At 47.2% G+C, this 121,896-nt stretch overlaps 2 protein-coding genes across 5 annotated transcripts in view; one reads left to right on the top strand and one right to left on the bottom strand.

Annotated features, from left to right (window-relative positions):
- Positions 1-3,517: 3,517 nt before the first annotated feature.
- CkIIalpha (casein kinase II subunit alpha) lies at positions 3,518-66,002 on the top strand. Of its 4 annotated transcripts, XM_077647352.1 has the most exons (12): positions 3,518-3,693; positions 4,774-4,820; positions 12,221-12,332; positions 12,581-12,753; positions 15,453-15,564; positions 18,723-18,824; positions 19,338-19,388; positions 33,659-33,886; positions 49,259-49,488; positions 49,571-49,719; positions 53,737-53,817; positions 64,458-66,002. In XM_077647352.1, the coding sequence occupies exons 4-12, from the start codon at positions 12,659-12,661 to the stop codon at positions 64,553-64,555; spliced, it is 1,146 nt and encodes a 381-aa protein (XP_077503478.1). In that variant the 5' UTR covers positions 3,518-3,693; positions 4,774-4,820; positions 12,221-12,332; positions 12,581-12,658; the 3' UTR covers positions 64,556-66,002. The 4 variants fall into 4 exon arrangements, with proteins under 4 accessions (XP_077503478.1, XP_077503476.1, XP_077503477.1 ...); XM_077647350.1 differs by lacking the exon at positions 12,221-12,332 and having other exon boundaries at positions 3,524-3,693; XM_077647351.1 differs by lacking the exon at positions 12,221-12,332 and having other exon boundaries at positions 3,551-4,017.
- A 23,235-nt stretch (positions 66,003-89,237) lies between these two features.
- The window catches only part of sbm (L-type amino acid transporter sobremesa), a 73,648-nt gene continuing 40,989 nt past the window's right edge, over positions 89,238-121,896 (bottom strand). Inside the window, exons 2-13 of the mRNA XM_077647348.1 lie at positions 114,224-114,394; positions 111,804-111,905; positions 106,817-107,092; positions 104,922-105,047; positions 104,165-104,264; positions 103,849-103,893; positions 103,611-103,734; positions 101,795-101,898; positions 92,639-92,735; positions 92,428-92,577; positions 92,118-92,286; positions 89,238-89,828 (exon numbers count right to left, since the gene is read on the bottom strand). Coding sequence (XP_077503474.1) covers positions 89,755-89,828; positions 92,118-92,286; positions 92,428-92,577; positions 92,639-92,735; positions 101,795-101,898; positions 103,611-103,734; positions 103,849-103,893; positions 104,165-104,264; positions 104,922-105,047; positions 106,817-107,092; positions 111,804-111,905; positions 114,224-114,394 — 1,538 coding nt within the window. The 3' untranslated portion in view covers positions 89,238-89,754. The remainder of the gene's footprint in view (positions 89,829-92,117; positions 92,287-92,427; positions 92,578-92,638; positions 92,736-101,794; positions 101,899-103,610; positions 103,735-103,848; positions 103,894-104,164; positions 104,265-104,921; positions 105,048-106,816; positions 107,093-111,803; positions 111,906-114,223; positions 114,395-121,896) is intronic.

Genomic DNA, 121,896 nt, shown 5'->3' with positions numbered 1-121,896 from the left:
TCACAAGAAAATAAAACGGTGGTGTAACAAGGATGTAACGCGTATGTTTAAGCGTTCGCTGTGCCGTGAGAAGGCGCAGCACAGAAGGTTGCGTTGAAAACACACACACACACACACACACACACACACACACACACACACACACACACACACACACACACACACACACACACACATATATATATATATATATATATATATATATATATATATATATATATATATATATATATATATATATATATATATATATATATATATATATATAGTTGCAGCATTTTATTTCATCCCCGGGTTTCTGTTGGCAACGTCGTCAAGGTATGTGGTTTATGCTCGTTTTTTATTTTCGCCTCGTAGAATTAATTTTTTTTTCCTGTTTTGATAACACGCTCAAGATTACTCCGAGGCTCTTGCGAGAGGGAAGTTTCACCCTGCAGAAAATCCGTGACCTGAAACCGCGTATCTGTATCGTACACCCATATCGTCTTTTCTTTTGGCACCCAGGTTGCTCTTTACATGCGTTTGCTTTTGCGTGTGCATAAATGCTTTTGTACCCTTTAGAATGTTTGCTTAAGGTGCATCGACTTTCAGCCTGTATTATGTTTTTATTGCTTCATTTTTTCAGACTTCTCAGAACTAGAGGAAAAATTTGGCCAATATTATATGCTGGTGCCGTAGTGATACGTACATTGTGTGTTAAATGGTGCATAAATATGCGTCTCCTATTTGTATTCAAAGACCACATCTAATAAACTGAAATTACATCTGTATTGCGCTGCTATTTCCTGTTATATGGGCGGGATCGGGCGACTTTTTGAATTAATATTTCCTTTGTGTGTAAAATTCTAGCACATTTCATGTTCTTGTGGCGGGAGCAGCGCAGCACGAAACAAAGAAGAGAGAGGCGGGAATCAACGCTGACTAACAACCAGATTTTTATTCCACGTTCGATCGATTATATACATCTCGCTCGTGCAATAAGGAAAGGACAGAAGCATGACAAACGCATAAGATGTACACATGGTAAAAGATTAGGACAACGCACGCAGATAATCAATTTCGCTGTCACGAAACGCTGTCGAAAGTATGCTGACGCATATACATCGCTCTTCTGCCCGATGTTGAAGGCTTCTTCAATCTCCCTGGTCCGTTGATTAAAATACAACGGGATGACCATTCATGCTCTCTGCAATGTTTTGCTAATTCACTGCTGATGGCGCCCTTTAGAGATATTTTGTGCTCTCGAAGCCATTCATTCAAACAGTGCCCTGTTTGACCTATATAGGTGCGTCCGCATGACAGAGGTATTTCCTAAACCCCGCTTTTCACACATTTCACGTGTTTTTTTCAGGTGCTCTTTCTTGCATTGATTTTTCTTTGTTCGCTGTTGACTTCGCGCACATGTCTTCTTAATTTGTTGAGTGCTGACACGAGCACTTTTACACCAGCTCTTGCGCCTACCTTTTTGAGACTGTGGGAAATGCCATTAATGTAAGGAATGACCGCGTACGGCTTCCTTTCTTCTGATGTGGTTGTGACATATTTTCTGCCTCTAAGCTTGCAGAATCTCCTCTGCGACACTGGATAGCAGTCTCGTAGGGTAAACTGCTGCTTTCAGCCGACTGTTATGGGCGTCAAAACTTCCCCGAACTTCATGATGACAGGATCTCATCAATTCGGCTCTCATTGCTACTTTTGCTAAGGACTAGAAGAACTAGGACTAGAAATAACAAGTGAACACCCAGAAAACAACGTTATGCGATTTCTTGACTTGACGCTAGCCTTTCTAGGCGCTCACATATGCTGGCGGTACGGACCACGAAGCTAGGACTGTTCCCCTACACATCTGCGCACTCCAAGATCATCAAGCGGGGGTAGAAAAAACAGCAATGAGAGCCGCATTGACGAGATCCTGTCATCATGAGCTTCAAGGCAGTTTTGACACCCAGAACCGTCGGCTGAAAGCAGCAGGTTGCCCGACGACACTGCTATCCAGTGTCACAGAAGGGATTCTGCAAGCGCCTAGAGGCAGAAAATATGTCGCAACCACATCAGAATAAAGGAAGCCGTACGCGGTCATTCCTTGCATTAAAGGCATTTCTAACAGTCTCAAAAAGGTAAGAGCAAGAGCTAGTGTAAATGTGCTCATGCCAGCACCCAACAACTTAAGGAGCCTGTGCGGCAAAGTCAGCAGCGAGCAAAGAAAAAAAAAATCAACGCAAGAAAAAACATGTGAAGTGTGTGAAAAGCGGGGTTTATGAAATACCTCTGTCATGCGGACACACATACATTGGTCAAACAGGGCGCTGTTTGAATAAACAGCTTCGAGAGAACAAAATATCCCTAAAGGGCGCCATCAGCAGTGAATTAGCAAATTATTGCAGAGAGCATGAATGCGCTCCGCAGCTTGTCAACACAATGGTCATCCCGTCGTATTTTGATCAACGGACCAGGGAGATTGAAGAAGCCTTCAACATCCGACCAAAGAGCGACATATGCGTCTGCATACCTTCAATAGCGCTTCGTGACAGAGAAATTGATTATCTCCGTGCGACGTCTTCATATTTCCCCACGTGTACATCTTATGCGTTTTTCATGCTTCTTTCTTTTCCTTTTTATACGAGCGAGATGTATATATTCGACGAACGTGCATTAAAAATCTGGTTGTTATTCAGCGTCGTGCCCCGCCTCTCTCTTTGTCTCGTGCTGCACTGCTCCCGTCACAAGATCATGCACGAACCAGCCCAAATTTTCACCTTGTTAAAGCACATTTCATGTAAACAGGTAAGTCTGAATAGCCTAGCCAGCAAGCATTCACACGAGTTGACAGATGTATTACACCACCTGTAACGTAAGCATGTGCCTGAAATTTGGCTCATATGTGCGCTTAGACGCCTGAAGTCTGCATGAAAAAGAAGAAATAATTTTATTGAGCCAGACCCAAGAAATCTAGCATTAACCTTTTGGGGCTGTCCCTGGGACGCACAACTTTTTCGACACGGGTAGTTGTAGGGACGTTTTTTGGACGTCTTCGGGAAAAATTAGAACCTCCAGGGGACATTCCAAATGCCCTGATGGGATATATATCTGGGAGATTTTGAGGAGGTTTTGTGTTTGTTGGGTCTGGGCCCTCCAGCAGGCCCTCGAGGCGGCGACAAGACAAGATAACCTTGCCGGAAACTTAATAAACTTATCACTCACTCACAGGAGCCGAAATCTTGTACGACTACGAAGTGAGCGGAGGAAGGTTGGCTGATGTAGTTGATTGTGGGGTGTGGATGAGTGTTCGAAGCTAACTCGTTGAATTTGCTTAATGATTTTGTATTTGCCGCGCCCGATCAACGCCCTGATGGTGAAAGTGGAAGCACTGGTAAACTCATAATTATTTGATTTACCTATTATTAATTTTGCTCTCATAAACAAATAATTATTTTAAGAAATATAATAAGCAACTGTTGTGCAACTAGTAATGAGGGAATAAAGCAGTCAAACCGCGAGTAGGTGGCGCATCGGGCCGTTTCGTGTTCTTTGGCCTCGATTTGATCTCGGCGGCTCGGCTAGCTCGGCGGGCTGTCCGCCATATTGCAATGCTGTGCGGCTTCCGATCGTCTTGAGCAGTCAATTTTCCAAAGAAGTACTACTTCTCCGTGCGCTGTTATGTCGTCGTACGCGAAACCGTTCACGCACTAGCCGGTACGTTTTAGGTTTTATGTTCCGACGTGGCCTAGTCAACTGTTGTGAAGAGCGGCCCTCTGTGCAGATTATCGAATAAATCCGGATTTCGTAGTCCGGCGTCCGATGCCACACCAAAGCCGGTGTCCAGTGTGACGTCTTTAAAGTGCAAGGGCGACATTTTTACAGACATTCGGAAATATTCCGCGAATGGTCCGTGTGACTCTGGTTCTGGCTTTGTCGCTGAGTGTGTATTTATGCGCTGAATTGGCGTTTTACGCCTCGCAAGTGTCGTCGAGGTGCCCAGGGACGCTGTCTAGAGCCAGCCTTCTAGCCCTAACGTCCGTAAGTTAACATGTGCTTTTTAGTCGTTTTCTAAGCCTCGCTAAGCGGCGATTCATTCAGCGTTGTTAACCTTCACAGTCAGGGCTGAAGTGCGTCAGCTTTGTCTGCGGCTTTTTTCGATATGCTGTTTTGGTGTGGCGTTTAACTGTACAGAATTTGTTAAAGGTAGCAGAGATCAGTATTGGGGTGTGCAGTTTTCTTTGTGTGGAAATGTTCAGTGTAAATAGAGTTGTTCAATGACCGAAGCCTGGCCATTACTTTGCTCTTAGCGAAGATCTTTCTGTGTAAAAGAAACGCAGGGTGGTTCTTGTGCTCCTGATTGTGCTTGGGATTGTAAGTGTGTGTGTGTGTGTGTGTTGAACTGTGGCGTAATGTCACCGTGCAGGTTCCATGCCGGTCACGTTTTCAGATTTCTCTGCAATTGAGCACACCACTGATACAGCGTTGATTGTACCACCCAATTTTCTATCGGTATTTCTGTGTGGCTTTGCTAACCATGGTACGCCGTGGTTGCCTAAAACGCCTTCTGCGATGTGTTGCAACGTTTACCGGCGTGCCCATTCAGTGTAACCCAATGTGCAATTTAACCGTGTACCCCTCCCCGTCGCCGTTCTTATTTTACCTTTGTTCTTGCGTGCCCAACGCACGTTGCATGCGGTTTGTTAACTGGCAGGATTGGCTTTGTTGAACCATTTGCCATTATGAAACATGCTTGCTCAACACCCTTGCTTACCCTGCTGATTGTCTACCCTGCAGGAACGCTTGCCTCAAGATCTCCACTAACCTGCTGTTTCTCCAGATTGGTATGTTTTCCAATTGTGTTCCAATTGCAGCACCTAGTTTCCTACCTATTTAGTGCACATGGAAGAAGGTAGCATCGCTTATTGCTGCCATCTCCCAGATAACTTTATTCCTACTGGCAGTCGCCTCCACTTTGGGTTTGACAGCTCTTGAGGCTCGGCTAGAGTCTAAGCCTTGGTGCATCAAGTATTGGAAAACCCAAATCTCGTTAGTCTTGTGTTTATTGCTTGTGGTGAAGGAGGGCTGCTATTGCCTTGATGAAGGTGAAGCCACCTGTTGAAACATAGGCTATTATAGCAGACCAGGAATACGGTCCTGTTGTGCTGATATGGGTGCAGTGTCCCTGGTCATGTGCACAGCCCAGTCTGAGTGGTGTGTGCACGTTTGGTGGTGGTGCACTTGTACTGTGCACTGTTGTGGAACTGTGCTCCTGGTCTGCTCTAACCCTGTTAGCATGGTGTCTTTGTTCAGTGCTGTACAATTTTGTACTTACTCTTTTTCTGGCCCAGCTGCAGTGAGACTCATTACTTGGCACTGTGTGGTAGGTTTAATGCTGTTCTCCTGTGATAACGTGCTGTGTGGTTGTGTTTTTGGTGGTGCCTCAAACACAAGAATACATACCACTCAGTATCATTTGGTCAACTTGGGAAGAACGAATGGGCATGATTGTGTCTTCAGGGTTGTGATAATGTTCCCATTGAGGGTTATTTGCAATTTTACTAGCATGATCTTTCAGTTTTCACACCTAATTGCAGGAAGGGATTTGTTTTCTTTTGTTTTCTACCACTTGCAGATCATGTACTTTGTCCCTTGGGTAGGCAGGGTCCCTCAGCTAGTGCAGTTCTCATTCTTTATAGCTTCAGGGAACCCTGGTGATTTTGATTGTGCTGAAGAACCCCATGTCTTGGCTGTTCCTTTCCTGCCTAACATGCATGACAAAGAGAGCGTGAAGGTGCACAGCCTAAAAAAATGCCAAAATTCAATAAGAAATGACTGGTTGTACAGTGAACACAGTCTGCTATAAGCAATTACATTACGATTATTTCGAAAGTAGCCCACCATAAGGGGAAAAAGGAGTAGGGGTTGAGTCATGCAAGTATTTCGGTGTATGCGTGTAATTGGTGGTTTCTGCAGAACCCTATGTGAGCACCCCTACACTAGTGCCTGCTGTAATGGCTCAGCCAGTGTAACCTACTTTTTTTTGGCGTCATGTGGATGCCTACTGCTAATACTATGGTGGGGCTAAGAAAAACAATTGAAAAAAAGGTGTCCTGGCCCAGATGCCTAATGCTGTTGGAAACAGTGGCACAAACAGTCAAGACAGTGGATTTTAATTATTTTGCTGTTAGAAGGGAAACCTTAAAAAAAAAAAAGCCAGCATATTAATCAAGATGTTTCAAGCACATGAGTCTTATCAGTTTGTGCTGGCTATTGGTGAAGTTGGCAAAGGTTATCTTCCTCTCCAAATAAGTATTGTGATTGGGCTTGCATTTCCCTTGTGTTATTAGACACTTTACTGGGACCTGCCTTCAACTGTTGGCACTGGCCTGGATTGTTGTTAGCATGCCAAACTTGTGCACTGTGGTGCTTAGTGCCTATGCCAACTTGCTACTCAGCATGGTGTTGCAAGTTTTTAATGGAGGTGAAATCTAAAATACTTGCCTGTATTGAGATTTGGTGTTTGTTTAGTGCCCAGAGAAGTCTGGCTGATTGAAATGAATCCAGAGCAATTGACTGTGACAGGCCTCATTGCCCCTCTGTTAGCTTTATCATGTGCAAGTCCATTACATCTGTTACTTATGGCTATTTAGATAATTATTATCTTACCCTAGACTCCATCCATGGCCACATTCGTTCGATTGCATGTGGTATTAGTAGGGGCTGGACTTTCTTTAATTTTCGGCAGACTGCAGAGTGTTTTCGGTGTTTATTTCAGAACGCATTTCTTCTTTTTTTGTCGGCGAATATTATTTACTCAGGAAAAATTTTTTTTACCCCCGGTGGTATATGTGGCAACCTTCTGCACTCAGATGTTGGATATAGTTTGTCTCAGCTTGTTTGTTAGCAAGAGTAGTTCATGTACAAGTTATAATGCACAGATGGTCATGTTTAGAGTAGTAGTTTTTTGCAAAATACTGTTATTGTGAAATAAAAAGTAATGGCGTGAACTTCAGTGATTAGGCCGTAAGAATGATAAAAATGTTAATACAAGCTTATGTCTAGAAGCTAGGTTGTGCAAAAATCCAAATAAAAAAAAGTGATAATACACAAGGCGCGCTTAGGCAAGTGGAGCTAGGCCTTTCTTTGTCGCCTTCATGTCACAGTAGTTTTTTCTAGTAGCGATGAATGCACGTGCATTTGTTGCTTGTAATGCACTGCTCGCACCTTCAGTCACAGAACGAACTCTGAGAGCAGCTTACGCTTCATAAGAACAAAGTTTTGTATTGGAAAGAAAGAAAAGGTGGCCATGGCAGAAACAAGTTTTACTTGGCCCGATGTTCAGAAGGAGCCAAAGTGCCTTTCATCACATATACGTTTCATACATCAGATGCAGCGCTGTGAAAGGTACGGAAGTAGTCCGGACAGGAAAATAAAGGAAAGCGAGTTACTCGACGCTTGTTTTGTGCCAGAATGGTCTATGGCATGAGAAAGCGACAGCGTGTTGTCGTCAATAACAGTGCATTTAGTCAAGATCATGACAAATGTGTCATGTGGCGAGCCTACAGGCAAAGAAAGCATTTACTATGTTTTGCTGACCACAAATAACGTACTACTTTTTGGTCGCGGATGTGGGCAGCGCAAACAAGAGCGCTAGCTTTGACAGCGTTGCACATGATGTTTGAAACGAAGTATAGTTCTCATGATGTCTGTAGCAGCGGAAGTCTACTCAATCGAAGTCTGCAGAACATGACTTTTGCGTAACACCGGTGCATGGTTATAAGTAGACGATGGCTTTTTTGGTTGCAAATATTGTCACTGTCCTTACATGCCGTGTGAAAACTCTTTAACCAAGTAAATGCACCGGTAAGTTGATGGCAGTCTGTTAGGAGAAGGCACTGCTCTAGTAAACAAAGCTTGAAGGGGTAGTGGAGGATCTCTGTCTTCACCCGGTGTTTGTCTAAAATTGTGAAGCAATGCCTCAACATGTGCAACTTCAGTGCTTAATCCAACGATCCCATCGTTCTCAGCGTGCTCCTTGCTTCCGCACTTTGTTAAATCTCTCTCGTGACAATTTTAACTTGTTCTCAATAGCAGGCAAGCCATATCTCTGAAGAATACTGGTCTTTTTCGGTCAAAACTAAATTTCTAAAAATGAAATTTAGCCTATGTGGATCGGTTTTTGTCCCAAAAATTCCAACTCCTATACTCCGTTTCATACATAGCAGGCAGTGCTGCGAAGGTTGCGGAATTAGTGCGTCCACGGAACCATATTACTCCGCCACGTATCATTCGTCCTTCTCGAAGCCTCGGTGAGCGTTTGGAAGAAAACAGAGCGGTATAAAGCGAAGTGGCAGTACTGAAAATTGCGGTCGAAGCTGTGAGGTGCTCAGTGCTCGAAGCCTCTGGCTATAATTTTCACTGAGTGTGAACTACTTTTTATAGGTGATTCGCCCTTCCAGCCGCGAATCAGACCGCCAAAGTCATTCTTACTTCTCGAATTCTCGAAGAGTTGGAGGATGAAAATGTGGCAAGAAGTAAAACGAATTCTAGAAGATTTCCATTCACAGCACTTAAGATGTGTCGTAACGATATATGCTTGTGTTCACTTTGGTTGTAGGGTGAACTACTTTTTGGGCACAGGCTTAGCTTGCGCGAGCAGGCACACTAGCCTTGGCAGCGCTGTCTGCTATGTGTGAAAGGGAGTATAGGTATAAGGTTACCTTTGCATGACAGACCTTTGGGGCATGAGTGTGTTTGCTTGATTTTTTTTTTTGCGTGCTTTTTATGATTGCAAGGTTACCTGCATGTTGCTGAAAGTTCATATTTTAATCTTGTTCTATCCTTGGCAAAATATTCTGCAGTGCACCATTAATTTTATAACTCAGCTACCTTTAAAAGAGTTCCAGTTATTTGTTTTGTTCATTTGCTGAGTACTATTACCTGATTTTAGATTGTGTAAATTAATGGAAACGCAATAATCCTTCAACAGAATTAGGTTCACCTTGCACAATAGAATTTGGTAGTGCTATCGGTTCCTGTTCGCGTCGCCTACTGAGTTACCTGATACCTAATTAGTGTACTCCAAAACACTTCACTAAGTTAAAGACCACAACGCATTCACTGAGTCTACCTTTATTCAGCTTGAACCAACGAGCCTTTGTGGCTTATGGGTAGTGCGCCCATCTTGCAGTCGGCAGGTCCTGGGTTAGGTTCCCACCCATACCCAAGTGAACCGAGTTTTCTGTTCAGCTCAATTTTGTTAATTCTTTGCTTACATTGGAATTCTTCACTCGCGGCCAGTGACGTCAATGACGACACCGGCTTTTCTGCCACCCAGGCCCCTTAAACGCTATCACCTTAAAAATCCTATGCAGAAAATTATGAAAGCACCTTAAAGGGACCGGCAGCTGACCAGATGTGTCATGAGGTTATGGTGGAAATGAAAAGATCTTGCCGTGTAGTGTAAGAATCAAGCACTTTAATATTGTGGAAAGGATTTATAATTTTAATTTGACATTAAAAATTTCATAAAACCTCTTGCTTTGCCATTATCAATGTGTCCCACCACATGACCACATCTCAGTAAAATGTTTTATATGTGTAGGGGTTTCTTTTTGCAGTGAAAAAAAAAAGTCCCACGCTTGTCTGTTTACTGGCCATTTTTCACTGTGTGATCCCTGTGGTCCTCTGGCTTGTGATAGAACAAGTTTTAGCTCACAAGGAAAAGAAACTTGTTTACTTTTCATTGGTATGCCTTGTTAATAGCAATTATTGTTGCTAAAGTGGAGCGAGAAAAATGAAGTATATAAAACAAAAATTTTGTTTGATTTGCCTACTTGCATGAAGTTTTTGGAAAAACTACTGCACCGAAAGGAGGGCTGCTTCTACAGAGTTAAAATGGAGTGTTAATCTGGGGAAATTTCGAATGGCTTTTGGTTCAGTCGAATAGTTACCTGGAACCAGTGTTCTAGAAAGATAAAATGCGACAAAACGTTGCATATTACAGGCTGAATAACGTCCTGTCAAATGCATATTTGGCACATTTGTGGATCGTGCATATGCTGTTAAGCGTGCAAAATTGCTTTGAGCTGCAATATTGCTATCAATAGTGAACTCTTGGTTTTGTTTCATCATATCCCCATAATGCGCTTGTTTAGCTGTATTCATTTTATAGTCTGAACAAAATGTTTGCAAGTGATTTAATGAATGAAGCACTTTAATTGCACTATTTCATCCCAGCAGTATTCCAGTCTGAACTTGTCACCCACGCTTTACCTTTTTAGTTGAAGTGTGGGGATCTCTGGCTGCACTAGTAATGTTTACAGCTTCTGCTTGCTTCCAAGTAGTGCTAGAGTATTCTAGCCACATTTGAACACTATGGAATATGACTGCAGCTAAACTTCTGATACTGCCGTTTGCTACTCTGATGGCGTATGTCAGTCGGTCGTGTGGAGCAGCTCCCTGAATCCGCAAATGAGCAAGATGTCTAAGGACTGTACTGTCGCGGTCCAGTCAGAATTCGGGATCTGAATCCAAATTGCCTATTGAAATTCACTCTTAGGTTTCATGGAACAAGAAAACTTGTTCTTGATCATTGATTGGAAAATGCCTTAAGTAGGGGTTGGACTTTTTAGTTTAAACGAAAAAAAATGATAAAAGTATGGTGAATTGAGTTTTTAAAAAAGGTCAATATTCTTGGCATGAATGGCATAACTAGCTTGCTGTTGAGTTTGAGTGACACCCAGTCAAAGTTGAAAATTAACTAAGTAGGCAAGTCAGGGGTGTACTGAGATGATGGTATTGTTGGATAAGCCGCACAGTTAAGCGATTTGAGGCTGGAGGCTGAGCATGTTTGGTTGGTTAAGGTTGCGATCAAGGCAAGAAGCTTTTTTGGACATTGGTGTATGTAATTTGGATTTTTGGAGTGTGCTGGTTATATATGGCTGCAGTCATTTTCTCTGCTCCATTTCTTTCATACTTGAGTTGCAGAAAAATGCATGTAACGAACCCATAGCACTACAGTATGTAGCTAAAATGTTTTGCTTATTTTTGCTTGTAGCGGTGCTGTTTACCCGAGAGGAAATCTCAAACGGGTGTAGTAAGCATTTACTTCATGTATAGTTCAAATGTTCTTTAAGAATTGTATTTTGTTGCGTAGAGATGTGTAGTTATATTTTAAGCTCCTAGGTTATGTGGAGGCCTTTAGAATATTTAAATTGCCTTTTTTTGCAATTTTTTCCTTGTCTTCATAGTTGTCTATTCCTGCATTGAGAGGTGGCAAATGCACATTTGTTGTTACCTGTTGATGCAGGTGTCCTGCTTATCCGTTTTTGCTGCACTTTTTATGCATCATAACAGCATATTAATGTTATTATCCATGTCTGGCTTATTGCTTTTGTTGCACTTTAGTACTTGTGACATTTTGGAAAGCCATTCATCAATAAGATTTTAAGCTAAGTATTAGCACTCCTTATAAATTTCCAGTTGCAATTTATTTATTTTTTGCCTCCTAGGGATTACATAAATCTGTCTCCATGAAAAAATGTTATAACATTAATTAAAATTTAATATATTTCTGCGTACCTGTGTTATGTGGATATTAGATGTCGGTCTCTGGATTAATTTCAGCTATCTGGTGTCCTTTAACACGTGCTGATACCATAGTACGAGTTCTTATATTTTTTTTTGCTCCAGAATGCAGTTGCTGTAGCCAGAAATCGATGCACGAAATTTTAGTGACTTTGGTATTTGGCTACTGATACCAAGGTTTTGATATCGAATCCTGGCCACAGTGGCTGCATTTCAGCGGAGGTGAAATGTGAAAACACCTGTGTGCAGTGTGGTGTCAGGGCAGGTTAGTCTAAATTAATCTGGGACCCTGCCTTACGTCATCTCTCATACCCTATATGCTGCATTGGGCCAAACTCCACGTACCGTGCCATCATGCACAACACCATAGCCACTGACCTACTGTAGTGGGTCTCTCATTGTGCTCCTCCTCTTGCTCATGCCATGTTTGATATCCTCTCTAGTCGAAGCCACTGTTCCTCACTTTTCTGGGTGACAGTAATAGACCCTTTTCGTAATCCAGGTTGGCTTCCTTACGTTGCACTTAATCCTAATAATGGCATCACTGGTTATTAGCAGGACAAGGGTGAAGTCCGATTGGCAGGTGCACTTGGTGCTGTTACGGGGACCATGTTGACACACACATAAACTACGGCTATATATTCCATTTCAGAACTTTGCTGTTCTACCTTATTCTGCAGTGCAACCTTGAGGTGAAGCTGGGTTAACAATTATGCAACTGGTCCATTGAGCTTCAAGATTGCCTTTGAAGAGCAGCATCTCATGTGAATACTGGAGGCTCTTCCTTTTTTTGTGTGTTTCTGTCACTCTCCTTGTATGACTCAGCTTTCCAAGGTTTGATTTTTGTCTCTTGAGCCGCCTGTGGCCTCGCTTTCTTTTTTTGTGTGGGGGGGGGTCTCTAAATACCACACTGTTAGTGTGTTAACAGCTGTTATCATTTGATTGGAGCCACAGCAGTCCGTACTTGAGGTGCAAAACATGAGTGTTTCGGTGGCACTTTTTTCTATTGCAGGTTTGGGGAGGCAAAGGCGGCTTGTGTGACAGGTCAGGGCCACGAGGGAAGCAGTTTGGAAGCAGCAGGGGCCGACAGATGCCTTTGCCCAGCAGGTCACGCGTGTATCCAGATGTCAACTCCCACAGGCCCAGGGACTACTGGGACTATGAGTCACATGTCGTCGAATGGGGGTAACAAAACTCGTTATTAAAAGAATGAAATTTATTGCAGTATTTGCCTGTTGAATCCAATAGTGCAGTTTAAGGGAACAGAAATGTAGTGATCATCGTTACCATTTGTAATATTTTGTAACAAAGTTCCAGGTTTCTGTTATGCCTGTACTGGCTGAACTAGTCCGAATGGTAGCAACTGCGTGGTGAACAAGCAGCAAAGAAGAGCAGCACAGATTGTGTTTCTGTGCACCTGTATGTGAGCACTTGTGTGCCATATTCAATTAAGTTACATTAAAGTAAATTTTGTGTTGATATCAGCATGAAAGCAAATATTTAGGTACCTCATACCTAGTCATCCGTACTTAATTAATCAAGTAAGTGGAATTTTTAAAGAACTTTTTCAGTACATTCAGAAAGGTTTGTTGTGCACAATAAAACTGTTAGGTTACCTAGATAACCCTTTTGCCTTCAACAGTTATTTAGAAAGTTGCTCTGCATCTTGATGGAAGGAATACGAGCATTTTATTGCTATTCATTCTAGGATAGCAGAGGGATGAGTGACACTCGTTACCTAAAGCATGGAGCCCTACAACAGTGATGCCACAATTATTGCTACGATTCTTGTACCAATGAATGTTTGACCTTGTGCATACTCGCATTCCCCAGGTTAAAAACTGTTACAAAAATAATAAATTTGGAGTGAATTTTGCTTTATTTGCCATATTCACTTTAATGCAGTGTTTGTGTAGCCACATTACATGAAATAGAAGACACTTGGCTAAGAGCTGGTGACTGTTTCATCATGCATGCATTTGCCAGTCAATGTTGTGAAGCTATAGAGTCCTTACTAAACGTACGAGAACCATGCTTCCAGAAGTCCAGTCTTTGCTAACTAGGTCCAGTTTGCTTGTAGAAGTATTAGTGTTTGCCTGTTGCAGTTTGTATTTCCTGCCTAACTGTATTCAGAACTACCACCTTTGTGCAGATAGTTTGAGGGCTATCTTTTTTTAGTTCAGGCATAACCAATGTAACACATAGTTCGTGTCTTACAGAACACATTGCTCACTTTTGCACAGTTTTATCCCTTGGTTCTCTTTTCCCTTGTATCTTTTTATTGCAGTCACACTCCATTAAGGGGGGAAGAGGGTCTTAGAAAAAAATTTTTATTAATGAAGTCACATTATGAAATCTTCAGGGAACATGTATTTTTGTTTGTATTGTTGTGTCGTTCTCAGAAGAGATAGCGCCCATTAAGTGGTTGTAATCGAAAGAGGGTGTTGTGGGGATGATGCAAAAAATAAATGTGATGTCGATGGGATGATTAGTCAATTAAAGACAAAAATGTCACAAATGTAGAGAATGGTTGTGAAAACAAGGAGGTGGGCGGGAACGAACATGGTGCCAAATTTGAAAATGAATTGTGGCGCCAAATTTGAAAACTCAAAATAGGTGATTGAGATGAAAAGGGTATAATTGGAGTATATTGATAATTAATCAATTAGTTAATGAATGTTCATTGTAACATGTTATTAAGCATTTTATTGGTAACAAATTGGTTAATTAATGATTGACTAAGTGATAGTAATTAATCAGTCAATCAACCAATAGAAGAATTAAGTGAACGGGAAAGCAGCCATGGCGCCAAATTTGAAAGGCGACCAGTGTCGAGGAGGCGTCAACGCCTTTGCATTCCTCCAATGCGGCTAGCCGCAGTGATCTCTAATTTTTCATCTTAAGAGGAGACAACAATTGCCCAGGTTGCAACGAAATAAATTTCGCTTTCATATGAACGGTTTTTGGCAGTTTTGGGGGGGCCTTTCGGATGATTTTTCCCACTTCCATGAAGTCTGAATTAACGAAGTTTTACCGTACTCCCATCCCTGCATTGTCATGCCGCTCCTTGCATTGTCACCCTAGCAGGTTCATGAGAAGCGGCCAATGCCAATGGCTTGGGGAGGGGGGTCTTTGTGGGGGAAAGCCATTTCATTCTTGAGTTATATCAGACTATAGCAACTACGGCGTCGGCGATGTACAAGCAGTACTTAGTGCTCAAGGGTATGGTCGTGGCTTGCGCGAACTTATCATATGTAGTGGCATGGGAGAGTGATGAGCATCCGAAATTCTGCACCTTTGCACAATGCACTCTGGCCGGGGAACCTTAAAATTTGTACAAACTGTGTTCTAATCATTGAGATTCTACTCTGCTTGTAACTGCTGTGGTACCAGGTCGAAGTGCCTTTTCATTTCCTGCATTCTGTGAATGCCCATGAAGGAAGCTGTCTCAGGAAGCTGTCTCTGGCTTTTCAACAAATACGCTCATCTGTTGTCAGCTGTCTGGCTGCTTTCGTACTGGCAGTTGGCAAGATTTTAATAGCTGGAGTAGGAAAGGTGCCACTTAAGACGCCGTGCAGTGTCCCACGACCTGCAGTCCTGGATCTTATGTTGAGAATAGAGACCAGGATAATGTAATGCTTTCCAAGCTGCCAATATTTTGTTTCCACTTCATGCAGCCGTGTATAGAGTAGCATACCTTAATCACAAAGCCTTCTTTTTGTGTAAATAAACTTTCTTCACGGATCATTATTATGGACATGCTTGTCCATAATACCGATGCATGACTGTGCTTAATAATAGCATCCTATTCTACTGTCTTTCACTTGACAGTACCTGGAGGTTTGCTTTTGTTCATGGTCTCATAGAACCTGTTTTCCTTTCAGAGTTCAAGATGACTACCAGCTTGTCCGCAAGCTTGGGCGTGGGAAGTATAGTGAGGTGTTTGAGGCCATTAATGTCACTAACAACGAGAAGTGTGTAGTTAAAATATTAAAGGTAAGCTATGTTTGTTTTGTGTTCTAAGTGATTTTATAGTGTGTGGTTTGTAGCTTTGCTAAAAATTGTGTGAAGTTGATGTTTACAGTTTGGGTCACCTAATCAACCTTATCATCATATGGGATTTGACGATTATACTAAGTACAAGATATTGGTCTTATTTGAGGCAAAGTTTTATGGTGTGCTTTTTACATCACATGTACGGATCGCCAGTGGCAAGTTTTGGTGCTCGGTGGACGCATGTTCGCCGTGCTGCCTATATGTGCTGTGGCTAGAAAGCATGAACAGCGTGCACATCGAGACCAGTAGGATGATATGCATCCTCAGGTGTGCCTCTTTCGATTGGGGTACGCTTTGCTGCCGGGCTGTTTAGGTTTTTGGCATTTGAAGGTTATTGTTATTGTCAGGATGCTGCTTTGCTGGGAGGGGTGACCAGCCTTAGCTTCATGTAATTAATAGTATACATTGACTATACGTGCGGGTGTCATGGTCAGCTATAGGTTGCAGAAAACATTCTGTACCTCTTATATTTTATTCTGAACTAGCATGGACCAAATTTTGGTCCCAGTAGAAGGCAAGGACATTTAGTTTTGCGCAGGTGCAGTGCTTGAGAACATGCAGTGGTGGTTGCTGTGTGTTGCAGTCACTTAAAGCCAAGAGCCATGTAGTGCAGATATGATGATGTGGGCTTGCAAGTTTTTTTTAGCTGCATTATGATGTCTCGGAGAGAATAAGTGATAGGGGCATGCAGCGCCAAGTGTGGTTGACATTTTGAGAGGGAAGCTGGGCATCGCAATTTTAAAATCTTTGTGCAACATGTATTTTTTTGTGCTCACTCTTTAAGTACAGCCGCTGTTTGATTTTTCGGACTCGTGGGGTGGGAGGGGTACCTGGATAATGGTCCAAATAATTGTACAGTCCGAAAAAGTCATGAACTTAAAAAAAAAAAATCACTTTGCTGTGAAAAACTTGCTTCAGATATCTCGAACTTCACCTTTTTCCACTTTACTTTTAGCAGGCAATCATGTTAGGTTGTATTCAAACCAGAGTCAAGCTTTCGTCATGTTTGCACCACCGCATGTCACCAGTTCTAGCCTGCATAAGGTGACCATATTCCTTAGACCCCAAAGGGAGAATTCAGCAGGGCTACCTCTGAATGACACGGCTAGTAGTTTAGACATGCACTTTTTATTATTTTGTCTATATCACGCAGCATTTCTTTTCCTCCAACTTTTGCCTAGCTGACACATGCACCTAATACTTCTGCCTGAATAGATCTTTTTCAGCAGCCGATTTTTGCAGATGTGTCCATGGTACTGTTCACACGTCATGTGCACATTCACTTTGAGCATCAGAGTCGCTTCAAGTATTGTCATTTGAAGCTGCGTCTTCTCTGCATACCACATCTTATTGATAAAAAAAAAACATTCTCCACTGCTACATTTGCTCCTGGCAAGCACATGCAGCACTCAGTAACCGCCCTCATGTTGTCACAAGGCAGATCATTTCAAAGTGCTGAAGAACATCCACCCACCGTTCCGCGACCGGCTTCTTCAGGCTCTTCCATTCCTCTAGTTTTTGAGTCGTGTCATGACGTGAGACGTTACAGGCTTCGCCAAATAACATTCTTGTCAAGACAGATGTGACTGAACTCGGAAGTTATGAGTGCCTGTCTGTGGCTTGTTTCTTCTATTATTTAGGCTGGTTTGGTGGAGCTAGGTAGAGCGGGTGTAGCCAGTGCAGCGATGGCGGGACAAAACACCCTCCCACAAGCATACTGGCAGGACAGCGGGACCACGGCCGCAAAATAGGGACATGTCCCGCCTTAATCGGGACGTCTGGTCACTTTAAGCTTGCGTGACGTGGCTGCGGGTCGTGCTGGGAACACGAAGTGTTGCGCACCCCGCGCTGGGCGAAAGTGCGAACATTGCATTTCCCAGGGCAATGATGGCCGTGAAGACTGAAAGGGAACAAACAGGAAGAAGCGAGATAAAGCAAGTGCCTCTGGCTGCACCTCCACCCCTATGTCCCCCCATTTTCCCTGCACCACGTGTGTCGTCAAAGCCGTGGAGGATGCTGCCGCTGCCCTATTTTTATTGCCTATTGTGACGGTGCTCAATTCAATTCTTTGTACGCCGCCTCACTGTTAACAAAGAGCATGCCTTCAACTTGAGCGGCAACAATGAGGAACAAATAGCTAAGCCTATCCAAGCTAGTCCATCCGATTCTCAGTTTAATTCCGATTGCGCCTTTCACGGCAGTAAAGGGTTGGTTGTTTGTGACGGTGATGCCTGCTCTCGTCTGCCAGGTTGTAAAACAAACTTTCGGTCTGGACTCCACAAAGTCTAACATCTGTTTTGAGTTGACCTGCCAGTTCTTCAGTAAAGTCCGGAAAATCTGTCAGCAACTCTGTCATATAATTTTATCTACAGTAGAGTCTCGATGATACAATCCTAGTTGATAAAAATTACAGGATATGGTTTTGTAAAATGCTCTGGCCTGAGGGCATTTTGTGCTATGGGCAGAAATTCGGATATCATGAACCACCCACCCAACTTTGGATGATACGAGCGCATGAGCTGTGACCGCACCCTCGAGCACCAAGTATTAGCTGCCCGTACATCGCTGACACTGGGATTACTAGTTGCTTGGTGCTTGCCGCTAGCATTATATAGAAGTTCAGCAGCCAAAAAATGTAAAAATTGCCCTGTCCGGCATGCCGCGAGGCCTGTGTACATCACCGACGCCACGACTGCCAACCGCGTGGTATGCATCAGGAGCAGTGAGCAGCGGCATGCGACCAACAAAGTGTAGGCGTTGCGAGTCAGTGGTGGTGCGCGGCCGAAAGTAAACCCCGTCAGCCGAAAACAGATTTGCGTAAATTCTACGTACGAATTTTGTTTGTTTTGGATGATGCGAATTTCGGGTGATGCAAATATTTTTCGTGACACTGAGATTTGTATGATCGAGACTATACTGTTGAACAAGTACACCTATGTAATATGTTAGTCAGGTTTTTGACATGAGCTTTTAAGAAATTGTGCTGCAGAGAAGTTGCTAAAATGCATGCCATTGGTTGCCATTTGTTTGTCTTAACTTCAAGGAATGCAGTAAGGGTAAAATTTTTTTGCTACCCATAATGCTTCCTCAAATTGCAGCCTGTGAAGAAGAAAAAGATAAAAAGAGAGATCAAGATCTTGGAAAACCTTCGTGGGGGGCCAAACATTGTCACATTGCAAGCTGTCGTCAAAGACCTTGTTGTGAGTTTGCTCTTTGACTTCCATTACCCTTAATATGCAACAGTGTGCTGCCAAAGCGAAATGCTTGGCTAGTGCACTGAAGAAGAGTTATGATGTAGGCTGGTTCGCATGTAGCCTGGTCGTGGGAAGAAAAAACTGAGGGATAACACAGGGCAGAGGACAAATGTTAATAAGGATAAACACATGGCCTCGTTCACTTTTGCTTTTTGTTGTCCCTGCGCTGTTTCTTCCAGCAATCAAGGCTGTTGCTACTGCTGTTTGAAAATACACTGTATTTGTAGAAAGCAGTTTTAAGATTTAATCCAAAGTCTTTGTGTTTGCAATGTTTGCAAGGAAAATAAAAACTTAAATTTTCTGGAAAAGCCAGCCATACTTGGGGGTTTATTAGATTTGGTTTGTTTCTTGGAAAATGTTTAGTTTGCTTAGTTAAAAAGCTCTAATATTTGTTGGCCTTACCGATTACCTGGTACTTGGTTTCATATTTCCTGCCTTATTTGTTTTTTCTTGTTACAGTCGAGGACACCTGCTCTGATTTTTGAACATGTCAACAACACCGATTTCAAGGCGAGTTTTTGATTACTATTTGATGGCTTTGAAATGTAAAATATTAGACAATATAAGGCTGACTGGTGTGTACGCATGGTGCACAGGCAAGCATGCTTACACATTACTTGTAGCTGTCCTGTGGAAAGATTGAGGACACATTGGGCAGTGGTAATGACTGTGCTCCACACCAGTTTTGGTGTTGGATTACTGCATACACTTCTGTAAGCGCTGCGCATACCCCAACTTAGCAGCATGCAGTTAAAAAAAAGTCAGGCAAAAAAAAATTCAGTGATGTTCTTATCATTTCGCCTGTTCAGCATGCTCTGCGGGGTGCTACCAGATGGTGAGAGCTGCCTGCAGAAGCCTCACCATTACAGAGCACTGCCTCAGTGTTGCCATCTCATCTTATGTGCTAGGCGGTTGCACTAGAAAGGACAAAATGTTATTGGAACAATCCCTTGTTGCACAAAAACCAGAATGGAGTGCACTTAAACTTTCAGTGTGTTTCCCTGTAACGGCGCGCCACTGGGTCTGCTTGGATGGTGGCGGATCGGTGGCATGCCGCTGCCTCGGTGTCACTAGGTCTAGAATGCTTTGTATCACAACCGTAGCAGACAGTGCTTTAAAACTAATCGCTGCTTGTCATAAACAGTCTAGTCTTGTTACCAATTTACCATCGCTCAATAACGTTGCATTTAAGGGGGGATGAGGGTCTTGAAAACTTTTTTTTTATTTCTTAACATATCTTCCTGAAAATTGGCATGCAGATATATCTTTGAATGCTAATCCCAAATATATATTCAGATTTTATATATCTCATCTAGAAATGAAGATACGGCAAAATAATTTATGCCACTTAGGTCTTTTCTTACGGGCCATTATGGTGGTTTCTTAATTAAAAAAACTAGTTTTAAAGTAATGCTGTCATTCTTAAGGGCCCATTGCACATCCTAAAGCTAAAGAAATTTTTAAAAAGTCATCACATAGGTCATGAATGAATAACAAAGTAGGAAAAAAAAACAATGTGGGAGTAATTAGCTTAGATCTGACCTAATTGCTAGTCTATTGGGTTTAATGAAAATTGGAAAACTTTAGGATGTAGCTGAGGTGTTGCTGAAAAAAATGATACCTACTTCAATAAAATCAGTCGATGCAAACATTATGAAAAGTTCCGTAAGGCAAAGGCATTTGATCGAAAAAGCAAAGCTGAGAAAATTGCATTCAAAGTTTTGCTTACTCTGCCATTTTTGTTTACTGATCATATGGAAAAATTTAATGCTTTAGCATGCCGCCCAGTCATTGCTGAACACAATAACACCAAATTTACAGAAATCTGTTCATGTAAAGATTATGAAAACCTCTGTATTGCATTGGCACTTGACAAAAAAAAAGCTCCGAAAATCACTTGCTATTTTCTTGGAATCTGCCACACATTCACAAAAGTCCTGGGCAGTAGTCCTGGGTGCTGTCAGGCTTGTGCTTCTTGGCCATCCTCTTCTTCACCTTTTCAGCATTGGTGTGACCCTTATCAGACCTGCACAGCCTCTGTTTATCTTTTTCAAGGCTCCTACCAATGAGGCAGCTCCCAGGCCTGTAACCAAGCTGTGCTGCAACAGCTCTGCTGGTTGTTGCCATTCCTTGGTTGAAGCGAGAAACTGCTTCTTGCGGGGTTAAAAACAGGACTGAGGAGTGTTTAATGCGAGAATTTTCAAGCTTCAGCTTAGAGCGCACGTCTTGGCGCTCTGCCAAGTTCGCCGAGCCCCCCCCCCCAGGGGCTCTCCTCAAAATATATATATATAAAAAAAACAAATGATGATATCAGCGGCGGCAGCGGCTTGGCGCGCTGCCAAGGTCCGTGCTGCGCGTGCTTGTCGAAGCGTTGAGCACGCGAGCTCGGTTCAGCCGCGGCGTCCGTCGCCACAAACGCCGAAGTCGACATTAGGCTTAGGTCAGCCGGCTCAGCCGCTTCGGACGACACGGAATTCGAAGCGGCTTGCAGCGTATCAAAAGTCGATATTTTCCACGAGCTTAGTCCAGGCACATCCACCGACACTGCAGAGACTTGCGGTAACACCGAAGTTGACGGCGATCGGCATTGTCCAGCCGCGTCCACCGGCGATGCTGGCGTCAACAGGGTTTGTTCAGCCGCGTCCACCGGCGAAGCTGTTGGCGAGCTCAGTCCAGCCGCATCCACCGAGGGTACAGCAGCTTGCGGCATCACCGAAGCTGCAGTTCTCGACGATGCAGCGCTCTACTTATTCCATGCGCGTCTCTTTTTGCCGACTGCTTTTCGTGTGCTTGCTTTCAAGCGCGCGTCTCGGGCCATCGTGACACACGGAACAAAGACACCAGGCAGGCAAATACACGCAAAAGCACAAAATTCGAGGCTAAAAGAAGCGATTCAATAGCCAAAATGTCTACAATAACGATAAGGAAAACGGCAGAACGAAAAATACTAGGAAACAAAGAGGAGCGCTAAAAATGACGGGCGTGCAGGCGAAAGCAGACGACGGGAAGGAGCCGAACAACGCGGCCGCGGGGGGCAAAGCATGCGTCACGGCCAATCAGAGGGCTGCGCCTCGAGGAGCGCCCGTTTTACCCAATCGGCGGCCGTCTCGCGACGCTTTCACCCCTTGCGAACGGGTGCTGATAGCTCCGCTGTGCGAGGGTCTACAGCTTGCCGTAAGGCGCCAAATTGGAGAGCGGGAAACCAGCTTTCAAACGAGACCAAGATGGCGCCGATCGGTTCGCGTCGCGCGGAGCTACGGCAGCTAGAAAATGGGGCAAACTTTCGCGCTTGGCGTTCAATTTCGGCTCACCGACGTTTCTAAATTGCCGTTTTTTTTATACTTTGATTTGGAATTCAGCTAAAATATTTTGTAGAGGCAAAATTGGGACATTAAAGACTTCAAAATCGCAATTTTTGAAAATTGCCATTTTTGACCATTTTTCGCGATTTCAAGACCCGCGTCCCCCCTTAAATGAGTTATAGTCAAACCCGCATATATCGAACTCTGAAAAAAGGACATCTGCAAATGTATTTCGATATAAAAGTTGCAGTAAATGCGACAGCATCCGAAATATTGAGGTGGTAAAAATTTTATTTCTTCGGTAGCCACTTACTGCATGTAGATTAGCAGGCGAAATAGTTGTGAATTTTTGCTTCATCTTCACTGCCTTGGAGAGAACACATTTTTCGGGATTCCGAACAGCTGAGACAGCAGCCTTCTATTGACATGTAATAGCGCCGAACTGTGCTGAGTGCACGGAGCATGACAAAGCACGAGGGCACAGTTTCTCGTCCTCGTCGCCATTCGCGTCAGTGGTATCCTGGTGGTCCTAAAGACAGCCAAATTACCGCCGAAGGAAAAACAATTGCAGCACATGATAATGTGGGTACCGGGACACACAGGCATCGCAGGGAATGCTGAGGCAGATACGAGAGCTCGAGAGCTTACAAACCGAGCCTCCAACCAAACCAGCCTCGAGCAGCCTGATGCGGAACCAGTGCCCTTAGGATACTCAGAAATTCAGGATTACTATAAGGAGGTCAGGATTAGATATCCCCCACTTCACAAAAATCTCCACCAGTAGGAAGCAGTCTATTGGAGACAGCTACAAACGGGAACTTTCCTGAATCTAAACATGCTAAGTAAGATCCATCCAGAGCTATATAGCAGCAAATGCCCAGGGTGCGAGAACAAAGCCACGTTAATTCATACAACGTGGTGTGAAAACAGAATAAATAAACAAATTCCGGCTGCAATAAACAAAATCCCGAGTGCGGAGCAGTGGGAGAGGATGCTTTCCAGTGAGGATCCGGCAGTCCAGGCAGAACTGGTCCGGAAAGACTACCAGGCGGCAAGACTCAGTGGGGCCCTGAACTAGGGGCTCCAACCCTGCCACGAGAGCCACTGACCATGTCAAAAGATGTGAAGAGTGGCTCGACACCGAGACCCACCCATATATTTCTATCAATAAAGTTATTACCACTACCACCACCTCTTTTCGCACAGCATCAGTGGGAGCACGTGTTCTGTACCGCAACCGCTTTTCCCCCGTGCCTCCGACACTGCAAGTATGCCGCCAGCACCGCCACGTAGGTCTCGCCTGCGCCATTTCTTTGTGTTGTGCGCGGCGGTTAGGGGTCTGCTACTGTGCCATTGTTTTTTTTTTTTTTTTGGCTGTGCAGAAGTGCTAGCTTTGTGACCATAGCAGGGAACGAAATGCTGAAGTACAAGACTTTAACGCTGCAGCAGAAGTTCTGCTTGATCCAAGAAGCAAGCAAGAATGCTTGTTCCAAGACAGAGTTGGCTAAAAGGCACGGTGTGCCCTTTGACGTTTTCCACAATACTGAGCAACAAGTCGAAAATACTAGAGGCTTACGGCAAGACAAATTTTTCGAAGCGGTCATGGGTGCGTGCTCCCATGTATCAAGATGTGGAATCTGCTGTTTCGCTGGCTGCAGGAAGCAAACGCAGTCCACCTTCCCATCAATGGAACGCTACTGCAGGAGAAGGCCAACGACCTAGCTCTACAACTTCGGCACGAAGAATTCAAGTGCAGTAACGGATGGTTTTGCCGTTTTAAAGAACGCATTAATTTGGACATTTCTCACCGCCTGTGGTGAGAGCGGCAGCACTAACGAGAGCGTTGTAGAGGATTGGAAAAGGCACACTTTGGCGCCGCTGCTTAGCAAATACGGTGCAGACGACGTTTACAACCATGGTGAGTTTGCATTTTTTATAAGATGCTGCCAACAAAAACATTCGCAGTGAAAAACACCGCAATCAAGGGTAGAAAACTGGACAAGGACAGGATTACTGTGCTGTTCAGTGCAAACATGTGCTGTAAACACAAGCTGCTGCTACTGGTTGTCGGGAAGACTGGGAAGCCTCGCTGCTTCAAAAATGCGCGGCTGCCGCCAAAGGATGAACTCGTCTACAGGCACAGTAAGAAAGTGTGGGTGAAAGGTGAAATATTTGAGGAATATGTGCGGCAACTTGACCGCAAGTTCGCGGCCGCAATGTCCTTTTTGTCGTCGACAACTGCCCGGCACATGGCGACATCGCACATCTGCAGGCCGTCGGGATGGTATTTTTACCTCCAGACACGATCTCGCAGCCGATGGACCAAAGCGTCATTCACCACACAAGGAAGATTTATCGGCACCACCTGCTCAAATGCATGCTCCTTTGCAATGATAATGGCAAGGAGTACTCCATCCACCTCCTTGGAGCCATATGCCTCATGGTGTACACTTGGAAACAAGTGGAGCCCACATTGATCAGGCGGTGTGTTGAATGCACTGGTTTTTCTAGTGAAAGCGCTGTTGATGCCGATGCAGGCTACCCATGTACGCTTGACGAAGGAGCAGAGTATTGCGACCGCATCAAGGCACTCTGCGCAGAGGAGGGCGAGTCCAACACAGTCTGCTTCGCCGAGTATCTGAACTTTAGTGATGAGCAGACAGGCTGCTCGGACTTGGAGAGTGAGATTACAGCTGTTGCGAACATGCGCGATGACAGCGACGATAGGGACGACACGGACGAGCCTCTCCGAGCACCTGCTCTCGGCGAAGTTATCGGATCGCTGAACGTTAACCGCAGTTTTGTTGAGTGCCATGGTGGAAGTTCTGAAACGGTTCACCTAGTTGACCGACTTGAGAACATGACCTTCGGAGCCGCAAACTACCGGACACGGCAAACCAGCATCTCTGATTTCTTTCAGTCATTCAAAATATGCCGAATAAAGGTAGCGCGTTCCTGCAACGAATTTTTTTGCCCGAGTCGTATTTCTTGGTGTGTTCGGTTAATTCGAAAACCCGCTTAATTCGAAGATTTCTCGCGGTGCCGATGACTTCGAAATAACGAGGTTGTATTGTAAGTTCTCTTGAAATACGACCACGAGGCATTTTATGGATGGCACAAAGTTGATAATCGAGGAACCCATTTGCAAATGGCCGTCATTGTGGACATTTTTAGTTTTAGGTTGAAAAAGCACAGCCTTTTTGTTTTTATTTATAGACAGTGAATTCAATGAACTCCATTGATTAAGTTCACTTAAAGCAGCATTCGGAAGAGCCAACAGGTCCCTTGCACAGCCAGATGTAAGAAACAGACTAGTGTCATCACCGTATATGACTTGGGCAGTGGTGTCAATATTTATTATTTCGTTAATGTAAATATTAAATAACAAAGGTCCAAATGCTTCCTTGAGGTACACCAGAATGAATGGGTAAGCTGTCTGAAAGGCAGTTATTTATTGAAATCTTCTGACACCTGAACTGCGGATAGCTTTTGATTAAGGGGGGATCAGATTGCGAAAATTATGGAAAAAATTGATTTTTGGAAACCACGTGTTTCGGTATCTGCAACACCTAAGCTACATTCTATCAAAATGGTTTTGTTAAAAACTCGCTAAAATTGCACGAAAAAATTTGTTTGTGCAACGCGAGAAAACAGTTATAAATCGCGCAAGATCACTGCAGTTCGCGGGTCCATATCTCGTCTTTCCTGCCACCGAGCGCTGCAGTCTTGGTATCGTTTGAAAGTTCCAAGTTCCGTCGTTTTGTTTCTGAATTCTTCAGACGTCGCCATGTTGTAACAGTCGCACAAACACAAAAGAAGCGCGGGTATGCAAGGGGTGGTCACACGGACTTTACAATGAAATAGGGCCTCTGATTGGCTGCCGGTCTGAAAGGCGCCTCCCCATTGGTTGCTGCTGTGGCAGCGGGCAAGCTGGCAACCACAGCGGACTGCTGTTTTCTGCTTCACAGACCGCTCCGGAGTCTTCATTTGACACGCAGAATTCTGATTTCTGAAAGCCCCCAGGTTAGTAATGTATTGTCGCTCATTTGAAAAGAAATTTTCGACGAAGCATGCCTTCGGAAAACGGAAGCGCAAGCCTCCTACGGCAAGAAAGACTGCGGCCAGTGGGAGAAGCGGAGCACCCAACTGAACATACGGAAACGTGCCGCACTATCATGCACCACGTTACTCCAGCAGCGAAGCCTACAGTCACCCTGTGCCATCGACGCCGAAAACCCAGTTGACGGAAAACACGCCAACGGAGTCTCTTGCACCTTTGCGTACGGCTGCGCGAATCGGTAGCCAAGATTGCAGCGTTGGAGGCGACGCCGGCAGAGACGGTGTGCTCTGTTTCTGGCGCATCGTGCGACACGGACACGCAGCTTGCGAGTGAGCCCCAACCATCGACAAGCTACAGTGAGATAGCTGAAGATCACCGGACTGTTCGCAACTCCCTTCGCGCTGCGTCCGCAACTGAACGGAAGTTTGGTCAGCACTGTCAAAGGACGAGCATTCCTCGCTTTTTGCAGTAGAGACGGCAGTAAATTAGGCAGTCGTGAACTACAATTCAGGGAGCTAAGTAGCCTACTCGGAAATGTGTGCCACCTTGGGTGTGCATCATGATGCCTTTGCCATCTAGAGGGCTCAAGAAAAGGACCAAGAACACCTGAAGAAGGCGTCCAAAGCCCACGCAAAGGTGCAAGAATATGCCTGACAGCAATGATGCAAAATGTTACAGCTCTGGTGCTTTCTAATAAATCTGCAGTGCGCTTGCAAAACTTTAGAGCCAGTTTTCTCAGAAGCGAGTTCTGAGCCGACTGTCCTGCTTACAGAAAGCATAGAACTATGCCTTGTGGGATTTGCATGAAGTTTGTTGCATTGTATTTATTAGTAAATTCTCTATGCAGTGACATTCTTATATTCTTAATAACTGACTCATTTTTTTTTACTGTTTAGCTAAATTGGCATGTTGATAACGACCGCATTTTTCAAACACGGATATAATGTCCTGTGTAAAAAAAAAATGGGTTGGTAAAAATATTTGTAGAATGTCACTGCATGAACTATTCATTTGGCTAAAATATAAAAGCAACTATGGGGTTCTACCACGTTTTTTTTGTCACGCCAGGCTTTCTGCAAGTTGGGTGCAGATAAAAATTTGTAATGTCAAAACTACTCAAGATATATCAATGAAACTTTGTATTTAGTCATTCAGCACACTTCCTAATAACAGTGCCAAATTTCATTGCTCTACTACAAAAAAATAAGGAATTTCACTCCGATCCCCACCTCCCCTCTTAAGCTAAGGAATGGGCCCCTGAAATTGTAAATTTCAAGTTTTGTTAGCAGAGTTATGTGATTGTGTCAGAGGCCTTTGAAAAATCGATGAAAACGCTTAGTGGCACTAAATTTTGCTCAAATGCTTGTAGTACGAGTTCCTTTTGTGATAGTAGAGCTAACTCTGTAGAGCAACCCTTTCGGAAACCGAACTGACAGTCAGTAATAATGTTGTGTTTTTGGTAAAAAGCGGTCATTCTCAGTGTCATTGATTTTTCTAGGCATTCTGAAAATACAGGCAAAATGGATATTAGTCTAGTTAGACAGGTTGTTTTTACCACCTTCTTTGAAGAGCACTAACTTTTGCGAGCTGTATGCCCTCGCTTGGGAAATATGCAGTTTACAAAGCACAAATTATAAACACGCTCAAGAGCTGGGCATATCAGATCTAAAACTTGTTTTATGGTGCGTATTTGCAGGTCATCAATATTGCATCTTCTACTGTTTCACAGAGTGGAGATTGAGATAAATTTCTTTGGTGCTAGTTGGATGCAGAAAAGCACTATCACAATTTCTGGAATTGAGGTACTCTGCGGAGCGCGGATCGTGCAAACTGTTGACAAGGGACACAAAATAATTATTAAAAGCGTTTGCTAAATGCACACCTGATGAAAGTTCCTCATTAAGTATCTTGTACGCCCTCTGAATGCTGACGTCCAATGTTAAGCACTGTGCTAAGGTTTCTCCACGTGATGTCCGTTTGCTTCACAGCTTCAGGATTAAACAACCAATGAAGGTAATCTTTCTGGGCTTGTCTGAGAGTTGCAGTTAACTTATTTCAAAATTTCTTAAATTCGGATAGATGGAACCTGTCTCTTGTGTCCAAAAACGCTTGAATAGAGTATCTTTTTGTTTGATTAGTTTTAGAAGTGCATTGGTTATCCAAGATTTTCTAGCTTTTTTATGCTTCAGTCTTTTAGGGTGAAAAGATTCCGAGTAAGCCTTTTTGAAAAGACACAGAAATGACTCTTACGCGGCATCTACATCAGACTGATTGTGCACGTCGAGCCAATTATTTTTATATTTTTGTGCTGAACTCCTCAAGTGTAGCTGGATTAATAGTATCTTGAATATTCAATGAGGGACACTGCTTCGGCTCTTTACCCGAGGCACAAGATTCCAAGAGAAGAAATACTGGCAAATGGTCGCTAATATGAGCGCTGATTACTCCGGAGTTAATAGTTCGAGATTCAGCGTTTGTAATGAAAACATCAAGCAAACGTCCACAGTCATTGCTAATATGAGTTGGAGCAATAATTGTGTTAAAACATGCATTAGCTTCTAATAGTCAAGTGAAATCAGTACGTAGCTGTGTTTCGTTAATATTTATATCGCCGCAAAAGACTACTTCATACCTGTTTTCATGTATCGAGGATAAGACGTTCTCCATATTTGTAAAAAACTTTACCGTGTTCCTGCCTGGAGGGCGATATAAAACAGAAAATATGCTTTTGTTATGAATGACAGTCAAAATTTCAAAGTCCACTGTAACCGCCATAAAGTGTTTATCACACTGAAAATTTTCTCTGGTCATGAAAAGTACTCCTCCACTGTTCTTGACTAAGTGATTTAAGTAGTGTCTTGTGTAACCCGGGATCTGTATTACTTCGTGTTCGGGTCGGTACCATGTTTCACAAAGTATAATAACATCAAATGGAAAGCCAGAACATGAAAACAAGGCACACAGCTCATCAGACTTATTGTGCGCTCACCAAGTGTTTAAGAGGAAGAAAGATGTGCACAGCTTTTCATGATAAATTTTAGTCACATCCGCAGGGTTCAGCGATTTACCAGCCATCGATGTGAATGGTGGTTGGCAAAATGCTCATATTCCTAGTTCCTCATTTCATCTTATCGATGTCCGCAATGCAAAATATGCGCAGTACATTCGACGTGTCTGTTTAGCGCGTGAAAATTTTGCCGCCCTTCGTCCACACGTACTTCCATTCGTTTCCTTATTTCGCTCAACAACTTGTTCAAGAAGTTTCTTCAAGGCAGGGCAGAGGTGTTCATTAATAAATACTGGGGGAGAACTGGAACTGGCAGCACTCTGGCAACCAAAATTGGAGATTAAAATTCGACTTTTCCTGGCCTTTTCAATCACCGCTTCCCGTTTCGCATGTGAGCGGAACTGATATGACAATGTTAGGGCATCCTTTGTCTTTTCTTGGCACACGATGGCACATGTTTATATCGGAATCAGAAATGGATTCACTTATGACGTCTCCTAGTTTGCTTAAGATTGAAGGTAGGTTCTCGTCGTCACTGACCGGAACACATTTAATCTCAATGTTCTGGTTCCTTGAGTACTATTCTTGGTTTGTCAATTGGTCTTCATGGTCAGATAGTTGTTGTTTCAGTCCTTTACATTCCTGTGATAGTGCGGCATTTTCTTTCTTTAGCGCTGAGTTTTCCTTTTCTAATTTTGCACAACGCTCAGCCATAGTATCAAACTGTTCATTAAAGGAATCTAATGATTTTTTCAGGTCTTTATATTCCTTTCGAAGCTCTTTCTCTGATGCACTGCGCATATCTCGCATTTTCTGTTTAAAATATTTCTACAGTTTTGTCACTTCAGAAGGCATTTCAAATTAGCAGTTCAACAAACGCTTGTGCAAGAGCTTGGCAGCAGCGGCAGGAAAATTAAAAATTGGCTAGAAATGATTGCACAAACCTGTATATAAGATGCGCAGATTTAGTGAACCGGTCGGCACAGCAGCTGCTGCCAAGTGACAGTCAGCTGTGAGGTGCAGTTTCTCTTGTAGTTGGTGCCTTTCAGGCAGCCAATCCTGGTCCATGGTTCGCTGATGTCACACTCGAGGCCACGGCAGTTTATAGATGAGTGATGGAACGTGCGATAGTCGAAGAGATGCGGCATGTGCAACGGGTATCCACCGAAAATGCAGACCCAAAGCCAGTGGGAAGGCCGGTGGTGTCCTGTGTGTAAGATGCGCAGATTTAGTGAACTGGTCGGCATAGCCGCTGCTGCCAAGTGACCCATGATTGCCCCATCAAATTAACACCAGCAGATTCGGACAACTGGTTCTGCAAATCGTGCAAGACCTGCTGCGGCTTCGTAGAGCTCATTCGACAAAGGATTTGCTCAGTCTTCTCCGGGAATGCAGAGACCAGAATGTCAGAAGCAGATCTGTATAGTTTTTTTCACATCATTTTGCAACCCACTCAGCATTGACAGTTCACCTAAAAGGTTCATTTTTTTGGGTCTCTTGGAGTCCTCGGGTTCTGCAGGAACTGTTCATTCGGACGATTCCTAAAACCAATCTTCACTGCATGGATTATTCCTTGGTACTAGGGGGTTCAAAGACAGTAGCTGCGTGCGGCAGCAGGAGGCGGAGTGCATTGTTTCTGGAACAAGCACATTAACAGTGGGTACAGACTTAGCGATTTTGGGCTATCAGGTTGTCGTTCCAAGCCTTTAGCCACTTGGCAAAAAGTTTGCGCATCACCAATGCTCTTCGATTGGACCTTTTGACCAACTGGATCGGACCAGAACCAAAGGCGCATTCTGCAAGCGTCGCAGAGACTTGCTTTTTTTTTATCCTGAATGGTCGAAGCTTCGTCGATCCATCCATGTTGGTGGCAAGCAACTTCGGATTTCTTCTCACCTCGCTCAACTCTCTTGATAATTTCTAGTTTCATGGAAAAGGGGATGTTCTGCCGTTTCACAGCTGTCGTCGTGCACACACTCAGACAATGAAAATCGTGTGAAAATGCCAATGCCAGCCCGATGTACCGTACTGAGACTGTGCTTTTATAAAGCGTCCCGTACTGAGACCGCGCTGTCTGGAGGCATTTCAGCATGGATTTCGTGCACGCGTTCGTGTCGCTGCGCATTATACAGGGGTTGCATGCACGTTGAAATTGACTCTTTAAACGCCGTGCCAGAAATGCCGTTGCTCCGATTCAGCGAAGATGTTCTGCAACGCGCAGTACAAACACACTGGCGGAGTGCCATTCTGTTGAGACTCCACCTACAACCACCGTCAGTGTCTGTACTAGGCCAGTGCGTGCAGGTTCACCAGAAATGAAATAAGTAATTAAAACATTATCATGATACTCTCCTGCGGTGTAAAAGCGAGATGAGTCCACCCTGTACTCCATTTCATACATAGGAGGCAACGCTGCGAAGGCTGCGGTAGTGTGTTTGCAAAGCCATGTTATTCCGCCACGTATAATTTGTTCTTCTCATAGCCTCGGTGAGTGTTTGGATGAAAACAAAGAGCGGTATAAAACGAAGTGGTAGCACTGAAAATCGCGGTCAAAGCTCTGAGGCGCTCAGGGCTCGGGCCTTGTGGCTGTAATTTTCACAGTGTGGACTGCTTTTAAGGTGTGGATGGAGTAAGAGCAATTCATCCTACCAGCGGAATATCATACCACCACATGTCATCCTTAATTCTTGGAGTCTCGATGAGTCCCAGAATGAAAATGTGGCAAGAGGTAAAATGAAATGCAGGAGGTTGCCACTCACGGTACTTGAGATTTGCCACAACGAAGTATGCCTCTGCTCGCTGTGGTTGTATAGCGAACTACTTTTTTGGGCACGGACTTAGCCCGCGCGAACAAGTGTGCTAGCTTTGGCAGCATTGCCTGGTATGTATGAAACGGAGTATAGATGGCATCGGGCTTTTTGCAATTACGTGCTGCCCACCAGCATGCCGGGCCACAGCAGATCGTTGTGCATTGCTTGCTCGGTGTCGCTAGGCCTAACGTGCACTGCAATGAAACCTCAGAAACAACGCTTTGGAACTCCATCGCTTATCGTAAACTTGATAACTTCACTTTGAAATAAACACAGAACTGATTCCTTTTTTGCTTTTGTTAGAGATGCGAGCGAAAAAACCGAAAGCCGCTTCGCACCAGCGCCGGTGGTTCGGGCGCTGCATCGAAGCTTTTGCACACATGTCTGCACATTAATTTTGATTCTTCATGGAGTGTCAGCTGCACTACTGAAAGTGCAAACTGACTGGCAGCTGTTTTTGGTGAAACCCAATAATGTACAGGCATGTGTGGGTGCAAAAAAAAATCTGCTGCTTACCCAGAAAAAATTTGTTGGAAGCCGAACCTCCCTCTGAAAATTGTACATTGTGGGGAAAATATTTACATTGCCTTGTATGGTTTGCTGACGGGGAATCAGATACTTTGTTGTGGCGGAAATTTCGCTGTAGCGGCTCCATTGTAGCGTTTGACTAACTACGGAAACATATTTTAACCATTGGTAGCAGTCTTAAGTGAAACATCATGTACAGCCCCTGTCAAAAGCATACAGCCCAAGGGGTTTGCTTGGAGGCCTGCAGAATGCCTCGTTATGCATCCTGAGTGAGCGTAATCGATGGAAAGAGGAACGGTTTCTCTTTCTCAATCTTGCCAAGCTTTGGACTGCTAGATGTACTAGGGAGCACTGCTAAACAGTTTAGAAGCAAGCCGCTTGGGCTATATACTTTTGATGGGGCTGTATGTGATTGCAATGCTCCTGTACTTTGCGTTGTGCTAAGTGGGTATTTCCACTTGGTTGATATTGAATAACTTGTAGCCTGGTTCGATGTAAGCATGCTGGGCTGCATTTATGCTTCACACTATACCGTTATTGTCCCCTGCAGCATGTCACAGTAGCAGTAGACAGTTAAACCTAGATGTAACGAACCTCCATGCAGCGAATCCCTCGATATTAGGAAGTTTCTCAATTCTGCAATGCTGGTGCTTTAAAACTTGGGTACTTGTGAAATATGTGCAACAAAGGTGTTGCAGTGGTTGACCTTGACACTGCAATGAACTCTCCACACCAACTAACTGTTAGCTAGTGCTGTGTTAACTCTGCACCTGAGAAAGCTTCATGGTGATGAAACACGATCTGCCATGACAGGAATGTCTGCAGTCGCAGTGGCAAAATGCAGTGTACACAAGGTGTCACAATTCTTTGCATAGTGACAATGCACCCTTGAGGTGTAACTGGTTTGTATTGCATCACCCAAAATATTCTATGGTTGAGTAGTGCTTAACATCCTGGTCTGCACTATCCAAATGCTCACCATGGAGATGCTTCCTTTGAGTTTAGTGTAAGCATTATTTAATTTTAGTTTCCTGAGACTAATAATGTTCTTTTGCTCTTCTTTGGCCTTGCAGCAGCTGTACCAGACGCTGACAGACTACGACATTCGTTACTACTTGTATGAGCTGCTCAAGGCATTGGACTACTCTCATTCTATGGGCATCATGCATCGTGATGTGAAGCCGCACAATGTAATGATTGACCACGAATGCCGGCGTCTACGCTTGATAGACTGGGGTCTTGCTGAGTTCTATCATCCTGGCCAAGAGTACAATGTTCGTGTGGCATCTCGGTACTTCAAGGTAAGGCCATTTCTGTGCCTTTAAGGGGGGACGCGACCCTTGATATTGCGAAAAAGTCGATTTTTGGAAAAGTGCATATTCCAGCAGTATGTGTCGTAAACTACCTTTCCTGTAAATATCAACGCCTAATTCGTCGTGAAAGTACTTCGAATAAAATATCTAACAATCCGCGGCAGCCATTGAGCTGCAAGAAAGCGCCAAAAATAACCCAACTTCGCGCGCACGCTGTTCTTCAGCCAGCGAACCAAGCGCCGCCATCTTGGTCTTGTTTAGTTTGTGAATTCATGCTCTTTTTTTTTTTTGCCGCCTTCGACGACGCCGGCGGAGGCATGGTGGGAGCGTGGCTCGTTTGTGATTGGGCCCCTCAAAGCGCCTTTCGAGTTTCCCGCGTTTGAAATAAGAGGCTGTGATTGGCCGAAGGGCGCGCTCCTCGAGAACATGGGGAATCGCGCAGCCGCTACTGACTGATGCGGCGGTCCCCTCCGGTGGCAACCGGCGCATCGTCTGCCCCGGCCGCCCTGCCTCCTTCCTTTTCTCGTTGTTGGCGGTATTTTTGGTGTGTACTTCTCTTCATTTTTTGCCATTTTTGTGATTGCCGTTGTCGCCGTCTTTACGCTCTCTCGTCGTGCCTTTCGAACAGTTTCCTGCAAACCGTTGACTGTTGCGCAGCCTGTCACGATGCGTCCAACCAAGCTAAAGACGCTACACGCGTTCGGTGCGCAGAAGCGTGCCGCCAACAAGGACTGTGTCGATGCTTCCAGCCACATTGCTTCTGCTACATCGCTACTAGACAGCGACAGCCGCCGCGGTGGCTGAGTGGTTATGGCGCTCGGCTGCTGGCCCGAAAGTCGCGGGTTCGATCCCGGCCGCGGCGGACGAATTTCGATGGAGGCGAAATTCTAGAGGCCCGTGCACTGTGCGATGTCAGCGCACGTTAAAGAACCCCAGGTGGTCGAAATTTCTGGAGCCCTTCACTACGGCGTCTCTCATAGCCTGAGTCGCTTTGAGATGTTAAACCTATGTAAACTAAACCAGCTACTAGACAGCGATTGCGTCGCCGCTTCCAGCGACGTACCAGCAGCTTCATCGGTTCAAGAATGCGGTGGTTCAGGCATGCCTTGTGTACCGAACGCATCAACCTCGGCGATTGCGGCCTCCAGCTCTTGCCTCGCATCTATCCCGAAGCATGACAACGCGTCGCCCGCCAACAGCGCGCATGATACCGCATGATAAAGCATGACCGCATGACAACACGTTGCAGTGTCGTTTTAGACCTAGGAATACTGTTGCAACTTTCTTGAGGGCCATCTTTAGAAATGACTTTTTTTCCTGGTGTGGCTCCTCTTTCTGGCTGCATCTCAGGAACCACTTATCGGATTTCCATGGGTTTTTTTTTATTCCATACCTGAATAAATTTCCGAGGGCAAGACTAGCGCGTTTATTCAGAATATTGTGTCTGGAATTTGTCGTAAACAATTAATATTGACTAATGAGGTCTAATAATGACGCTAAATTCAGGGCTGTGCTGAAATTCTTTAGCAAGGAAATTCAGCAAAGGGGCCCTGTCTTACCCTGCGGTACCTATCTAGGAATAACCGTAATGAATTTCACAGTGACAGCGCTGTTTTCAATTTCTCCAGGCCTGGAATGAGGGACCTATGTGAACCATTTTGATATACACCTGTAACATTAGAAGCAGTGTGCACAGTTTCATGAAACTTGGTAGTTCTTCAAATAGTTGTGTTATGAACCTACCCTGAAAGTTTCATTGATATCTCAAGAAACAAGAAAGCTGGTGTTCTCGCAACCTTTTAGGGCTGTTTTCTCAATGTATTTTTTGACTGGCGCGGGTGCTCATTTTGGCTGCATCTCGGGAACAGCTTATTGGATTTCCATGGGTTTTTTTGTATTCTGTACCTGAATAAATTTCTGAGGGCAAGGGAAGCCTACTTTTTCAAGTTATTGTTCCTGAAATTTGTCATAAGCAATTAAAATTTGACTTATGAAGGTATAATTTGTGACACTAAATTCAGTGCTGTGCTAAACTTTTCCAGCAAGGAAGTTTAGATAAAGGGCACTGTCTTGCCCTGGGGCACCTGTCCAGGAATGACCGTAATGAATTTCACAGTGCCATTGCTCCAGGCCTGGACTAAGCAGCCTATGTGAGATACTTTGGTATACTCCTGTAACTTGAGAACCAGTGCCCACAGCTCCATGAAACTTGGTAGTTCTTCAAATGGTTGTGCTGTGAGCCCACCCTGAAAATTTCATTGAGATATCTCAAGAAACAAAAAAGTTGGCGTTCAAGGGTAGCCTCCCCCCTTAAAAAACGTTGGTTATTGTGTCCGACTGAATTTTACCTTGGGTTATTTTCGTTCTCATTTCCTAGTTTAGAACACACAAACATGTGGCTTCTGTAGTGTTTATACTTCTCAATACCGAACTGACCCTGGTGACTTATTTTTTGGCAATTTCTCAGTAAGTTATAGGACTTGTTTATTAGACTTGACTGTAGGCATTGTTACAGTGGATACAACTCTTTTGGCCTTTAGAAATGGCATTTATGTCTGGTGAAATTCCTAGTGAAATAGGAGCCAGATTAGCATGTCAAGCTTGAGAGCTTTACTGGAGCAGGCTTTGCAAGATGGCTTGCTTAAACAGGGAGCCTGGTCTTCGAAAAAAAATTGTTATTAATGAAGTCACGATTATGCAATCTTCAGGGAATATGCACTTGTGTGTGCTGATTCTAAATATGTCATTTAATTTCATGTGCAGTTGAACCCGCATATATCAAACTCGCAAAAAGCACTTCAGAGTTGGTTGTAACGGGTGATTTCATATAGCAGTAGGAATAAATTTAGCAACATACAAACACATTGAGATGGAAAAAAATTATTTCTATGGTAGCCACTTACTGCTCGGCTCCGAATACCGAGTGAAATAGTCGTGAATTTTTTTTTTTTCTTTGTCTTCATTGCCTCACAGAGAACACATTTTCCTGTTATCAATGGACTCCAAACAGCTGAGACTGCAGCCCTCTATCAACGTGCAATAGCAACAAACCATGCTGAGCACACGGATGTATGTCAAAACAAGTGGGCTTAGGTTCTCTGAAGTCCTCGTCACAGTTCGCATCAGTAGTCGGTTGCTCAGCGGCTATGGTGCTCAGCTGCTGACCCTAAAGACATGGGTTCGATCCCGGCCACCGCAGTCACATTTCGATTGAGGCAAAATGCTAGAGGCCCATGTGTCTGAAACCCCAGGTGGTCTAAATTACTGGAGCCTTCTACAACAGAGTCCCTCATAGCTTGAGTCGCTTGGGGGACGTTAAGGGGGGAGACAGCTTCCGGGGGCGAAAAAAATCGCGAAAAAAATTGATTTTTCAGGAATAGAATTTTTGAAATCTGCTGCTATCTTGGTGTCATTCGAAAGAGCAGGTTTTCGTGTTCAATTTTGCGCCATTGCTGCACTTTTATGCTTATCGGTTACAGAAAAGAAGGTGGCAAAAAAAGTCTCGCAATGTGCGCTGCTATTCGCCAGTCGGTGCACATGACTAAAACGTGTCACGCGATTGGCTGACACGCTCTCCGTCATGTGCTTGATCGCACGCTGAAAAAGCACCATTTCAGTGCTAGTAAGCTAGCAGACTACATTCCGGAAGGCTATTAGCAATTTCTCAAGGCCACTGGATGGATAACTTTGAATTTTACTTCAGTAAACAGTATCTGTTTTGGACTGTGAGCAAATTTCTAAGTGGCATATTTCAGCATGTATAACTGAGAGAACCATAAGTCTTTTTTTAGCATGTAGCTAGGTCATCTGAGCATGCAGTGCTGGGTGCAGATTTTTCAATTCAGGCTCAAATTTTTTAATGATCTAGTTCTGAATTTGTTAGTCACAGTTTATTGCATGAATTTCATTGTGCTATGAAATCATTATTGATGGTAAAATTTGAAAACTGTCTCCAACATTGCGCTCCACTTTTTTTCTGGAGTCTAACAATGTGCCATTTTTGAGCTTTTATGTTTTACTGCTCTCTATTATTCTGGTGAACAATGGGGCGCTAATTACATCATGAGAACTTATTAACCTATCAAAAAGTAATCTCATTTTTGAAATCAGCATGAGGAGCTGGTGAAGGGTGTGCAATTTCATTTGGTGGAGAAGTAAAAAGTTTTTCTCTAAAAGCAGTCTTCCCCCTTAAACCCCATGAACCAAACGAAGCATCAATGGTGTCCCGGTTATCAGCGTTGTTGGCTATGATGTCTTCGTCCGCAAGCTCTACCACAGTCCTAGTGTAGTCATCTGTGGAGACGGTCGCCTGTGGCTGCCCCATCACAAATAGCACCAGGAAATTCAGTCAGCTGGTTCCACAGATCATCAAGCCCTGTGATCATTGCATTGAGCTTACCTGAGAAAGAATTTGCACAGTTTTCTCTGGCAAAACACAGACCAGAATGTCTGAAGCAGTTCTGTCTAGTTTCGTTTTTGACATCATTCCATGACCCACTCAGCATAGACAGAGCGCCTTAGGTTTTTAGGTTTCTAGTCTTCAGGTTCGGTAGGAGCCTTTCAATTAGACATTTTCTATAACCAACCTTCACCGCACAGATCATCCTCTAATCCAAGGATTGAAACGCTGATGTAGCGTTCGGTGGCAGGCAGCGAAGTTCAATGTTGCTGAAACTAGCACTGGAGCGGTGGGCAGAGCAGTTGTCTATGAGGAGGCAGTTGTTATTTTGGCTTACCAGGTTGTCGTTTCAAGACTTCAGACACTTGGCAAAAACTTCGCAGGTCATCCATGCTCTTTGATTGGACCTGTAGGTCACCGGAACCGAAAATGTGTTCTGCAACCATAGTGGAGCCTTGCTTTTTCTAATCACAAGTAGTCGAAGCTTCGTTGGTCCATCCATGTTAGTGGCGAGCAACACTGATTCCTAGCCTTGCTAATTTTCCCACCGTGGTATTTGTCGTCATGACACAGCATCTTGTTTGGAAGCATCTGCCAAAATAACAGTTTTGTCTGCATTGAAAATATCGTGGGGCTGGTGCCTTGCTGTGATGTCGCCCCAATTTTCTTCAATCCGTTTTGCAGCGTCAATGTCCATGGCACGGCTCACCAGCAATTGCGTTGTCAACAATGTCGTGGCATTCTTTAAGGCTCTGTAGCCAACTAGAGTCTCTGTGGAAGTCGGGTCGATTGAGAACAAAAGCAAAGTTCTTCAGTTTCTGCTCAGTCGAAGGGCCGGAAACGGGAATGTTTCGCAATCGAACGCTGAGAAACCATTTCTACACTGCCACCTCAAAATATTCATAAGCAGCTCTGCATACATGACTGGTACCATGAGCGCTGAGGCTCTTCTCCGCTTTGGACCGAACGTCAGCCTTGTTCTTCGAAATGGTGCGTAGCGGGCTTCTGGGAACCTTGTACGCTCCGGCGACTTCGAATTCATTCTCTGCTCGTTCAACTCTCTTGATGATTTCCAGTTTCTTGGAAAATGGGAGGTTCCGCCATTTCGCGGCTGCCACTCGCAAAGAGGCAACGAAAACCATGCGAAATTGCCGATGGCAGCACGATGTATTGTACGTCCGAACTGCTTGACAACGCGGAAATAACTGGTGCAGCACGCTAAAAAACTGTGTTCTGGTTGTCTGGCTGTGCACCTGCTGCTTACGTCGTGGGAGGTTTGCGTCGTCGGTGGTCTGCGCGCGCTACATAGCACCTGGAGGTCCACGTGGGAGAGCTAACCTTTGGAGATGTGCGGAGATGTGCTGACGGAAAGCCAGCTTCATCTGTCTCCCGGTGTTGCTCGGAAGTTCGATCTATCGGATGTGACTGCTAATTTTTGTACGATGTAGTCATACATTTTCCTGTGTGTTCACATTATATTCATGTTGTAACTGTAAGGTGCTCAGAAGTTATTCGTTATAAAGGATAATTCAATCTGGGTTCGCTATAATCTGGTTTGACTGTAAAACAAGTCCTTGTGCATTGATGCAATGTGTTAATTTTTGTAGTGATCTTTATAAGAAATTTTGCTGCAAGAAACTTGCTTAAATGCAAGCTATTGGTTTGTCTTTACATCAGGGAATGCAATAAGGGCAAAATTATCATCCTGGCTATCAAAGAACTTGAGTTATAGGGTTTTAAGTTACTCCAGTAATAGGGATACAAACTTTTCTTCCCGTTTCTGAAATGACTACTTCTGAACCTCATAACTCCTGTGATGCGCAGGATGATAATTTTACCGTTATTGCATTCTTTGATGCCTAGACAAACTAATGGCTTGCATTTCAGCAAGTTCCCTGCAGCAAAATTTCATAAATGTTCTTTCCAAAAAACTTGGGTAACATATTGCATAAGTGCAGTGGGACTTAATTTATATGAAATTAAATGCCATATTTTAGAATCTGCACACAAAAGTACACGCTTCGTGAAGATTACATAACTGACTTCATTTATATATATATATATATTTCTTTTTTTTTTCAAAGACTAGGGCACCCCTTTAAAGGAGTATAGACACCTAACTATTGGGTGCGTGTTTTCTTGTTTGTAGTGATGCATAAGGCATTACCGTATGAACCCGTGTAAGGGCCGTACTTTTTTTTTTTTTCAGATTTGAGGGCCAATTTTTGGGGTGCAGCCCATACACGCGATTTACGAAAAAAAAACTTTTTTTAAAGTAAAAACACACCAATGGGAAATCAGCGGCATTTATTCTATGTTCAGTCACCACTCGCTGTGTATTCCCACTCCGAGCTGGTGCAGTGCTCCGGTGCACACTCATCGCACAAGAAGTTGCGCAGCACGTTCGCTGTCAACGCGTAGCCGTTGTTCCGCCCTTCCATCACTTAGCAGAGCAGCTCTTCTTCCAGTTCAGGAAACTTGCATGGCTTGCCTCGGAGAGCGCCCTTTTTGCAGCTTGTATTCCTCAATGCATCATTTGGCCTTTGGTTGCACCATCGTCAAACGCACTTCTCGGCCACGTCGAATTTCCTGCCCGCCACACGCTTGCCGTGTTCGATAGCAAACTCCCAGCCATGTAGCTATTAAGGTGCTTGCCTTATCGTGCTAAAACTGCTAAAACTACAACGCTCCGTGGTAGCACGCGAAAGCCACAACTAACACCCGTGCTACCAGTGTCTTTGACAGCAACACAACGCTAGAGCTGGTGATACTGATGCCGATATGAATAGCGGGAGCTGGCGGCGAAGGAAAAAGTTGACAATGATGATAATGAGCCGCGGCCTCTGGCGCCATCTGTGGGCGGCAACGAGAAGCTCAGGTGCGCATGCGTCGCCTCCGCGATGAAGCACGCTGTTGCTCGCAGCCGGAGCCGATCGCGGAGGCCACGGCGCGTGCATTTCGAAGGCTATTCCTGCATGGGTTATGTGGAAAGTATGAGTGCAGCCCTTACAAGGATATTTTTTTCTAATATTTCCTTCTGGAAAACCTTACACAGGTTTATATGGTATTATACATGGATTACTCCTTGGTATTGTCCTTGGACCACTAAATATATAATCTCATTTCTTTCTTGTGCTGCTTCAGTTTCAACAGCAAAATGAGGGCTGTGATGCCAAACGTTTGCTTACAGGTTACGCGAGACATGAAAAAACTACAATACAACCGCTGCTTCCACATTCGTTGTCATTCCGGCTCTTGAGGAAGACTGCTTCAGCACTGCAGTAAATTAAAACGATGAAGCGGCAATTATATGGATGTTTTTCCCTGCCTCACTTGACACAAAAGCACTCATTGACGTCACAGCCATCGTCCAGCTGTTGAAATTGAAACCGTAATAGCATAACAGAAAAAAATTCGATTATAAATTATTTCGCGGTCATAGGCAAATAGCACATGGTGATTCATATGTACAACAGAACCCCGCTGTTACGTTCCTCGCTGCTGTGTTTTCCCGGCTGCTACATCATTTTCATCCGGTCCCAGCGTAGCTCCAATAGGATTCAACGATTTGGGAACCCTGCTGTTACGTTGTAGCTGTGAAAACGTTCCTGTATGATAGGTCACACCGAACCTGCCCAGTCAGTGCGTGCCAACTGTTATTTTGACTTCTTGGCTACGGAACTGGCTGCAAGAAGCCGCACGCGAGTTGGAGAGGCAACCAATAGATGGCCATCCCCCTCGTGAATGTTGAACCATGGTCGCCATGGTTGAACTTGTAACTGTGATCTTTGCGTGCTTAGATGGCGTTGCGCAAGCAGGACGCGCTTCCCCTTGAAGAAAAGCTGGACGTACTAAACGCTATAGAAGCAAGAGAAGCACTGCCTCGCGCATATTAGCCGCCGCAGTGGCTGAGTGGTTACGGCGCTAGGCTGCTGGCCCGAAAGACGCGGGTTCGATCCCGGCTGCGGTGGCCGAATTTCGATGGAGGCGAAATTCTAGAGGCCCGTGCATTGTGCGATGTCAGTGCACATTAAAGAACCCCAGGTGGTCAAAATTTCCGTCCGGAGACCTTCACTACGGCGTCCCTCATTGCCTGAGTCGCTTCGGGACGTTAAACCCCCATAAAAACCAAAAAAAAAAAGCCTCGCGCATATTGATCATGGAGAGCAGCCTACGACCATTTCAGTACTTGACGCTATGCACCACATCGCTTCAGTGTGGACTGCAGTGAATGCGTCAACAGCCTCGCGTGGTTTGGCTTTCGCATGGACGAGAAAGTGGAAACTGCTACGGAAGCTGAAGAGTCGGAAGCAGCCTCTTGTGATCAAGAGCTAACTGAGGCTATGAATGCACTGGGTGCCACGGGAGTCGCATGCGACAACTATGTCGCCGTGGATGCTTCCGTCGTGACGTCTGTGTGCCAAAGCATCGCCGAGGTCGTTGCGAACTCGTTTGCGAGTGAAGTCGCTGACTGCGATGATGACGAGGAGCATGAGCCGCATGATTCCGGGAGTTCGCAGATCCGAGCTTTGGAGGAGCTGCGGGGGCTCTGCACCCCCTCTGCAGGTACATCGCGGCGCTGACATCAGTGGGGCCTTCCAGGCTATTAGAAGTGCGTGGTGCTTTCCAGTGAGTGAAAGAAATGGCAATCCACCATCCTCGACTTTTTAAGTTCTAAGATCACTTTGCGGAAATAAATTGTTTGAATTCAAAGCTGCACTGTTTTCATTCTTTTTCGGAGCTTTCCTCACTGTTGCCTTATCTCGGCTGTTACGTATTGTTTTTTTGCCAGTCCGGTGAAAAACATATGAACGGGGTTCCACTGTAGTAGTGCCTTCCGTATCGTTGTGGAGAAGAAAACATGCCACCATAATTACATGTCTATACTTCGTTAAGGGCAGAAGCTGATCTCAGAAAAAAAATAGGAAAACAGGAAATATGTATGTGTGCTGATTCCAGATATGTAATTTAATTTTATATAAGTCCTTGTGCCCTTAAAGAATATGTAACCTTTTGTTGAGAACATTCAAGAAATTTTGCTGCATGGAACTTGCTGGAATACATGCCATTGATTTGTCATGGCATCAAGGAATGCAATAACGGTAAAATTATCATCCTGCTTAACACAGAAGTTGAGTGATGGGGTTTTGAAGTCACCATTTTAGAAATGGCAAGAAAAATTTGTATTCCTGTTTCTTAAGTGACAAATTCAAAATCCTATAATTCAACCTCTAGGAGAGGCAGGATGGTAATTTCACCCTTATTCCATAGCTTCATGTCAAGAAACCAATGGCGTGCAATCTAGCAAGGTCCCTGTGGTGAAATGTTTTTAAAGCTCTTGGCAAAAATTTTCAGAACAAATTGCGTAAGTGGACAAGGACTTGTTATTAGGGGGGTGCGAATATTTGAAATTTCGAATACGAAACAGATATGTTGGATGTTAGATCGTATTCGAGGATTTCCGAATATTAGAAAATTTCTGAATACTCGCCAGTGATCGTATACTGCGCAGACTTTCATAAATTTGACTGTGGCAAAACCACAATATCTGGGTAAATTAGCTGATGATCAAGTTCAAAATTTAAAGAAAACAATACAGAGGTCCTATTCTCTTCCTTCTCCGTCATTTATCACGCGGACCAATTGCATTCAGACGCCGCTAGGCTTGACCTCGTGGGAATTTCCGCAAGTGGGCTTTTTCACATATCACACGTGCTGCGAACAAGATGGCCGACGGCCCGCTTCGAACAATTGCAACGCGAAATTGCGCTTTTTTTTATCCTTCCGTACTGCGTTACATATTTAATGCCCACATCCGAAGAATGCGTCCTGTCGCATTCGTAACTCTCAGAGCGTGACCTCTGCTATCCCGTTTTGTAAACTGCGCTATGCGGGAAAGCCTACTTGCGGAATGTCGCGTGAGCCTCCTTAAGGGGCGCGTTGAGTTATCACAATAGGGCAAGCGATCCTGTAAAAATATCGCCTATTGCATAGTGCATTGTAACCCGGGCACCTTTTTAGTGGGCCTAACGTCAGGTGTGACAAGGATTGGAAGGCCCCTGTCACTCGGTGAAAAAAATAGCCCAGCCGCGTAGTTTCGGTTTCTGAGCTTCGCCGCTGCCCCGCGGCAACTGCACCTGTCGGGCCACGCATTCGCCGGTAGTCCAATCCCAGCTCCGCGCGGCTTTCGGACGCCGACTGGCGCGTCGCAGGTTATTTTTTTCCTTTTTATAAACTGTCTCGCCGTTCCGACGCCAGTGTGTGTTCCCGGGCCCCTTGCTTCCTTCCATTTGTGTTGTTCTTCCAGCACTCCAAAACGGGCTGCTCGTCATGGGCTTAGAGGTTTTAGCGCGATGGAGCCGCCTCGTAAGACCTTACTGCATCTTTGCATTTTCGGCAGTTTTTTTTTGGGGGGGGGGGGGTTAATTTTATAAACCGAGGCCTTCGGATGAACCGGGCATTTCTTGCGGTCCCTCGAACTCCGAATGAATGAGGTTTTAGTAGTCATAATGTAATTGTTTGTTGCCAATCTTGTCATTTTATGGATTTTGTTTTGCATGGCCTTATTGTAGTTTGGATAACTGTTATGCTGTCTAATCAAATAGTATACATTTCTGTGCGCATCATGTTTTTTTTATACGGTACTGAAGCAGTCTAGTTTTTATTTTAGTTGCAAAGACCATTCAATTTTTATGAAAAAAAATAAGGGCAACAGCATTTGTTTATCATGTGCTGAAAATTTTTTTTGTACTGAACAGATATTCGAAGCCATTTTTTCTTCATATTTGTATTCGATTCGTATTCGAAAGTTTCAATATTCGCACACCCCTACTTGTTATGCATAAAATTAAATTACATATTTGGAATCGGTACGAAAAAATGCCTTGCCTGAAGATTTCGTAATTGTGACTTCATTAATAAAATTTTTTCTAACACCCTCTTGCCTCTTTAAGAGAATAACAGGTTAAAGTGCTTATGTAGTTAGATCCGATAGTTTGATCTGTTATATAGAAATCCCAAATAATTTATACCATTTCTGCGATCCCGTATTTTGTAATGTAAATTTTACCAGACATATGATCAATGCAGCATCGCATCACTTATAATAGACGTGCAAGCCCACATCAGTTCATATATGCCTAAAGTTAAGAAAATCTTAAAATAAGATATTTTGGTATAAAATATGAGAATTCAGTATAAAATATCAGCTTCAGAATTCAGAATCGTCTTTTTTATTGATTGAAATATTTTGCTCAACACTGACTTTTGAGCTGTCCTACAATGCAGGACACTAGGCAAATGGACCTCCTATTGTGTCTGGTAAAGCTTGGAACATTTGACATTGACTGACACATTTGTCATTACGTGTGTTGGTTTTCTAATTAGAATGCACAAATCTTGTTTGCTTTTCTTGGGGAATCGCAATGTTGTTGATGTGGTCGAATCTTCGCACTGCTTGCAGAGAAGACTGGAAGCATTTTTGAATGCTGACAACACAGAAAACTGAATGTACATAGTGCAGCGCATGCATAGGAAAAGCTTAGAGCCCCTTGAACCTGTGCTACAATGTGCAACCTTGTATACAATAAACTTAGAGTTACTGCGCAAAAAACATTTAGGAAACTAGGCATGGAGGAAAAGGGTCTTAGACCAAAATTTTTTTTATTGAAGTGACAATATTAAATCTTCATGTAACGTATATTTTTGTGTGCTGATTGCAAATTCAGTCGAGGACCGAAATTTTGGGCTCCTGATTTTTCGGACATGCTTGATTGTTTGGACTTTTCATGGCACTGCGACATGGCCTATACAGTTAATTTATAAGAGCACCTGAAATATCAGACACACTGCAACTGAGTGCTCATTTTTTCTGACCTCGTTTGCACTTACAATGCAAGCCTTGCCTAAAATTGGGGTGAAAATGTTTTTATTGTGGGTAAATTTTTGTGAATAAAATGCGTTTCTGAGGCCGCTGAACTGCTTCAGGAAAAGTTATTTAGGAGATCACTCGTACAGTGCCCTCACAGATGAATCACTAGGGTAGCTCAATAGTCGCATGTAAACAAAATCAGCTCGGTAAGAGATGCATCTAAACAAATTACATCCACCAGCAAAACTATCAGCATTTCGCATTGCCCTTGGTCAGTAGCAGACAACATAGAGCGGCGAGAGAGCGACGAGATTTTTCATCATCGCCAAAATGCTCAAAGGGGCACGGTGAGTAAAAAAGGTGCCTAGGAGGTTACGTTGAAGTTAGTTTTAAGCCAATGGCATGTAGGTTACTTAACTAGGCACGTATTATGCACCCCATCATTACAACGATGCGGAGAAACATACACAAGCTCCTGAAGCAGCAGCAACGGCGCCGCTAGAAAAAGTTGCAGTGGTGCCATCTGGTGGCTTCTACGCCAAAGAGCACGCCCGCGCCCTCCCGTTCGCGCCACTAGACCAGTATTCTAATTCACTATAGGTGGTTCCGAGGATGTTACGTCTTTGAGAGTGGCGACGAAGCTTCGGATGGCAGCAGTGAGAGCCGCAACAATCCAGAATTGGACAACCAGTGACGTGGTGCTGGTCGTTTGAATGAATGTTCTGAAAAGAAATGATCACTGAGTGTGCAGTTGTATCTTTCTAGCGCTCATTTTTTTTTTTCAGGTAAACGTGCTGGTTATACGCAAGGTTTTTTTTTTTTTTTTCATGGAGTTCACAGTTAGGGGTGCAGGTTATATGCAAGGGTGGCTTATACGCGAGTAAATACGGTAATTGATTTCCGAAACGCCTTCAGCAGTGAAGCATATGGAAAAGGAGGGCAGGTAAAGGCCACCTCACGCTGATGGCCGTGGGCCGCAAGCATGGTATGCCACTCCGAGCCATTGGCCAAGGCATTGTTACTCAGTCGAGTGCTGGATCTTCGGAAGGTCTTATTAATTTAGAATCAATGACTTTTTTTAGTAAATTGATCTTGCAATCTTTTCTACTTTGAGCAGTTATCGTAAAATCCCAAGTATAATATGAGGCTTTTTTCCGGATTTTATCATGTCTAATTTCCACCTCGTATTGTTAATGTGGCAGCCAGCCGAAGAATGAGGCGCGATGACTGGTAGCAGTGAGATCATTTTAATGGCCACTATCCTAGCGTGAGCGGTCCGTCCCGCGCCACTGCCATCTTTGTCTTCTTCACATTACTCCGAGCCAGCGAGCGATCGTCCCAATCGTTAACAAAGAGACGCTCGAATTGGTGATGTGCTTCAGACGTCTCTACAGCATAGATGGCAAGGTGGTGTAGTGCTGGCTGCCACGATGAAGGAGATGAACGATTGAGTCCTTGTCCACATAGCTTCCGAGCCGCTGGTTGCCAAGAACCGGCAGCCTAGGCCCTTGGATGCGCCGAATGGCACGGGCAAGGGGACGGTGTATTCACTTGAATGGCGTCTCGGGTCGGTAGTCGGGTCGGTCACGGCGTCGGTTCCAATTCTTCGTGTCTGGTGGTCTGGGCGGGGGAGCAACGGCGAGGTCGGTTCTGGTCTCATAGGATCTGACAGGCTGGGGCACTGCCGGGCGGCGCAAGCCAAGAACTCGCTGCTGGCGACCGCGGCTGATGCAAGGCGCTGAAGCTCCAGGACCAGGATGCCGATTATCCCCAACACCTCACACCACTTGTTAAGTGGCGGCCAACCGAAGAATGAGGTGCGATTACTGATGGCAATGAGATGGACCTTAATGGCCGCCGGCCTAGCGCGAGCGCTCCGTCCCTCGCCAGTGCCAGCTTTGTTTTCTTCGTCACAGTATTATATGCGGATCCAAACAATTTTCGGTCACAATCCGCAGTTCTGGTCTCTTTATTATCGAGCCCGATCAGTGAGAGGAGGCGCTATCTAGCAGTGGCGCAGGCCGGTAGTTTCGATTTCGACGCCACTTCACTGTGCTGACCTGACATCATGACGCCCAGAACAATTGCACCATGGATGGCATCAGGACCACAAATTCAGCGTTTGGCTGCTTTTAAAATTAAAGTAATTGTACCTTCCGAAAGCATCGGCACTTCGTCGAGCGCTCCTACATGGTCTGGCTAAGGCAGGGAGTGCCTGCAGTTATTGCTGCCGGACACTGGCCTCTCCAGCCACGCTGTGCATTCAGATCGCGGACGCTCGGGCCAGCATTCCCGATGAGATTGCTGGTTGTTATTTCAGGAAATGTGGGATATGTAACGTGCTTGACTTGTTTCTATGGAAAGATATCTCTGACTAGGGCCTCACGGAAAACGGCACACCCAGCAGTGACAATCACTAAAGCTCTGACAGACAATACCAAAGTGTCGCACCAGCGCATATGCCGGATCCGGTCTGCGCAAACTCAGCGGCACAGGATGCAAGTGGGCGCTGGTGCGGCGCCTCTGTACCTGCCGCTTGCACTACACGCGGTGTATCTGGCACGCTGGTGTGCACAAATAACCGGAGGGCGTTTGACTTCCACGACTTCTGGAACTTTGAGCTGACTGCCCTTCCTTACTCGCATTATACACGGATTAAACTTTTTTCCGGTTTTTGCTTTCCCCAAATTACACCTGGTATTATATGCGGGTTTTTATGGTAATTTGTACCGGTTGTTGGGCGCACATCTTATAATCTATGCTTCCAGTGCATCATGCATTTGAAGGAGTCACCGGGGGTTTGCTAGTTCAGCATAAAAATGTGTGTTGCAGCATAAAAGAGGGACACATTATCAGGGCTCCACTGTAACAAAAATTTTCCAATGGCTTTGTGTAAAGGCTGCACCCCGTCAAAAAAGAAAAGTGCAGCTCTTACACGTGTAGATACAGTATCATCCTGCCTATCGTAGAGCTTGAGTTAGTGTTATGAAGTTGCCACTTCAGAAACTGGAAAGACAGTTTATTCCATTGTGCAAATGCAAAATGGACAAGGGGGGTTTTTCCATTTGTGTAATGCATGACAACCTTTCAGGGTCCGGAGCTGCTGGTGGACTACCAGATGTACGACTACTCTCTGGACATGTGGAGCCTTGGTTGCATGCTGGCTTCAATGATCTTCCGCAGAGAGCCCTTCTTTCATGGCCATGACAACTACGACCAGTTGGTGCGCATTGCCAAAGTACTCGGCACGGAAGAGCTCTTCGAGTATCTTGAGAAATACCAAGCAGAGCTCGATCCTCGTTTCAATGACATTCTTGGAAGGTTGGTCTTCTGATGTCCTCTTCTTGGCCGGTTGATGACTCAGAGTTGTTTGACACCACTGCTGGCTTCTTTGGCATTGCAGGCATTCTCGCAAGCGGTGGGAGCGCTTTGTGCATAGTGAAAACCAGCATTTGGTGACTCCAGAGGCCCTTGACTTCCTTGACAAGCTTCTCCGCTACGACCACCAGGAGCGTCTAACAGCCAGAGAAGCCATGGAGCACCCTTACTTCTGTAATGGGCATTCCTTTTTTTTTTTCTTATTCCGGAAGATTTTTTTCATGTGTGGGTACACAGCTTACTGGAAAGTGGAGCACATTTTCCTGTTTTTTTTTTTTCAGTTTTGGCTGAAAATATGTTTTAACTGCAGTTGAAGCTTGATGTAATGAGAATGGATAGTGTGAATTATTTGCTATATCGAACTGTTCCTAAATATTTTTATATCGAGTGTGGTTGGCCATAAAGCTGATATTGGGGGTTTTCATGACATCGACACCACACTGCAGCGGTGCTGCAAACTAGTCTTAAAAAAGATTGGCAGGGTGCGAGAGTACTTGTTTGCTCCTTTGCGAGTGCTTTATTGGCGCATTTAGACGATGTTGTCATTGTTCTCTTATAAAAATATTGCCGGTTTTCATGGCATAGGCGCCACAGACTGCAGCCACGCCGTGATCCCATGTGTGGCGAACTCACTTATCAGACTTGTGCTGAGTTTCTGGTGCAGCTTAACAAGCACTTTCGGGTGTCGGGCCCGGAACATAGTGGCAAAAAGAAAGCTCGGGAACGCCACTGTGTACCTTTTTGTATGCTAACAAGATGAAAAAGCTGGCAGGTATTAATCTGTAGCTTAACCACTGCTAGCTGCCCGAAGAGAAGGCAGCTTTGGGTGCACAATGTACGCATTTGCAAGCCAGTCACAGCATCAATGGTCGTGTGTTTTGCAGCATTTTCAGTGAGAAGACTTCTTCCTTCTAGGCAAGAACTTCGAGGCAGTGTAGCTTTCTTTGGTTGTAATGTAACAACTAGGGTGATAACTGTGTCTGGTCGCTGTAATTGCTGCTGTGATGCAACGGTAATGCTCGCAAAATTGTACCTTATCTGCCACCCGACTGGGCACTGCTTATCTACGTATCCATTCTATGGCCAGTCATGTTCCATATATGAAGTAAGAATTGCATGCGTGTGTTAATAATTTGTAGTATCCGTGTTTGTTTCATCAAGATTTGACTGCATTGAGATTCTACAGTATGGTAGACTCCCTTTAAGACAGACTTGAAGGGACCAGAAAATTTGGCCGTCTTATCAGAAGTTCGTCTTAACGGAAGCGCCCCCTAAAAAAATGTGAGCATGGTAGGTGCATGCACATATATATGTTCCTTGAAAGCAGTGAATAAAATAGCCTTTAAGGGGAGGAATAATTGCAAATAGAGCATTCCACCATGCATGAAGTGAGCTGAAGACTGGGCATGAAACAAGGTCACATTATCTATTGGTGTTTTCGGTTTTGAGTCTTTTTTAATGCGAAAGCATTATATGGCTCAGTGGCAACGAAACCAGGCATTGTCGTCACTAACCGCAGAAATAGTCTCGAAAATCGAAAGCTTGAAAATCTCGGATGATGTCACTGTGGTGTCAAAGAAGAAAAAAATTTGAAGGGGATTCTCACATAGTTAAATCGAGCAGACGTGGGAAAGCAGATGTTCATTCTGCAATAGGACGGTACGCTCAAGCTCTGCCTTAAGGGTATGATGCGCTAGCTTTAGTGGGTGAACTAGCATATACAGTCAAACCTCGTTAATATGGAAACTGATGATTTGGCCTCCCTGCTCCTTCTCGTCAAAAATGTACATAAGTCAATGGCACCATGCACGCATTGAAGTGAAGTTGCGAAAACTGATTAGTTTGGACTGAAAACATGCCATGAACAGTGCTGAAGTCAGTTTTTGAGATGCGCATCGCTACTGCCAGAAACCAGTGCCGGGCCGGAAACCACCCTTCATTTTGAAACTAAAAACTTAAAAGGTGCAGCGCTGCTACAGCAAAACCTCGTTTATTCGGCCCCTGTTAATTCAGAAATATGGACTGCCGCCTGAGTCCCGCCTAACGCCCATGCAAGTCTATGGTGTCGGAAGCTTGTTTATTTGGATGCCTTGGTGCTCATATCAGTCAATTTGGACGGGCCCTCGAAGGGGCGCTGTATTGAGATAAGGTATGCTCAACAGTTGATTGTCCAGACATTCATCCAGAGGCCTAAATTGCATGTTGCCCGCGCAGTTCAGGCCTGTGGAATTGGAATATATGTTGCCCGCACGTGCCAGCCTGTGCCCGCGCCCCGTCTGATCTGCGCGCTAAGGCAGGCGTGTTTACGGTCGGCAGGTTTCCCGTTGATAGGCTGAGGGACATTCCAACTGCGTAGTTTCATTTTCGGAACTTTGTCGCCAGTCGTCAGCCCGCAGCAACGGTGGCTACTGGCTGCGCATATCAGTGAGCCAGCCAAGTCGCACGCAGTTTGGTACGATTGCCTTGTTGCCGATCTTTTTTTTTTTTTTTCGGGGGCGTAATGCTGCTCCTGCGCCACTGCGCGCTTCCATCCATGTGGTATTTCCATTCTTCCAGCGTGCTGAAACTCTGCTCGTCAGGTGCTGTCCACCGTTTGTGCAGTGAAGCCTCCTCACATGCAACGCCACACGCGAAGAAGCGCCAGTGCTACCGTTTTGAACACTGAAAAAAGCCGCGGAGAACCTTATCATTTCGGAACTATTATGCTTCCACCACTCCCGTTAGTGTGCACGAATTAAAACATTTGATGGATTTGTGAGAAATTGCTGATGTCACGCAGTTTTCTTCTTAAAAGGCGACAGCAGTTGTCCACGTTTCCACAAAATAAATTTCACTTTCGATAATTCGCAAGTTTTTCCACTCCCTTGAAGTCCGAATTAATGAGGTTTTACTGTATGCAGACATGGTCATTTTCTAAACATTCATAGATCGCGACGAGTCCTCATGCCACTACCAGCGCAGTGGTTAAGCAATGTGCCACTGTACTGGCAGGTGGCTGTTTCTATCACAGCGACCGGTAGGCATTTCGCGACCCATGTTGCTCTTCCTGAGGAGCCTCTCGTGACCAATCATTAATTCAACTGCCACTTGCCTCCCATTGGCTGCAGCTGGCGCGATGCTTCTCCGAACCTACCCAAGCTTACCTGAACTACCTTGGGTAAGCTTGGGTTAATTCGGAGCACAAGACAAGATTAGATGACAGGATTCTTGCCTGGGGTTGGTACTTCTGGAGTAGTGCTTTCGCACTAATAAAATTTTTTCGGAAGGTGCGGGGAATTGAATCCGGGACTTTAGGATTGCGAGGCAAGCATGCAACTCATAGGCCACAAAACTGCATTGCTTCTTGAACAAAGGTGAACTTAGTATATACGTTTCCTTACGGCTGTATGCTAATGAGTAGGTGTATCATTGGAAAGGAAGAGAAGAACATCAAAATATAAAGAAAAACTGCTTTCACATTCAAAGCTTGTAAGTAGTCTTTAAGTAGCGGCCAAACGCTGAGGTAGGCGAGAGCCTCACTTTGGACGGTTTGCCGTCACCATTCCACGCTCGCTAAACATAGGCTGTCAGAATGCCAGCTTGGGTAAGGTAAACCACTATTACGATGACATTTGGAGCTATTACATCGGTTTCCATGAGAGTTTTGACGGGACTGACAAATGAAAACGTACCGGCCAGGAAAACGCAGTACCCGGGGACATAACTGCAGTGTTGTACTGTATTTATGTGTAACTATACAGTCGAGCCTGCCTAAAACGCACCTCACATTCATGCAAATTGCATTTGTTTGCATATGAAATTCGTAGTTAGTGGACTTCCCTGTTACTGCCAAAAATGCGAAGCCAGACAAAAGCTGCATTTATTCCGCAATACAATCTATTATGGATGTACAAAGCAGTTCCTATCGCAGAGTTTTCCCTAGATCTCCAGCGCTGTCATGTGCTCTTTGGCGAGGCCCTTGGTGCTGTTGAGGTGCTAGCTGCAGTTGGTCACGATAACTTCTGTTATGCCGGTCTCTTTGTCTCTGATACTTAACGTAGTTGTAAGGTTGCTGCGATGAAGCTAGCACAGAGCATGTGTGTGCAGAATCTGAGGATGTAAGATGTTTTCTTGTTTGTTCAGCATTGTTTCATCACATTGGCACAAATACCTGCAGTGCTTAGTGTCTGTCATGGTGTGTATACTTTGCAGACCCCGTTTCAAAGGAGCAGCAACAAAAGTTCATGGATCGCAGGACAGCTCACAGTGGCTCACCTCCTCCTGTATCTGCAGGTGAGATTGCTGCTTAGATTCATTTGCTTTCACTTCGTATTGCGTTCACCTGCTGCAGTATAATACATTTAGTAAGAGCCATGGGTGGCTTTTGCACAAGGGCTGTCTTTCCCGGTTCAGTTTTGTGACTTTTCTATTAGAAGCACCTTAGTACAGTTGTCCTTGGGACAGTTCACTTTATGGAAAAGCTCCAAGACTTTCAAAGTGTTTAACAACAATGTCCAGAGACACCACGCATCATTTGTTCAATATCCCGGGCAAAATGTGCTGAAGCAAGGTTACAGATTTCTGCTTTGTATTTTTTTTGTTGATGCCAGTTCTCGAACAACCGTCCAATTACAGCTTTCTCCACATTTTGGGGTGCCAAATTGTGGGGCGTAGGCTTGAGTTCAACCTTTCGTGGGTGCATACAGTGCGGCTGCAAGAACCTTCTTTTGTGCTGACATCTTGTACTGTATATACTATATACTCTTTTAAGGGCCACACCCCTAACATGGCAGTGGGTAACTTGTCAAAAAAAAAAAAAAAGTCAGCCAAAAGAATTTTTTTATGGGTGCATAATTTTGTCCTCGTGATATGTTCTGCTGGGAGCTAACGGGCAATAACTGGCCACAACATTTGATACTACCATGGACGTGTCGTCCCACGCACCCGACAAGTTCCGCTTGGGACCGTGAACACAAAGTCCCTCAGCGCTGCAGCAGCAACTCTTCTTGTGTGCTGGACATTTGCACCTGAAAGGGCAAAACATTATGCTGTACAAAAACTAGAATGGGGTGTGCTTTTACTAGTATTTCGTTTCCTTGCAGCTACGCACTAAGTCCTTAAAGATAATGTCCCTTTTATATAAACATAGCTGCGCAAGGTACCGCCCTTGAAAGTTAAAGGGCGTTTCTCTAGAGGGAACTTCTTACTAACGGAGCTTGGCAGTCTTCCTCAGCGAGCTAAAGTGGCACACCTTTTCCCAGTGAGCACAATATTCCTCACTCTGAGCATCAGTAAACGTCCCGTATATTTTTAAATATTTTCCGTTACAATAAACAGTAATTTGGTGGTGGTTACGAGTCATCGAGTTGTCTGGCTTTTTATGACAGCCGTATACTGTATAGAGCTACCTTGGTTGCATCCTTGAGGTGCAATTTTCGCATGGGTGCAACAGGTGCAACATACTGCAAACTAGAAACCAGCACAATCTTGCTGACTACGCAAGCGGACAGTCAGAAAGTCAGAAATTTGGCACGGTGCCACCCGCAGATGCTGGCGAATACTGGGCATGAATAAAAAACAAGCGAAGCGGTCCAGTGGCCGGGATAGATGCAAACATGGTTACATTTAGTAAAAGAACATCTTTTTGCAGATTGTGCTGCTGGCCTGCTGCCTAAGTTTACCAGGAATGGTGTGTGTGTAAAAAGAATTAACACAAAATAAAAATGCTAGCTGCACTTAAAAATTTGGTCGCAGACATACAAACAAAACCGGAAGTGGTGGCACGAGATAAAAGCAGCAGTGGTGCGTACCGCGATGGGGCTGTGTGTTCACGTCAAGTTGCGGTTTCGAGCCTATTTTTGGTTCCGTTTATACGGTGGTTGGAAAATTTTTGTTCCGATTAACGAGATTTTTTTTTAACATTGCCTTAATACAAAACCAACCAACTGCGAGGCATTTGTTCCATTTAAGCGTTGGTTCCTTTTAACCGACTTCAATTTATCGGGATTCTACTGTAACTGCATCTGTACAGCAGATGTGGCTAAGCAAGCCTGTCAATGGGTGGTTAACTCCGGGCGGTTTATATGCGCCGTTCATCGGCCGCTTTAAAATATTTGCCGGGGATGCACTAATTAGTTTTAAAGGTGCGAGTTGCAGCATAAAAAGCGGTCACAATTGAAGCTCTGCTGTAGTCGGAAAAATTTTTTTTAAAAAGTGCCGACCCCATGTAAGGGCAGCACCCTGTCAAAGCTACGAGAAAAAAATGCAGCCTTTATATGAGTATATACAGCATTTCCTTTGGTAATGAATTTCAAAGCACTGTTAAAAATTTTGCTGTACCGGCAGGAATATAAATTAAGGGGCAAGTTTCAGACCCGATGAAAACTAAAAAGCAAACACTTAGGCTGCGCTGCATGGTGCAAGAGCCTAGTGGTAGCTTTTACTCTGCTACAGCACACCCCCTCCCCCTTATCGCACTGCATGACTGCAGTGCCCTCTTGCATTGTGCTGTAGTGTCTCTTTCTAGACATGTGTGAATGGTGAGTTTTCAATTTGAAGCCAATATTTTTGAATTGAAGCGAATAGTTTACGACAGCAAATGTAGTAGTAAAAAAAAAGGCAATTCATTAGAGTTGAATAGCATACGCTGAAAGACAGATTTGCAGAGAATACAAAGGCAACTGTAGCAAAAAAAAAATTGAACAGAAAAATGCCTTCAAACTTGCATTAGGCAATGTTCAGTCAGCAGCAAGTCAAAATGCACTAAGCATCGTAGCCTCAAACCCTTACCATGTGATTCATTACATGCTGCTGATGTTAAATATAAAAGTTGCTGACAGATTTTTCTGGCGCTGAAATTTCAAACACCATTCGTACTCTAGGCCTGCATGGCCTGATTTGCACATGCCACAGATTTCAGTGTAGAACCGTGACTGAAATTTCCGATGCATCTCATCTGACGTTGCAATTTCTTCGGCCTCAGTCATGCAGCATACGGTCGCGTGACTGCACTGTGCACGCATGATCGCATGTTCGTACTACTGCTGGAGAAAGCTATGGTCTGAGTCGTTCGTTATGTGAACAGCAAAAGATATCGGCAAAAGCATGGTGTGCGTGCCGGACATGGAACGTGGCACACCACTGTGTACCAGTCAGAGGATACAGTACGTGGGATTTATAGGATGGGTCTTCGCATAGATTAACCTTGCAGTGTTGTGCATTTTGCTGCTCCGGATGGAGTCACGTCGTCGACATGGGCCAGCTCGAGGTGCAATGCAAGCACACCCTCTTCCACCACCCGATATGCCGCTAAGAAAAGGTGCAAGATGCACCTATCGTTGGAGAGTGGTTTAAGTTATTCTTCTGAATCAAGTACTTTCATCTTAATATGCAAAAAGGGAGCGGAGAAGCACGGGGAGGTGTACCCCTACGCCAAGATTGTGAGTGCAAAAAAAATGCCAGTGCTCTCTGAAGTGATTACTACACCTGCGTCTAAATGCTTCATGGTGCCAGCTGTGTCATCGGGGTGAAAGGTGAAATAACTGACATTTCACCTCTCACCTAATTTCAACCATCGAAGGGTGCAAGCAATAAGGTATCACCGGCTTTGAAGTTGGTGTCCAGTGACACTGCAAATACGGAAACAAGGCAATGCCGAATTGGAAAATATTGTAACAGAATGAATTTTTTTTTTATGAGGCAAAGTTTTGATGGAGGGTACAGTAATGATTAAAGTAATGGGAAAAGGTTAGCTTATTTTATGAAGTCCAGTAGTAAGCAATGGTATGGTCCTTGCGTCCAGGGAATGTATGAAGCAGGGTTGCTCGGTGACAGGCCTGCTACGTTCAGGTGCCGGATCCTTGTAGGCTTGAGAGCTGGGCTATCCCACAGTAAGTGGTGAATGTCGGCTTCAATGTCCTTGTGTTTACATATCGGACACCCAGGCCAGATAATAAATCTCGATACTGAGGGTGCTTCTGAGTGACGGCAGGTGTGAGGGCAACCCGGCCCGGATTCTCCAAAGCACAACCTCCTCTGCACGAGTAAGACCGCGGAGAAGGGTTACCGCACACGGAGGGATGAGAGCGCATGTGTGGGACCGGAGGTTTTCTTTTCTTGATAAAAGAAGGGTAAAGTTGTCCAAATAAAGGAGCCGAGGCAATGAAGAAAGAGCCTGGAGTCAAGAGGCGGGTCGCTAAATCTGCCTAGCTTTGAGAGGTCAGTTGATCCCGTGGGACCCACTCAATATGTACTGGCTGCGGGATGCGTGTCGCAAGCCGGTAGATGCCCTGACATATTGCTAGGCAGCGGCTAGCAGGTCGTAGCAACCGCACTGCTTGAAGGATGTCAGTGCGGATGACAATGCGGGCTGCAGGAAGCATAGTTGTGGTGGCCGCGGAGCCGAGGGCCTCTTGAACTGGAGCGAGCTCAGCACAAAAAAAGCACGTAGGGGGTTCCAGAAGTTGAAACCTAGAGGTTTGATTTAGGGCAGGTCTACGTGGGCAGTAGATTGCTGTTGTTGCTTCATAGGCTTGGATGCTTGCATCTACGTAGACAACAGTGGACCCATAAGGCAGGCAAGCATCTTGTTCTTCGAATTTCTGGCGAAGCAACGATGCCGAATTAGCAGATGTTGGACGGCGAATATCTGTTGGCTTGTTGTCACTGGGCTGTACGAACTTCCATGGGGGAAGAACTGGCGTTGGCACCTGAAGAATGGAGTGTGACGTTGCATAAGCCCTCAGCGCATGCGTGGAGTGCGATAGACTGGCCTTAAGGCTGCGAGCATCATGTCATTGCTGCATCAGCTCATCAGTGGTGTTGAGCTGCGCATTCTCTTGTAAAGCTATGACTGGTGTAATGCCTAGAAGGTTTTTAATGGTCTTCATAGCCTCTCGGTTCACGGCTTTAAGGCTCTTGTAAGATGTTGAAGCTGAGCTTGATAAATAATACGTGGCTGCAGACCTATCCTCACCAATTGCCGTGCAGTGAACGAGCCAGCGGCACCCCTTTTAGGAGCAATTCTTCTAATGAAACCCAAAGTCTCAATAGCTTGCCTTTTTGCCTGAGAAAGCCAAGCAGTCACTGATCTTGATTGGCCAATCGTTAAGCCCAGGATTTTTACACTCGGACTTTCTTGTAGTGGGGTGCCTGATCGACAAAGACGGATTGTACTTGCAGCAAGTTTACGGCTTCCCCCAGCAGTTTGCAACAGACGTGTATGTAGTTTTATGCATGGAAAGTTGAAGGCCGATGGATGATGCGTAATTAGAGGTACATCCAAGGCTTATTGAAGGGCAGCCACCTGAGTAAGCAGATCTTGGTGCGTACTCCACACTGTGATGTCATCAGTGTCTTGCAGAAATTTTCTCACGGATGTCATGTAAGCGCCATGCCAGGAGGATGAAAGCAATATTAAAAAACTTCAGTGACAATACTGATCTCTGGGGCACGCAGCAGAGTGGAACAAATGATCCGACCACTTCACCGTTGAGGTGTATTGCAAATTTTCTGGCTTTCAAAAATGATTCAACAAAACTACACACTCTCAGAGGGAGATGAAGCATGTCAGTGGAGTACGATGGCAGCATGACTGATGTTGTCATATGCCTTTTCAGCGTCCATTGCTAAAATGGTACGCACATTGCGACTTCAGGTAGATGACAAAATGCAGATGCCAAGACAACCAGCCGGTCCTCTGAACCAGTATATGGGTGGAAGTCAATTTGAGCTGGGTGATAAAAACTGTGCTGCTCTAGCTACCATGACAACTGTGTGGCTGGTATTTTCTCTGCCAGCTTGCACAGCGTTGGAGTTAAGGAGATAGGTCGTAAGTTTGCAAGGTCCGTTGGTGGCTTTCCTGGTTTCGGAAAGGATCACGACAGCAGATTTTCAGCTCTCAGGCATGACGCTATCCAGCCATATTTTGTTTATTGTGTCTAATAGTTGAGGGAGTGCAGCGCTACTCAGGTTTTTGTAAACCTCATACGGAATACCGTCCGGGCCGGGCGCTGTTTCGCATCATCTATTGCAGCCAGCAACCCGGGCATAGAGAACACACGCGATTCCATCTGTGTCGACATCAGATGGCAGTTGATATCCTGTTGATATCCTTGGATACCTGCTATATTAAAACTAGCAGCTGAAGGAGGCACAGCATCGTATAAAATTAATTTTCACGCATCTCAAAACAAATAGTGACATTGAGCGTGCACACCACATAGGCCAATGCCACTCCAATGCTTGTCACTGAAACACTGTCCAGAGTTTGTAAGATTTCCAAAATTTAAATAAAAAGAGACATTGCACAAGGCTTACAAATTGAGTAACATGTAACATGAAGGCAGTAAGAGCAGGGTTCTCCGTGTGGTAGGCGGAGACGGTTTTGCCACCCACCACTCCGGCCAACCACCCGCGTCTGTGACCACCTGTCCACCTTTTGATTATGCCTTGGTGGGGATAGGGCTTTTTTGCTGATAGAAATATTTGACTTTATTGCCGCGTGCAGGAAAGCATTCTTGGAGGACCATGCTATTACAAGCACCAACGCTATTCTAGTAGACTTGTAATGCTGCGTCTCTGCCTGCTGCAGACTGACCTAGGGGCCAAGTGCAGATATCGTGGATGTGTTGTTGGCCTTGGTTTGCAACTTGGCCACTGCTTTTGCAGCAGCTACATGCCTGGCACGTTTACACTTTCCAGCATCGTTTTTCGCATTGTGTGGCGCCACTGAATGTGCTGCACATATGCCAGGATAGTGAGGTGTTCACACATAGACAAAAATACTCGGTAGGATTTGGAATCATCTCCTGCACTGGGGATGGCTTCGAAAAGAAAGGCTATGCAGCAGTCTGTTCTGTTGTTCTTTTCTTCAGTTGTGGCCAGAAAAATGACTGATGACACTAATAACAAATGCAGATGGTGGCATATGGTATGTACGCTGTTGTGCCCCCTGATATCGCCAGTGTCGAAATGACTGAAATAGAGTGCACAGGATGGTGGCAGTTCAAGCTTAAGCTTTGAAGCAAAGTGCAGTGCGGCAAATACTGGCAAAGATGGCAAGCATGCATTAGTCTTCAATGCATCTTGGATTGGTTGACATCCTTGGGCTTTCTATGACAATTGAAATTGGAATGTTTTGCTAGATGTGCATAAAATATGAGGCCTTTCAAGAAGCCTGCATGGAATGAAGAGCCATGCAAGAGGATCCAGCTCAAGAGTGTTCGTAAGCATGAAGTGGGCAAGTCTTACTGCAATGCTGTCACCCTTGTGGTGAGCAGCAAGGTAGCTGTGTCACTGCACAGCACCACAAGACGTGCATTCACAAGTACGAGGCTTGATCCAGAAATAAGGTTCCCATCAATTTTAGAAATAGACAACATTGTTTATTCTCATAGAAATTTAGATCATTGGAAAGAAACTTTGCTCAATTTTTCTACATAATCGCCATCTTTTTCTATGCATTTTTTCAGACGGTGTTCTAATTTCTGTATCCCACTGTTGTGGAACTCCGCCGCCAAACCGTTGAAGCGTTTCACCTCTTCTTTGACTTCGTCGCTCCGAAAGCGTTGGCCACTCAAATGTTCCTTTAACTTGGGGAACAACTGATAATCACTAGGCACGAGGTCTAGATTGTAGGGTGGGTGGGGCATGACAGTCCACCCAAGGTCGGGCGTTGTCGTGAAGCAGCGTTACACCGGCTGTCAGTTGTCCTGGCTGGCGGTTCTGGTTAGCTCGCCATAGTTTTCTCAGTGTTGCACAATAACTGTCTGAGTTGATTGTTGTCCCACGTTCTATGGAATCGATCAGCAGTATCCCCTTACGATCCCAAAAAACACTGGCCATGACTTCTCCAGCAGAAGGAGTTTGTTTGAACTTCTTTGCGGCTGGTGACAGTGGGTGATGCCACTGTTTGGATTTTTGTTTTGTTTTGGGAGTGAAGTGAAACACCCACACTTCGTCTCCCGTAACAATGCAGTTCAACAATCCTTCCTTATTTTCTTGACACTTTTGAAGAAACTGGCGAGCACAGTCAAGGCGTTTCTCCTTGTAGTCTGATGTCCGTAGCCCTGGTACCCATTGATCACAACACTTGTGATGCCCCAATTTTTCAGTCAAAGCTCTTTCCATTGTACCGCAAGAACTCTCAGGAATCTGAGCAACAAGTTCATGGAAGGTGATCCTCCTGTTTTGAAGCACTTCGCGTTGGACCATCTCAATAACTGCCTCCGAAACTGATGGTCTTCCACTCCGTTCTTTATCGTGGACTTCCTTCCGACCGGCACTAAACACCCTGCACCACTTTTGGACGTGTTGAATAGACATACACTTGTCGCCATACACCTCTGTCAACTGACGAATATCCACGGGTGGAGTCCCTTTAGCGTGCAAAAAGCGAATTACAGAACGAATCTTGCACTTGGCGGGATCAGCAATGGGAACCTCCGTATCAGACTGCTGCTGAGCCAAGAATGAGCAGCACAGCGAAGCGCAGCTGGGGGGAACCGAGAGTGGGGGAACAGCCGCGTGCAGCAGTGTTGCCGGATTTCACCTCGCACCTTCCCATATAGCTGGAGCTCTTTGGGAACCTTACTTCTGGATCAACCCTCGTAATTACTTGTGCAAACACAGGATTCCGCACAACCATCTTCGAGCCGCTTCTTGTTCTGCTTTCTGTGCTTGGACTAGATGTAAAAACTCAAATGACAGCTGGAAAGAATTCTATGTACTGTAGCCGTAGATCTGTTTAGAAGGGGGTCACCTGCCTGTGGGAGATTGAGGATTAAATCGTCCGCAAACTTCGGCAGAGTGAGCATCTTGCTCGTATGTTCAATGAAACATCCAACTGCGCAACCATGGAGCAGCTTGTCATCCGCTGAGGTACATTTTTGTTCGGTAATTAAGAGTGAAATTCCTGTCAATTGATGTACTGGGCAGCCTCAAACCACATCTTATTGGTGAAAGAGCATTAGCTCAATGCCACCAGCATTCCTGTACTATGGGTGGACGGTTATATGACCGAGAAGGTCTGCTCGTTGATACACTTTACGGAATTGGAACTGATGGCGCTCCTGTAATGACAAGATAAAAGGATATAGCTGTGAAGTTATTGAGAAAGAAAAAGCTCTAACAGCTCCCCAGAGCATTCAGGCTGTAGGGATTCACTGCATAGCACACACGCTCAACCTGACAGTATGCCAGGCAGCCAAAGCATTTCCACAAGTCAGGAAGATAAGGATCTGTACAACTCTTATGCATCCAGTTCAGTTCAAACAGCTGGACTGCATGCTGTTCACAAAAAGTGGAACAAGACGGAGGGAAGATCTCTGAGCCATCTGGCACATGGTGGCTGGGTGTTGGTGGGTCGTGCAACTATCCGCAATAATCTATTGGCCATCATGATCAGCCTGTGCAGGGAAGCAAAAGAATGCAGCGACATCAGTGCAGCGTGACTGCTCAAGTTAGTAATGGATGTGAAGTTTGTGGGCTCCTTAGTGATGTGTGAGCTTCTCCTATCAGTGGAGGCTTTCAAGGACGTTTCAAACGTTCTCTGTATGTGGACCTTCTGCAAGGACTCATTCATCAAATCGTGCATGAAAGACACTGGAAATGCAGGGCAACATTCAGAGGTTAAAGACTTTTGTGTCAGTCATGACAAACAGGTGACAGTCACAGAAGAATTGGAGGAATGGCTCCAGAGCACCAAAAGGGTATTGAGTAGAAAACATCATTGGCAGGTTTCAAGGCTGCCCTATATTGGCTAGTTTTTCTGTTGTTTGTCTGCAGCAGCTTCAAAAGGGTGGTGGGTGGCAGTGGAATCGAAATCGCCAGTGCTTTACAAAAGCTGTCCTGCTCTTGGCATGTCCTGTACTCAGAACATGCTGGCAGAGTGAATTACTCTCATCAGCTATGTGCTTGAATGGGAGTGCGTATAAAAGCTGACAGCAACGGACTTGTAGCTTGACATTAAGGAAGTGTTTCCTCTTATGGTCCACATAGCTGGCTCATACCTTGTGCTCCTATCGCGCAGGGTAGACTGAGACTTCTTGGCTCTGAAACTTATCAAGGCACAACTGAGAAATCACCTCAAACAGAAGTCATCGGACTGCATCATTTGTATTTTGTGTGAAAGGCGTCACTTCAACAGCTACCCGTGTGATATGGTAGTAGGAAAGTGGGGCAAGCTGGAGAATCGGGGGCTTAAAGTATAATTAGTAGGTCTGGAATGCAGAAATAGCCTCTTGCATTGTGTGATTGGTCTACAGCGTTTGTTGTCATGAATCTGTAGGCCCCTCCTCCTTGTCCACCAACGGCCACCTATGAAAAATTTCTGGGGAGAGCTGTGAATGAGAGCTTAGTTGGAGTAGGATCTCTCTCCCAAATTCACCCCTACTCTGTGAATGTGAAATCAGCAAGTTCATACATTGGCAGTACTGGTGCGTTGTTCTCCCCCTATTCCAACTGGGCTTGCCCATCAGCATAGTATTTCATGGTTTTGTGATGAATCAGTTGTGGCTGTTGAGTTTGCTTGAGCTCAGAAGTCTCATGGGGAGCCGCAAACGTCTCTTACTTCGACAGTTTTCTGGCTTATCCAAGCTTTTTACTTGGTAAAAACGACATATTTGCAACTTGAGGTACTAATCTCGCCATCTAGCTGCACTTTAGTTTTAAGCTCTGTTGTGGTTGGCAGCTTCAGGTCAAATCGTTGATGCAATCAATACTGGGCAGTATGAGGTTTTTGTGGGTAGAGGGGCATGGTTGCACTTTCTGAAAAAGGAGACCTGTTTTGTGGTCGGATGAGCTGGGCTCTAATGTTCTGAAATATGTTGCTCCAGTGCAGAGATTCTTCTGGAATAAACATGGTTGTTTCTAGTACAATGGCAGTGCATTGATATGTATCGAAGTGGCTTTAACAGTCTTATTTTCGTGTGCAGGCGGTGCTCCTGTAGGCTCCAATGCCCTTGGTGTGCTGCCTACATCGCCGGTCACGTCTCCCAGCGTAGCTGCCCTGGGCAGTACCACCTCAACATAGGGGGGCAAGGTTCACCGAAGCAGACTGCCCTTGGGGAGTGGGCGCCTGCCATTGGGAAGGCGGAAGGGAGCACCCGGCACGCCGGGCTGGCCGCCCAGCATTCGCCATTTATGATGGCTTCTTCCTTCCCCTCTTCCCACCACCCATGTCAACAGACCAGTCCCAGCATGGACTGCAACCAGGAGCAGCCCTCTAACCGTGAAAAAAATACTGTAGTCTGTCAGGACCAGGGTGTGGGCTAGGCACCATTACTTTCCTTCCTTTTTTCTTCCATCAGCCTCCTCACCACCCTCTCCTTGATTTTCTCTTGTTTTGCTGCTACCCTGTCAAGCCAATCCGGTTAAGTCCCTTTTGTGTCTCGTGTTTGCACATGTGATCAACCTCCATACGGAGCGAGAAAACTAACTGTTTCGAGCGGCATGCAAGATTGTGCAACTAGAGTGTAGCTGCAGGACTCATTCATTAGTCTTTTCGTTTTTTTCTTGTTCTTCCCCTCACCCTCCTTCCTCTCATGATCCCATGTCCTTCCTCCTCCCCCGCTTGATTTGTGCATGACTGATTTTTCTGCAAGTTTTGCAGTCATGCTTGTGTGGTGCTCTCCCCACCACCCCCCCTTTTTTTTCCACAATGCGACATGGCTGTGTGCGCACAGAACTTACAGCTGCCTTTTTGCTGCAGGCTCCCCCTCCTCTTCCTTCCACTCCTGATCTTCATTGCTGCCATCTTGAAATGCTTAGCTTTGCTGTGCAGCACAGTGTTCAAAATCGTTGTGTGTGACTGATTTTCCAAGTGCAAATTTTGTTCTCCCTGTCACTGAATGAACTTGATCCATTTCATTTTGGTGTGCGCTTTGATTGCAATGGGCATCTGCCAGCTGGTGTGTGTGATATCGGCTTCATACGGTGGGAGGATGAAGCAAGCAACATCAAATAAACTCTCCTTCATTTTTTTTTCCTGGTCACGGGTTGTAGGTTTTAACATTTCCCATGTCTGATTTATTTTATTTGCGTGTGTGTGTTATGCAGGGATTGCAAGTGTTGTGAAATGCTTTGTGTGTAGGCGAAGTGTCTTGCCAGGCCGGTTCCAAAGAGTTTCTTGAAAGTGCCGATGAGCTCGAGCTTCTGCCTATGCTTACCCCCTCCCCCCTCCCACAGCTATGCAGATGCCGTTGCAAAGTCAATGGGCAGCTGACAATTGTTCAGACTTTTCTAAAGAATCTTTGCGATTGTGATGTGGATATAATTTGCAATGTGCAAACATTTGCGCTTGGCTCATGAAATTGTGAAAGAAGACTGGCATTGACAAGCTGAACAGGACCAAGTCGTCACCCTTGTGGTGTAGTGAAATAGCAGAGTTGAGAACTCTTGTGAAATTGAGGACATTCGTACCCTGCAAGAGTCCTGTCTGGTTTGTACCTGCCTTTATTAAATTGCAGTTGAGTAATCTAGGTTTTGCTGTTCAGAAAGCCTTTCTTGAGTTTCGATGTTTAAAATGTGATTGGTCAATCTTGCTTGCATGGTGTGTGCCAGCTGTGTTCTTCTGGACCAGCAAGGCAAGCGCGTGTTGAAATATTGGCAAAAGCTGTAGCTTTTTTCGCGTCTGTTCTCTTTGTTTGGGAAAGGGTGCACAGCATTTGCCAGGTGTCCTTTTCAACTTTCCTGTAGGAAGTTTGCGATAGTAGCAGTTACGACCACCTTCTGCATTTCTTGTGTGTTAAATCAGGCAGTTGGGAGGGGTGCACCTAATGCTGGGAAAATGGGTAGAGCACACAGGTGTGAGGTTCTGGATGGCCCTGTCAAAAGTGGAAGACAATGAAGGGAAGAAATAGAATCCATGGCAGTGTGAAGCCAACAGCTTGTGCATTCTAGGAAACTCCATTTGCTTTTAATTTGTCGGATGAAAGCATTCCTTTGAAATTGAACGATGGAACACATTGCATTGCATCCTAGCATGATTGTGGGAGAAAATGCAGTTGTGCGTTTGTCATGTAGGGTTCCTAATGGAAGGAAACGGTTTAAACAACCTCGGTGAGCCCAGCTTTGTGCCATACCAGATAAGCTGCGTGATCCTGATAAAAACTGCGGACTAAATGTCCCTAGTGCGTTGCGGAACACACGTGCGTGGAGAGGAGAGTAAGGAGCCTGCAAAGCCGGCGCTGACAGTCAAACAAATAGGATTTCTTATTGTAATTTTCGATTTTTGGGCTTATAAGTAATCTAATTGGTGCTTTTTTTTTATATGTTCACCTGTAAGTGAGCAATAGTGATTAATCTACAGTCTGTGACCAGTGTATGCCGATTCCTGTTGTTTGCTCTTTCAATTACACATTGTCTTCTTTGTCATGAGCTAACATGAAGTTTTAGAAGTAGCGAGGCCTCAGTGGCTAGAAAAACCACAATCCAAGATGGGGTTGGTGCAAACTTTATTTCTTCCCTCCACCACATTGGTTCGTCAACCTTCATGAAAGTGTCTTGACAGCTTTGTAGCTTTGAATGTGTATCTTTTCATCCGGAAAATGTCATCTACGAAGAAGACTCAAGTGTCGGTAAACGTGAACACTGCATCGGTTCACCAAGGTGAGAGGCAGGCGTAGTAGCCGATGTGTTTAGGCTGATGCAATTTCCTTCTTCGGATTCTTTTTCAGGGACCATTAAGAACAAAGCACCACCCGTTTTCAAACAGTGTTCTTAATGCAGATACTCTGAAACGTGCGACCGTGACAGCACAGCACCTTTGCTGCAGGTATTTGTAATTCTGCATCACTTGGAATACACAGCGATTTATGTGCTGTTATGAAACGTAGATTTCTTAACTTGCAGCACACTGAAGGAAGCCAACAGTCGCTGAAACCGAGTAGTGTGGGGAATGTTTTCTCTCTATAATTTGTGGGCTTAATGAATGGGATATTAATAGTGTATTTTATTGCTGTCTTGTGATTAGAAATCAAGAAAAAACGCTGCTGCTGGGATCCGAACCCACGACCTCCTACTTTTGCGTCGGTGCTCTGCCAACAGGTACGGCGACGGCAGTCCAATCTGTTTTCGGGGCTGTTTATTCAGCATGTAATCGAACCTTGAGTGCTTATCAGCGCCACCCTTGATAGCCTGATGAGGGCCTCGGTTCTGGAAGTCCTGACGCCGTAGGTAGCTTAAGAGGGCTTTTGCACAGCTTCCACCCTCCATGTTCCTCGTGACGCTCGCGGTAATGCAGGATCGACGTACTCCGTCCGCCGCTAGGGACGAAGGTGTCGCTGGTGACCACTCGAGGTTAAGATGTACGCAAAACACAAATACCCTCGAAGCTGAAGGTTGGACAGCCGCCGTTGCTCTGCTGGTAGGGCGCCATACGCGAAATTCGGAGGTCGTGCGTTCGGGTCCCACCGGCGGCATGTTTTTTTTGCGTTCTCATCTTTCAGCGAAAGAAGTTAACGATATTAATATGCCATTGACAACACCGCAAATCATTAAAAAAAGAGGAACGTCCCGTCATGCTACTTGGTTTCGGCGACTGTTTTCTTCCTTCATATACGAGGTATTTCAAGGAAGCCCGCCACGAATCTTCAAAAATTGGCTTTTTCTGGTAAAAAATTTTTGCATTCTAGTGAGTTATACCAGTGTTCGCGGGCGTCAAAAAAGCAGGTGAATTACGTTAATTAGTAGTGGTTACATTGCAGTGTTTAACTATTGCCGATAGTCGTCCGCTTGCTATTGAGATTTTCAGCCGGTTGTTATAGTAACAATCATCAGTTTTTAGAAAACCTTCGCCACCGTGGCTTACAGGATATCGCGCCATTCAAAAACCGCGCACCTGCGGTAGGATCGTAGTTATTCCTCATACATCTGCAACCCCCTGCGATTTCACGCTAGCAGGTCCAATAAGATGCTTAAATCAGACGAAGCCACTGGCTGGAGGCGCTGCTTTCAGGGGCAATTGGCGCTTGTTTCCTACCGCCGTCAGTGAGGCCAAGCTTTGCCAGAGCTACGAGGAGCTCCAGACGCAGCACACTTCTACGCGTCGCTGCGGTGTTTGCGACAGGGTCCTCTGCACATTAACCCTGGGCGGTTCTACTTCCGGGGACCCCTCTGCTTCAACATATCAAAGCCTTCGTTCGTGAAGACCACCTGCCAGCTGTCCCATATACCTCATTTCCAACACCCCGCCCGCCTTGTTCCTGACTTGGCTCCGTCTTTGGCCCCTATTGTGTACGCTATGTCGTGCAGGACCATGTTGCTGATGTGCTGCAGCCCAGTGTTCGCGCCTGTGACGGAACCACTGAGGTACGCTCAGGCGGCGGCATCGCCCGCGCTGTTATGGATCATCGTAAGCACCAACTCGCCCAGCAAATGGTATTTTCGTGAGTCTCCGTCCCATGCCCCTTTCTCAGCGGCCCACCCAAATCATACAAACCCTTGCCGTACTGCGGACACCCGGCCGATTTCGTACGTACGCCTGTGGTCTGCCGGATCATGTAGCGCGGCTTTGCTGCCAGCGCCTCCCGCCTTCTCGGCCTGACCTGCGGTCCTACCCACACGATGCCAAGCCACCCTCGCCGCGATCACCGCCCGGTCTCCACTGTGTGTCCCACGACTGCCAAACCTACGGCACTCTGCGATCGCCTACCCCTCGTCGCTCCCTTTCAACGATACAACAGCCGCCGCGGTGGCTCAGTGGTTATGGCGCTCGGCGGCTGACCCGAAAGACGCGGGTTCGATCCCGGCCGCGGCGGTCGAATTTCGATGGAGGCGAAATTCTAGACGCCCGTGTACTGTGCGATGTCAGTGCACGTGAAAGAACCCCGGTGGTCGAAATTTGTGGAGCCCTTCACTATACGGCGTCTCTCGTAGCCTGAGTCGCTTTTAGACGTTAAACGCCCTTAAAACCAAATCAAAACCAAACTTTCAGTGATACTACGACGTCTTAACCTCGGCCGTAAGGTAAACCAACAATCCGAACCAGCCTCGCAAAGGCTGCTGGTAGAGTGGGCTGGAGAGGTCGGCGCACGTCATGACTGTTGGCCAGCACCCGGGATCAAGAGCCAGACCAAACCTACGCAGTGACTCATCCATAAGGCTCATCAATAAAGTTTTCACCTACCTACCTATCTGAATTCCGGGGGCCAAAAAACTGCGCGGTCTCGTCGACAGGGGCGCTGCCGCATCCGCCATCAGTGAAACTCTGCCGTCTGCTTCGCAAGGTGACCACCCCGCTTTCTGACATTTCGTTCCGCACCGCCTCCTCACGGCGCATTTGTCCCTCAGCCGCGCGCATGGTGGTGGTGGTGGTGGTGAAAAGCCTTTATTTAATGAAAGAGGTGAGGCTCTTTAAAGAGCCCCTTAATGGGTGGAGTCCTTGTTCCGGGGCCCCATTGGTCGAAGCCGCCAGCTTAGCCCTCTTGACCAAAGCCTTTTGTGACTGAAGGTCCGAACAGCCAAGCAGGGCCGCCTCCCATTCCTCTCTGGTAGGGTGGGGGGAGAGAGCTGAGTTGCGCTGGCAAGCCCAAACCATGTGGTAGGTGTCAGCTACCTCCCACAGTGTTTGCACCTGTCAGTGAACGCGGGATCGAAGTGTTTGAGTACTGCCGGGCACAGCATTGTGTTCGTGAATAATCGGAGTAGAACGCGTTCGTTTGCTTTCCCCGGTCCCTTTGCAGGGGCCGGGTAGAGGCGATGCCTATCCTTATAATAGGATGTGATAGCTTTGAAGGAGATTAAGTAGCGACCTTCAGGTTCCAGGTGCTCAGGAGCCAATGGGAACGCCCGGTGAATGAGTGCTCGGGCCGCCGCGTCTGCAGCTTCGTTTCCTGCTAGGCCCTGATGGCCCGGAGTCCAAACCAGGCAGCGGGGTGTAGGATCAGTATCCCGGCTGCAGTTCCTTAGAATTCGTTCAGCTAGTGGAGTTATCCAGCCAACCTCATAATTGCGACATGCCGAACGCGAGTCTGTTATGTGTTTCGATTTTGAATCAGAAGCAGCTAGGGCGATGGCAACCTCTTCAGCTTGTGTTGTCCTGGGGCTCGAAAGGAAAGCCCATCCACCTGTATTTCTTGATGTATGACCGCGGCCGTGTACCACCCCCCGTGGGTAGGCCCAGCTACATCTACGTAAAAGACACCATATTTGTTGCCATAGTGGTGCGCTAAGGCTTCCGCCCTAGCCTGACGACGACCACTATGATCCTCCTTGTCCATCTTAGTGGGGAGGGGTCGAACTCGGATGGCGCGTCTCCAGAGTTCGGGCACTCGGACCCGCTCCTGAATGTGAAAATCATGTTGGATGTGAAGGCGGGCTAGCAAGTGCCGACCCGACTTCATTTGGGCTAGCCTCGTGTATTGATTTGTGAGATGGGCTTCCTTGAGTTCCTGAAAAGTGTTCACCACTCCCAATGCAAGAAGTCTCGCATTGGAGGTGGACACAGGAAGGTCAAGTGCCCTCTTCATCATTTTGCGGAGTATTACCTCAACTTTGTCTTCGTCATGTTTCCGCAAGGGTAGATAAGGGACCGAATAGAGGATTCGGCTGATTACGAAAGCATGGGCCAGCCGCACGGCATCCCTGCTTCGCAAACCCCCTCTCTTGTTGGAGACGCGACGGACCATACGGCCTACTTGGTCTCCAACTTTGCGGAGTTTGTGCAATGTTGTGTCTACTCTTCTTTGGTTATGGATGAAGAGCCCGAGTATGCGAATCTATTTGGCCTCGTGTATGGGACCACTTGTTAAGGAGAGATGTATTTGGGTAGTGTCCTTAGGGGATGCCCTAAGGTGAACAAATTCAGACTTGTTGGGTGCGCATTGGAGACCACAGTGCCCTGCGTAGCGATCCACTACGTGAGTGGCTGTTTGCAGGCATTCCTCCATGCGCCCTAAGTTTCCCTCTGTGGTACAGATCGTGATATCATCGGCATACAGCGCATGCCGTATGCCTTCGATACCATTCAACTTGTCTGGGAGATGGAGCATCGCCAAATTAAAGAGTAGGGGGGATAGCACCGCGCCTTGTGGTGTCCCCCGCGTACCCATTTGATACGGACCTAATTCTTCCTCTTGGATTCTGATTAGTGCGGCTCGATCGGTCAGGAAGTCTTTGATATAGTTGAAAGTGTTGCGGCCACAGTTGGTTTCATTGAGGTGTGTCAGTGTGACGCTGTGTTTGATGTTGTCGAAGGCTCCTTTCAAGTCCAAGGCCAGGACGACCTTGTCATTGTGTGGGTGTTCGACTGGTTGTATTATGTCTCTGTTGAGCTGGAGGAGTACGTCCTGTGCCGACTTATGTGGGCGAAAGCCGAACATAGTGTCTGGAAATGTTTCGTTGCTCCAAGTATTCGGAGAGCCTATCCCGCACCATGGTTTCCATCAGCTTGCCCACACAAGAGGTGAGCGAGATAGGCCTCAAGTTGTCTGTGTTGATTTCCTTTCCCGCCTTGGGGATGAAGGTTACTAGGGCTGTTTTCCAATCAAGGGGGAGCGGGTTCTCGCCCTTCCATATAGTGTTGATGTATTTCAGAAGGGCCCCATACGCCTGGTCAGGGAGATTGGCCAGTCCGCGTCCTCATCGAAGACTTCTTGTACGCCATCGAGTTTATTCTCAATGTTCGCATGGCATCATCCCGGGATGCGACTTTCTTTCGACTCGTGCTGTTATTAAAGCGAAAGCTATACTGGCCGCGAACTTGAGATTTCGCTCTGGTGGTGCTGCGAGGAGGCACAGAGACAGACCTTGAGCCTTTGCCCAGCAACCGCCGCAGCTGGGCGGACGCCGCGCCATCTGGCATCACGTCATACCGCGCGCCTCGCCGCCGTTACCTGTCCTTAACCGCTAAACAACGTATTTGGTGGCGGCATCTATGGGAGCCACTGAAACCCCCACGCACTCACTGAATAAAAAAGAAAACCTGTGTCGACGTTGGGAATCGAAACGGCCTTCAGCGTTCGAGGTGGAAGCGCTACTACTACGCCACGACGGCTCAAGGGTTAATATGAATGAAGGCGCATCTGGGGCTAGATTACGTAACTGTCAATTAGGAAAATTGTCAAAAATTTGTCACAAAGGTGTCAATACGCCTCGCTCCTATTGGTCTGTCGTGGCCGGATGCCATTTTGCTTTTTTTGCGTCATGGGTTCTTGCAGATGTCACGGATATGGCGGAAGTGATGACGTTGCACGCCTAATTATGCAGCCGCTATTTGACAGTTTTTTTGTCACAGTTTTGAGGCTGTCAATTTGACCGTTGAGTTTGTGACAGAAAATGCCGGCGGTGTACGCGGCCATACAACAGGCGGCTGCGCTGGCGCGAGCAACGGCGAAGGAGGGCGCACGAAGACGCGTTTGACTTGCCGGACGAGCTGTTTCGACGCCTTTTGCGACGAACTCGCCGATGAACTGGGAGGGTTGCGTGCGAGCGCGCTGTCGGTGCGGCGGCAGGTACTGTGTGCTCCGCGGTTCTTTGCCACTGGCGGCTTTCCGGCTGCCGTTGGTAGCGAGGCGCACGTCGGCATCGCACAACCGACGGTGAGCAAATGCGCGTGGCGCAGGCAATTTGTAAAGTTAGTGCGCAGAAAGAGTGGGTTCCCGCGGTCACCTCTGCGCAAAAGATATATAAATAAAACACGCTTATGCTGGCAAAGCACTTTTCCCAGCAAATGGCACTTCATGATCGTCTTCTGTTTCCCAAGGGGAAGTAACAAACAACCACACATCACATGCTGCAACACCTTACCTTTGGCATTTTTGTCATCGATCGAAAGAGCCGAGCAACACAGACTTCAACAAGTTGTATTCGTCGATTTCGTACCAAACGCTTCTTGCAAGTTCGCTTGGTATATATTATAGGCACGTAGCCTTCACTGCATTCGTTCAAATTTTTCTGTGCACTTAGGTCAACCGCACAGTAGCTTGACTTCAGACGCCGCGTATCACACAATAACACGGCGTGAAACAGCTGCTTTCTTGCAAAGCGGCTTGACGTTTTACCGCCGTCAGCGCATCCCCGCGGCAGAAAAAGTTGCCCACTAGCGAATTTAATAGCACAACTTCGAACGCTTCTTGTTTTGCTTAATATTTCCAAACTTCAAACAATGTTTTGGCAAAATAAAATATTAGTTATTTTCATCGTTGCTCATTTATTTGATCAAAAAATTAAGCAGACGGTCCCTCGAATGCTCTCGAGGCGCCGCCCTGCTGTAATTGGCTGATTGCTCGTTGCGTCACGTGGTGACGTCTCATCGTGTCGTCATTTTGACGTCACTGTCAATAACTTTAATTGTGACAGAATTTGTCACAGTTGCGTAATCTGGCCCTGGTGAATGCGCTCATCTGATCCAGAAGTCGCCGCGCTTTCGCTACATATATCCTGGCCTAACAGAGCTAGGCCATCACCAATTTTTGATTGTGTCTGCGCGGAAATTGCCTTTTCACCCCTTGTGTAACGCCCCCTTGTGCGACATGTATACAGCTGACTGCAGTTTGCCATACTTATTGTCGCGGCTCATACCGACATTCCTTCGCTTTCTGCTGTCCTCGTAACACTCCTGGAAAGGCGTCACTGATTCAACTATTTTCTTCACAACTTCCGACGCCGGTTTACGCCGTCCCTGTCTCCCGTTTATCTTTGCTGTTTTAGATGCTCGATGGCCAGTGTGCAATTTACGTCTGGAACCCGTTTTCGCTCGTCCCACTTTCCATTTTCTTGCACCTTGCTGTTGTGCATTCCTCGCGCTCACCATACCCCACTCCTTCCATACACTCCTTCTTTCACGGCAACCACCTTCCGGGTGGTCTCCGTGGCAACCAGCCTCCGTTTGAGCCTTGTGTGCTGCTCCTCCCACGGGGTGATGACATCTTGCGAATGTGATGTTAGTCATGCAGGATGTTGAATTAATGTGAAATTAAGAGAGACTACGCCCCGCCAACCAGTGTCGTTCACTGAATATACCAGGTTGTCTGCGGCATTGCCAGTTCTCTCTACAACATCCCTGCTCCGGTTTATGGTAGACCAGTTATCAAATGTGACGTCTGTTCTTCTGCAACGCTTGGGCTCGAGTCAAAATGGCGAGTACAAGTTTTGGTGGCGCGCTCCAGTGGAGCTGTAGGGGCCTGTCCACGAAGGTGGGAGAGCTCAAATCCCGTCTTCGCATGAATAACGTTCATGAGGTGTGGGCCTTGATGTTGCAGGAGATCAACGCCTTGCCAGCAATTCCGGGCCGCAGTGTACACATCTTCAATCAACGATCGTCGGGTGCAAGCTGCTGCCCCGCCGGGAAAAGCGGCGGTGTGTACGTTGATATACGCGTTTCCCTCTCGTACGCCTCTCTGGAAAACCGGCGCAACACATATCGGGAGGTAGTTGCAATGGCTGTGAAATTCATCAAGGCAACTGTTGCGGTAGTGACATGCTACGTTAGATCAGCAGGTGGTGCTCTCTCCCTAATTAATCTGGCCGGTTATTGAATGTCCGTCGACAGTACCCAGGGTGCACAATTCTGAGGGGAGATAACGTTCCTCATCCGGATTGGGGGTACCCGACTTTGTGACCCCACGGAAGGCGTGTGGGGGGCGCCTTCTCGGATGCGTTGCTTGTACTAGTGAACCATTCCGATTCAGCAACGCGAGCTGTGCGTCATACCTGAAGTACAACATATGCTCCGCACCTTACGTAGTGGTCGGGTTGCGGCATTTCCTCGTGGCAGTTGCAGTCCGAGTGCTGAGTAAGTGATCGCCGCCCTTTCATCGGTATCCACCCGTCATGGACCGCCGGTTGCGCCGCTGGTGTGCTGTGGTCAACTGGGACGACTTTCGCACCACTCTTGAGGGCCTCCCTGTGAAGTCGTAACCACTGCTTGTTCACCGCATACAATGCGCGTTAAATAGGGCTGCAACCATCACCTGGGCAGACGTCGATCCACCGGCATCTGATGTCTACTTGTGGGCTACTCGCCGACACGCTGAGTTGGCGGCTTCACGAGACCCTACTTCTGCACAGGCACGCACAAGGCGGAATTACCTCCCTGATTAGGCTCGCAGATATGAGCGCGATCTTTTGATATGATATGAGCGCGATGTGAGCAGTTTTCTACAAAGTCATCAAATGCTTCTCCCTGGCGAACATCCCCTGCAATGGAACGTGGTGGCCGTCACCCCGGCGCAGCGGCCACAGCGTGCTTCGCAGCTAACTTGTAGCCGGGTGATTTCGCCCGAGGGGCAGCGCGAAAGTTTTTCCCAAAGTATGATGTGTTGCCTCCTCCAGCCAAATGTTCTTGGTAGGCATTCCAGCACATGTCGATAAGCTGTCGTCAACAGCCGGTGCCGAGGGAAGCGCGAGCCCCTTCGCGGTGCCCGAGTTACTTGCTCCGGACTCCATACCGTATATAAAAGGTTTACAAGAACCTGAGTTGCGCTGTGCTTCCTCAATGGTTCGACACCATTAATAGAGTATGGGTAGGCGTCGTCATACTGTCACGAAGTGGTGACGAGATAAAGCGTGCAAAGTTACTAGAACATACTGGAACAACGTAGAATCAGCTCTGCCTGGATGCGATCAATCGAGATGTCTGGTCGCGTCTTGCAGCTTTGAAGAATGAACAAAAAAACATTGCGAAGATTCGCGGCAATACCATATAGCTGGCAATCTGCTATTGTGTTCCCCATTCCAAAGCAAGGAAAGCCGCCAACAAACCTTGGCGACCTCCGACCGATATCCCTATATAAGCTGGCAGAGAAAATGTTAGCTACACGACGGTCGGGGTGGCTTGAGCACAACGGATTCTACCACCCCGACCAAATTGCCTTTCACCCGTCCATAGCTACTGAAGATGGCTGTCTTGGCGTCATCAGTTTTATCATCAACCCGGAGAAACTTGCACACCGCCCTCGCCATGGACATCGAAAAGGCATACGATAACCAGTCGTTCTGCCATCCTGTACTGTTGACATGCTACACTTCCCCCTTCGAGCAAGAAATTTTGTAAAATCGTTCCTTGAAGAAAGACAATTTGCAATACGCCTAAATGAGGACGCCGTCGAATTATTTGTCCCTACTCGCGGTATACCCCGGGGATCGGTGTTGTCACCAACTTTATTTAATATTGCTTTCATCGCCCTTGCGTGGCGCTTACATGATGTCCTTGACGTAAGTACTTATTGTTCGCTGATGACATCACGCTGTGGAGACCTCACCAAGACTTGCTGACTCAGCCACTGCCCTGGAATGAGCGCCTGTCGCTTTTATTCCAGGCCACACTGCCCGAGACATGCGCATATATAAGCCATTGGTACGCGCCTCGCTTAATGGGGCGGTAGCCAATGAAAGTCGCATAAGCGGTCTGGCTTCAGGACACTTGGTATTTCGTATTTGAAGGCAATCTTTACAACATCCCCGGAAAACAATGCGAGGCACGCACCAGGAACTTTTCCTTGCTTTCACGAGCTTGATGCGCTGTAGCACCGTCGAGCCCATTGTGTCGTCGAAGCCCTGTGTCCAGTTATAAATGGCACTCCATGAAATTGCTATGCGCGTCCGAATCTCGAGATTCTGCGTGAAAGTTTTTCTTTCCCTGTGGGGCAGTGAAGAGCCGAGCCCGCCAGCTGCACTAGCCGTGCGCGGCGACAGATGAGTGTGGCCTTGCCTTTTGAGTCGGCTAAGCACTCTTGGTATGGTGCGCATCCAGAGTACACAAAACTCACGCACACAACACACACAGCTAATCGCTCCCTTCACAGAACGCACGCACACATACAATTGGAACAGAATAAGTGACAGCAGTCGACTGCGATCGCTCGGTGTCCACTCCAGTGGCTGTTGCCCCTAGACCAGCGCTTTTAAAGGTGCTCCTGGCATCGTGCGCGCAAGACACCATCGCGAGTTCGAGGCATGCACTGGAGACGACTCTTGTAGGCTAGCTTATTCGGCGTTTCTCGAGCCCGAGAGCTGGACCGACCTGTCTCCCTGCACTGCCTCGTTTGCTACCTGGCCGTGACAGCCAACCTCGCGGTTTTGTTTCTCCAGCCATTCTCGTGTCCGCTGACAGTTACACTTCAGCATTCCCAAGCATCATCACAGGCACATGCGCAAGCTTCCACAGTTAGCCAAGCATCACGTAGTGGTTACCCACTAGAGGCACCGGCGACGCAGAATAGGCAACCCACAGGGCAGCCCGTCGTATCTACACTGTTAACAAAAATACACCCAAATGGAAGTAAATGGCTTGTCATTTAGCGCACACCCAAAATGAGGTTTTATTTGCTCCATATAAATTGAGTATTTGATTTACTCCCTTATACAAGGGATGTATTTACGAATACAAGGGAGTTTTTTACTACCCACAGAAATGGAGCCCAAAAAATGGCGTCGTGTTTATCCTCATTAAGGCCCATTCTTACAGCAGTCCCAGCGGCGGAAACGGGCAGTAGCTGCGGGGACAGCTGGCAATCCAACTTGGGAAAATGCGCTGCCTTAATGTCACCCTGCGTCACGCGTTCTTTTCGCCGTCTACAAGCCCAGCGGCGCCGTAGGCGGCAGGAGTCGTCTGCTTTTGCTGTACGAACTTGTTTGTTTGGATACGTTCGTAGATAAAGGAATATAGCATTATGATAAATAGATCAAAACTGAAAATAAATCGCGGAGTAGTTTTCACGATCATGCATCACCCTATATTTGACTAAATACCAGAGCAGAATAGGTTGAAAATGAAAACACCCTTGAAGGTAATTTGGTATGGCAGTGTTTGGCTTCATATTCACTTCTTTAAAACTTGGCATTTCATTATGATTGAGGAAATATGTAGCCTCATCAGCTCAATCAAGAGTTCAGCGTTGAAACTGTATTCTATCAGAGTTCCATGTTATGCAACGCACTGTAATCTGTTGCAACACACCGCGAGAACGACACTGAAAAAGCTGTGAGAATTAGGCCTAAGAAGGGGTTCTAACGGGGTGGCGCACTAACAAAGGAAGGTCAGGTATGATTAGAGCACTGTAAGCTTCTCAAGAGCAGTTCAATTGTGTAGCTCACTGTAGCGGAAACGGCGACAAGCCGATATCTTGTAACGCGGCCTGCGCCAGTGAAGGAGCAGAAGTGAGCAGAGATCCAGCGACGATGGTAACCAAGAGTCGTCACTCACCGCCATTATCAGACGACTGACAACAAGCAGACGAGACGCTAGGTGGCGGGGCGGATGGCGCAAAATGGTGTTTTTTTTACTCCTTTGGGGACTTGGGCGCATTGAGACCAACAAACTCATTTAAAAATGGGAGTTATAGGGAGGAGAACCCTCCTTTATTCCCCTTTATTTAGCGCAGGTAGTAAAATAGGTTATTTGGAACATTTTTACTCCATATTAATGGAGTAAATTTTTCCGCATATGGAGTATAAAGGGTGGCGCCAACCATTTAAACTCCCATTTCGGTTGATTCTTTGTAGTGTAGCCTCGTGAAGGCTGTTCATGGCAGGTTCGGACACGTAATCTTATTCTGACAAATGGTTTGCAGATGGTGCAAATCCTGGAGGGTACAAGTAGTACTAGATAGCGAAGTCTAAACACTGCAGTCGGCGGTTGTTATCCATGCTATAGCATGGCTATAGCTGGGGAGTACTACACTGGTAACAAAAAACTCCCAAATGGAAGTAAATGGCTTGTCCTCTAGCGCACACATAAAAGGAGGTTTTATTTAGTCCATATAAATGGAGTATTTTATTTACTACCCTATACAAGGGAGGTAATCAGGAATACAAGGGAGTAAATTTTTTACTACCCTCAGAAATGGGACCCAAAAATGGCGTTATTGTTATCCTTATTCAGGCTCATTCTTACAGCAATGCCAGCGGCAGAAAATGGCAGTAGCTGCAGGGGCCGCCAACAACCCAACTTGAGAAACTGCGCTGCTGTAATGTGACCCTATGTCACGCGTACTTTTCGCCGTCTGCAAGCCCAGCGGCGGCAGGAGTCGTCTGCTTTTGGTGTACATGCTCGTTTGGTTGGCTATGTTCGTGGATAAAGGGACTTAGCATCATAATCAATAGTTCAAAACTGAAAAGGCGTCGCGGAGTATTTTTCATCGTCATGTACCACGCAAACCAGAGCCGAATAAGTTGAAAACACCCCTGAAGGTAGTTTGGTAAGGCAGTGTTTGCTTTAATATTCAGTTCTCTAAGGCTTGGCTTTCAATAGGACTGAGGAAAAATGTAGCCTCATCAACACGATCAAGAGCTCAGCGTTGAAACAATGTTGTATCACAGCTCCATGTTTATGCAACGCACTATAAGCTGCTGCAACACACCGTGAGAACCACACTCAAAAAAGCTGTGAGAATTAGGCCTAAGCGGGGGCTGTAATGGGGAGGCGACACTAAGGAAAGTCAGGTATGGTTAGAGCACTGGAGGCTTCGCAAGAGCAGTTCATTTTTGTAGCTACTCTAACGGGAAAAGGCGATAAGCTGATATCTTGTACTGCGGCAGGCGCCCGTGAAGGAGCAGAAGTGAGCAGAGATCCAGCGACGATGGTAACCGAGGAGTCGTCACTCACCGGCATTGTGAGACACCTGACCAGAAGCAGACGAGACGCTAGGTGGCGGGACAGATGGCGCATAATGGTACTTTTTTTACCCCACTGGGGACTTGGGGCACATTGAGACCAAGAAACTCCGTTTAAAAATGAAAGTTGTAAAAAGAATCCTCCTTGAGTGCATGTAGTAAAATAGGTCATTTAACACATTTTTACTCCATATCGATGGAGTAAATGTTTCCACATACGGAGTTTGCAGGGTGACGCCAACAATTGAAACTCCCATTAGGGTTGATTCTTGTTGACAGTGCTGTAGCTCCGGAAGCCCCAGACCCGACAGGGAGGTAAAAGCTAGCGTACGCTGTCGTACGCTAGCTCGACATCGAGAACATATCACAATGCGTGCCCCTCACATCGTGCTATCTCAGTGCACTAAAGGCAGTATCTCTGTAAGGGCGAACAAACTGCCACCGAACCGACGGTCCGGACGAAATCCATTTCGCAGTTCAGTGAGAGGCTGCTTCCATCCATGGCCGCCTCAGAAAAGGTGCTTCATAAAAATTTCAGCTTAAACTTGTAACAGAAGAAACGGTTATAGTTTTTAGGAAAATGTTCAAGCTACAACTCAATATTTTGAATGTTTCAGTTGATTTTATTTTATGATGACGTCAGCGCATGTCAGCAGCAATCCAGAACCCCTATACTTCGCTGTTCACACGCTCGTGTCAGCACCGGTTAATGGAAAAACTCTAAGGCGCCCGTATGCTGTGCGATGTCAGTGCACGTTAAAGATCCCTAGGTGGTCGAAATTATTCCGGAGCCCTCCACTACAGCACCTCTCTCTTCCTTTCTTCTTTCATTCCCTCCTTTACCCTTCCCTTACGGTGCGGTTCAGGTGTCCAACGATATGAGACAGATACTGCGCCATTTCCTTTCCACAAAAAAACCAATTATAATTATTATTAATCGCATTTGCATGGTTTGCATGTTGGTAATGTATTTAAAGTGTACTTTCGTAAATACGTAATTAATTCGTCCAAAGTATACTTTAATTCTAACAAACGGACAGTCCTCGTAAACATGTTTCCAGCACACTTCTAGCTGCCGTAGAACAAAATAGTGCTCGAAATCTCGTTTCGGGAAATGGCATTTGTATGTTGGCAATGTATTTAAACTGTACTTTGGTAAACACGAAATTAAATCCTCCAAAGTATACTTCAGTTCTAACAAATGGGCAGTCCACGCAAGCATATTTTCAGCACACTTCAAGCTGCTGTGGAGCAATCTATAGTGCTCGGAATCACGTATCAGGGAACAGTGATTACTCTATTTTCTGTCATCCTTTCGTTTAGCGCAACTTCTAGCAGGAAGGCAATCACCACTTAATTACATTACGTGTGGAGAACATGACAGCAGTAAGCCTAGCTATTGGCTATTTTCACGAACTACAGGAGGCACCACAGTGGAGCTAAGATGGCAACCGCAAAGAGGACTCCTCCTATGATTATCATTTCATTTCATTTATTTCATCCTTGATTTCACTATTGAGTCACGTTAGTCATTGAAGGTCAGCGCCTTGGTTTAGCTAAAAACTTTGTATCAGTGAGTTTAAAACAAATTACTGATAACCTGGAGGTCGTCGTCCTGGGGCTGAAAACGTTCGCCGTACGTGCAAGCGGAACCGCACACGATTGTCGCTCGCCTCCAGGACATTTTTAGCGATGTCAAGATCGCCAGCGCTGACTCTTCCTGTACAAAGCAGGAAAGTCGGGAAAATTCAAGCACGTCTCGGTTTTGCTATTAGATGGTTAAGTTAAGCAGGGCTTTGCGAAATCATTGAAAAATGCTGAAAGCTAAAACGGTTGGCGATTGTTTCGCTTTCGGCGTCTTGTGCTTGGATTTCAAATCAACAAGCTGAACCCCAGTAGCATTTACGTGTGGCCTTAACTTCAATCGCGCAAGCAACGTCGTTCTATGTATACATTCGTTAGGAGGCGCTGGAACGATGTGCTGCAGAACAAATCATAGCGCATAAGTGCTGTGTTAAGGGTAATGCGCTCATTCCTTGCTTTTATTTCTATGCAGCTTCGCTTCAGCGCGAGCACAGGCCGTGAAACGCAGTAGCTGCTGTAAAACGAGGAACATGGGGGATCTTGCATCGAGGCCCGTCGGCGCGTCTGTGCGTGCGTTTCCACGTCGGAAGGCACGACTTTCACGCCCGGAGAGAGCATCGCCTGATACTTGACCATTGAGTCAAAAGAAATTATACAGAGGTCTGTTTGGTTGGGAAAGGAATTTAAGTTAGAAAAGAACGCCAACCAAAAATGAGAAAACACGACGTTTCGGAACCTACTGGATTCCCTCATCAGGTGTTACTGCAAACGAGTTGCTTTTGGTCACTGAACGTAAACCGCGGATGTAAGAGGGGGAAAAGGTTCCGAGGGAGCGGTTAACATCCCGTCGCGTCTGTTGGATGATCGATGAGTCAAGTAGGAGCCTCCTGCGCGGCCACGGCTCGGTTTCCAGGCTTGGTCTTCAGGGGGTGGGGGTTGGGGGGGGGGGGAGGAATCGGAGCAGGCCCTGCTCGAAGTGCTTGGCTTCATACGTTAGAGAGACCAAGAATTTCCTTCCCCGAAAGAATGAAGCAACAGGAGGCGGATGGCAGACAAATGAACAGGGATCGAAGCCGAACGACCTGGAGGCTGACAACACGAGGTCTTAAAAGAGCCAAGCTGCAATTCACCCGCAGTCACACCTGATGAAGGAACAGAGTAGGTTCCGAAACGTCGTGTTTCCACATTTTTGATTGGCGTTTTTTTCTAACTTACCGATCAGGCGCAGACTTCGGACCTTCTGATTCTCGGGGTTCACATGCACCTGGGAGGGACGGCGTTGAAGACTTTGAACAACTCGCTCAGCGCCGTCAGACTTTTAGTTACCGCCGTCGTGGAACCTGAGCCGAAGAGCAGGCAGTCACAGCGTCCAATTGCTGCTGCTTCCACCTGAGTTTGACCGCAGATTTTCCGAATTGATTGTAAGCAATCCTTTTGCTTTCTCCCCTTCGTACGACATTACTTGTTTTTTTAGTTTTTGTATTCTTAATAAAAACGACATTACCACAGTTGAGACAGCAGTCAAGCATAATTCGATGGCTTCATATTTCGTGAATTAGTCAACAGTTTTAACACCTTACGAAAATAAATGTCGCAGAATAAACTGGTCAATATTCTATGTCGGAATTATACATTTGCTTGACCCGGATGCTTTTCGATTCGGAGGGCTCAAGTCACCGTGATATATGTAAACGCTGATTTGCTTCAGCAGAGCCGATTACAATCACGCTTTAGATTGTCAGCATTGTGCGCTGAATGCTGATCTGTGTTCGTAGTGTAGCCTAATGCCCCTGGTATGCTATGAAGCCTTTTTTCACGCGTTACGTGCATGATTTCTTGTTTTGTGAATGTGAAAGTGCCCCCCTGCTGTAATGCCGAAAGGCGATGCAGGTACCAAATAAATAAATAAATATGGTAATTTTTCTTATTCGCCAGTTTTCCATTTCTCTGCTCGTGAGATTAGTTTTTCGCGAAAGCTTGCTGTGTTTTTAGTGCGAAAGCACCACTTCACTAGCAATCCTGAAAAAGGCGATGTCTGTTGAAGCCTCTCAGATTTCTGCAGAAGTGAAATAAATACTGCCGTAACTAGGTTTCGGACCCGCGGCTGCGCGAACAGATCAGCTTCGCTGAGCACTGCACGCGAGAACTCTTGCTATCGCCGCAGCCGACCACGCCTGGAGTTAAACTGCAACGCACTCTCGCGCTGTGCACTGCACATCGTCGTCTTCATCAACTTCCGTCTGTGCACAAAAATCACGAAAGGAAAGGAAACGCACATAACTGTCTCCCTGGGTCACTGTGCACCTCAATAATGCTTTGAGGTATACGTTGCGGTAGAGACGGAGAGATGTGCGCCGCTTGCGTCTGCGTTGACAACGTTGTGGCAGAAACGCGGCACTGAATCTTTAGGCCGCCGGTTCAGTGACGTTGGCGTTGACAACGTTGTAGACTCCGTTGATTTTCAGGAAAGGAAAGGTGCATAACTGCCACTCTGGGTCAGTGGGCACCTCACTCGAGCTTTCAGGTACGTGGTGTGGTGTCCACCTGCAAAGAACTGCTTTCGCGCAATATATCGTGCTTAGGAAAGCTAAACCACCACCAAAGTAGTTTTTTTTTTCTAAACCGCACAATAAACAATGATATGCTTTGTTGAAACATTTTTTTAGTGTAATAAAAACTACAGGCAACAAATGCGCACTATTGATTGTAATCGCAGGAATCTTTCGGCGTGAGGTGAAAAAAAATTATAACGCAGAAAAGGCGTTGTCTCTTAGAAAACACCAGCGCGCGAAATGGGCTGTCACGGGAAGCACAGTGTTTACGAGAAATCGTGCAGTAAACAGTAGCAAACACACAGAAAAATTCAATAATCAGGTTTGCGGTCTTTTTTTTTATTATCGTAGGTTACGCTGGAAATGAATGAAGCGGCAACAACCTATCAAGAGCTTCTTCCTTCCTTTGAAAACGTGGAAGCAAGGTCAGAGTGCAAAAGCGTGCGTCGCTTCCACTATTGCATCCGAGTCTTAGCCCCCCCCCCCCCCCCCCTCCTTCAGAAGAACCGACCACCGAAGAGTGGGAAAGGACAGTCCCGCTTTTCCTCGGTCACGAGGTTACCAAAGAAGGCTACTGGTGCAACTTGAACGTGCAAAAGGGCATAACTAAAATAAAGGGGAGCTTCTTGTTGACGGAAAAACGGCCGGTCAGCAAGCCCAATGCGTCCAAACTCGGTGAAAAGGCCGCGAAGCATGACGCCTCAGAGCTACAAAAACATGCTAAAACGTCTTAAGCCAGTCGCACACAATTTCAGAGATCGTAAATCAGGCTGAAAAAGTGCTGACGATCAAACTAAGATCGTGAAATAAAACATGGCTTTGGCATCGTACTTTCTTTTCAAGCCGGAAGTAGTCCACACTAAAATGCTGGAGATCCTTAATGAGCACGTTTTCCATTGCGAATCCTGAAATCGAGCAGTGGTTCAGAGAAAGAGCCGCAAATGCGCATTACCTTTTTGCAAGGAATTCAACTGATTGGCTGGAAGCATGTGTGGCGACGGTGTATAACTCTTGAAAAGGTACAGACCTCGATTCATTTCCACGTTCAAGAAGTTTTCCTACATGACCGACGGGTGCACCGACATCAATGGACGCCAAATCCTTAGTCACTACATACGCTATCTTTATGCAAATGATCGAACGACGGATGCGTTCCTGGACGTTGGAGTTACCTGTGACGCATATAGGCTTCTTCTGTAACCACGCATATCATGAACCAGTTGAGCACATCTGTACTCGACTGAACTAAGATGGCTTCTAGTCCATTTAATAGGGCTGCGAACTTATCTGTTACACGGAGGGGTACAAGCTTTACTTAAACATAAATGCAACCTTCACCTCTGTTACACCCACTGCAGAAGTCACTTACTACAGCTTGCCCTGGTGCGTGCTGCTGAGTCTTCGAAGGAGATGAAAAGGACTACTAATCTAGTCTCGTCACTCTACTCTTTCTTCAGCAAGAGCCCTAAACGCCTGAGTGTCCTCGAAAAAAAATCTTAAGATGCTCTCGAATTGAAGCTGAAACTTGTCATGAACAGTGAAGCTGGTGAACTATTGTTACAGCTGCGTCATAAAAAAAACGGTTGCTGTTTTACACATATGGATCGTTTCCTAAGGCCGTTGACGTCTCTAAACAATGCAATCCAGGCAACTACAACAGCGGTGGATCTTTGTCTAGTCATTGAGGCAACCACGTAGGCAACTGCGGAGCTTTGTGCGGAAGCAGTGCTCAAAGAAGTACGAACGTCATCAGAGAAGCCTCTTGAGACTGTCACTTTCATTGAGGTATTAATAGACGAGAACAAGATCAACCTGACGCGTCATAAGTACAGAGACACAATTCTCGACAACCTTCGGCAGAGACTTGTCGACCCCACCAAAACCCTGCGACCTTTGTATACGTGTGCCTGTCGCAAAAGCAAGAGGAAGTAAACTGGAGGGAAGTCCTTCCAGCCTTCGGCTTAATTGCCGTACATTTCTGGCAGTCTCAACTTGCGCGTAGTTTCTCGACACATTTTTTTGTAATCCTTGGTCTTTAGTTAGTTTTGTCTGTTCAAAAATACAGATTGAGTCCTCAGTCCTCGTGTGAAGTGAAGTGAAACCTTTGTCACGAGTGTTGAAGTCATAAACGTTGCTAGTCCTACGCGACATACCAACTACTAAAAGAAAAAAACAATTGAAATTACTACCGCTTCTCCTATACAGTCAGCAACTCCCCCCTCCCCTAATTTCAGTTACTGGGAAAACCCCTGGTCGTGGCTATGGGCGACTCCTAGCCCGTACCCGGCATTCTCGTCGACGACTGCAGCGTGCTGTTAGTGGCAGCCGTCCACTGTGGTCACCGCCGGGAGGGACCTACAAAGATCTACCACCCTCTTACTGCGAGTGCCCATATATTAGCCCACTCGCTCCGCCATCGCGCTTGCAATCCTGTAGCAGCGATATAGTTTGTCTTGTGTCCGCATCGCTCGTGATAGCCTCTCCCCCTCCCTCTCCCCTGTATTAATTATAGCCCACTGGACTACCTGCAATACCCAGGGATACTTGTGCCTTGGCATCGCCTCCCACGCTGGACACTGCCGTGCGCTACCTCAGGCTCCAAGCAGAGCCTTATCCCCCCACTTAGTCAGAACAAAATAAAACTCACAGCATCGTTACGAGGGTGCAGCGCGAATGTTTGAGCGTTCACTGTGGTGCGAGGAGGTGCAGGAGAGAAGCTGTGTGGAATTCATGGTTGCAGCTGTTGCAGCCTTCTCTTTCATCCTTGGGCTTCCATTGTCAACGTCGTCGAGGTATGTTGATTTAGCACATATTTTTTTGGGATTTTCGCCTAGCAGAATTAAAATCAGAATTTTTTTTTCTACTTTGATAAAACGCCGCTGAAGTTCGCTCCTAGACTCGTGCGAGTCTCCACGCGAGAGGGCGGTTTCAACTTGCAGAAAATCCATGACCGGAAGCCGCTTTCTTGTAGCGCACGCCCATCCCATCTTTTCTTTTCGTCTTCCAAGTTTCTCTGTACATGCGTTTGCTCTTGTGTATATATGCTTTTGTTGTCTCTATAGAATATTTGCTCAAGGTGCATCAAATTTCAGCCTGCGTTATGTTTTACAGTGAAAACTGTAATAGTTTTGTACAAGCCATTTATAGAAACAATTTAGGGGTTAAGCGTTTTTGTAGGTTGTCCGCAGCCACGTACTTCAAAGCGCGATTGAGGTGTCCACTCACCCAGTGAGCCACCAGTTATGCTCCTTTCCTTTCCTGAAAACCAACGGAGGGTTTAGACTGCGAATAAGACATCACTTGGAACTGGGCTATTTGCTTCGTGCAAGCGGGCCCAGGAGCCTGTTAAGCGTGCCCGGAACGCGATCGAACCGAGGACCGCAAGCGGAAGAAGGCGGAGTGTGGACGGGACCGTATGGACGCCGAAACGGGTCTGTGAGACGCCCAACCGGACAGTCGCCTGATAAACGTCAAAATGGGTCTTCAGCCACTCCAGACCCCTCGGCCGCTAATACTGCTCAGCTGTCGCTGATTGATGCGCTAAGCTGGTAAGCTTAGATGTAATAATTTTGTTTTTTACATTCCTCAGAACAGGAGAGAAAGGGTTCATTCTTACATATGCCGATGCCATAGTGCTACGTGCATTGCGCTTTAAATGGTGCATACATGTATCTGCTGCTTTTCTTCCTGTTCAGTACACTGCGTACATTATAAACAACTAGAAAACTAGCGTTGCAGTTTGAGCGGAGCATGGAATACATATTGCACACATGACCGACACGATGACGTTAAGCTGTACAACAAAAGAGAACGCAGTGCGTCAAACCACTGCCGAGAAATTACGAAGTACCCATTTGGGGCCTACCTTAAGACGCATAACTTTTTGGGCACTGCTAGTTGTGGAAACGTATTTTGGATCTGTTCGCTGAAAATGAGCACTTCCCTGGGAGTTTCCAAATGTTCCGATGAGTTATTTTTGGGACATTATGAGGAGCTTTTGTGTTTGCGGGGTACGGGCCTAGTAATCACGAAATTGCTCTCGAAACACCAGTGCGCAGCGATAATCATTGGGGCAAGTAAGTACACCTTGAAGTCACTCGATGCGGATGGAAATGCCGAGCGGCTCCTTGGACAACATGAAATTCATATTATGTTCCACTCAACGCCAGCTGCTGAAACTTGGTAGAAGGCTAACAACGCCCATGAAATAAATCGTATCGTTTGTTTGCGTTCGAAATATTGCGCCGGTGTCCCTTTAAGCTTTCCACGGTGTAGAGAAGGAGCAGCCATGCATGCTCGACGATCCATGTTGCCAACCATCACCGACGAGGCCAAGCTGGACGTCGCCGCCTGCCTCCAGGAAGCAGCGCGACAGCTCTTCTGCTTTAGGAGGAGTTAAGACCGCGTTGTCTCATGCACGGGTCTTCTACCACATATTTTCTCATTTATTTCTACACAGAACGAGTTACGTAATATAGATCCGTGCGACCTGACTGGATTTTCTTTTTTTTACGTGACAAAGCCGAAGCAGCGGCTATGGGCCACATCGTATATATACGATGTGGCCCATAGCCACTGCCTCGGCTCTGTACTGGCTTCGACCAACTGTGGTTCATTTACGTGCACAGACATCGCACACCACGCGGGCCTCTTTTGCATTTCGCCTCTCTCGAAATGCGACTGGCATCGGGATAGTTTATTTGCCAAGCACGCACATGAGGCTCTGTTATTCCGAATGAACATTCCGAGTCATGCTTGAAAACAATGCGACAGAGATCTGCCAGCATCCTTGTCACGACTGCCATTGTGTGTATCGCTGCAGCCGCCACTGATGAACTGTTTCTTCTCTGGACACAGTTAGACGTATATTAGTGTGGGCGAGAAAGAAGAAAAATAATGTTGCCCAGCCCGCACCGCCTAAGGCACAACGGGCTTACACAGTCGGACAATTCGAAGTTCACTGTTTGCCTGTCTTAGGCTTTTGTCACGAGCACGTGGAAATAACAGGAATATACAGAATACGCGGAAAGGGGGCCAATGCTTTTATTCAGTCCAGCTGGCAGTTTCTTTTTTTTTCTTTTAATGTAAAACAGACAGCAATTGAAAGAGGAAAACCTTTCAAAGGCTCCTCTTCTGCCTGCAGTTTCGCAGTTACCTAAGCGCAGGCCGCAAGCTCCTATAGTCTCGCCGGCCAGTTGATACCGTCAAAAAATAAATGGTTGAAGATGGCAGGAAGGACACGTCTGATCTTCAGGGCAACGAGGAAAAAGATCTCTGGGCGGAAGATCTCCGGAAAGCTGCTTGTTTATCTCTTTGAGACGAAACGCGCGGAAGTGCTTGAGCACTGCCGACATCACCGGTTAGCAGCATTTGAAAGAGTCCATTGCGCCCTGTTAGACAGGCGCATGTACAGGGTCGCCGTCGTCATGTGCCCATGCTCGTGTACAGGTTAGAGCCACAGTCGCCTGCAGCAGTGTGCTGCATAGCAAAGCTGCGCCGAAGGGACGACGACCTGCTCGTCCTGGTGCGGTGGCTCCGTGGTCTAGTTCTGGACGGTGTTTTTATACGTCGTCGGCACTACGTTGAGCAGCAGTTGGACGAGGATTGTGAATTTTCCTGCAAAGGAGAAAAGGAAGAAACCAGCCGAGGTCAGATTCTGGCCACCCTATGGCGTGGAACATGCGGGGAACACGGGCGATTTCACGAGACTTTGTTTTGCGGGTTTCCATATTCCATTAGGCCAAGAGCTACGGGGAAGCTTGCGACGTGGTTGTGCCTGACAGAGCAGCTGACGAATCCTAGCGTGCCTAAATCTTTCGGACTTGTTCATTGTCAACTGAAATTTCGCCACAGTGGCGTGTGTTGCGCGTCAAGTCTCTGCAAAAAACGACCGCAGTAGAGGAATCTCAAGTCAACCTCCGATCTTGGGCAGTCCTAAGCTGAACTGGCACGTGCCTGCACGAATATGAAACGTTGAACATACGGACAGCGCTACGATAAAGCTTCCCGGGCCAGATTTATTTTGGGGACACGTGCCAGTGCAGCTCCGTTCACCCTGGCCTCGCGCGTTCTGCTAAAACGGGCCACTCTATGAAAAAAAAAATATTATCGGAGATGACAAAAAGCTTTACTTGTCCTCTAGTTCGCGATGGAACAGGCTCTGTATTGACGGCGCATCTTTCGGTATAGAAGTTTATAAATTGGCCCTTCTGAGGACACTGAACGTGGTGAAAAGAACTCTTCGTTCTTTGTGGTCAAGTCCTGGCACTGCCTGCAGCTTGACGATAAGGATTTGCAAGAAACCCGAGGTTGCACTCTCCGTTATTTTCGTACAAATATGTGTAGATGCGCACAACAGAGGTGATATGCTAAAATCTGGTTGCAGCGTCGGCTAAGAGCAGTAGCTGAAAAGTTCGCGGCCATTCATTAAGGTATGAAGTATAAAGTTTCTCTACTGCAATTAGAAATATTTCTTCCACGGCGTCCCAACTGTCATTCTGCGATAACAAGACTCCTTCAGTCAAATCGCTGCTGGGTTTCTGAAGTACGACCGTTTTTCTGATCACTGGTATTGACCACTGTAATGTTTCTTGGCCGCATGCTTCTAACCCGTTATGCATCGATTCTGCTCGTTTTATTGTATTTGCACCGACTTCAGCTTATCACAAATTGTAGTAATGCTCACGTGTGTCACAGACAACAACTTACTCTTTTAGACATCATTATTACTTCATCGCCTGAGAAAATTTTGATAACCCATTTATCTGGTTCGAGTTATCATATTTTACGTATTTCTTTCACACTGTCACAACCACCATCATGCACAATGAAGCATCCTCTATCGGAGCATATCTACAATATTGCTTGAATGGACGTTAAAGGTAGACTGGCATATTCGATGTTAAGGTTCTCGGTATGAGTAACAAGAATGCTGCTAATAAACGTCTTTTTTTCCTGGAATATATGTGTCAGTCAGCAGACGTTCTAAGAGGAAAAAAATCTTCCCAATCAATCAGACTTTTTTACTCGATTAGTGGGCGTATCAATCTAATAATCAGATGAAAGAGCGAAATTTGCTCTCCTACAGATCCATACCGGTTATTTCATTTCACTAGCTTGTGAAACAATGAAACACATCATCTCCACTCATCTTGTTAAACTTTTCGAGAGTATTTTTATTTTTGAACTCAGATTTCGGTCCCAGCTTTATAGTTTGCTCACAGCTCGCATATGAGAATCGGATATTTCTTGCTTTCTCCAGAACCGCCCACAGATTTTTTGCACGAACCAGGTATTTTAAATATCGATCCAGCTGTGCTCTCGCCACGAAAATGAATGCAATTCTCAGCATCCCGCCACTTCCGTTCTGCAGGAAGGTATACCATGCATGGGCTTTTTCGGCAGCATCTATTGTCTAACGCGTCGCTTCAAGTCCTTTGGAATTGCCTAACTCTGCTCGTGATCAGCACAAAGTTAACACACACTTTGACACCATCATGCGTTCAGAGCATCCTAAAATACCAGTACCCTGAAATCTTGACTGACAAAGGTAGTGACTTGATCTTTTTAAAGTGTGTACCTTAGGCAAAACAGCCCTGTGACCATGTACAAATTGATTCTTTGTATGTTACTAATCAGATGTGTGTGTTTCTGCTGTTGCTTCCTGCCCTTCTCTTTTTAAAAATTTTTTTCGACTGTTTTGTTCGCCCTTTGTTAGGTATGTTTACCGTGCGGTTGTTTAAAATAAATAAAAAGGGCCTGCTACACCGAGACCGGACCGTGGATCAGGTAGAGTGACGACGCCCACGGAGCCCAGCTGTTGGCCTTTCCCGCGTGCCGACGCAGCTTGACATGCAAAAACTTCGCGTGATCAACATGGAGCTGCCTGCGACGGCGCATACGTACGCATGATGCCAAGCCGGAGCCTGTAGTGGACGAAAGGCACGTAGAACAGGAGCCCCGAGACGATGAATAGGCAGGCGTAGACGTACTCCACCTGCGGGTTCTGAATGATGGGCGCTGCCACCAGGTATATGGACAGCAGTAACACGATCCACGGGATCACGATGGGAACCTGCGAGCATCAACCGCATCCCGCTCAGCGGCGCCACTCGAAACACGAGCGAACGGCCGCGACGTTGCTGCGGACACAGCCCGCCTATTTTTCGGTCAGGAAAAGCACAAAATGGTGCAGAGGTGGTGTCACGCAGCGTACCTTGTAAGGCCTCGGCGCGTCCTTCTTCGTCCATCGCAAGATGATGAGGGCCAGCATGGTGGCTCCGTAGAACATCCACGCCGCGAAGCTGAAGAAGTCGATCAGGCTGCCGATGTCTGCCAGCGACACCATGCAGATGGACAGGGCGCACTGCGGCACGCAACGCGCGTCACACTTTGATCTGTACGTCCTCTGGCCGCTCTCTACTCACGTTGAGGGCCAGCGCTGGAACCGGGGTGAGCCTCCGTGCGTGCGCGTAGGACAGCACTTCAGACAGGTGACCCTCCCGGGCGGCGACGAAGCCGATCCTGCGAGAACGAATGACCGATCGGTGGAGCTGTATACACAGAGCACCATTCTACGAGGGGCACGCACCGCGCTTCGCTACTGGCGCCGCGCTGCTAAACGATTTCGGCGCTCAGTTTTGTCAGTACACGACCGAGTTTGCTGTTCGTGGCTCCACCTCGAATGCTAATACTCAGGTGCCAAATCCGTCTTGCCGAGTTAACGTTTACGGTCATCTCCTAAAACCTCTCTGCTAAACCCGCCCAAGGTCATCCATAAATAATGCTTTTAACGGTGACTCTCGGAGGAAATCGTACAACCTTGACTCCTCTCCTTACCACAATCCCAGTGAAGTCATCACCGTGGTGACAGTGTCCGTAAATGTTTGAGAGACTGACGCCTCTCAGACGTCAAGTTCTCCGTGCAAGCGGCTTTAGAACGAAGTGGAATCTGTGCGCGCGGTTGCAACTTGATGGCCGGCTGGCATAAAGAGATACTTGGACAACGTTTCGCTGCAAAAATTAAGGCGCAGAGAGAACGCGGTAAGGAGGAAGCTTCGAGTGACTGCCCTTGTCCTGTCACCTTTTAGCGAAGAAACGGGCGTGGAGAATAGTCAATAAGGGCGGAACGCGCCAGACGCTCTACAGTCAACTCTTACCGGTGACACTGCCGTATACGTCTGTGCACAAATATAGTGAAATTACACGTGCATAGCGGTCTCAGCAGATACCGGCTGAATGAGTAAAGGGACGATGAGGGCAACTCAATCCAATTACTACTGCGTGAAAAAAAAAAGATTCTATGGCTTTTTCTGAGCATGTTGACGTTTGTCCGGCAGCATAAGACGATTTTACGGCTGATAAATTTGAATTTTTAAAATGATCCCGCCACTCCATTCCAACTCGTGACACCCACACCGAAAAAGATGGGTAGTCGCAGTTTTGACGGTGAATGGCGGTGTAGCCTGAGGGGTTCGCGCCAAATAATCGGCGTCGACGCAAGCATTTTACTAAGCGGAATCGGCCCGTGATGGCGACACCCGTATTTCATTGTGTGGTATTTTTTTCTACCTTATAAAGGCTCTGCTTCCGGTGATAGTCGCCTGCTTATAATTCGAACGCGGTACCGCATATCGATAACGGGAAACTTCAGTTTCTCTGACTGTGTCTTTAAGGCTGCTGGTCCGTGAAATGAAGCCCGTAAGCAGCCAGCGCAGAGGCGTCCCGTGACTTATGCAACTTACATAATGTGCCGGTGAGTGCCTCTCATCATCTATACGCGCTCACACTGGAAGTTGCTGGAATATGTCTTTTTACAGTCATGCTTCTAAGGCCGAGCAGTGCCTTTAGAGTAACTGAAACGATATCACTGTAACGGCTACTTTCTTTACGGGCTACCCCAAGTCGTGTGCAAAAGAATGAAATACAGCCACTGCCCGAGTCAGAAAGCGGGCAGAAGAGATACTGACGTTTTTGGGTCCTTCCGTGTCCGTTTTGACTTGACCACTGACTACATGTTATTATTTTTTAAACCATAATCTTCAGCCTGACTACGCCCACTGCAGGACAAAGATATCTCCCATGTCTCTCCAATTAACCCTGTCCTGTGCCAGCAGTGGCCACCTTAACCCCGCGTACTTCCAATCCATCCGCCCCGCTGGTAGACGCCCTACCGCTGGCTTTCTGCCGCCCCCTGACCCACTCTGCTCTCTTCCTGTGTCTTAACGTTACACTAATCACTTCATTTTCAATAGCTGGCTGCGTTGTCCTCAATGTAAGTTGAACCCCTTTCGTTAGCCTCCACGTTTCTGCCCCACAGGCGAACACCGGTAAGACAAGCGGTTATATACTTTTCTCTCGAGGGATACGGGCTAACTGCCATTCGTGATCTGAGAGTATACCTGCCAAATGCACTCCACCCTATTCTTATTCACCTAGTTAATTTCAGTCTCACGGTCCGGATCTGCAGTAACTTCACTACCTGCCCTATGTAGACGTATTCCCCTACCACTCCCAGCACCTCGCTACCAATTGTGAACTGCGGTTCCCTTGCGAGACTGTTGAACATTGCTTTGGTTTTGTGTATATTAATTTTTATACCCACCGTATTGCTTTCCCTGTCTAAGTCCTCGATCAAGCTTTGCAGTTGGTTCCCTTATTCACTTAGCAAGGTGCTGACGTCAGCGGATCGCAGATTGCTGAGGTATTCCCGTTTAACTTTTGTCCCCAACTCTTCACAATCCAGATTTCCTCTAAAAGGCGGTGAATAGTACTAGAAATACCGTGCCTCCCTGAATGACACCCTTATTGATGGGGATTTTGTTACTTTCTCTAAGGAAGACTACTGTTGCTGCGCAGCCGCTATAGATATTTTCCACTATAGTTTGACATATGCCGCTTCTACACCCCGGCTCCGCAATGCTTGCATGACTGCTGAGGTTTCGACTGAGCCAAACGCTTTCTCGTAATCGATAAAGACTCTGTGTACGGGTTGGTGATATTCTGCGCATTTCTCTGTCACCCGATTGATAGTGTGAGTACGGTCTATTGTCAAGTAGCCTATACGAGAGCCAATCTAAGGTTGCTCTGATTCTATAGGCGATTACCTTAGTAAACACTTCATAAACAACGGAGAGTAAGCTAATCGGTCTGAAATTTTGCAGTCCTTAGCGTCCCTTTTCTTCTGGATTAAGTTAATGTTAGCGTTGTTTCAAGATTGCGGCACGTTCGAGGTCATAAGGCACTGCTTACTGAGGGTGGCCATTTTTTGTAGTACAATTTCCCCACCGCCCCTCAAAAGATCTTAAGTTACATTATCCTCACCAGCTGCTTTCCACCCTGCATTGCTTGTAAGGCTTTCTTCTCTTTCGTTGCCTGCGCGATGTCCAATTTCTACGACTCGCTGCCTCCGTCATTAGCGTCCTGATTAGTTCGGCTACATTATAGATCCGTGTAGAGTTCCTCGGCTGCTTTAACTATATATCTTATCCACATTGGTAATGGCATTGCCCCTTTGTCTCTTAGTGCGTGCATCTAATTTTGACCTACATCTAGTTTCATCTTCACCGCATTTAGGCTACCTCTGTTCTTTAGAACATGCTCGATTCTCAGCATATTATACTTCCTTACAAGGGTAAAGGCGTGGGATAGTTGGTTGTTCATGCATCTTAAAGCAGCGCAAAAGACGCAGACAAAGACCGATGAGGACACACGCGGCGCTGAAAGTGTCAGCGCCGTGTGTGTCCTCATCTGTCTTCGTCTGCGTCTTTTGCTTTTTTTTAAAAAAAGCACACTTCCATATCTCGGTCACCCTACGCTTATTGATTAACTTTCTCAACTCTGCCAATTCTGTTATACCTATGGGGTCGGAGGCTTTCATGCTCTGGCGTTTATTAATCAGATCTTTCGACCACTGAGTGTGCTTACCAGCATCCTGTATATAGCTACCCTACCGCCTATGGCTGATACGGTTGCGTGCTATCCCGTATAAGGAGAAAAAAATCCGAGTTTCTCGAGCATGCGTGGATGCACAGTGTGCCTCTTTCGCCTACGTGTCTAATACACTTCAATTCTAGCGTGTGTCCCGTCAGTATCTTTTTGACGTCCCTTGTGTGTTTTTTAGCGCTAGTTACCATGTTTTAGCCAGTGAATCAAGAGCACAAACTAGCCCGTCTTTCTTATTTAATCATTCCTCTATTTTGCCAGCTATATCATTATTGATCATGAATCTCACACCTAGGTCTCAGCGTTCAGTTAAATCACGAAAGCATAGTAGGTGCCTGCTCCTTAACATCGAATATGCTTCTTCTGTCCTTCTAACCTCACTAAGCCTTATGGCACCCAATTTAATATCCCTTAGCTCCTCGAATAGGCTAGCATCACTGGATAAGGTATAAACGATGCCAGGTTCAGTTTTCAATGGCGGCCTGTTCGGAGCCAGAGATTCTTAGCACCCTCCGTTGCGTCACAAATCTGAACGCCGCCAGGGTCAGTTGCTCCGCAGCTGCTCTTGTCGACTCTGGTCGACGGGATCAGGCCTGGTTATTCACTTCCACACGCGGATTTTTTTTATCCGGTGGAGAATTGCGCGACACCGGGATTCAAACTGCGGCACTCTTGTACGCGAGCCGGGCCTCTTGTACGCCATCGCTGATCTTGCCATTCTTTTTTTAATACTACCCAACTGTTCAACACTGCCTGCAACATTGTTCCAGACCAGACAAGTTTTCAGTGACCTCTTTACTGTCATATTGTTACGTGACGGCAAGCCGAAAAACTTGACACGATGACAGATAGCTATGATATGATATAATGGCTGCGGGCCTAGCACGAGCGCCCCTGGCCGCGCCACTGCCTGCTTCATCGTCTTCTAGTCCGTCCATGACCCAGGGCCACCGAGCGATCGTCCCCATCGCGCGGGCTAGAAGAATGGCAGTGACGATGAAACGCAGGACGCGACGATGGGCGTGGCAGAAGGGATGAAGGTAGAAGAGAAGATGAAGGGCTTGCCGTCACGATGAAAGAGATGAGCTGATGATGAGCGGGTGAAGCCAGGTCCACGAAGACTGAAGAGCCACCGATCGCGAAGGGCTTGCCGTCACGATGAAAGAGATGAGCAGATGATAAGCGGGTGAAGCCAGGTCCACGAAGACTGAAGAGCCACCGATCGCCGAAAGCCAACGCGGAGGCCCGTGGACGCACCCAACGGCAGGGGTGGGGTGCTGTGTTCTCATGTGTGGGTGGGTGGTCAGTCGGGTCTCAGATTAGTGGCGGCGGTCTGGGACCAGTGAGGTCGTAATTATGTCATCGTGTCTTCTGGACGGGGCTTGGAGCGGGGCGGAGGAGAGCGGCTGCGTCGGGTCATATCTGGCAGGCTGGGGAAACGCCGGGAGGAGCGAAGCCACGAACACTCCACAGAAGGCTTCGGTGGACAGCAGGCTCCTAAGCTCCGGGACCGGGATGATGAAGGTACCCAGCACCTCACACCAAATGTTACGTTACGGCAAGCCGAAGAACTAGACGTGATGACAGATGACGATGATGATCTAATGGCTGCGGGCCTAGAACGAGCACTCCTGACCGTGCCGCTGCCCGCTACATCGTCTTCTAGTCTGTCACAATATGGTAACTTGGAATCGTGATCAGCGGCCTTGGAAAATATTTGAAAATCGCAGGAGTGCAATCAACATTGTGATAAGGAGACTCGAAAGAAGAATTGGTTGACTAGATCATTACCCCAGGACTTCAAAGGATGCCTCTCTGTCGAGTTCCGTCTGCGGGCGGGTGGTGGTCGTCTTTATGTACAAGAGGAATGAGCCTTATAGTGGCGGCCTGGCGGCAATCGCACCACGTGAGTTCCTTGCACCGCGTGCACTTGAGTACTATCGACAGGGTCGTACCATCTTCCAACCTCATCACCCTAATCTCTCCCGTCCGGATTCCACTGCCTGGCGACAGCTCTAAACCGACTCATACCCTCATCTACGTCTCTGGTACCTCTGTTGTCCAGATACTGCCCCACATGCGGGTCTGGGCCTTCCCACTGCCACCTCCTCTCGGAGTGCCCAGACCCACCGGGTGTTCCTCCGTTCCTAATCCCTCACTCGCCACCTGTGAGAAACGGTTGGCCAGCTCGAGCCTTCAGGAGCAGTTGCTGGAGCAACTGAAGTACTGGACTGCGGTCTCCACGCGGATAGTGACGAAAATAATTTCTCCTTTTCTCGCTAAGATCATTTCACTCAGTCACTGCGTGCACAGCTGTTCGGGTAGAGGAAATCGCGATGAGGAGCAGGGCAGCCAGATCAGACGGACTTATTAGGCGATCCTTAGCGACGGCTGACCAAAATATTAGGGCCATGTATTCCGAATAATTCCATCCTAGCCGAAACCAAGAAGAAATGGGCATAGGCAGGGCATGTAATGCGAAAGCAAGATAACTGATGGTCGTTAAGGGCAATGGAGAGCATTCCAAGAGAATCCGCCTTTTTCATTTTCCTGTGCTGCCACCTCGCGTACAACGCTGGAAGCTCACTGTTAGGGTACTGCGCGCCCAACCCGGCCGGACTGGGCAGCACCTGGTACCTGGAGGATTTCTAGGGTTGACTGATGGCTTGGTGCGAAGTCCGAGGCAGGCTGTAGTGCCCACCGAAGAGCAAATGCTTCAGTATCTCCGATCATCTGGCATGCGATGCGAACACCAGCTAGCAAGGGCCGCCGCTTCAGAGATGAAGGCTACATTCGGAACATAATGTTCAATGAAATATCCCCGATCAGTGAGGTTGGCGTTTTCCGCTGTATATGCCTGCCATTCATGAAAGGTGGATACTACATCGTGCACGCCGTAGTACGGAAAACGACTGGGGACAACAGTTTTCACAAGCAATCGTTGTGCTCAAGCGCTGGAGAATAGCTACACGAGCTATAAAAGCACAAGCGTACTCGCAACAAAGCAGCTCTGCAACATTTCAGTGTATTTTCCCACAACACACCGCTGCATAGGTTAAACAAGCATGCGCGTCCATAAAGACGAGCGCGAGAGGAACACATTAATCCATTCCGGCGATACCACGCAGAGCTCTTCATCATGGATATGATTCGAACACACGCATAACGCACGTACCTTCTTCTTCTGCCTCTTAATACATGGCACATACCCACACGGGGGGATTGGCCAGGGTGTAGTGGCATAAACAAGGAAATTTCAATAGGAGATTACAACAAAATTTTAGCACCATGCCTGAATGCTCTCGTAGCTTCTTTTTCGTTGTCCGCTCCATCGCGCGTTGAAAGCGGCTCACAGCACTTGCCCATTTGGCCTTCTTGCTTGAGAAAGCAAAAAGCGTCGGAACGAAGTCAGGGTGCCGTGGTGACATTCGAGGCCTTCGTGCCCATGAATAAAACACTTCGTGATAGACTGCACACGCATTTAACCACAGTACATCGTCCGTACCTTTCACAAAGTGATTACCGCAAAGTCTTGACGTGCTTGACGGTGCCCAAGGGCAGCACGATCGTCGAGCCGGCGAACTGCTTTTATCCACGCTTCGCGTCGAAGGCTGTCCCGGGCAGCGCTCGGAAAGTGAAAAAATCCGAGTTTGCTTCCCTTTACATATTGGGCATTGCTGCCGTATGCAACACATTTCGTAGGTATCACCAAATGCGTCGCGCTGAACACCCGACGGCTGCAGCAACGCTCCCCGCATAGGAAGCCGGTTTGTTTACACTTCCACGACCGGTCTCCAGTGGAGCGAGCGACCCTTCCAATATGCTTCGTGACACGGCCGCCAGGGGATGGGCGCATGCGCAGTCGCGTCGTGAAAAAGGCGGATTGGCAAGCGTAGGAGGGGACGGCAGAGGGTCTGGCGGGTGGATGAGAGGAAGTTTGCGGAGATAAGGTGGCCGCAGCTGGCAGAGTTAATTGAAGGGATATGAAAGAGACATCCGCCCTGCAGTGGGTCTAGTCCTGTTGATGACGATGTGATTCTGAATAAATGTGTTGCTGCTCCTAATGTCTCCGAGTGCGCAGCTACTTCTTCGGGCGTCTTGGTCACGATGCGTCTCGGGACACGCAGCTGTAAAGCGTGGCCCGTATGGAGCGTTTTTTGTCAGCGAAATCGCGTCGCGCGCCCGATGCCCGCGCCGGCGTCGACGAATTCGCTCCAACATGGTCAGCAGCCGAGCGGCGCTTTTTCCCGCCCCAGTTGTGCGAAGCGCGCGCCCCCATCCGGGCGCGTGCGTGCACGCGTGAACGCGCTCAAGTGCACGCGTGAACAGTAGCGCCATCTAGTGACAAGACGTCAAAGCACATCAACGCTCAGTTGAAGAAAATTTCGTCCGTGATTACTGATAACTAGGGTGAGTGCATTGCGAACCTTTTTTGGTCCAAGAAAAACTATGCAAACCGAAGAAAATGTAAGAACTGACTAAAAGCTAGAAAACTGCTTCGTCAGGTGTCGTTGCTACGAGGAAAACACACTGCATTTAGTTAGGCCTAGGAACTTGAAAATCGTCAAATTATCTGAAAAACAGGGGCTGGTTATCGCTTATACCGTGTGGGATACACTGGTATCCCCTCCTCGTCCCCCGCGCCAGCGGCGACCGTGACCTACACGGGCGCGCTGGCCACCAGGAATGTGGAGAGAAGGCACCCCCGCGACTCTGCTCATTTCCGCCCCAGCACTGACTTGACGTCACGGCAGCGCGCCGCCTTCTGCGGAGAGGGTAGCACGCCTAAGCTTGACGGTAACGATTTGCTGCGAGGGAGGCAATGACCGAGGGGATAAAAGGGGTGATCGCGCGGCGGGAAGGTCTCTCGCCGCCGGACCTGACCTAACTGCCCCACGGACCCCTTCCGCTGCCCGCCGGCCCCCGAACACCAACGCCGGTCGACGTCAACGACTTGGTGAGCTACTGAACATCTATTTTACGGATAGAACATTCTTCCGCAGTGTGCTTTACCTCGCGTTAGGATAATAAACTATTTCCTAGCGTGCCCTGCCGTTGCCTATTTCGTCCGGACCTGCCGTGGCTGCGACTCTGCGCCACGGGTTGGGGAAACGTGTTGCGTGCTTAAATAACGCCTGCGTGTAGCTTGCACGGAAGCTCGCCTTCCCGGCCGGCCGGACGCAGAGTGACCCCATAACCGCTACGTGTGGGCAAGAATAGGCGAAATAAAAGCGAGCCGCTACCATTTGAGCGAGCTATTGCGTCGGAGAATCCAGCGGCGACATGTATTCATTCCGAAGCGGGCGAGCAGGGTGCCGCCATCTTGTGAACGAAGCACGCACGTTCTCTCTCGGCCGGCGTGGGTCCGTCTAGACTCACGTGCCGCCCGCTCCGGCTTTCATTGGCCCTGTGTCGCTGCCCTCTCGCGGCGTCGGCGTTTTTTTCTTTTCCGCCAGAACCCGATGATATGGCAAAAACGTCCTCTCTGGAGGCAAAAAAAAAAAACGCCCCGCTGGCGTCGACGCCGACGAATCGCCCGGAAAAACGCTCCATGCGGGCCACGCCCGGCGAGCGAGATGGCCTATGCGGGACGCGACTGCACACATCTCTTCTGACCGCGCAAGAGAGGGAGCACCCACCTGGCTGTGGTGAAGGTGGTGCCGTTGCCGGAGCCGAACGTGGAAGCGGCCACGAACAGCGAGATGAGCACCGCCGCCGGTCCCAGCACGTGGTTGCCGAACCGCTGCATGAACGCCACAGGGGAGACATTCAGGAACATGCACGGCAGTACCCGCGAAGCACGATGTATGCACCCTAGGTGTCTGCACCGACGCCGCATTTCTGCATAGCGACGCGATGCCGAAACAGACAGACAGCAGGAACAGTCTATTTAAAGTCTGCACGGCACACAGTCGGCCTGGCGCGAGGATATGCCCGTAGAGATGGAAAATGAGCGGCGACCGTAATTATCACATGGAACGAATGGCAACATTCTGTAAACACTTCTTCGTTGCTTGAATGCGCCGAGTGTGGACAGAACGAGGACCAACGAAACTAGGACGTTGCGCTACGTCCAGTCGTTCTCTCGTTTCGTTGATCCTCGTTCTGTCCACACTCGGCGCATTCAAGCAACGAAGAAATGCACAGCAACTAGCCTGCTCTTTTCACGCATTGCTGACTGTAAACACGCTGCTCAGAATATAGCAGCTGTTGCCGTCGCTTTGAAAACTTGGGCCATCCTTAGAGCCTAACACAGCGCATGTAACCGCAACATTATGGGAGAAGGCAAGTGACTGCTAGCGTGGAGCGAGTGAGCCGCTATGTATGCAAGCGGGGACGTGGATTGTCAAAGCCCGATGTTCCCCGTGGTTTCCGTCACGTTTTGAGTTGGGATAGGTGTTGCGTGCTGCATTTCCGTCACCCGTATACGCCAACACATCTGCGCTGCGATCACGCCGTTGTCGAACGCGGCCGACGCATGCGTGTAAGAGGCAATGTCATGCGACCGCAAAGCAGGGTACGCGTATCCCAACTCGTGTCGTTTTCGGCGACATCCGATTTGCCGCAACACCGGAAGCGGATGCGGCGGCTCGGATGTTGGGAAAAGTCCCGAAGAAGCCGGATGGTGACGTCGCACACATAGTTCCCGTAGCGCCCGTAGCGGAAGGTCAAAGACCTCATGGAGGAAAGTAGCCAACACGACGGCGCGCTCTGAAGCGGAGCTCTCGCTTGGTAATGGACTTGTCGGTGTTACTGGGTTTCTCGGCGTGTCAGCGGGCTGTGAATTGTGCACAGGGTTTTCGCCTCGTCTTGTCTTGCCTACAACAAAAGTGGACGGGCGACAAATCTTCCCTATTTTTTTTTATTTCGTTTGACGATTCAGCATCTCCTAGCCCTAACAAGAAACATCGTGTAGACTGCAGGCGGAGACAGTACCCGTGTACAACTGTCTGCTGGACTCCAGAGCCGGCTCATTCTAGCCTCCACGAGCCGACCCGGAGCCCGAGGTTTTTTGCCACGCGGCTTGTGTATCTTCGTATTCCTCGCGCAGTCCGCCGCAAAGAGGTGTAGCTGCTACAAGTCTCGATACCCCCCCTCTAGCGCGGAGCTGAGCTACGAGTGAAAGTAAGGTGCTGGCGCCAATGAACTCGGCGAGATGCCATGGTCGCTGCGGAAATAGATCAGGAAGGTGAGCATTTACGGAGTCGTTGACAAGGTAGCTTCATTTCAGTAAATTTATTCTAACAATGAGAGCTGTCGAACTGAGAACACCACCTTCAGGAACACCCTTCTCTTGTGTGAGCTGCTTTTATAAAATATTTCCAACACTAACCTTGAAGGCAGCGTTGCAACCCATCGCCATCGCGTGTATCAGAGGTGGCGCCAAGCATCAACAATATGAGAGACTCATGGTGCCCTTGCGGGTTCCAGTATGGAGACAGAATGATTAATTACCACTGCGACGGCTTCGGAGGCGAGTAGTTCAGTTGCGGACATGACGCTCATGTAGGACACGTTGATGAGGACGTAGCACAGAGTCACCAGGGGAATGCCGATCATTATGGAGCGGGGCAGGTTGCTGCAAACCACATTGGGCCAGTTATTACATGGGCGTCACTGGTAAGACGACTTTGTTTAACCCTATGCTTATTAAAGGAAAGGTAGTACAGCTAAATCCTGTTTGCATACTTACACGTATGGGTTGATCAGCTCTTCTGTAATGTAGTTTAAGTTATTCCTGAAACGACAAAGCAACGGTGTAGGCTGTCATATTTGTCTTTTGCGCGGCAAACCAGGCACTCGCGATCCACAAACATTTTCTGCGCTAGGTTCAAAATTGATGGCTACAAGACACCTCGTGCGCGCACCGTTCCCTCTCCTTTTCTTTCGGTAGCTATCGCTCTACACTGTGCGCCGAAAGTTCCTATTCGCAAGCTAAAGCGTTTTGGGGAGCATGCGCAAAAGCCTAGCGCCTAAGCCTACCACTAAATGGCCAAAACTGTCCAGACCATCCGTCGTAAGCCCACAGTCCGGAGTAAAAGGCAGTGGCGATGTCAGAAATTGAGCTTGTAGTCCCTTGGAAACCGGTGGACAGGTACTGTGTGTGGCCTGCATGGCAGAGAAGAGAAGAATAAGCAACCCATGTGTTGCTCACGGGTCGCGCACAGCTGCGTGGTGAACCATATACAGTTCGTGTGCACCAATCTCTAAAACTATTTCGATATTTTTTTTATCTTTATAGGTAGCCTGTTTGACATAGTTCAGCCCGAAGAGGCAGCAGCCACGGCTCCGATCAGTCAAGGAGGGACTTTGGGGATCCGGCTCCATACTCCGATGCAGAAACCCATAGTGCACTGATTTTGGCGTATGCGCTGGTGAATACGGACCGTTCCGATTTATTTATAGAATGTCGCTTTCAAGAAATCGCAATTTTTGTTTGTACACTTGTGTGAACTCGGGACTGCCGCAAAATGTCTCAGTGGCCCGATTGCTTTATTTTTGCCCTGGCTGAGTGCGCGTGCCGCGCAAAGGTCATCGCGCCGCTGCATCGTTCGAGGCGCAGACACATAATTTCAGCGAAGGCCGGCGCGTCTTTCAGATCATGCGCGCCACTGAGGCCTAACGGCACCGTTGATACACGTTTACGTGATTGCAGCTGAAGTGGACTTTTCTTCTTTTTTTTTCCTTGTTTCCTCGATCGGCAACTTCGGAACGATGCGACATGCATGTCGCGTATCTCGCGTGTGGCACAGGGCCCGTGCTCACCTTTGGCTATCATGACCACCCCGGCGATGATGATGACTGCCACGGCCACCAGCTTGGTGACGGTGAAGATGTTCTGTATCCTAGTAGCCAGTTTGACGCTGAAGCAGTTGACAAACGTCACCAGACCTGCACAAGGGCATTGCGGCGAGGGCGCATACGTGTGAGTCAGCGACGTAATGCGTGGTTTACTGAACAAATACATGAAAGGCTGCACTGAGCAGACTCCTCCGGAACAAACGCGTCGCGGAGGTGCCGCGCCTTTTTTTTAATTCCGCGGGTGTTAAGAATTGCCGCGATTGTACAGGCTGCGTCACTATTTCTGCGTTCGCATGATATGTTGCACCCGTAAATTAAACAACTCAGGCGTTCACACACATGCACAAATTAAGCAAAGAAACTCAACGCATGCAAATAATATACAGGGAAATAATAACAATGTGTGCAAGTCCAACATGTGTGTCTGGTCTGCTACTGCGTGGTTCGAGCGAATGGGCTGCGAAGAAATTCAGTGGTCGGTGTACTCGATGAGCTAGAAAATGTTCGTCAGAGTGACTTGTGTAATGTCGGAAAGACTTTATTCCGACTTGAAATAATTTTAGACACGCGTCACCAGAAGGACAAAACTGCACTGAAAGCATGAATTTTGTGCCCGAGCTGCTCTTTTCTTGATTTGCAAGCTCCATATCTCCCTTTCTTTTGCTTCCTTTGTAATGCAGAACGCAATACAGTTTTCTTACGTGACAAAAACGCGCGTGCGCGCCCGCAGCCGAGGCTATAAAGTGGTTGTGGTTTGTGGGGGTTTAACGTCCCAAAGCGACTCAGGCTATGAGGGACGCCGTAGTGAAAAGCTCCGCAAATTTCGACCACCTGGGGTTCTTTTACATGCACTGACATCGCACAGCACACGGGCATCTAGAATTTCGCCTCCATCGATATTCGACCGCCGCGGCCGGGATCGAACCCGCGTCTTTCGGGCCGGCAGCCGAGCGCCATAGTCACTCAGCCACCGCGGCGGCCGGCTATAAAGTGCTACTGTGAATGCGTGGCTATAAACGTCACTGTTTGCGGACAGAATGGCATGGCTTCGCGTGAGGCGCACGCGGGAGTCCTGCAACCTGACAAGAGGCTGCACCGAGGCCGAAGCAACGGTCCCAGATGACGAGTGCCCATAACCTTACAATTCGCTGGTTCCCAAGTGCTATCAGACGACACAAACGATTGAAGGGTTGAAGGTACTACGTGTTTACACTTTTAAACGGTGCGTCCCTTTCAGAGGCGACAAGGTGTGGCACAGAGCAGAGAATAGTGACGCGGGGCAGCACAGGGAGGGTTCAAGTGCATCGTGTGTGTTGCCTAATTCAGCGCGCACAAGCCCTGGCCCGCATTCACGGCGAAGAACGCACCTGAAAAAAATTTTGTAGGTGCTGAGTGGTTCTGCGGTTGCTAGCGCGCCACGCGAGGCGAACAATTCCCAAAAAAGCGTTACAGTGAAAGTAACTCGTTTGCATAGCGAAAAAGAGGTCTTGAGATTTTTTTTTTTTTTTGCTTCTATACTTGTCAGGCGGAGAAGTGCATAGCACTCTTAAGTTGGGGTTCGGCACGGTGCGCGCAATATTTCTGTTCGAGTCAAATAAAGTCGATGCCCATGATACGAGCTTGTGCAGATAAAAGGTAAAGACGGGGCGGGTTGAGGTACATACGTCTCTGTATTTGACAACTCTCGAGTGCGACATCAAGAGTTGGCGTCGGGATGTTTTGATTGCACAAGGTGTACGATTCGTAAGGCCGTGTTCGTAACTTCCCGTACTTAATTGTTACGGATAATGCATGTGTGCTTTTTGCGGTAGGCGCCCAGGTTGGCGAGGCGAGAGAGAAGGCAATGCGGCGGTGCTCACAGATGCATCCGGCGGCGACCATCTTGGTGGGCACGGGCGGCGAGTCCCCGCAGTCGATGAACGCCGGCTGCACGATGTACTTGGCGAAGCTGAGCGCCATGATGCCCAGCCCCGCTGGCTTGAGCAGCAGCACTGTGGTCCAGGCGTGCAGAAAGGCCGGCACGGGCTTCAGGCCCCCGCGCGCCGGAGGGTCGCCCGCGAACGCCGTCAGGATGTAGATGAAGTCACCGCCGGACTTGTGGATCATGGTTCCCAGCTCAGCCAGCGACAGCGCCCCTGTCGCGCAGCCCTCGAGCAGCTACAGTACACGCCTGTCGCGCAGCCCTCGAGCAGCTATACAGTGCACGCCTGTCGCAGCTAAGTGCATGCAGTGACACTCCAGGTTTGCCGGGACCATACCGGAGGTCACTGTGCCTAATCGAAATGCTTGCTTGGGTGAGTTGGTTCATGCGCTTAGATGTTTTAACGCAGCGCGAAAAGAGCGAATAAGGATCAGTGCTATCTCAGATCACTGTATACCTATAGCCGCAATATGCATGTCGCGTGTTGAGTTCTGCCAAAAGATGCGTGCCGATTTTCCTTTTTTTGTCTTCCTTATTCAAAAGACTGCTTAACTGTCACGTGGCGTCCAGTTTGGCGTCCACACGAATAAGTTCCCCAATTGTGGCATTGAAGCGAACGGGCCTACAGGTTCACCTCCCGAAAAGTAAGCTGGCTACGTCGGCCATGAGTAGTTCTATGGGGGACTTAAATGACTACAGACACCTCACTTTATTTTCTCGCTTTCTTCTATGTAACGATGCAGAACACATTAGAATACAAAGACTACCACGTGGTATTCGCCTCCGGCTTTTAAATAATTCATAATTGAATTCTTCTTTCATGCTGTTTCGGTTTCGCCAACCGAACGTTGGCGTTGAATCGCTGATGCGTAGTTTTAATTCACTACAACGCTTAAGCCAGCCTGCTTCAAGACCTGGAATGGCACTATAGAGCATATCAGTTGTTATGTATCATTTTTTCCATTCCTCATATGACCTAAGCACACCTTACAAGTCACATCCATTGTTCGGTTGTTGGAACCGATACAGCATCAGGAATGAACTCAAGTATAGATCATTTAGCGGTCGTAGAGGAATACCATGGGGTAATCCATGTATGGTAATATGTGACGCATCATTTCAAAGAAAAAACGCGCGAGCGAAAATTTGGTGGCTATACTTGTTTAAGAAAGGAAGGCCACAATAGGTGCCGTCTTTCACAGAAGTTCCGAGGAACGCACCCGCCGCCGTAGTGTGGTCGGTGTCATTTGTTAGAAAAATTCGAAAATTGTTGGCGAATTATCGAATGTTGCCGAAAATTTGCTCGTTGTACCTCCATAACAATAGAGGAAATCTTCATTATATCTTTAATGGAAAAAAAGTGGAGCGACCACTGCGATGCCGTATGGCCCTGCACCAGCTCCGGTGGCGGGCGCGTTGACCTGTAAATGCATGACACGTGACGTCATGGGCGCCATAGTGTGGCCCACGCATAGCTTCCAACTGCACGCTGGAGCAGGTGACGATAAGCGGATTAGATAAGCGCACCGCCTTTCACCGCGGTCCTGTCCACAAACATGGCGGTCGCTACTACGTCGGTGCAAACCATTCATAGCACCTTTTTGTCACAAAAGGTACATCTGCAACTGTATATACCACGTGCGGTACTGAGGCGCTAAGGATGACCAAGACGGAAATATGATGTCGGTGTTTATTAGGGCGACTCCTCCTTTGTAAGAAAGTGCACTGCATTCTAATAGGGCCGCTTTTGGTCCTTCATTTGGTAACAAAGTGTTGCACGAGCTGCATCATGAAGTGTGCAAGTCCGGGTCGAGTGCAGACCATGGCGGCAGTGCACTCTGTATCCATGGATGCCGGCATATATTGTGCGGCCTCGCGACAGCGTAAGAATGGCACTCTGCGGCGCGATGCACTAGGGGAAGCTAGGCGATGTGGTGTGTAGAAAAGGCAACAAAACCATGCCAAGAAAATATAAAACGGTCCAGCAAACAGAAAGCAAGGCGAACAAAACTCGATCACAAATACTCGTTTGTGGCACTATGAAGAAAAGAAGGGATTTTGGAATATGCCGAAACGTTAAGCAGGTAAAATTTCGAAACGGTTACATCACCCGACAAGGCTCTCAGTCGTGACATACAGATGAGGCGAGCGCACATCGTTGCTCCAAAGGATTCCTGCAGACAACTCCACGTGTCGACAGAATACCACGTACGACGTACACGATGCTCGAAAGTACAGAAAACAGCCAAGGTTACGCGGGCAAGAAGTCAGCAGCCAGAAAGCTCAGACCGGCGGAGCCAGCAGATGGTAAAGCTAGTGGACCCTAAGCGGGAACATTTAGTGACGAGAACAAAGAAAGCATAAGTGGCGAACTGAAACAAGGAATCACGAGGGCAAGAAGCCTGTCACGCTTCGGAGGAAACAAACTGTGGCAGAAAAACGGGAGCCCTCCGAGGGCGGCGGAACCAAGGGGAACAGAGCACCGCGAGCGACGGCCAGACGACGTACCGACGGCTGCCCCGAGGCGGACCAGCGTCGGGTCCGGGGCGCAGGTCCGTCTCGGCCAGGGCGGCTACGGCCGGGCTCGTGGAACGCAGACACACGCGGTGCGGCCGACGATAGGCCTCTCCGCCACCCAGCGAGGAGCGATACAAGCTCCGCGACGGTGCGTGCGGCAGCTCCACCGAGACCCAAAGCAGACGCGAGTTCGCGTGTTATTGACATAACAGAAAACTCGTCGGCGAGGAAACTGGTAGAGCGCCTGAAGAAAAGGCGTCATCGGATCTCTAGCTCCGCCCTGCTCTTCAGTCCCCTTTGATCCTGTAAATTTTTGAATGCACGTCCGCGCTCGAAAGGTTGCTTGTCCAAAAGGTACCTGTATTTTAATGAAATCCCGAAGCACTCCCGCCGAAAATTGATCTTCAGATGCACTGGACGTCGCTAAGCTTCGGAACTGTCGTAAGTCTGCCTCCAATGGCCCTGTCACTTTCTATGAGCACTGAAGTTTTGTGAACGATTTGCCCATGCGATGAATTTTCTGTCCATCGAATGAACAGGAATATTGTCCAAGGACACCCTATACTCTAGATCTTCAAGCGAGCGACGTGGCATCACAACGACGCTTCGGAGAGTGAACCAACGCCTGACGGTTACTCCGCAGCAGCGAAGCAGTGTAACAATCCGGACCTCGCAGAATCTCTCACAGTGAAACTCTAAATGTCACCTTCGACAGTTATAATATCCCTTTATGGCTTTATCGAGGACGAATTACCTATGCGCTCACATGCACCCCTGACATATCAAGTGGACACATGTCTTTCACTTGTTGCGCAGAAGGCTAAATGTATTTCACTCCCTTTTTTTAATACAGTGCGCTGTAGAATAACAGAATTGTTCAAATAAAGCTATGGCACTCCCTTCTGTGTTAAATGTGACAGGCCATTTTCCTAAGTACCCAAAGGCATAGAAAAAAGTTAGAAAGAGCAACAGCAGAGGCGCTGAGCAGATGTTAGAGCCTTAATCTAAAGCAACTTTATTCACACACGACACTGATTTCAAAGACTATCCATGACTGACAGAACGCCGAAGAGTTGTGGTTTTACGAAGCAAGGAATTGTCAGCGGTTTACGTGAACTTCTGACCGATGCCATGTGAATCGAGACGAACAACAAGGAGACGGGGCAGATTATTTTGGATGTCTCGTGCATGGCGGTCCGCCTGCGGCCATAGGGCAGTAGTTGGCCGAATCAATGTCGTTTTTTCTGAGAAAACGCCCAAGAACTGCCGCCATCGGCGTATCTACAGGACGACCACACCGTAATTCCCAAGGATGCAGTGACGGTAACGAGGTCGTGCAATTCGATGGCGCTCGGAGCTAGACGAGAAAAGCTGGGCAAACTTCGCGGACACTGCCTGCTGCTTTGCGACCAGTGCGCCTGCAGCTGTTCGCCCCGTGCACAATCATGTTTGAAGGGGCCCGCAGGCAGCCGTCGGGCGTCGTAAAAGACACAACAAAGGCCTACAAATGCACGTCTTATCAACAACCCTGCAAGCTCTGCGCAGGAAACAAGTACGCCCGCCTGCTCTCGCAATTTTCGCATTTAATGCCCACTGCTTTTCTGGCGTCTCGCGCATGGAGCGCTGGGGTTAACAGCTGTGCACAGAGTGAAGACCCTAATCAGGTCGCACGTTTCACGGGCGACAAGGTCACCCGAGCAAGGAGCAGGGTAGAAAAGAGGACTCGTGGCCATCTAATGAAGGTGTTCTTTTGGAGGTGCTTTTGAAGGCGCGAGGGCGCGCTGCTTTTAGTGCGCTAGTACTGGGCCCTCGCTCAGCGATTTCGCCGATGTTTGTCTATCCGGTCCCACCGTGGCAGGTGGCAGTCCAATTAATGATTAGTCGCGAGTGGTTGCTCGTGGGCTCACAAACCCCACCGGATGCAGGGCAGTGGCGCATCGCTTAACCGCTGCACGACTGCGTCAGGAGGGATATGAGGACTCTCAGGGATCAATGAATGTAAAGTAGAGAATGACACTCTGCATATATGGTCATTGACCCATTAAAGCTATTGCGTCATACCCGTAAGGCGGAGCTTAAGTCCGATTTTACCGACCTTTGTCTGAAGCCTGCTTGATCTTGAAAACCGAACCGAAACCGAAGTGCTTAGAGCACGTAAATCGCATTTGGCCTAACCGCGCTAAATCGTCCGCCATTTTTTCCCCAATACTTTACCGCAACAAGACGCATAAGTCCAACGCAACACAACGCATAATTAGCTTTCGTCGTGTCTGAAGCGTGGGCTAAAAGTCGAAATGAATGCAGGCCCCGCACGAAGTTGTCGACCACAAAACTTTGCACGTGGCCTGCACCCGGGATGGTGTCACTTAGAGAAAGCACTGCCTGCTGCAGCAGCGTGCCTCACTTACCGAAGAGGGAGAGTACGCCACAGCCGGCCCATACGATCAGGCTGAGTCCCACGGAGCCCGACCGCTCGAGTACGCCTTTGGGCGACACGAAGATACCCGAACCTGCGAACAGTAGTCACAAGAGTTTTTGTGTAAAAGCGTTCTTGAATAAAGCGCATAATACGAGCCTCCGTGTCATACGCGTATTGCCTTGGAGCGTGCCCAAAGGAGGCTTACAGTCCTTTGTCGCATGATGTAGGCTCACTCAATGCCCCAGTAGCCTATTTTTTTTTTCGCGAACGCTTTCGCGCCAAATAATTTGTGACCTCGGTTTTGTGACCTGTGGTCATTCTGCTTCCGATAGTGTGCGCAATGCACCACTGTTTCGGTGAGATTAGCCGTAGTGAAACACATTTTCTTAGCTACTTGGGAAAAAGTTCATTTTGTTTTCTTTCTTACTTCGAGATAGTAGGTTTTTATCATATGATGACCATAGCGCTCACTGATTACTTCGCGGTATCGATCAACTGTAAGGAATATTGATATACCATACTGAGGCTTTCTTTTGCACTATTCAGTTCCACTGTCCTGTTCGTTACGTTAGTGCACTGTTTGTCATACGTTAGCAACGCTGGAATTATTTTTTCTCGTTAATTTTGTTTCTTTTTCTTTATTTCTTTCAATTTTTCAAGAGTTCCGGGTCGCTTCGCGTGAGAGCAGAGGAGTCGCTGAGACATTCCGTGGAACATATATCGTCCACAAAAAACGATTGAAACAAGAGCCATCAACACGAAAAACAGCGCACTGGCCATTTTCGTGCATATCCTCGTCAGACCCGAGCAAAAGTTCGGCTTGTCAACGTTAACTCAAGTGCGTTTCTAGAGTCTGCGTGTTCCCATCGTTGTACAGAAAATTTATAGCGGTTGGTCCAGCAGTAAGCTTCCTCAATTATTTTTCTCCGTGCTCTCTTCTACGGGACTCAGTGCCGACAGAAACGTGCAACATCTTACGACATATATTTATTTATACATCGATGCACGACAGACTGCATATATAAATAAAAAAACACACATTATCTCCTGATGAAGTACGAGAAATTTGGGAGTTATATGGCCGCTGGCCAAAGAAAACTGATTTAGACAAAACAGCCAACTTGCAAGCCTTTCAGAGCGCCCCTATAGTGTTACGCAGTTCTTAGGACGGTGACGATATGGGAACACTGACTTCCATCAATAAGGCCGCACAAGTGACGTTTTAATTTTTTTTTATTCCCTAAAAGGCTGACGTGCGTTACAATGTACGCAGGGTCTGACGAAGATATACTCGGTCACAGAGCTACAGTGTACATTTTGGCAAACTAAAACGCGGGTCGTTTTCATCTTATTCTCATTCAGCCGAAGCAGTACATGGCTTTCCTTCAGACCATGTCGGCCCCTCATACTTAAGGCCGTACTTAAGAAAGCGTACTCGACTGCAGCGACGGCGAAGAAACCGCTATCTTACTCGGAGCGCACTTGAGACGCTTCTCGTTTGGAGCGGAGCTTGCTCTGCTGGTCTCCGCCACCCTCCTCAAGTGCCGATACTTGCACACTACACGTGCACGTGAAACGATAGCCCGCTGTATCGGGTCACATGAAACTACAAACGCCAGAATTGCTTATTTTTATTATTTTTTTGTCCTCTGCTGCACGATAAGATAGCCGCAAGTCTTACTTGTCCTTCGTACATCTCGCTTTCCCAACCCAAGATTGAGCACCGTGCGAGAAATATAGGGCCTGGGAGAACGAAGCGCCGGACTGTAGCGTAAATGACGCGCAGATGAGATGAAACTTTTCATGGCATCACTCTCTGGAGGTAAACCAGACATATACGCGCTCACTCATGCGAGCTCTGCGCACTTGTCCATTAATCGTACCATGTGGAGTACTGGCGAAGCATACGCCAGAATATCGCTCTGGGGAACTGAAAATGCAGGCACGCCTGAAGCCGCAGTGACAGCGCTGCGGACAATGTGCTACCCTTTAGACTTCCTCGTGTGATCGGAGCAGACATGAGTCGCAGCACCCTGACGGAGCCACGAGCAGTACGAAATCCTTGAACTGCTCAAAGTGTGTACTGCTTTTTATATCTTTTGCGCTTGACGAAGCAGTGTTCTTGTGGTTAGGACTACCTCGCCGTGTTTGTAGGCGCTGAAGTTATCATCTTGCATTTCAAAAGATCACGCTATACGGGTTCTACAAAGCTATCTCCTCAACAGATTCGATAATCATCTATACAACGCGTCTACATCGCGTTCCAGCCGTGCTTGGCGCATGCAGAGACCTGGTACACAGCCCCTGGCATTGCTCCAAAGGGCTGCAGAATATTCGCAGAGAAGCTCGCTAAACCAGGGGTCCTCAGAGAAAGCGACCGGTCTGGGCCAGCAGCCGGGTGTCGCTCACCGATCATGGTCCCCACGATGAGCGCGACGCCGCTGAGGAGCCCGACACGGCGCTTGAGCTGCACGGCGCCCTGCTGCGATGTGACGGAGACGACGTCGTCCTCGGGCACCGCTCCATTGGCAGCCACGTGGCCGTTGGCCTGGTCCAGCGGCGCCGTGGTCGGCCTGTACACTGCATGGCACAGACACACGCCACTCTAGAGTGCACGCCGACGCATGGAGCGCGAACGGAGACACTGCGCGTATCTGTCTAAGGTTCCCAGGCCACCAGATTGGCTGCCGGGCCATTTCAATGCACAGGGAAGGACGAGATTTGTTACTTTTGAGAGATTTAGAACAATGGCTGAAAAGCGGCGCTGCACGGTGCGGCAGAAATCTTGGCGACCTGAGGAGAGGGTAAATGGAACCTTATAACTCTTTGCAACTGCAAATGGACGATAAAGGACGTGTAAGTGAAGGTCTGCGGATTAATTGAGAACGCCTGGGGTTCTTTCACATACACTCACAACTTGAGCATTCGGTGTCCACCGAAATGCGGCCGGGATTCGGTCCCGCGATTACGTGCTCAACAGCCAAGCGCCTTCGCCACCATGGCGGTTTTTAATAAAACTTAGCAAACTAATAAGCTAATGTGGAAATCAATTCGCCATATGTGCAGCAGACGGCCGACAGCAATCATGACCGATTTTCGTTCCGGCAAAGTTAATTTTAGCATCTGGAAACGAGCAAAGCCTACGAGTATACGTACAATGGGCACGAAAAGTAAATGGACCACGGAAGTGGGTTAAAAATTTTTATTTTTTAAAACCCGGCACGGCAGTATTGGTCAGTAGACTGATTCCTTGAGAGCCACAGTGCACCGGCTGCAAAGCAGCTGCTAAACCCGCTCCCCACCACGAATAGAGCAGCCTTTGAAATGGCTTCATGCTGGGTATACAACCAAGCAGGCATCGACGTCAAGCAAGAAGTGGATTAACTTGCAAGATTAAAATCTGATTAAGCAGGCAGCGGCGTGCGGTTTGTCATTTAGTGTTGTTTTACTTTCCGAAGCAGTACCATGGGTTGTAACACGTAGTTGAGGGCTCCGTAATGATTTCAGCTACCTGGAGTCCTTGCACCGGAATCTCATTAAGCGAGCATTTTGGCCTGCACTCGTAGAAATGCCCTGAAGACTGGGACATGAAATATAACAAGTTGCACCTTATAAGGCCAGTTCATGCTGACTGGAGGGGCGCTTGCCGTCAGCAGCGCGTCAAAGTGGTTGTCTTATGCAGTCAGACATTCGTCACTGAGCACGGAATTCTGCTTATGAAGGAAGACGCACCTTGCTGGAAACATTGCTCCGTCTAGCTTACTAATGTGAAAGCATTAGGTGGCTCGTCAATACGAAAGCCCGGCGTCACCCAAAAAGTGGCTGTGTTACAAAGCGCGTGATTGGTCGAAACGGTGTGACGTCATCAAAGGAAAATGGGAAACGGGAACCTGTAATAGTCCGTAGTAGTACTTAGAACTCCGCCAACTACAAAGGAATAGAATATAATTGGGATATAATTACAATAGAATTGGAATAGAATTGAATAAAATTAGAATAGAATCGGTATAGAATTGCATTGCTTTCGCATTAGTCGCACGCAAGTTCCTTCAGTGCACCCGGTTATTTTTCTCACGTTAATGCTTTTACGTGCAAAAGCCTGCGTTTCACGCATGCACGCACGCGCAAAAGCCAGCGTGTCACACACACACACACACACACACACACACACACACACACACACACACACACACACACACACACACACACACACACACACACACACACACACACACACACACACACACACACACACACACACACACACACACACAGCGTAATTCTATAAAGGTTCACGCTACGTGAAACATCTTTATACGCAATGAAGGCTGGAGCAGCAGCTGGCGCTTAAGTGGCTGCTGTTTATAAAGCAGGCCCGCAAGCATACGCGGTCAAGTGCACACTTGTTCGCGAATGCTTTCGCCCATGCATCTGCTTGCGCAGCGTGGAGCGGCGGCTCTCCCGATCGATTTCGCGTGTAGCACATTGTGTACCGCCCGCGCTGCTCTGGTCGGGGCGCCCCGCCTTCACCAGGAAGCCAGACTGCGGAAGCGAAGCGCTGCTTTCCCCCAGAAAGCCCATCGATCGCGTCATCGACCCGCAAGGCCAGTGACAAAGGAGCGAGAGACGCACGACACGCGTGAATGCATGCTGAGCATGGAATGGGCAGACACGAGATGGCTGCTGCTAATATCTGCACGCGCCTTGACCCGCAACTCGAAGGTCTGCTGACGCTCCGACGCCGCAGAGGATCCGGATTCTATACTTGGCTTGATTTTGTTTTGTTTGTACTCCGCTTACTGAGTGCAGAACCAAGAACCGTGACAGAGGAAGCCAGACGCCCCGCGAACGTCGACGATACGAGTGAAAAACGGTGATCCTTTCCTGCTGGCGATGTACTGCGCATCTCGATGTCTTCCAGGGAAGGCAGAGACTCGGCTGTCGTCGACTGTATATGCATATGCTTTATGCATTCAGGCGACTATGTACACCAACATGACAACACCGTAACTATCTGGGCGCACCGTGAGGCCACTTCACGACTACTCGAGAACACCTCCAGACAAGGACAGAAGATTGGTAGTGAAATGGGAGTTAAATACAGTGCGATTCGCGCCCACATATCCGCACGCAAGAGTAATATATTATAAATTGCAACTTCGCTACGACGTCACTGCGGCATTATTCTCCAGTTTTCCCAATCATCCAAAGCGATGCCATTGTTTTTCACTCTCCCTCATACCCCTTGTCTCGGGATTGCATAGCACCATGCATGCCCCATGCCAACACAGACCGGAGATATCATGAACACGATGCTCCTCCAAGCGGGCCGGATGCGTGCGGCCCGTCTGAAGGCATCTGAAACCATCGCAGCCGCGTTCAGCGGTCCGATCGGCAGCGCGGCTCCTCGGATCTCACCGGTTTATATAAATGACGCTAAAGGAAACGGCGCCGAACCTTACACCACCGGCGAAACCGTACGGCCGGAAACACTGCAGCCGCCATAGCCGCGCCGTTCATTTGCACGCACTGGTGCTGCCCGCCTTCTCCTTCTTATCCCGAAGAGCCGCCGCGGTGGCTGAGCGGTTATGGCGCTCGGCTGCCGGCCCGAGAGACGCGGGTCCGATCCCGGCCGCGGCGGTCGAATTTCGATGAAGGCGAAATTCTAGAGGCCCGTGTGCTGTGCGATGTCAGTGCACGTTAAAGAACCCCAGCTGGTCGAAGTTTCCGGAGCCCTGCACTACGGCGTCCCTCATAGCCTGAGTCGCTTTGGGACGTTAAACCCCCATAAACCTAAACCTTATCCCCAAGAATCGATGTTCAACTCTTCCAAGTATATCACACTTCGTCGATAAGTTGCCTTTAAACCGGGGCGCTGACATACGTCGGCATCTATTATATATCAGTGTGTACGCGCGTCACATTACGGGGCTTTCAAGAAACGGTAACACGCGAGGGATCCAAGCTTGTCTGCCAGACGGCTAGCCCGTTATCTGAAAAGCAGTTTTATGTTTGCCCGTGCATCTGTTTTAAGCTGTTTGTAACATCACCGTTCACAGCAGTCACAGGCATCTCCGGGAGGGTCACGAGATGGAAATGAAAAAAAAAAAAGAAATTGCGCTTCATCTTCGTATAGACGCTTCCTCAGAGCAAGAGCTCTAACAATGAAATGACAAAAGAAACGGAGGCGCAAGTGCATTCCTTCAAGTGAGACCCAATCTTAACGTGCAACCAGTTCGATTAAAGTCGCTGGAGAGCTGCTCATTCATTTTAATGTTGCTAGTTACACATTTTCGACAACTTTCAGGCCTTGTTCCTCGATTATTACACTTCGCTTTTCTGCCATAAATCTTTCTTCGAAACAAGTTTCACGCCATCCCGCGTTGTCGCCATATTTAAAAGAAAATACCTTTTTCCCCAGGCGCGTGCATCATGCAGCCGCACGTACAACTGCGAAAATAAACTTTATTCGTAGGTTATTTTCCTGATTTTTTAACTCATCGCAACGAAGTGGAAATAACGCCCTCGCCTTCCTGGAGCACCCACTGGCGCAGCTGCATTCAAACCTCTCTCATCAGCCCCAGTACCGGTATTCAAGTAGACCTTTTTGTTGGGCCACTTAGTCCATTCTGACACAAGTGAAGCAGCGCGAATGACGGTGCCCGAAGGCGAAACGAAGGTGAGACAGGAAAGAGCGCAGAACTTACAACTGATTTTTTATTTTTTTTTAGCGAAACGTACGCAATATGCAGGAAAGCAGTGGCAGTGGTAATCCGATGCAGCCAACGTCACGGGAGTGAACTTGCCTTTTTAGAAGAACATTGTTAAATTTTAAATGCAGACCACGCATGCCTGATTCACTGAGAGTCAGCGTTTTATCGTTTTTGTTGTTAAGGTCGTCGCAGTTTTTAGCTGCAACTTGTCCCCCCCCCCCCATATTCATTCTGTGTATATTTTTTCTACCTTTCATTTTGTCAGATTTTATCGTTTTTTACAATTCTCACCCTGTTATAGATGTCTCTGTATCGTCGATTTTATGGCTCTTTACATCATGCGACATTAACTGTTACATAGTCATCCAATGCACATTCTTTTTTTTTGTACCATTCCTTTTGAGATTTCATCGTCTTTCAGCCTTATCACCTTGTCATGTCCTTTATCGCTTTTATGGCCCTCTACAACACGTTGGCTGCATCTGATTACCACTGCTTTCATATATACCATGTTCGTTTCGTTCAATAAAAACCAGCTGTCAGTTCAGCGCCCCTTTCCTGTCTCATTTTCGCTTCGTCTTCGGACCCCTTGATTCGCGCGGCTTTATTTATGTGCAATATAGGACACAGCATTTGGAGAAGCCGCCGCGCCGAAACGACCGACGGACCCGGTCGCCTCAGATGGAGCCGACGATGCTTACACGCGGCAGCGCGTCACCCGATCGGGGCTCAGTCCGCGCATGCGCGCCGACGCGAAATAGCATGCCCGCATCGCCAGGTGCTCAGCTCGGCTATTGTTTCAGACCAGGGCGAAGGGCGGTTCGCACGCGGAGACGGGGCGTCGTGGCCGTTTTTCGTTGCCTCTGCCTGCGTTTTAAAAGACCGATGCTTCGGAAGCCACAGGGTGCCGAAACGTCAAGGCGACTATATAACCCTTTAGGCCCTCCCACACTGAAGTGTGGGCGCACAGAAAAAAAAAAAGAAACCTATTCTGGACACTAAGGCACAAATGTAAGTGTTCGGACTCGAGCTACACGTTTGTGAGGGTTTATGAACTAATTAAGCCTGTATCTCTAGTTAGCTTTTGGAAATATTTGCGCGCGCACACGACAGGACTTGAAAGGGGACAGAGTAGAAGTTTGTACCTGCGTGTTTTTCCTTTCATACCTTGTGTGTGCAAAGCATGAAGAACCAACTCGCCCGAAACATCATCACTTCATCGAAAGGATGCACGCTTCAAAACTTCATGGGCGGCGTTCAAAGTCCCTTGCACGCTGCGAGAAGTGTGACGCTTACTTGTGTTTGACCATGTGAAGGAAACTGCTCTATTTTTTTTTCATATCAAAGTCGAAGTGTCCTGTAACTAGATTTATCCTTGATCTATTGTGAGTAAACAGTAAATAAAAGTTCATACGCATATACGTGTGGGTTCATTACCACAATTAAGGATTTCATTTCTGACGTTTTGATTATAGATATTACGTCAGACGACCTTAAAGAGCAATAACTGCACATAGCGAATTAGAACTTCCTTCACAATCTGTTTACCGGTCTGAAAGAGATAAGATGCGGCCAACCCATCTGTATCCGTTCTGAACAAGGGACTACCGAGGGTCTCTGTACGTCAACGTGTTAACATAATTTTCCTGTGTCCTTTGGCGAGTGTATGTTTGTTTCCGGAATCGCCAACATTTTGGCAGCACGGCGCGGTGAATATTGTAGTGTCCGTTCCCGATTCCGACGCGATCCCTCTATAAAAAGCACGCAAGAAAGACAATAAACCCGGCGGCTAAATAAATTGAATCGTGCCGGCACGCCCACGTTGCCCGCGACAAAAAAAAAAGGAAATAAAAGCACATGCGGCTAGCCCGCATCCACTCTGCCGTTGCGTCAGTTCAAGTCGCTGGCGCCCTTGTTTAGCCGCCGCGTCCCTGACAAGCCAGCAAGCACACCATTCGCGCTGCTGTGGCAGCTACGTGTGCCGTATATGTCACTTGTGAAGTTGAATCCGTAGCCTGCGTCTACTCAGAACGACTACTGAGAGTTGAACTTTATCCACTTTCGATGTACCATGAAGGGAGTCGTTTTGCGATGTGCAACGTGATGCCCCCCGCCTCTCACTCCTGAGTGGCGCTGGGCGGCGAAGGCTTTGCCACATAACGCTGCGCGCACCGTGCGGCGAAGCCTTTCTTTTATCGGAGGTGCCGCCCGGAGAGGAGAGCGTCGGAAGACGGCTGATGCAATCGCACGCAGACGAGCGCTCCGCGTGGACCCCGCCGCTACGCTCGAGGCATCTTGGAGAGGGAGGGAGATTTTGCGTTGAAGAACAACACTGACTACCTTTATGTTTTTTGTTATTTTTTCTCCGAATAAAGTTTAAAAACGTATGATGGGTATCAGATTAGCGTTATAATCTAGGTCGGAATACGCTTACTCGTTTGACTTTTGCATTGATTGTGAATGCCCATGCTCAAGCGTTCGGACAAGAACTAAATTCTGGAAGTTGCGGCTTGATGCTGATTCGTTGAATGCAAGCCACATTTTTTTTTTCTCAGAACAGACCGCGTTCTTTATTTCCTCTTAGGGCGCAACGTACTCGGTCAACTTGGTTACAGTTTATGTATGTAGTACATCCCTCGATTCCTTGGCTCATATCAAATCCAAGTTCCACTCGGACATTGCAGAAAGGAGCATCGCTGGATCTGTCAGAGGAGAACGTGGAAGCAGGAAGGCGCCCGGGGCGGCCACGGGCGCTCTCCTGGAACTGTTCGTTGTCGAGGTCATTCAACACGACCACGACAGGTCTGCGTTGACTTCGCCATTAGCGGAACAGTTTCAGGATTCTTCGCATGACGCACGTAGTTGCACGCGCTGCCGCGTGCACAGCATCCGTGACCGAGGCTGTTCATGGGCGCCTGCTGCTGGCGTCAACAGACGACACACCTTGCGAACGCGGCGCCGGTGGTGGCCCGCGCTGAAGACCGGATCAGCCACTTCCGTTGTTGGTGATCGGCGAACGCACGTGCGTCTGCATTTAGCAACGAGCCCTTAACCACTCTCCTTTTGCCTCTCCGCCGGCACAACACAAAGGCGAGCAGTCGTTCCGGGGCCGAATGCCTCGATGTCTGGTGCAGCCGCTGCTGCGCAAGCGTTTCTTCGCACGCGTCTCGGAATGCACGCGGACGCAGCTGAGGCCGCCGGCGCAAACCGGCTGCCCGTTTTCCCTCGCATCGCGAGTGGCCGCCTAATCGTCCAGTCAACCCCCGTGTCTCCTTGGGACAGCGCAGCCTCGCATCCGGCCGATCGTGCTTATCGACCATCTCAGTCGGGACTTCATAGCGCTTCGATTCCCCACGACGAAAGCGAGCT

This window comes from Amblyomma americanum, chromosome 1, assembly GCF_052857255.1.
Source record: "Amblyomma americanum isolate KBUSLIRL-KWMA chromosome 1, ASM5285725v1, whole genome shotgun sequence".
Classification (NCBI taxonomy): domain Eukaryota; kingdom Metazoa; phylum Arthropoda; class Arachnida; order Ixodida; family Ixodidae; genus Amblyomma; species Amblyomma americanum.
Note: the sequence above shows the minus strand (reverse complement) of the source record. Positions and strands in the feature narration are given on the sequence as shown.

Excerpts from the sequence above, each read along its gene's own strand:
- CkIIalpha (XM_077647349.1), top strand. The coding sequence starts at position 3,883 with ATGGTCCGTGTGACTCTGGTTCTGGCTTTGTCGCTGAGTGTGTATTTA. Across the intron at positions 12,754-15,452 it reads TCACATGTCGTCGAATGGGG|AGTTCAAGATGACTACCAGC; the intron begins GTAACAAAACTC and ends TTTTCCTTTCAG. Across the intron at positions 49,720-53,736 it reads CATGGAGCACCCTTACTTCT|ACCCCGTTTCAAAGGAGCAG; the intron begins GTAATGGGCATT and ends TATACTTTGCAG.